At 52.8% G+C, this 134,824-nt stretch overlaps 10 protein-coding genes and 1 long non-coding RNA gene across 27 annotated transcripts in view; 4 read left to right on the plus strand and 7 right to left on the minus strand.

Moving 5' to 3' along the window:
- Window positions 1-6,297: 6,297 nt before the first annotated feature.
- ACER1 (alkaline ceramidase 1) lies at window positions 6,298-52,638 on the minus strand. Of its 6 annotated transcripts, none has more exons than XM_047849051.1 (7): window positions 52,233-52,638; window positions 43,678-43,796; window positions 11,436-11,550; window positions 11,212-11,353; window positions 10,357-10,494; window positions 7,308-7,445; window positions 6,298-6,991 (listed from the first exon to the last, which is right to left on the minus strand). In XM_047849051.1, the coding sequence occupies exons 3-7, from the start codon at window positions 11,512-11,514 to the stop codon at window positions 6,826-6,828; spliced, it is 663 nt and encodes a 220-aa protein (XP_047705007.1). In that variant the 5' UTR covers window positions 11,515-11,550; window positions 43,678-43,796; window positions 52,233-52,638; the 3' UTR covers window positions 6,298-6,825. The 6 variants fall into 6 exon arrangements, with proteins under 6 accessions (XP_047705007.1, XP_047705005.1, XP_047705006.1 ...); XM_047849049.1 differs by having other exon boundaries at window positions 43,644-43,796; XM_047849050.1 differs by lacking the exons at window positions 43,678-43,796; window positions 52,233-52,638 and adding an exon at window positions 26,400-26,448.
- Window positions 52,639-52,741: 103 nt separating this feature from the next.
- On the plus strand, window positions 52,742-58,137 carry CLPP (caseinolytic mitochondrial matrix peptidase proteolytic subunit). The gene is made up of 6 exons (XM_047849045.1): window positions 52,742-52,968; window positions 53,045-53,116; window positions 53,658-53,754; window positions 54,735-54,922; window positions 55,691-55,796; window positions 57,762-58,137. The coding sequence occupies exons 1-6, from the start codon at window positions 52,783-52,785 to the stop codon at window positions 57,932-57,934; spliced, it is 822 nt and encodes a 273-aa protein (XP_047705001.1). The 5' UTR covers window positions 52,742-52,782; the 3' UTR covers window positions 57,935-58,137.
- A 2,217-nt stretch (window positions 58,138-60,354) lies between these two features.
- On the plus strand, window positions 60,355-62,082 carry ALKBH7 (alkB homolog 7). Its single transcript, XM_047849053.1, has 4 exons — window positions 60,355-60,603; window positions 61,245-61,418; window positions 61,507-61,631; window positions 61,844-62,082. The coding sequence occupies exons 1-4, from the start codon at window positions 60,400-60,402 to the stop codon at window positions 62,004-62,006; spliced, it is 666 nt and encodes a 221-aa protein (XP_047705009.1). The 5' UTR covers window positions 60,355-60,399; the 3' UTR covers window positions 62,007-62,082.
- Window positions 62,083-62,168: 86 nt separating this feature from the next.
- Window positions 62,169-64,927, minus strand: PSPN (persephin). 3 transcript variants are annotated; one of them, XM_047849056.1, is made up of 4 exons: window positions 64,665-64,927; window positions 64,136-64,202; window positions 62,745-63,652; window positions 62,169-62,658 (listed from the first exon to the last, which is right to left on the minus strand). In XM_047849056.1, the coding sequence occupies exons 3-4, from the start codon at window positions 62,875-62,877 to the stop codon at window positions 62,351-62,353; spliced, it is 441 nt and encodes a 146-aa protein (XP_047705012.1). In that variant the 5' UTR covers window positions 62,878-63,652; window positions 64,136-64,202; window positions 64,665-64,927; the 3' UTR covers window positions 62,169-62,350. The 3 variants fall into 3 exon arrangements, with proteins under 3 accessions (XP_047705012.1, XP_047705010.1, XP_047705011.1); XM_047849054.1 differs by having other exon boundaries at window positions 64,136-64,927; XM_047849055.1 differs by having other exon boundaries at window positions 64,078-64,927.
- A 510-nt stretch (window positions 64,928-65,437) lies between these two features.
- On the minus strand, window positions 65,438-76,603 carry GTF2F1 (general transcription factor IIF subunit 1). Of its 3 annotated transcripts, XM_047849043.1 has the most exons (13): window positions 76,517-76,603; window positions 76,203-76,422; window positions 76,070-76,116; window positions 75,429-75,501; window positions 70,412-70,605; window positions 69,444-69,614; window positions 67,505-67,689; window positions 66,793-66,946; window positions 66,515-66,696; window positions 66,335-66,408; window positions 66,120-66,258; window positions 65,792-65,909; window positions 65,438-65,686 (listed from the first exon to the last, which is right to left on the minus strand). In XM_047849043.1, exons 2-13 carry the CDS (start codon window positions 76,212-76,214, stop codon window positions 65,482-65,484), a joined length of 1,554 nt encoding a protein of 517 aa, XP_047704999.1. In that variant the 5' UTR covers window positions 76,215-76,422; window positions 76,517-76,603; the 3' UTR covers window positions 65,438-65,481. The 3 variants fall into 3 exon arrangements, with proteins under 3 accessions (XP_047704999.1, XP_047705000.1, XP_047704998.1); XM_047849044.1 differs by having other exon boundaries at window positions 66,515-66,693; window positions 76,203-76,597; XM_047849042.1 differs by having other exon boundaries at window positions 76,203-76,597.
- Window positions 76,604-94,470: 17,867 nt separating this feature from the next.
- KHSRP (KH-type splicing regulatory protein) lies at window positions 94,471-105,904 on the minus strand. Of its 2 annotated transcripts, XM_047833451.1 has the most exons (20): window positions 105,519-105,904; window positions 103,820-103,916; window positions 103,169-103,207; window positions 102,771-102,810; window positions 101,802-101,851; window positions 101,484-101,555; window positions 100,548-100,605; window positions 100,078-100,252; window positions 99,792-99,890; window positions 99,366-99,464; window positions 99,150-99,252; window positions 98,363-98,463; window positions 98,090-98,234; window positions 97,852-98,012; window positions 97,644-97,753; window positions 97,176-97,264; window positions 96,871-97,068; window positions 96,689-96,766; window positions 96,437-96,597; window positions 94,471-95,311 (listed from the first exon to the last, which is right to left on the minus strand). In XM_047833451.1, exons 1-20 carry the CDS (start codon window positions 105,774-105,776, stop codon window positions 95,303-95,305), a joined length of 2,142 nt encoding a protein of 713 aa, XP_047689407.1. In that variant the 5' UTR covers window positions 105,777-105,904; the 3' UTR covers window positions 94,471-95,302. The 2 variants fall into 2 exon arrangements, with proteins under 2 accessions (XP_047689407.1, XP_047689397.1); XM_047833441.1 differs by having other exon boundaries at window positions 94,471-96,597.
- A 155-nt stretch (window positions 105,905-106,059) lies between these two features.
- LOC125151953 (uncharacterized) lies at window positions 106,060-109,599 on the plus strand. Its single transcript, XR_007146991.1, has 2 exons — window positions 106,060-106,279; window positions 109,021-109,599. It is a non-coding gene; the product is annotated as an uncharacterized LOC125151953 (long non-coding RNA).
- SLC25A41 (solute carrier family 25 member 41) lies at window positions 106,861-113,838 on the minus strand. Its single transcript, XM_047833484.1, has 8 exons — window positions 113,749-113,838; window positions 113,011-113,660; window positions 112,618-112,773; window positions 111,985-112,137; window positions 111,699-111,806; window positions 108,773-108,940; window positions 108,534-108,681; window positions 106,861-107,718 (listed from the first exon to the last, which is right to left on the minus strand). Exons 2-8 carry the CDS (start codon window positions 113,209-113,211, stop codon window positions 107,546-107,548), a joined length of 1,107 nt encoding a protein of 368 aa, XP_047689440.1. The 5' UTR covers window positions 113,212-113,660; window positions 113,749-113,838; the 3' UTR covers window positions 106,861-107,545.
- Window positions 113,839-117,832: 3,994 nt separating this feature from the next.
- SLC25A23 (solute carrier family 25 member 23) lies at window positions 117,833-130,573 on the minus strand. Of its 2 annotated transcripts, none has more exons than XM_047833473.1 (11): window positions 129,530-130,573; window positions 128,286-128,412; window positions 127,616-127,703; window positions 127,221-127,332; window positions 126,014-126,172; window positions 125,771-125,923; window positions 125,495-125,602; window positions 124,330-124,497; window positions 120,732-120,882; window positions 119,566-119,746; window positions 117,833-119,197 (listed from the first exon to the last, which is right to left on the minus strand). In XM_047833473.1, exons 1-11 carry the CDS (start codon window positions 129,683-129,685, stop codon window positions 118,891-118,893), a joined length of 1,710 nt encoding a protein of 569 aa, XP_047689429.1. In that variant the 5' UTR covers window positions 129,686-130,573; the 3' UTR covers window positions 117,833-118,890. The 2 variants fall into 2 exon arrangements, with proteins under 2 accessions (XP_047689429.1, XP_047689421.1); XM_047833465.1 differs by having other exon boundaries at window positions 117,833-119,266.
- Window positions 130,574-130,693: 120 nt separating this feature from the next.
- CRB3 (crumbs cell polarity complex component 3) overlaps window positions 130,694-134,824 on the plus strand; it is a 6,084-nt gene continuing 1,953 nt past the window's right edge. Inside the window, exons 1-8 of one of the 4 annotated variants that reach the window (XM_047833527.1) lie at window positions 130,694-130,828; window positions 131,166-131,261; window positions 131,438-131,516; window positions 131,657-132,147; window positions 132,375-132,550; window positions 133,269-133,342; window positions 133,639-133,782; window positions 134,133-134,824. The exon at window positions 134,133-134,824 is cut by the window's right edge and continues 1,953 nt beyond it. In XM_047833527.1, the coding sequence (XP_047689483.1) occupies window positions 132,469-132,550; window positions 133,269-133,342; window positions 133,639-133,782; window positions 134,133-134,204 (372 nt within the window). In that variant the 5' untranslated portion in view covers window positions 130,694-130,828; window positions 131,166-131,261; window positions 131,438-131,516; window positions 131,657-132,147; window positions 132,375-132,468 and the 3' untranslated portion in view covers window positions 134,205-134,824. Of the gene's footprint in view, window positions 130,829-131,165; window positions 131,262-131,437; window positions 131,517-131,649; window positions 132,148-132,374; window positions 132,551-133,268; window positions 133,343-133,638; window positions 133,783-134,132 lie in introns of those variants that run through there. The other 3 variants (XM_047833500.1, XM_047833509.1, XM_047833517.1) reach the window with 3 other exon arrangements.
- Window positions 134,706-134,824, minus strand: part of DENND1C (DENN domain containing 1C) — an 8,958-nt gene continuing 8,839 nt past the window's right edge. For all 3 annotated transcript variants that reach the window (XM_047833410.1, XM_047833428.1, XM_047833420.1), the window contains one exon: window positions 134,706-134,824. This exon is cut by the window's right edge and continues 560 nt beyond it. In XM_047833410.1, the coding sequence (XP_047689366.1) occupies window positions 134,761-134,824 (64 nt within the window). In that variant the 3' untranslated portion in view covers window positions 134,706-134,760.

Genomic DNA, 134,824 nt, shown 5'->3' on the forward strand with positions numbered 1-134,824 from the left:
AGATGGAGGGTGGGGATCGGTTGCCCAACAGTGTGAATGTGCTTAATGCCACCGAGCTGTGCACGGGAAACTGTTATGATCACAAATTTTGTTATGTCTATTTTTACCACAATAAAAAATTAATAGACTTCCTGACCCTGTGAACATATCAATATATCCATGAGTCCATAAGGGTATTAAGACAACAGCAGATGGGGCACCTGGAGGGGGAGGGGGGCTCAGTCGGTCAAGCATCTGACTTCGGCTCCAGTCATGATCTCGTGGTCCGTGAGTTCAAGCCCTGCATCAGGTTCTCTGCTGTCAGCGCAGATCCCGCTTCAGAGCCTTTGTCCCCCTCCTTCCTGCCCCTCCCCTACGTGCTGTCTCTCAAAACAAACAAACAAACAAACAAACATTTAAAAACAACAACATCAGCAGAACTCATTCATCACCTTTGAAAATGACAACTGCACCCGCTCCTTATTTACCATGCCTTTATGGCAGGAAACCAGCCCCGGTTGATGAGGAAAAGCACTTTTCACAGGAAAACACCAGCTGATGATGTTGAAAGGATGATAGCAAAATCACTATTTTGAAGCCACTAATGAAACAGCCATTGCAGACAAGTCACATGCTAAAACCATTAATTGAGAGGTTACGGGGCAGGGGGCCGGGGGCGGGGGGAGTTGGGGGGACTGGATAGTCTCGAGTTCACCCAAGATCTTCCCTCAGATTTCCTGCTTGGTGCGAAGAGGAAAAAAGTAACTTTACCATGGATGCTTCATGCCGTCACCACCTTCGTACAGTGACCCCTCTCAGCAGCAAAAGGAGTGTGTCAAGCAGACTGGTGGGCTCCTGCTAGGGGCGACAGCAAGTACCCAGCACCAAAAAGAAAGTTCATGCCCAAAATGTTTAACTTGAATCTGATCCCACCTGTAGTCCTAACTCCCAAGTTTATAGGAGAAACGCAGAAATACCGACAAACGGAAACGATTGACACCATGAGAAGCAGTCACACAAATCTAGAAGGTGAAATCTCTCAACAGCCTGGCTTCCTAGAGTGAACAGGAGGGAATGAGAGAGACAAGGTGACTGTCCAGAGTTACAGGACATGGCATCATAACCAGCTTCGATGTGGGCGTCTGTCATTGGACCTTGGGTTTAGATCAAACGAGCTGTCAGCCAGAGAAATATGAATATGGATGATCGTAGGTGATACTTGAAAATGTATCGGGTTAGCAGTGATAATGAGATCATGGCTGTGTAGGAAAATGTCCTTATTTTCTAGAGATGCATAGGGGTGAAATGCCAGCATGCTCATTGCGTTTAAAATACATTAATAAAAAAAATAGATAAAGCAAAAATGGCAAACATTAAGCGTTGTTAAATCTAGATGATGGATGTTTGGGAGTTCATCAAACTGTTCTTTATACTCATCTATATGTGTGAAATTTCTATAATAGAAAGCAAATTAAAAAAAAAATGCATCCTGTGCCTGAAATAGAACCACGGTATTCCTTCCTTTAAGAGGTAAACAGAGGGCTGCCCCATTTTCTCATTGGAGGTGGCCATGTCATATCCAACACCTGCTAGGTGCAAACTCATATTATCTCATTTCATCCATAAGGCTGAGAAGTAGGTGTTACTGCCCCCATTTTAGAGATGAGGAAACTGAGGCTCAGAAGGGGTGGGTGAGTTGCCCAAAGTTGCATGGTGAGTATATGGCAGAGCCGGGGACCTTCTCAATGAGACCCACCCTGACCACCCCATCTAAGTCTTCACCCCCCCCACCATAGCTCCCCAACCCACCTGACCCTGCTTTAATTTTTCCTTTATCCACAGCACTTACCACCTCCTAATATATGCATATCCACTTATGACGTCTGTCGTCTGTCTCCCCTAGATAGAATGAAAGCTCCAAGAGAGCAGGGATCTTTGTCTTATTCACTGACATATCCTGGGCACAGTGCCGGCCACAAAGAGGGCGTTCAAAAAATATTTGTCGCACGACCTGAAATAATACTGAATCACACAATGAGAAGGTTAGTTCCTCTTCATTTGTCTTCAGTCTTTCCAATCCCTTCAAGAAAGCCTTGGCTTGGTGCTCAGGTGTCTTTAAGCTCCTCTCTATCACTCACTCACCTACCTTAATGACAAGAGGACAGTCCTAGAGTTCAGATCCCAGGACAGACGATCCTCTCTGGTGTCTGGACATTGAAATCTTCTGAGGGTCTTTTAAAAATGCCAGTGCCAGCAGCCTTAAAAAAATCCCACCTTCAGAGACTCTGGTATCATGAGTCTGGACTTAAGACACCCTCCCCACCTCCCCCCACACACAAACACACACTTTTTTTTTTTTTTTAAGTTCAACTGCGGATTCTAATGTGCAGACTGGGTTAAGAATCACTGAGCTGTAGTTAATCACACTTTTTCGTTGTTACTGTATCAAGTTTTCTGGTTGTTTTTATCTAGGGCAAATGACTTCTTAAAGTGGTAACAATGTTTCCTATTTGAACACAGCGGGGAGAAAAGGGAGTAGATTTAAAGAAAGACATAAAGCAAATAGTAACTTGAGCTATTGGCAAAATGCATGATTGATACATGTTATCTCGGTGTTGCAAACAATGAAATTGAGCCACAGAGAGGCTTCAAGTGGCCCGAGTCCCACAGCTAGAAAGTAACATTTTGAACCTAGGGAATCCAGTTTGCCCTCTGCTGCTGAACGTTAGGTGCCTATTGCCGCCTAGTGGTCTCGTTTATTTGCTCCCAAGGGGAGGGCTTGGCCTTTATTTACTGGCCTACCTTTCACCTAATAGACAGCTCAGCCCTTCACAATTTGGGGGGAATCCTCTTTCTGATCTCCAGCATGTTCCCTGTACCCACCAGTTTCTTGCCAGCCACAAATGCACACACAGCCAGCATACTGAACATGACCAAGCTGGAGCACAGCCCAGTGGCCAGTTGGAGTCCCATCTTAGATGAACTTCAACTCGGAGCGGGTCTTCTATATCACATTGAAGCCTGTGTCCCGTATCCCAGAGGCGATGGGGAGCCGTGAATGGTATGAGAGCAGACCCAGAATAGGTGCAACAAAGTATTTCCCCGGGAAAGGGCAGCACAGGGGACATCTGCTATTTTCACTGTGAAACAATCCCTGAGCCAGAGCCAATATGAGCCTGTGTGAATTTTTAAATGGCAGCCCTTCCGGGAGAATGCCAACCCATGACAGGGCATACGACTTGAGGGGGAACCTCAACCCCCAATCCCCACTCGCCCCCGCCTGCCCCTCTCAGATGCCAGTTAGAGGGGGGCTCCCTCCTGGCAAGAGGAAGCCCAGGTCCCAACCCAGCCAATCAAAGGACTGTGCCTCTCTGGCTCCTGGCACTGGTTTAGTGGGGTCGGGCATGACCGGAGACCGGCTGAGAGCGGCTCTGGGAGCCGCTCGCAAATTTTAGTTGTGGAGAAACTCACATAACATGAAACTAACCGTTAATGATGTTAAAGAATATATACAATTCAGTGGCATTGCGACCACCATCCATAGCTAGTTCCAAAACATACTCTTTACCCCAAAAGGAAACTCATCCCCATTAGCTGTCACTCCCCGTTCCCTCCTCTCAGCTCCTGGCACCCACGCATCCGCTTCCTGTGTCTGTGGCTTTGCCTGTTCTGGACATTTCATATCAGTGAAATCACAAACCGCGTGGGCTTTTGTGTCTGGCTTCTGTCTCAGAGCATCGTGTGTTCAGTGCTTCACCCCTTTTTATAGCAGAATAATATTCCATTGTATGGTCACACCACATTTGGTTTATCCGTTCATCCCCCGATAGACACGAGAGCGAGGGGGACACAGAATCCGAAGCAGCTCCAGGCTCCGAGCTGTCAGCAGAGAGCCTGACGCCGGGCTCGAACTCATGACTCATCGTGACCTGAGCCATGAACCGTGAGATCGTGACCTGAGCCGAAGTCGAACGCTTCACCGACTGAGCCACCCAAGTGCCCCATCAATTTACATTTCTTTTTTTCTTTTTTTTTAACGTTTATTTATTTTTGAGACAGAGGGAGACAGAGCATGAATGGGGGAGGGTCAGAGAGAGGGAGACACAGAATCTGAAACAGGCTCCAGGCTCTGAGCTGTCAGCACAAAGCCCGACGCGGGGCTCGAACTCACAGACCGTAAGATCATGACCTGAGCCGAAGTTGGCCGCTTAACCGACTGAGCCACCCAGGCGCCCCTCAATTTACATTTCTATCAGCAATGTGCAAGTGTCCCATTTTCTCCACGTTCATTTTTCTGTTTTTTTTTTAATTTATTTATGACCAACTTCATAGATACGAAATGGTATCTCATGGCTTTGATTTACATTTCTTTTTTTTTTTTTCAACTTTTTTTTTTTTTTTTTTTTTTGGGACAGAGAGAGACAGAGCATGAACAGGGGAGGGGCAGAGAGAGAGGGAGACACAGAATCAGAAACAGGCTCCAGGCTCCGAGCCATCAGCCCAGAGCCCGACGCGGGGCTCGAACTCACGGACCGCGAGATCGTGACCTGGCTGAAGTCGGACGCTTAACCAACTGCGCCACCCAGGCGCCCCTGATTTACATTTCTCTAATGGCATTGAACATGTCCCCTTGGAGCTTCAGTATGTACTTTTCAATTTGGAAGGATGTGAAGCCTAGCACTGCTGAAAGCCGCCTCCCCCCCCCCCCCCCCCCCCGCCATGAGGTAGACCAGAGGGGTGGAGGGAGACCGACCCTGGTGATGTCACTCGGAAGCCTGGACCCGGCCGTATCTGCAGGTTGCTTCTTCACCTCAAATGTTTATATGCTGATTGTCCTTTTGTCAGTTCAGCCAGCTGGAGTGCAACGCTTTAGCCTTTGCTACAAAGAGTCCTCCCTGATGGTGCCCGGGACTTGCCAAGATCACACAGCTAGTTCAAGTTAGACGAGCCCAGTATCCAGGCCTCCCACCTGCCCGCTGCCTCTATGCCTCAAGAGGAGGCTGTGAGGAGGGGTCGGCAGGGGCCAGGAGGTAGAGGTTGGGGACACACTGTTGCCATGTACTTAGGGACAGAGGCTTGGGTGGGAGGGACGGGAACAGATTTACCTCCACTCAAAGTTTTGAACTAACGTCCCTCTAGAGACTCTCTTGCGAGCACAGCTCCTCTCCCCCACCGAAAACGCCGAGGCGACATTTTGCAGAAAATTTTGCAAGTTGGCAGAAACACCCTCCCCTCTCTGCCCCTCTCTTCCTACCACCATCCATCCTGGGACCAGAGGTGAAGAACCTCAGGCTTCTAGAACGAGAAATCCCACAGGGCTCTGGAGGCAGTGGGCCTGAGATCCCGGTTCGATCCTCCAGCTGACTAACCGCGGGGCGAGGGACTTTGGGGGAAGGACAGACCGGGTTCACATCCGGGCTGTGTGGTCCTGGGCAAGTTGCTTGCCCTCTCTGAGACACATCTATAAAGCAAGAATATTTGTGTCTATCTGAAGGGCTGTGGGAGGGGGGTCAGGTTCGATGATGTGTGTCCTTGCCCACGGTACTCAATAAACGTGAGTAGAGTAGAGGCTTTCAATTAGAGCGGAGGCTAGCCCAGCTCTCCAGCAGGCCAGAGGCCCGATGGGCTAGCCTCTACTCCTCTGGGAGTGAGCGATGGCCTGGATGCCAATCTTCCTTTGCAAAGAATGTCAAGTGGCCCATGGGTACCAAACCCAGCCCGGGCCCTCCGGTTACGAATTTCTTGCCATTTCCTAACCTCCAGTTCATCCACACCCTGGCAGTTACACACCTGCCATTCTCTCTCCCCAGCATGGCCTTGCCAAGTTCTCCAGGATGGCTGGTCTCCTCTGGTCATGGAAGTTCATCCGGAAAGCGCACCCCCCCACCCCCACCCCGAGCACCCACTTGAAAGGGCTGCTTCCCCACCTCACGATTCTCTGAAACATCACCTGCTTTATCCCCGTGGCAGCACTTATTAGTGTCTGGAAATGCCTTCTGTGTCTTTGTATTTGTCCAACAGGTGTCTCCGCGTGACAGCAGGGACATCGTATGTCTTTGCTGTCTCGTATCAGCAATGGGTAGTGTCAGACATAAAGCATCTGTCCAACTCCACGCGCATTTGTCGAAGAGGTGAATGAACGAACGGGAAAACAGATGCAAAGCACATTTTCATATTACAGACAAGATGCTTCCGTTTCAAAGGTAGGAAAAATCACTTCCCCCAGATGAGACAACTAGGAAATCACGGAGCAGGATTCAAGCTTAGCTCTGCCCGACTCTGAGCCTGGTGCTCTTTATATTTCTTTTAAATGTTTATTTATTTTTGAGAGACAGAGCACGAGCCGGGGAGGGGCAGAGAGAGAGGGAGACGCAGAATCGGAAACAGGCTCCGAGCTGTCAGCACGGAGCCCGGCGCGGGGCTCGAAGTCACAAACCGCGAGCTCATCGCACGGCCGAGGACAGGTCCAGCAGTGACCACCGCTATTTATGAGATGCCCGGGGACCAAGCCCCCGCCTGAGGCCATTCGCAGTGGATGCCGGGTGATCGCAGCCCGTGGGGACCCAGCCTCACAAAGTGAACACAAAAGAGGAACTGAAAGAGAATAAGGGCGGGTCGTGGAGTGGACCCAGGCCGGGCAGCTCCCCCAGGTCATCAGACTACTGCACGGAAGGGTCGCGAGGTCCCCTGTCTTGGGGCGGGGCCTCGCAGGACGAGGAGGAAGGGGAAAGGGAGCTGGAGGAAAGAACCGTGAGTGTCTCTCAGGCTCCCCATCCAGTCCTCCTTCCTCAAGACACAGGGGACTTGACTTGGCGGGTGGTTGGCTGGTCAAGAAGCTGGCAGACATCAGCAGTTCTTGTCATCACGGACTTCCACGTAGGGGAGCCCCACGGGCCACGTGTCCCGAGGCCAGTAGCGGACTTTGAGGGTGTGACCTGGCATCTCATACCTGGCGTCCACCAAGGCCATGGTAACCATGCCATAAGGAAAGGTGATGCTGATAAGCACATGCCTGTAGGGAGCAGGGAGGAGGTGGTGAGGGCACAGGATGTCCCCGAGCTAGCCCGATGCCCCCTCCTTGCTTCTCTCCTTACTTCTCATGGGTCCTGACCTCTCACGGGTCCTGACCTCCCAAAGGGACCTTCTGGACTTGACCCTTGACTGAAACCAGCACCCCCCCCCACCACACACACACACACACACACACACACACACAGGCACTCCCAGTATCCGTGCCTCCCCTCTCTGCCCCCAGGCTCCTGCTCCAAGCTCTGGCATCTTGAGATTTTCTGGTTCTGGGGCTCCGTACCGCCAGGGCAGGTCCTTACCAGATGCTGTGCAGGTAAAAGAAGTTAATCCATTGCCAGAAACTGCAAAGCACACGGTCACTGATCCAGCTGGTCAGCGCGAAAGCCCACAACACCACAGACACCTCCATTATGTGCCGAAGCTCCTTGTTGTTGGTCCTAGGGAGAGAAGGAGGAAGATCAGAGCCTGGCTCGGATAGCAGAGCCTGCAGGGGCTGATGGGAAATTCCTCCATCCAAGGAGATGAGGCCGGGAGCAGGGAATGACCAAGAGTACAAGGGGGAGGGGGCCCAATTTGTGCTTGTTGTTAACGTTTGCTGAGCACTTATAGGATGCCAGGTACAGTTCTGAAAGTCCTTCGGGTCAGGGGCGCCTGGGTGCCTCAGCTGGTTAAGCTTCTGACTCTTGATTTCATCCCGGGTCATGCTCTCACGGTTCGTGAGTTCAAGCCCTACATCGGGCCCTGTGCTGACAGTGCAGATCCTGCCTGGGATTCTCTCTCTCTCCCTCTCTCTGCCCCTCCCGAGCTCTCCTGCACGCACGCTCTTTCTCTACCTCTCACACACAACATAAATAGACTTAAAAAACAATAATAAAAGTCCTTCAGATCAAAACTCGGCCCTGACAGCAATGCTATGATTCTCGTTTTGTAGACGAGAGAGCAGGTGTGCGAGATTAAGGTATCGCTCTAACCGCACCCAAGGTTACACAGCCAGCAAGTGGAGCTGGGGGCTGAGCCAGGCTTGGCGGACTGCGGATTTCTTAATCAACTAGCCCTTCCCTGTTTGTGAGTTTGGGGCTCTGTGTGCACAACTGTGAGTCAGTTCAGGAGAATTCCTGTCCGTGTGGCTATGAGAACGTGCATGTCCATATGTGGGAGGGTAAATTCCCTGGAGGCCACGTCTCTTGGGACGACTCACGCTCAGAATCTGTTTCCCCAGCAGCAAAGCTGACTCCGTGTCCTTCAGGAAAGAGCATATGAGGGAATATGGTGAGGCAATGACTCCTTTATGGTTTACAGTGCGGGCCCTGCCCCCTAGTCTAAAACGGGACAGTTTGAACGTCACACGAGAAAAAGAACAGTGAGGAAGCACTGGCGAAATCTGAACAGAGTCTGAGGTCTAGTTAATGCCATCGTCAATTTCCTCCTTTTGAGGCTGTACTATGGTTACACGAGACACTCCGTTGGAGAGGCTGGGGGGAGCTGGGGGAAGGAGACACAAAACTCTGTACTATTTTTGAAACTTGCCAGGAGTCTGCAATCACTTCAAAATAAAAAGTTAAAAATAGGTGATTGCAATGGATCGAAACACCTCTAGGACGTAAACATCCGTGCGTTCATAATAATACTTTTTAAAAACTTTCCGGGGTCCCTACTCAGGTTCATAATAATACTTTTTAAAAACTTTCCGGGGTCCCTACTCAGGTAAGGCCCCAACTCATTACGCTAGAAATGGATCAGTTAAGGGAAGCACTCAATGATCAGTCCTATCATTCCTGTGCAAAGCGTATTTCAAGGTTGATGAGTGAAAGTCCTTCTTAATGGAGGAACTCCAGATAATCACTGCAGGAGGAATTATGGGCCTGATCAATCTTAATAGCACTAGATGTGGAATAACCACTCATTATGGGGGTAATGGGATGGAAAAAGAAGCACCCAGAACCACACATGACACATTCTGGCCTAAAAACATGTAAACCTAAATCCAGATCTAAATATTAATTTTCAGGAAATACCAAATATGTGTCTATATCTATCTATATCTATTCTATATCTATATCATCTATATCTACATATATCTATATCTATATCTATATCTATATCTATATCTAACACAATGAAAGACACCACACAGGAAGCAGACAGCTACATCTAGAATATTCTACAGGACAAAATGATGAAGCTTTTCTGTTATCAAATCAGAGGCAGGAAGACAGGGGAGGGAGGCAGAGACTGCTATGATATAAAGAAAACCTAAAAGACTGTTTGCATCCCACTTTCAACATGACTAGTTGTAAGAAGACATCTTGAGAAACTGAGGCAACATCACTTCAATCTGGGTATTGTCAACTTGGTTAGCACTGTGTACGCCGTATCTAACATTTGTCCCTCTAGATCCTTCCCTGACGCTCTCCGGTCTGCCCTATGCCCCAGGGAGGTGGGATGCTGAGTTGTGTGGACTGAATGCTTCCAGTTCGATTAGCTAATGGCTTCTAGTTGGATAGCCAATGGTTCCCAGTTGAGTTGGCCAATGGTTTCCAGTTGGAGTAGCCAATGGTTTCCAGCTGGGTTGGCCAATGGAGCACCCCAGCAAGAAACCAAAGGATACGGGGAGAGTACGGTTAGAATATTTGTTTCTCTGGCCTCCTCCATGTGGGGTTGACTCAGGCTAGCTGCAACCAGCAACTGGAGGTGACATTTCTTGCTAAGGAGGCCCTCTCCACAGGGCTCTCTCCTTCCAGACTCTTGTAATCACTCCCTCCCATTACCCCCACCCAGGTATCCTGATGGTCATAGGAGCCCACGCTTATTAGCACAGGCGTTCTAAATTCCCTGGTCATTTTCCTACACCTGCCATCTCCTTTGTAAACAAGCCTTTTATTCAGCTCTCCTCAAATGGCCCCATTTGAGAGTCCCCCCCCCCCACACCTCTATCCTGTCAAGGTCTAGTATGGGTTTAAAAAAAACCCTCTTAATTAGGAGGGTTAAATCCTGAAAAGTTCATAGGTGCCAGTGTATGGAATCTGGGGGAATGCATAACGCAAACGCTGACAGTTGTCGAGGCTGGTTAGTGGGCACACGGAGGTTTATGGTGCAATAGTCTCTGCTTGTACGTATGTTTGGGGTTTTCATGATGCAAAGGACAAGTTCTGCTATCAGACAGCCTTAGGTTCCAATCCCAACCGTACTCCTTGTTAGTAGATGATCTTGGGGAAAGCATATCCTCTCCTTGAGCCTGGAGTCAATGAGCACTCTGGGGCTGGGACTCAATGAGTAAGCAGAGGTGGGGGGTGCCTGGAGGGTGATGGGAGCCACCTCCCCGGGCAGGCGCCTGCGGCCACTACCCACTTCTTATACTCCTGGAACACGATGTAGAGGATGTGCACAGCGATGCTGTTGAGAACGTATGCGTTGATCACAGGTCTCAGGAAGGACAGGAAGGTGCTGACCACCGTGGTGATGAGGACCAGACAGGTGAACCGGGGCCTGAGGGAAGAAGGACTCAGCTGTGGGAGGGTGACTGGAAGGGTCCTGGGTGGGGGGGGGGGGTGGTTAGGCAGGGTCAGGAGATCTTGCGGCAGAGGTAGATGAGCAAAGGGAAGGGGTTCTAGGGAGCCCAACTGAACTCAGAAAAAGATCTTGAGGCTCCCAGGTGGGCTCAGCAGAGGGTCCCAAGAAGGGTCGAGGCAGGGTCTGAAGGGGGTGGATAGGGTGATGAGAGGGTCTCAGGGCAGCTCAAAGGGCTTAGTCAGCTCAGCAGACGGTGCCAGGGCCCAGGCCAGACAAGGGGTTCAGGGAAGTCAGGTAGGATTAAGGAAGGAATTACGTTGGTCCCAGACACTATCAGAAGAGGGGTCCAGGGAGCCTCAGGTGGGTCAAATAGCATCAGGAGAGAGATTCAGAGGGGTCTCGGGTCAAGAGAGGGGTCCAGGAGGATCCAAGGAAAGTTCCAGGGAGCCCAGGTGATAGGCTCATGGGAGAGGTCCCTGGGGCCCAGGTAAGCTTAAGTATGGGTTTGGTGGGTTTAGACACATTCTGGAGAAGGTACCAAACTATCCAGGTAGGATCAGGGGAGGATTTCCAGAGGAGGAGTTAAGTCAGATAAGGTTGGGAGAAAGCCCTGATCCGGCTGGTCGGGGGAGGGATTCCAAGGAACCCAGATGGGCTCTGATGGTACCCACAGAGGACCGGCCCCAGCCCCACCTGTTCTCTCCTAGGAAAGTGGGGAAGTAACAGCGAGGCATCCATATGCTGTAACTACTGGCCATCAGCCACAGGATAGCAATCTCATCCAGCAGCTGGCCCAGGAGGCTAAGCGTCATGTGGAAATACATGGAGAATAGGCCTGGAGCAAGAGACAAAGGTAGGTGGTCAAGAGGGCTGTCCCCCCAACCCCCGCCACCCCAGTGTCACAGACCCCCACCTACCTATGACCATAAAGAGGATCCAAGTGATATAAATGCAGCGGGAGCGTTTCTGGGCATAGGGGTACATCAGAAACATCATGAGAGGCCCAAAGATGAAGAAGGTGACATTGCTGAACTGGAAAAGAGCAGGACATGGGGAGGGGGTCGTCAGAAGCGGAGGCAGAGGAGGAAACCCTCAGTCCTTAGCCATTGGTCATCTGCCCTCTTTCAGGCAGTTAAGGAACCCAGAGTCTGGCAATCGGGCAGTTGATATTGGCAGTCAACCAGTCATCAGTAGATTCGTCACTCTGTTTTTCTGAGTTCATTCACTCATTCATTCAACGAATGTGGCAAAGTCTATCTACTGACTTCCTGCAGCATGCATTCTCCCCCTTTTCCTTCTAGAAATAAGATCCCCAACGTTTAGACACAGCGACGCAACTAAAGACTACATTTCCCAGCCTTCCTTGCAACTCGCTGAGCCCTTGTGACTTGGTCTGACCAATGGGATACGAATGCAAATGAATCTATTACTTTTTTTTTTTTTCATTAATGTGAGCTACATTTATCAGGATTTGCTGTATTAGAAAGTGAAACTGAGGGGGGCGCCTGGGTGGCTCAGTCAGGTAAGCGTCCGACTTCAGCTCAGGTCATGATCTCACGGTTCGTGAGTTCGAGCCCCGCGTCGGGTTCTGTGCTGACAGCTCAGAGCCTGGAGCCTGCTTCGGATTCTGTGTCTCCCTTTCTCTCTGCCCCTCCCCCGCTCATTCTCTCTCTCTCTCTCTCTCTCTCTCTCTCTCTCTCTCTGTCAAAAAATAAACATTAGAAAGTGAAACTGAGGGGCGCCTGGGTGGCGCAGTCGGTTAAGCATCCGACTTCAGCCAGGTCACGATCTCGCGGTCCGTGAGTTCGAGCCCCATGTCGGGCTCTGTCTGGGCTGATGGCTCAGAGCCTGGAGCCTGTTTCCGATTCTGTGTCTCCCTCTCTCTCTGCCCCTCCCCCGTTCATGCTCTGTCTCTCTCTGTCCCAAAAATAAATAAAAAACGTTGGAAAAAAAATTAAAAAAAAAAAAAGAAAGTGAAACTGAGAAATTTTCAAAATGCAGGACTACACCAGCACACATTCCCTTGGCCATCTGAGAGATGATGTCATCACTCATCACAAAGCCCCTAGAAGATTCTACGGTACCCTGGTGAGATAATTAGAGTGAAAAAGGCAGATAAAATCTTCATGTTATTATGAAAATAATTTTCATCTCGAGGAACCTCTGAAAGCTCTAGAGACCCCACAGTGTCCCTGGACGCTGTTTTGAGAACCATTTCCCTATGAATGGCAGAGCCAAAGGGCTTGATAATGTCGAGTTGCTGAATTCAGCTATTCCAGAACCATCTACCTCCAGACTTCCATTTCAAAAAATAATCAGATATGATCCTTTCTAGTTAGGCTGTTTTTAGTGGGCTGTTTCATTTGAAACCAAAGAATACCGGTTCCTGGGACTCTGGGTCCAAGTGATGTGGGATTGGGTCCATACTCCCCCTACCCACTAACTAGGAGGAGGTAAAATCAATGCTCTAACCTTCCATATCTGCATTTCTGACATCTGCATTATTGCTACCTCTTTGTGTCCTTGACCCAGAGGTCCCCAGGTCTCACTAGTCTATGAGTACAATTAAGGTGACAAGAACGTTTGCACCAGAATTCCAGGGATTCAGAGTCCCTGACTGCTGATACAGGACTTCAACGCCCCTCAAAGTTTCCCCCAGATATGTCTGGGCCACAGAGAGTATCTCACACGAGCTCAGAAAAAAGGTGTTCTCACATATATTTAAAAAAGGGGGGGGGCACGTGGATGACTCAGTCGGTTGAGCGGCAGACGTCCGCTCAGGTCATGATCTCACGGTCCGTGGGTTCAAGCCCCGCATCGGGCTCTGTGCTGACAGCTCGGAGCCTGGAGCCTGCTTCAGATTCTGTGTCTCTCCCTCTCTCTCTGGCCCTCCCCTGCTCATGCTCTGTCTCTCTCTGTCTCAAAAATAAATAAAAAAACATATAAAAAAGAAAAGAAAAGAAAAGAAAAGAAAAGAAAAGAAAAGAAAAGAAAAAAACGTGAGGTCAGCCTGCTTGCTCACTCATTTGCAGCCTTCTCTCCCCAATAAAATCTTCCTGTTGTAAAGGTCTCTTTCATTGCCTGAATCCCATCTTAGAAAGTGAAGAAACAGTGCCCTGTTAACTAGGGCACTCTGTTATTTCTCAACGTCCTGAAGACTAGGGCGCAAGTCAAAAGCAATGAGCTATCACCCCACACCAGTCAGAATGGCGAGTATTAAACAAGGGAAGAAGAAGAAATAACAAATGTCGGGGAGGATGTGGAGAAAGGGAAACCCTTGTGCACTGTGGGTGGGAAAGCAAATTGTGCAGCCGCCGTGGAGGCCCCTCAAAAAATTAAAAATAGAAATACCGCATGATCAGTTATTTTGCTGCTGAGCGTTTACCCCCCAAAACACAAAAACGCTAATTTGGAAGAGAGGGAGACACAGAATCCGAAGCAGGCTCCAGGCTCTGAGCTGTCAGCCCAGAGCTTGACGCAGGACTCGAACCCACCCACTGTGAGATCATGACCTGAGCTGAAGTTGGACACTTAACCGACTGAGCCACCCAGGCACCCCCAAAATCTTTAAAACCTATAAAGAAGATGTGGTCTATACATACATCGGAATACTACTCAGCTGTAAAATAGCATAAAATCTTGCCATTTTTGACAAATGGATGAACCTAGAGAGTATCATGCTAATAAGACAGAGAAAGATAAATGCTGTGCAATTTCACTTTTATGTGGAATCTTAAAAACAAAACAAACGAACAAACAAACAAACAAAAAGAACAAATTCATAAATACAGAGAAGGATCTGGGTGTTGCCAGAGGGGAGGGGGTGAGGGGTAGGCAGATTATGTAAAGAGATACAAGCTTCCAGCTGCAAAATAAATAAGTCACAGGGCTGAAAAGTACACCACAGGGAGTACGGTCAATAATATTGTAATGACCTTGCGTTGTGACAGATGGTAACTATACTTACCGTGGTGAGCATTGTGGAACATACGTAATTGACAAATCACTATGCTGTACCCCTAAAACTAATATAATATTGTGTATCAACTACACCTCAATAAAAAAAAAAACCTACAGAGCGCAGTGGTGGGTATAGGGAAATGATTTACCTGGTACAAGGCCACCCTCTAGGAGCCTAGGTCCTGGGCACCAGGCAGGTGTCCCAAGGCAGGCGTCCTTCTGATTCTAGGGAAGCCCATGGCTCTCCTTGGGTGATGGCAAACCAGCTCAAAAGCCACCATGAGGACCCTTGGAAAACTGGTTTGGCATGAGTGGAACTGGTCTGGTTCCATCGTTTTCCATGTCCTTGTTTTCCACGCCAAGGTGTCTGATGCCCACCAACAGACAAGTCAAACACATGTCTGGCATGGCCACCTAGCTCACAATGACGACACACTTGGTGTGTCTGAATCATGAGCCCTGTCCCCACCCCCCACCCCCCCCACACCCCCTACCGGAGTAGACGCCTATCCCAAACTGGGCCAATCAGATTTTCTTGGGAATTTGAAACTTGGAGCGAACGCAAAGCCTGGGAATCACCAAGATTGTGTCACGCCATTGTCAGTTCCCTAAGATCTGGGGATATTGTCTCGATGTTTAAGATACGTCAGCCGTCTCGCCACCACAAACAGACAAGACTGAGGCCACGGGGAGTCTGCCTTGAAGCTAAATCCTCCAGACCTGCCTTGAATCTCGGCCTTCCCAAGCAACTCATCTTTCCATTTTGAGATACCCCGGTACCTAGCCAATGCGTTTTTCCTCTTTGGTTGTTTTTTTTTTTTTTTTTTTTTTTGCTTAAGCTAGCTTTCTATTTCTTCAATCCAGCAAAACCATCACCATTGGTATATTAGCTAGGGTTCTTTGGTAGCAAGCAACAGGAAATGAATTTGGTGAACTTTTACCACAAATATAACTATGTGTGTATGTAATTACTCATTAAATTAGTTATCATTCAGTCATTTATTATGGCGAACTCATTAATCAAAAGAATTGCGGAAGACAAGGAAAACCAGAAACCACAACAGCTCTGAGCCTTGAATGGACAGTCTCTTCAGGAGGCAGCTTTTGGGCAACTTTGTAGCTGTTCTGTCCAGGCCCAAGATTCATCAAATTCTGGAGATGTTGCCGGGACCACACCCACCCTTGGCCAGAGGAGGGGGAGCTCCTTGACTGACCACCCCACTGAGATCATAACCAGCTGGAGAAGGGCAGCTAGGGGGTCATAGGGAAAATGGGGCCATGGATACTGAATACGGGCAAAATCCCAAACAAATCCTACATTCCCTCTGCCTTCAAACACCAGCCCTTAGGGTGTATGAAGCGTGGCCAGAGATGCTAAACCAACCAGTTTCCCAAACTCTAAACCCTCCATTTAAAACACATCTGTGACTCCCATAAATAAAATGCAAACTGTTAAACTTGACTTATAAACTCCCTCCATGACTCACCTCTCTCCACCTTCAACTTTATCATCTAGGTGTGAGGGATGACCCAGTTCTTCCAAATGAGCCATACTTTCTCTTACCCCTTAACCTCCAGAAGTTTGCACGTGCCGTCCCTACTGCCTGGAACATCCCTTGTCCCCACTTACCCCTCTTGGCCAGGCCAACTACACCTCCACCTGTCACCTGGGCATCACTTTCCGATAAAGCCTTCCCAATTCCCCAAGGCAGGGTCAGGTGGCCTCCCGCTGTGCTGTGTCCCTCTGTCCTAACGTTTGTCCGCCAGTTCTGGAACTGTCTCGCTCTCCCACTAAACCTGGCTCTCAGAACAGGGGCTGTGTCCTCCCCATTCAGGAAATATTTCCTGTTGACTGGACCTCAAAACAGGTTTACACGGATCACCAGTCACATACGTGAAAACACTTGGCAGAAGAATGTCTTGTGCCTGGAACATTCTGGATGGAAGGCGTTAGGACTGTCACTTTCTCACCTGTTGACAGCATGGTTTTGTAGACATTGCTTTTAATCCTCGCATGCCCCCTGCTCCGCCTCCCCATCCCCCCAACGTGTGGCTTTCTAGTTCTTTCTCTGGCAACGAGAAAACTGGATCTCAGAGAGGTGGAGTGACTTCCCTGAGGTCTCACAGCTCTGGGGGACTCCAGAGTTTGCTTTTACGCCCTGCCTTAAGAGACAAGAGGACTAGACGGGTGGCAATGATTAAGAGGGAGCGTCCCTGCTCCCTGGCTGCGTGACGTAATGTCTCTGGGTTTCCCTTTCCTGCATCAGTAAAGTGGGGGAGCATAATTAATGCTACTGTGGGGGCTGTTGGAGGGGAACGTGTGAGGCCAGGCACTGAAAGACTACATTGCCAGGGATGTGGTCCTAGCTCAATAAATAGCAAGGGCCTGCTGCGGCTGTCGTTGTTGTGGGAGGTAACAGTAACAGGCTTATCCTTGGTTTCCTTGCTCCAGGCTTGGGGGTCAGCAGAACCCAAGGCTGAAGTTTCCGAGAACGCCCCTGAGCGTGCAGAATGAGGGCAAAGGAATGGGCGGAGCCTCTGATTAATGGGCTCCAACTGGTTCCAGAGTCTCTGATACCATCAGAGACTGCCCTCTGCCAGGGCCTGCCTCCCTGCCTGGGGCCAGCCCGTTTCCCAACCCCTGGCCCCACCCAGCCTCTGTGAGGCTGGAGACGCACCTGCCCAGGACCAACAGCTGGACTCTCTGGGCCCCAGCCCCAGCAGGTGTCTTCATATTCATTCATTCACTCACTCACTGTTTGCTTACCAACCATTCCTTCAGTACCTACAATGTTGTTCAAATGCCACAACGGAGCCCCCAGACACAATCTGCCTTCACGGGTGTATCCAGTCGGGGTTTGGGACACATGGCAGGCCTCATTTGCCTTCTCTACCTCCGAGCGCCGCAGTGAGGATTAGAGAACCAAGGGCTCTGGGGCCAGTTTTGCTCACTGCCGCGCAATTCCACGGTCTAGCGCGGTGCCTCACACACAGCGGGTGCTCAGAAAGTTTTTGCAGACAATGATGCGTGCAGAGAACACACGTCAATAACGTAGCCATGCGCCTGGCCCGGGTGCTATCGTGGCTGCTGTGTTGCTTTGATTCTGGAATAATTTGCTCTTTTGATCACCGGTACCCTGCAGGGTCTCTGGCAAATAGATGTGGCTGGGTGCCTCAGGTCTGGAAGAAGGAAAGGAGGGGGGGGGGGGGGGAGAAGAGAGGGAGGGAAGAAGGAAGAAGTGAGAGAAGAAAGGCGGGGAGAAGGGAGGGCGGCAGACAGACCAGAATTGACTGCCCACCTCGGCCTTGGGAAAAGGCAGTGGGGGAACCCCTTTCTCACTTACCCCGGCCACCCAAGCGGCCCCTCCCGCCCCCCACAAACGGCTTCTCTCCCACCCGTCGTTTCATTTGTGGGTTCCACCGATTCAACCTTGACGGTGACCTCCGTGGGGACAATACCCACCTATTCGACCCCTGGCTGTGTCCCCAACACCCACCGAGCGCTCCAGAAAAAAAAGCTGCCGAATCAATCAAATCAACGAAACACCCCCCAGCTCTTCCTCCCCACCGCCAAAGCTCTGTCACCTGTCGAGGACCCCCCTCCGCATCCACTCAACGTATGCGCGTGAATGTGGGGGCAGGGCTGGGGGGTGTGCAGCTAAAGCAGCAGTCACAGACCCTCCCTGAACGGGACTTACTAGCATGAATTAAGAAACACATAATTAATTCTTAATCACACAGTAACTGAGCGGCCTCGCGATGCTGTGGTTAATTAAGTGAGAGACTCTGGGACCGGGTGGGCAGACGCAGCTTTTGGGCCCGTGCTATTTACCTGCTGTGCAACCCTGGGAAAGAAACATACACTCTCTGAGCCTTTACCCCCCACTTGTAAAATGTGGAGAATAAAGAGTCCCTACTTCTTAGAATTGCTCTGGGGGTTATACAGGAAGTGCTACCTGTTAAGTGAAGGTAATACACCAACACTTCCGCGTCTCTGGCCATGTTTACCTTCTAATAGTAACAACTTTATTCAATGCTTGGGATGTACCAAGAACTGTACATTTTTTTAGATCTGTTTTTTTTTTTTTTTTCCAAATGGAGGTATAAATCACATATGCTCAAATTCACTCTTCTAACGTGTGAAGCCCGGGGGCGCCTGGGTGGCTCAGTCCGTTAAGCACCCGATTCTTGGTTTCAGCTCAGGTCATGATTTCATAGTTCACGAGATCGAGCCCCGCATTGGGCTCTGTGCTGGCAGCGTGGAACCTGCTGGGGATGCTCTCTCTCCTCTCTCTCTGCCCCTCCCCAGCTCGTGCACGCATGCACATGCGCTCTCTCTCTCTCAGAAATAAATAAATTACCTTTAAAAATAAATATATAAAGTGTGCAAGTCTGTGGCTTTACTATTCATGAGGTTGTGCAACCATCACCACTCTCTAATTCTAGAACACTCTCACCTCCCCAGAAGGAAACCCTGTATCCATGAGCACTCCCTCCTCCCCCCGCCCCCCCCCCAGCAACCACGAATCTGCTCCTTCGGCTCTGCAGATTTGACTCTTCTGGGCATTTCACGTGGATGGAATCCTACCAAACGTGGCCTTTGGTGGCTGGCTTCTCTCACGGAACGTCCTGTTTCCAGGGTTCATCCACGTTGTGGCATCAGCGCCTCCCTCCTGTTTATGGCTGAGGAGTAGTCCATTGTGTGGACGAACATTTGGGATGCCCAGCAGTTGTTTTGTCCTCTCCACGGTCCTGTGAGTTAATTACTATTAGTACCCCACAGCTGCTCCCTTTCTGAATAAGTACTCAGCGAATATTTGCTGAATAAATAGGAAGGGAGGAAGGAAGGAAGGAAGGAAAGAAGGAAGGAAGGGAAGAAGGAAAGAAGGGAGGGAGGGAGGGAGGGAGGAAGGAAGGAAGGAAGGAAGGGAAGAAGGAAGGGAAGAAGGAAGGGAAGAAGGAAGGAACGAAGGGAGGGAGGGAGGGGCGAAGGAAGGAAGGAAGGAAGGAAAGAAGGAAGGGAAGAAGGAAGGAAGGGAAGAAGGAAGGAAAGAAGGAAGGAAGGAGAAGGGAGGAAGGGAGGAAGGAAGGAAGGAGGAGGGAAGAAGGAAGGAAGGGAGTCTTTCTTTCTTCCCAGTACCACCTGGCATGCTGTACCCTTGACTTCTGTTTATTTTTTGTCTCCTCCACACCCAGGACACCAGCCCCATAAGAGGAGGCATTTTGGTTTGCGTTGGTCATCTCTGTGCCCCCAGAGCCTGGAACAGTGGCTGTCCCAATTCTTGCTGACCCATGCACAAAATGGAGGGGCCGTTATCTCTTTGAGTTGGACTTTTTCTGAAGCAGAAGGCTTTTTCTGAAGCAGAAAAGAGGTCCAGAGGGACCTATCGAGTCTGGGCCAGCATGTGTCATGGGCATGATCACCATTGTGTGAAATTATTCAGTTAATAGTGTCTGCCCTCCCTGAGAGCGGGAACCATGCCCCTTCTCATTTTCCGGGAGCGGGGCGGCTGGCACAAATGATTTTGCTGTGAATTCGATGAGAAGGAATACAGAAGAGGGAGGTATGGTTTAAAACTCACGGGGGGCACCTGGGTGTCTCAGTCAGTTAAGCATCTGACCCTTGATTTCAGCTCAGGTCATGATCTCGAGGTTGGTGAGTTCAAGCCCCACATCGGCCTCCATGCTAAAGGTGCAGAGCCGCCTTGGGATTCTCTCTCTCCCCCCTCCCTCTGTCTGCCCCTCCCCTGCTTGCATGCTCTCTCTTAAATGAATAAACAAACAGTAAAAAAAAAAAAAAAAAAAAAAAAAAACAGGGGCACCTGGGTGGCTCAGTCGGTTGAGCATCTGACTTCAGTTCATGTCATGATCTCACGGCTCATGAGTTCGAGCCCCGCATCGGGCTCTGTGCTGACAGCTCAGAGCCTGGAGCCTGCTTCGGATTCTCTCTCCCTCTCTCTCTCTCTCTCTCTCTCTGCTCCTCCCCTGCTCATGCTCTCTCTCTCCTTCAAAAATAAATAAACATTTTTAAAAAAAACTTTTAAATAAAATAATAAAATAAAACTCATGGGACCTGCTACTCACAGCCAGGGGCTCAGAGAGGGACAGGTCTCCCCCTGCACCACACAGCATTCAGAGCAGAGGGGCTGAAGCCCTCGCCCTGCAAAGGCCAGCAGCAGAAACGCTCAGTTGCAGAAAGAGGTAGGAGGTGTGGGCACTGCAGGCTCCCACTCAGGTCGCTCTGTGCCTTCCATTGTACCCACCCCCATACTCTTCGCACTCATTCCCACCCCTGCACCCCTGCCCATCCAATCCCCCCCACACCCCCGTCCAGCCATCCCCTCCCTTTGTCCTGTACCCAAGCATCTGAGAAGGAGCTTTCTGGAGAGGATGAGACGCAGAGCTTCTGAAGCTTTGGCAGGACCCCAGGAAAGAAATTCAGCAACACAGCTGCTTCTCAGAGCTGACGGGGAAGGGGGGGGGGGGGGGGGGCTTGAAACTTCCTCTCCCGCCACTTGAAACTCTCCTAAGTTGTCAGCAGCCCAGAAGGAGGCCACACCTGGAGGCCACCAGGCTAATGCCAGCAGAAGCAGACTGAAGCAGCCCACACCTTGACTTCTCCCCTGCCCCACCCAATCCAGGCCCTCCCACACCCTTGACCTCTATTCCTGTTGGATCTGCCGTCCTGTCTCTCCGGGGCCCATCTATGGCGGGCAAGCAGGTGTCCCAGCCGCTTCCCACATCATTGACTCTTCGCTGTTCAAAAGTCATCCATGGCTCCCCGGTGCCCTCACCATGGAGCCCACACTCCTCTGCTTGGCATTCCTCATTTGGCACCTGGAAACCTCACCCACCTTTCCCTCAGCCCTCGGTTCCTCCCCCACCGGCAGCCTGGGCTCTGGCTTTAAACCAACTGTGTCTTGAGATGCTGTTCTCTCTCGCCTCAAGACCTCTGCTTCTGCTGGCCCATTTGGTCTGTATGCCTTGGAGACACTTACTCATTCTTCAAACACTGAGATCCCCTCCACATTCAGCAGGCACAGCCCTAGTGGGTCATCCCCATGGCTCCCCTCTGCTCCCTCTGGTCCCTTTACCCTCCCTCTGCCACAAGCTAACCATGGGGCGGGGCAGATCTGACCCTGGACCCCCCACTTGCTTAGCCCGGGAGCACATAGCATCCCTGGGACCCCGGGATCAATCAGCACGCATTGGTTTATGGCGTTCTTGTTGGACGAATGCATGAGCCCAATGAGTCTATCAGCAAATGTGGGACGTATTTCAAACACTCCGACTCAGCAAGCAAAACTTGCTCGTCTTCATTTCTTCTCATATTCTAGCCACGGAAACACTCCTACCCTTCCCTAACTGTGCAGTCCCCTTCATGTCCAGAACTCAGTACATCCTTCTCTCCTCTCCTCCCTTTTCCTTGACTCCCACCCTGCTTGGCAAAACTTCCTGCTCATCCTTCAAACCCGATTCCCAGGTGTCCTCCTCTGTGAAACTTGCCAACACGCGGGATGAGTCCTCCAGCGGTTCCTCCTTCCTGCTTCTATTCCCTGATCATGTGGCCCTGGGTTTTGCCCCAGATTCAGCCAACCCTGCGAGCAGTGCATTGAGAAAGCGAAATATCCTTCAGAGGTGCCTGGGTGGCTCAGTCGGTTGGGTGTCCAACTCTTGATTTGGGCTCAGATCGTGATCTCACGCTTTGTGAGATCGAGTCCTGCATCGGGCTCTGCGGAATATGCTTGGGAGTTTCTCTCTCCCTTTCTCTCTCTTTGTGCCTCCTCCACTTGTGCGTGTGCTCTCTCTCTCTCTCTCTCTCTCAAAATAAATAAATAAACTTTAAAAAAAAACTCTTGCTACTGTTGGCGGGAATGCAAACCGGTGCGGCCGCTCTGGAAAACAGCGCAGAGGTCCCTCAAAAAATTAAAAATAGAACTACCCTACGACCCAGCAATTGCACTACTAGGAATTTGCCCAAAGGATACAGGAGTGCTGATGCATAGGGGCACTTGTACCCCAAAGTTTATAGCAGCACTTTCAACAGTAGCCAAATGATGGAAAGAGCCTAAATGTCCATCAACTGACGAATGCATAAAGAAAATGTGGTTTACATATACAAAGGAATACTACTTGGCAATGAAAAATAATGAAATCTGGCCATTTGCAACAACATGGATGGAACTAAAGGGTATTATGCTAAGAGAAATAAGTCAGAGAAAGACAAATACCATATGATTTCACTCATATGTGGAATTTGAGAAACTTAACAGATGATCATGAGGGAAGGGAAGGAAAAATAAGATAAAAACAGAGGGAAGCAACCACAAGAGACTCTTAAATATAGAGAACAGACTGGGGGTTGATGGGGGGGGGCGGGGGAGAGGGGAAAGTGGGGGATGGGCATGAAGGAGGGCACTTGTTGGGATGAGTACTGGGTGTTGTATGTAAGTGATGGATCATTGGGTTCTATTTCCGGAAGCCAACACTATACTGTACGTTGGCTAACTTCAGAATTAAAAAAATAACAAAAAAAATATTGTTACATATTTTGTCTTCATTTATAGACCTCGAGCAAACACCTGCTTTTAAAGAGCTTTGTGGTATTTCGCCAGAACGTGCTGAGCCCTCACAGGTTGGTGAAAGTGTTATGGCTTCCTTTTTATTTATTCATTCATTTATTGCAGTTACAAATGACTCAGACAGGACTTTGTACGTAAATTTTGTTCACCATTGGGATTATCTCTGTGATGCAAGTTCCTGGAGGTTCAATGACCGAGTGGGGGCGGTGAAGGTGCTAGATGTACATCTACATCTCAACACAACTTGACACATTGCACACAGAACGCTGCGAGATAGGAGCGTGCCCGCATTTGCTGCAAAACAAACTCGGTTTTAATTACTGACTTGAGAAGCCAAAAAAGAAAAGATCTTATTATTTTCTAGTTGGCTGCTTATTATTTATGTATATGTAACAATTATTGTTATATCATATAAGATATACTATAGTATATACAGCATGTAATACACAATATGTAATAAATACATTATTATATCTTATGAATATTATATATGTGTGTGTATCATATACCATATAATAAATATATTATTGTATAATATAAAATATTATATATTGTGTATGTATATTATATACAATACGTATATACAATTCTATCAGAAGCTGGCAAACCATGGCCCTGTACCGATTCTATCCAATGTCTTCTTTTGCATGGCCTGTGAGCTAAGAATGACATTTGTGCTTTTAAATGGTTAAAAAAATAAAACAAGAATAGTATCTTGTGACACGTGAAAGTTACATGAAATGCACATTTCAGTGTCCACAGATAGAGTTTTATTGCCACACGGCCCCCCTCATTTACTTATATACCGTCTGTGGCTGCTTTCCAGGTACAATGGCAGAGTGGAGTCCTTTCCACAGGGATTGTATGGCCCCCAAAGCCAAACATATTTAACATCTGGCCTCTACAGCAGACGTTTGCCAACCCCTGACCTATATGACTGATTAGCTCTGCTGATGGGTTCGGGCTACTCAGAAGTGTTTTAGAGGAGAGAATCTTGGGGAGACCCTTTATAACCTAATCTGCATTCAATTCCTTAAGTTCTGGTGGTTTTGCCAGAGCCTTTCCTTTTCTTTTTAATTTTTTTAATGTTTATTTATTTTTGAGAGACAGAGAGAGAGAGAGAGAGAGAGAGAGAGTGCAAGCGGGGGAGGGGCAGCGAGAGAGGGAGACACAGAATCGGAAGCAGGCTCCAGGCTCCGAGCTGTCGGCACAGAGCCCGACGCGGGGCTCAAACTCAAGGACTGTGAGATCGTGACCTGAGCCGAAGTCGGACGCTTAACCGACTGAACCCTCCACGTGCCCCTGCCAGAGCCTTTGTGATAGAAGAGAAAATATCCAAGTGTGTTCACACCAGGGAAAGGTAACTACTATTTTGTGAAACTTTTGTTTCGTTTGATAAGTACCTGGAAATGCAGGTGATGACGCTGTGGACATCTGGTATGTGTCATAGCCATGTCTCCTGCACCCTGGAAGTGTCCCCCACTCACTCAATTGGCTGCATTTAGAGGCAGGCTGAAGGGAGGCTCCCTGAACGCTCCTCCCCGAATCCACGCACAGAGGAGCGTTTCGCGTAGGCACGTGCGGCTAGACTGGGGTCTCAGCCCAGCCCTACAGCAGCCCTTTCTCGGTGCCTTCTCTGGGGCCCCCACCTCAGGGTGGACTGCCAGGGACTCCAGGGAGAAGGGTCCCAGACCCCCAAACCTCTTCTCCACCTCAGAGATCGGCACGTTCAGCCCCCTCCCGTTTTTCAGGCAAGAGCACTGAGGACCAGAGTCAGTATCTCTGTCCAGGAGGAGCAAGAAACAGGGAGACCACAGAGAAGCCCTGAATCTCAAACTTCCGTGCCCCTCCCCCCGGCTCTGGAAAGCCGTGGGGTCAAAGTAACAGGGCAAGAGTGAGGGAGGCATCTGGGACTGAGCTCCCAATCCCCAAGCCTCCAAAACATCTCTGGACCCACCAAGTTCAAATCCTAGCTCTAAGTGCCACGGTGACCCTGGGCATATCTTTCACCTCCCCTTTGAGCGCCCTCAGTATGCGCAGGGCACAGAGCAAAGCACGTTGCCTGCACCACCCACCGACCGTCCCAGAAGCTCCAGGGAAAAGGGCGGCCTGCCTTATTCACCACAGTCTCCCCAGCACCCCGCAGGAGGAGAGGCACGGCCACATGAATCTTCGGCCGCTTGCGTTTTCTAAGCTCTCCTGAAGTGCCACTGCCATCCAGGCATTTTGAGCCCTTCCGATATGGCCTCATACCAAGGATGGGGGGAAAGAGGACTACTGTGCCCAGAACTGAGGGGTCCCCGGGACATGAGACTTCCGATGCTGAAACCAGGATAGTCCCCAGCAAACTGGAATGAGTTGGTCAACCTAAGCTGGGGGGTACAGCTGAGAACAAAATAGACACAGCCGTCTCCTCCAGGAAGCCCTTCCTGATCCATCCCTCTGCCACTGGCTCATGGATCACCTCTGCCCTCCCCGCTCCCCAAGGCTGCCCCCGCACCTCCCATTAGAGCACCATCACCCTGGCTTGCGAATGCCTGGAGTCACATGCGTGTCCTCCGCTCCAGGGGAACAGGGAGCCTGGCTATTTTCCTGGTCACTGCTGCATTGCCAAAACCTACCACAGATGCCCCATGAATGAACAAAGGCCAGCACTCCTCGCCTAACAGACGGACGAAAGCTCAGAGAGGTGAACGCTCCAGCAGGATTCTCCAGCGGCCGTGTGGAGAAGCCGGGGTTTGAACCCCCCGTCCGGCGAGACCGCTGCCCCCAGCCCTCTCACCGTGTTGTAGAACTCGGCCACCAGCTCCGAGTGCTGAAAGTTACTCTCGCACCAGTCCACCTCGGAGCTCTGGTAGGCGAAGATGCTGGGCATCCTGATGTGGCGCCCGCTGCCCACTGGCTGAGTCTGGCGGAGAGCAGCATGAGAGCCTAGGAGGGCCGGGCCGGGTGAGACGGGCAGAGGGCAGCTGTTGCTCCACAGCAGGGAGGAAAAACCTGCCGAACCGCTCCCCGGTTGCACCAGGACGGCCTACCTGTGCGGCGGCGGTGGCAGCTGCCCTGGGCAGAAGCCGAGGGGCTGGCACCATCCAGGCAGGGCACGGGATGGCCAGATCATGGGCCTCCCGTCCCTACCCACGCGGAGTGGGAGTCAGGGGTCTGGTACGAGAACGGTGATTTAAAATATTAACGAGCCCCTGGAGATGAGTACCCTGGCTGCCCCCGCTTTGGAGGCGGGCAGACGGAGGCAGAGAGAGCAAAGCCACCTGCCGAAGGCACGCGAGGTGAAAACGCCACGATGTGGAAACAGGCAGCTGAGTCCAGACTCTGGGCTCTTACCCATTAGGCTGAACTATGTCCACGCTGTCAAAGCTCGGTGCTGCTTGTCGCCACACCGGGGGCAAGGGCAGCACACGCAGCCCGAGGGGCGTGGCTCGGCTCCCTTGTCGTCCTTGGCTGTGTAACTTTGCCCTATCATTTCTCCTCTGGGGGCCTCGGTCTTCCCGTTTGTGCTATGGGAAGGCGGGGCTGGATTGAAGCCATTTCTCTCGGGTGGTCAAAACTACGCCCAGAGTGTCCCAGCTTCTACCAGAGGCCACCTGCAAAACCCCCGTGAAGGGAGGGATCTGCAGAGTTCCAAGTCTGGGGGTCCCTGGGCCTGGCTTCCAAGGGCTGTGGCAAGCTCTGGTTTTGGAGTCAGCAAGGCCTGAGTTTGAATTCTGACTTCCTCCCCTTCCTAAGCTGTGTGACCTCCTGGGCAAGTGAACCCACCTCTCTGAGCCTCAGTTTGCTCATCTGTAACACGAGGAGGGTGGCGGTAGGCCCGGGTGTCTTTATAAAGGCACACAGAGATAAAGCCAGTCAAGAGCTTAGCTCAGTGCCTGGCCCAATGTGGGCCCAAGAGAAATGGCAAAATGGGTTTTCTTATTGTAGCCGATCTCGAACTTTAAGGCAACCCGTGGGAATAGTAATAACAGTGGCACATTTTACTGACCACTTACTGGTGCCAGGCTCTTTCCTAAGTGCTTAGCATTCAGTATTATTTCATTGAATGTTCTTGGCATCTTACCATCTCCAGGTCACTGGCAAAGAAACGGAAGCCCAGAGAAGTTAAGTGATTTACTCAAAGTCACACAGCTAAAAAGTAGTGAGAGACTAGATCCACACTTCCCTCGTGTGTAAGATGGGAATAATAGGGGCGCCTGGGTGGCGCAGTCGGTTAAGCATCCGACTTCAGCCAGGTCACGATCTCGCGGTCCGTGAGTTCGAGCCCCGCGTCGGGCTCTGGGCTGGTGGCTCAGAGCCTGGAGCCTGTTTCCGATTCTGTGTCTCCCTCTCTCTCTGCCCCTCCCCCGTTCATGCTCTGTCTCTCTCTGTCTCAAAAATAAATAAAAACGTTAAGATGGGAATAATAGTGCCTCTCAGAGCTGCTGTGCAAAGTTGGCCTTCACTGCTGGTGCATCCACTTCCCATTCATGGCAGGGAAATAAATTGATTTAAGCTTTATAATTCTGGGGGTGGTTACATAAATCTATACATGTGAAGAAATTGCACACACACACACACACACACACAGGAACGAATATAGCAGGTGTTGAGATCTGAATCAGTTCTGTAGATTAATCGATGTAAAGGCCCTAATTTTGAAACTGTACCACTGGAGAAAACTGAATAAAGGGTACAGGAGACCTCTCTGTGAAATTTTTGCAACTTCTTGCGAGTGTACAATTATTCCAAAATAAAAGAGTTGTGTTTCTTTTTCATTAACTGATTTAGGTTTTCAATTGGAGGAAGAACAGATCAGCAGACTGTGCTATATCAACACAATGGAATATAAAGGAGCCTGCCTTATAGAAGGAAATCCTGGCACCTGCTACAATGTGGATGAACTTTGAGGACATTGTGTTCAATGAAATAAACCAGACACAAAACAACAAACACTGTCTGGTGTCCCTAGAGGCGTCCCGTCCACAGAGACAGAGAACGGATGGTGGGAGCCAGGGGTGAGGCAGGGGGTGGGGAATCCGTGTTTCATGGGGACAGAGTCTCAGTCTGGGGAGGTGAAAGTTCTGGAGACGGATGGTGGGCAGGGCCGTACCATTATATGGAAGTCCTTTATGCCACAGCTTAGCCATGCAAACCGTTTCAAAATGGTTCAGATGGTCAACTTTAGGTTGTGCATATTTCACCACAGTTTTATTTATTTATTTTTTAATTTTTTTTAACGTTTTATTTATTTTTGAGACAGAGAGAAACAGAGCATGAACGGGGGAGGGGCAGAGAGAGAGGGAGACACAGAATCGGAAGCAGGCTCCAGGCTCTGAGCCATCAGCCCAGAGCCCGATGCGGGGCTCGAACTCGCGGACCGTGAGATCGTGACCTGAGCTGAAGTCGGACGCTTAACCGACTGAGCCACCCAGGTGCCCCACACCACAGTTTTAAAAAGCCAATGGTTGGGGCGCCTGGGTGGCGCAGTCGGTTAAGCGTTCGACTTCAGCCAGGTCATGATCTCGCGGTCCGTGGGTTCGAGCCCCGCGTCGGGCTCTGGGCTGATGGCTCAGAGCCTGGAGCCTGCTTCCGATTCTGTGTCTCCCTCTCTCTCTGCCCCTCCCCCGTTCATGCTCTGTCTCTCTCTGTCTCAAAAATAAATAAAACGTTAAAAAAAAAATTAAAAAAAAAAAATAAATAAAAAGCCAATGGTTTAGGTTTCTAAAGGGGGTTTTGTCTCATAAAACATCAATAAATAAGAGTTCAGGCAGAAGGTAGATAACATGAAAATCTTGAGGGTGGTCTGTGAAAGTCAGAAATTTGGGGATTACTGAGGCGCGTGCTCAGGGCCCAGCCCAGAGCCTAATGTGGCTGCTGTCACTGGTATACTCCTTGTTGTTATTATTACCCACAACTTGTCAGAGCTTCCATTTTCCACCCCCTGCCAGGTGCCCAGAGAGCTGCCTTCCAGATCCTCTGGGAAGACGGGAAAGATGCCAGGTTTGGAGATGAGATAAGTTCCCAGAGCCTGAATTAAAAGTGCTGCCCGAGTGGCTCTCTACTCCCCCAGAGCAGCTGGAATCCCACTGTCTAGCCATAGCCCTGGCCCCCAAATCCCCTCCCCAGGTGGGCCAGGAGAGCAAACACATACCAACCCCACCTCTCCCAGCCCAGCTGAACGCAGAGAGCCTGAGTCCCTGAAGGAGGGGGGTGGGGGGGGCGAGGTGCAGGGGGTGGGGTGCTGAGCACTCTGAGGCCCCTCCCTGTTCAAATCCAGGGCAGGGTACAACTGTCGGGATCTGGCCATCAGGGACCTCAGTGAAGGATTTAGCAGCAGGAAGCAAGGTGGTGACAGGTGCCCACGTCCGGTCCAGCCTGGAGAGTTTGGGAAATCATCCTGCACAGAGCCGGCTAGGAAAACAGCACAGCCAGATAAGTGTGTGATTTCTCTCTCTGCTAGGGAGAGAGACGGAGGCTAGCGTGTGCAAAGGGCCAGAGCCTGGGAGAAGGGGTGTATGAGTTCTGGGGGCTGCTTACAAATTAAGACAGTGGCTTCAAACAAGACACACATATTATGCTACAGTTCTAGAGATCAGGAGTTTGAAATGAGTCTTATGGGGCTAAAATCAAGGTGTCCACTGGGCTGGCTCCTCCTGGAGGCTCTAGAGGAGAATCCATTCCTTGCCTTTTCCAGCTTCTAGAAGCTTCCCGCATTCTTTGGCTCCGGGGGGGGGGGGGGGGGTGGGGGTGGGGGAGCATCCTCCATTTCAATGCATGCTGCTCCCTTTTGGATTCCATCATCACACCTCCCTCTCTCTGGCTGTGACCCTCTTCCAAGGACCCTGGGATGACACAGGGACCACCAGGACAATCCTGCAGAGTCTCTTTGCAGGTAACATTCCCAAATTTCAGTACCAAGGATGTGGGTATTGGGGAGAAACGCTAATCTACTCACCAAGGGGGAAGGAGGAGGGTCTGGGGGTAGCGGCATTGGGGGCTGAGAAGAGGGGTGAAATAAATTCGGGCTAGATGGATATGTGCACAGAATTGGGGATGAGAATGGGCACGGGGCTGGGGAGTGGACAGGGCGATGGGGTGTAGAGGGGTTTGGGAAGGGGCTGGAGACTGGGTGGGGGTTGGAGAAGAGGTCAGGGGTTTATGGCAGAATTGGAGATCGAGGTGCTGGGGATGCAAAGGAGCCAGTGTGGGCCTGTGGGTGGGGCTGGGACTCTGTCTCTGGTGGACAAGGGCATCCCTCCCACTCCCCTCACCCGGGCAAAGGTCTCACGTGTTCCTATTGGGGGGGAGGTCTCTTCCACTCTTCTTCTCCCTCCCTTCAACACCCTCCCCAGGTTTGAAGCTGGGGTCTGTCCTTGGCTTCTGTCAACTGCCAGTGCGCACCTGGTCCAGGTAACTGGTCACAAAGACCATCAGGCATCCCAGCCCCGCCACGCTGCTCAGTTGCAAGGCCACTGTTAACTCCTCTCACCCCCACCATGAGCCTCAATAGGAAAGGGACGGATTTCTTCTTACCCGTGTTCTCATAAGCATCACATAACGGGTGCGCATCACAGAAAACACAAGTCAGCAAAGAGAAAATTAAACCCCCTGATCATTTTACAGTCTGGACATCCTAAGTGCTGTAAATATTGAGATATTTTCAACTTAAAAAATTGCTTATGTAATTTTTTTTACAAAGATTTGGGTATATGTATGTTTGTTACCGAATTTTTTCACTCAAAGTGTCATTAATACCCTTCCATAGTTCAAAGCATATAGAAAACCACATATGACACAAAACTTACCATCTTAGCCATTTTAATCTATGTGTCTATGTATCTATCTACGTATCTATCTATCTATTTATAGAGAGTGGGGAAAGGACAGCGGGTGAAAGGGAGAGAGAATCCCAAGCAGGCTCCACACTATCAGGGCGGAGCCCGAGGCAGGGCTTGAACCCACGAACTGTGAGATCACGACCTGAGCTGAAATCAAGAGTCTGATGCTTAACCGACTGAACCACCCAGGCGTCCCACCATCGTAACCATCTTTAAGTTCACAGCTCAGGGGCACCAAGCATATTCACATTTTTGTGCAACCACCCCCACCATCTGTCTCCAGAACTTTCCATCTTCCCAAACAAGACTCTGTCCCTAAGAAATACTGACTCCCCACCCCCTCCCTCAGCCCCAGCACCCACCATCGACTTTCTGTCTCTATGGATGTCACTCCTCTAGGGACCTTCTATGAGTTCCAGTCTGAGTTTGAAGGCCAAAGAGCCAGAAACACCCATGTCCAAGGGCAGGAAAAGCATCTCTCTCAGGCATAGAGCAAAGTCCCCCTTCCTCCACTCTTTTCTTCTATTTGGGCCCTCCGTGGCTGGGATGATGTACATCTGCACTGGTGAGGGCATCCTGTTCACAGAGTCCACTGATTCAAATGCTAATGTCTTCTAGAAACACTCTCACAGACACGCCCAGAAGAAATGTTTTACCAGTTACCTGGGCATCAGTCAAATTGATACATAAAATGAAGCATCACAATGGGTGCTTCACTATCATTTTCTTTTCTTTTTCTTTTATAAATAATGTTACAGTGAACGTCTCAGAAGGCTTAATCTTCAAGCAACAAATAATAATAAAGTCTAATGCTTCTCTATCCAATATGGTAGCCTCTGGTCACAAGGCTAAGCCCTTGAAATGGGGCTAAGTGCCATGTGTTAAAATAATAGTGTCTTGGATATTGGGTTAAATAAAGGATATTATTAGAATTCATGTGAGCTGTTCTGTTTTTCTTTCCCAAATGTGGCTACTAGAAAATTTTAAGTTCCCACAAACGTATAGCCAACTAACCTTTGACAAAGCAGGAAAGAATATCCAATGGAATAAAGACAGTCTCTTCAGCAAATGGTGCTGGGAAAACTGGACAGCAACATGCAGAAGAATGAACCTGGACCACTTTCTTACACCACACACAAAAATAAACTCAAAATGGATGAAAGACCTAAGCGTAAGACAGGAAGCCATCAAAATCCTCAAGGAGAAAGCAGGCAAAAACCTCTTTGACTTTGGCCGCAGCAACTTCTTACTCAACACTCCTCCAGAGGCAAGGGAAACAAAAGCAAAAATGAACTATTGGGACCTCATTCAAATAAAAAGCTTCTGCACAGTGAAGGAAACAATCAGCAAAACTAAAAGGCAACCGACAGAATGGGAGAAGATATTTGCAGATGACATGTCGGATAAAGGGTTAGTATCCAAAATCTATAGAGAACTTATCAAACTCAACACCCAAATAACAAATAATCCAGTGAAGAAATGGCCAAGAGACATGAATAGACACTTCCCCAAAGAAGACATCCAGATGGCCAACCGACATACTAAAAAATGCTCAACATCACTCATCATCAGGGAAATACAAATCAAAACCACAATGAGATACCACCTCACACATGTCAGAATGGCTAAAATTAACAACTCAGGAAACAACAGATGTTGGCAAGGATGCAGAGAAAGACGAACCCTTTGCAATGCAAACTGGTGCAGCCACTCTGGAAAACAGGATGGAAGTTCCTCAAAAAATTAAAAATAGAACTACCTTGGGGCGCCTGGGTGGCTCAGTCAGTTAAGCATCTGACTTTGGCTCAGGTCATGATCTTGCAGTTCATGAGTTCAAGCCCTGCAGCAGGCTCTGTGCTGATAGCTCAGAGCCTGGAGCCTGCTTTGGATTCTGTCTTCCTCTCTGTCTGCCCTTCCCCTGCTCACACTCTGTCTCTCTGTCTCTCTCTCTGTCTCTCTCTCTCTCTCAAAAATAAATAAATATTTTCAAAATTTTTTGGGCACCTGGGTGGCGCAGTCGGTTAAGCGTCCGACTTCAGCCAGGTCACGATCTCGCGGTCCAGGAGTTTGAGCCCCACGTCAGGCTCTGGGCTGATGGCTCAGAGCCTGGAGCCTGTTTCCGATTCTGTGTCTCCCTCTCTCTCTGCCCCTCCCCCGTTCATGCTCTGTCTCTCTCTGTCCCAAAAATAAATAAACATTGAAAAAAAAATTTTTTTTTAATTTTTGATTAAAAAAAATAGAACTACCTTAAGACCCAGCAATTGCACTACTAGGTATTTATCCAAAGGATAAAAAAAAATGCTGATTTGAAGGGGCACATGCACCCCAATGTTTATAGCAGTGTTATTGACAATAGCCAAAGTATGGAAAGAGCCCAAATGTCCACTGACTGATGAATGGATAAAAAGGATGTGGTATATGTATATACAATGGAATATTACTCAGCAATCAAAAAGAATGAAGTCGGGGCGCCTGGGTGGCGCAGTCGGTTAAGCGTCCGACTTCAGCCAGGTCACGATCTCGCGGTCCGGGAGTTCGAGCCCCGCGTCAGGCTCTGGGCTGATGGCTCAGACCCTGGAGCCTGTTTCCGATTCTGTGTCTCCCTCTCTCTGCCCCTCCCCCGTTCATGCTCTGTCTCTCTCTGTCCCAAAAATAAATAAACGTTGAAAAAAAATTAAAAAAAAAAAAAAAAAAGAATAAAGTCTTGGGGCACCCGGGTGGCTCAGTCGTTGAGCGTCCAACTTCAGCTCAGGTCATGATCCCACGGTTCGTGAGTTTGAGCCCACATCATGCTCTGCACTGACAGCTCAGAGCCTGAAGCCTGCTTTAGATTCTGTGTCTCCCTTTCTCTCTCTGCCCCTACCCCACTCACATTCTGTCTCTCTCTCTCTCTCTCAAAAAAAAAAAATGAATAAACATTTAAAATAATTAATGATGTCTTGCCATTGGCAACAATGTGGATGGAACTAGAGCGTATTATGCTAAGTGAAATAAGTCAGAGAAAGACAAACATCATATGATTTCACTCATATGTGGAATTTAAGAAACAAAACAGGTGAACAAAGGGGAAGGGAAGGAAAAATAAGATAAAAACAGAGAGGGAGGCAAAGCATACGAGACTCTTAAATACAGAGAAGAAATTGAGGGTTGCTGGACGGGAGGGGAGGGGGGGATGGGCTAAATGGGTGATGGGTATTAAGGTGGGCACTTGCTGGGATGAGCACTGGGTGTTATATGTAAGTGATGAATCACTAAATTCTATTGCTGAAATCATTATTACACTATATGTTGACTAACCTGGATTTAAGTAAAATAAATAAAAAATATAATGAAAAAAACCTGTAAGTCCCATATGTGGCTCACGTAAGATTTCCACTGGATGGGACTGGACTAATGATGTTTTCAGGAAGTACCAAGCACTATGCTACCATTATCTCCTTTCATTGCCCCAGGATACGGAAGTAAAACTGTTTCTGTAGCTTAGTCGCCAAGACACCACCCCCCACCTCGCCTCATGGGGTGGTCTTATGGAGGAGAAAACAGAGGCTCTCAGAAGTTCAAGTGATCTCTCCCAGAGTCACACACAATGAGGGGACACCGTTTCTCAAAGGGTGGGGACCGCCTTATGGTCTTAAATAGCGTTGGATCCTATTGTGAGAAAGTCAGTCTCTTGATTTCTCTTCCCGGCTGTTTTTGGTCAATGAGAAAGCCTCCGTTGGGTGTTCCGGTACCTTCAGAGCCTCTCTATCAATTCCTGGTCTCCCCTTCTGGGCTAGAATTTCACCTTTTGGCTTCTCGGTATTGATTTTTAGACAGCTTTATTGAGGTGTAATTGACATAGAATAAACTTCGTATGTTTAAAGTATTCTCATTCAATACATCTGGACATATGCACACACCTTTGAAACCACCACCAAAATCCAGATAATAAACAGACCTATATTGTTGCTTTCTATTTATCTTTGTATTTATCTTGCCTTCTATTTACTGCTTTCTAGTTGATCTACTTTTCTAGCTCTCCATTTAGGGCAGCACTGTAGAATTGCCTTTGGGAATAAATGTGTGTATTAACACTTTTGAAAAATGAGTTCGTTTGAAAACAACGTTTAAGTAAATAATGGCTGCAGATACAGCTGGACAAAGTTTAAAATGTGGAAATTCCCAGGGTTGTAAAGGATGTGATTGAACAATTGGTGAAATTTGAATATTGACCGTATGTTGAAATAGTATTGTATGACAATACGATTTTTGAATTTGATACATGAGTTGCAGTTATGTATGAGAGTGTCCTAGTTGTTAGGAGACACATCCTTCAATATTTAAGGGTGAAGGGACATGATGTCCACAACTTGCCCTGAAATAGCAAAAATGGGGGGAGAGATGAGAGACGGAAGGGGGGAGGGAGAGAATATGGCAAAATGTAAGTGATTGGGGAATTTGGGTGAAAGGTACAGGGTTCAATGTATTCTTGCCATTTTTCTGTTGCAACAGAAATATTTCAAAAGAAAAAGAAAAAAAAATATGTTGGCTCATCAAAAGCCAAAAATATGTTGGCTCATCAATAATGAGGATGGGGAAAGCATCCTCTTATCCCTGACTGGTGGAAATGTGAGATGGTCAACCACTTTGGAAAACGATATGACATTGCCTAGTGTGTTATTGAGCAGACCAGGCCAATTGCTAGAATAAGGCAATACATCAAATCTCAACGTCTTAAGACATAAAGTACGTTGTGTGCCTCTGCCCTGGAAGGCTGTCTGTCTGTCCGTCTGCCGGTCTGTCAAGTGGCCCAGGCTCCTTCCATCTTGCGATGTTCCATCCCCACACCATGTGACTTCCATCCCCAGCATGAAGTTTTCAGGGTGCCCCCCCCCCCAAGTAGGAAAAAGAGAGCCTATGGAAGACATGTTGCATTCTCAACGGCCTCAGCCCAGGAGGATTCCCCTCACTTTAGCATACTTCCTATTGGTCACAGTGAGTCCACGTGACCTCAACCAGACGCAAGGGGAGCTGGGAAATGTAGTGTCTGGCAGAGCAGTGGCTCCTCTGCGAAAATTCTACCCTGTGGAAAGGGAGCCTGAATCTTTGTCACGGAGCAGGCTGCCTCTGCCACATCCAGCAAAGCTGCAAACGAACATACCCTGTGATTGGGAACGTCCCTCCTGGGTTCACATTCCTCGGAGAAACTCTCGCACATGGACTCAGGACTCGTGCACAAGATTATTCAGAGCTCCTTGAAACCCTTGAAGTCTGAATACTCACGAAAGGCAGACTCGATAAATGAACGGTGGCATTTTCATTCAGTGGAATACACATAAGTGAACAGCAGGGACATGCATCCACATGAGTGACTCCCAACAAGATAATGCTGGACCAAAAAAAATGTCACAAGGCAGTACATCTATTCATAGAATGGCAAAAACCAGGCTACATTAAATAAATGATATTTAGGGTGGGGCTGCTAGCCTCACACACGTGTATGGATGTATCTGTTGTTAAAATATTGCAGTATTGGGGGGCGCCTGGGTGGCTCAGTCGGTTGGGCGTCCGACTTCAGCTCAGGTCACGATCTCGCGGTCCGTGAGTTCGAGCCCCGCGTCGGGCTCTGGGCTGATGGCTCAGAGCCCGGGGCCTGCTTCTGCCTCTGTGTCTCCCTCTCTCTCTGCCCCTCCCCCGTTCATGCTCTGTCTCTCTCTGTCCCCAAAATAAATAAACATTAAAAAAAATTTTTTTTAAATAAAATAAAATATTGCAGTATTGGTTGGTACCTAGCTGCTGCTTCAAGGCTCCCTCACTCGGGTGGATCCCCGCCCACCCTGACTTTGTCCCTATGACCCTACAGACTTCTTCACGACCCAGCAGCTAATGGGTTAAGATCCGGTAACTATCTTTAATATTGCCTTGGGTTTAGGGAGACAGGTATATATGATTTTTTTAAATGTCTTAAAAAAAAAAAAAAGCAAAGGGATCGTGAATACCAAATCCAGAAGGGTGGTCATCTCAGTGGGAGGATCAGGGGAGACTATGTATCCACTAAGAGCCCCACACGGGTTTTCATTGGGGTCAGTGTGTCTCCTTCCTGTTTACATCCCAATACTCCAGGACAACAAAGGGAAGATATCATTAAGCCCCATTAGAAGCCATCCTCAGGGCCATGTGAACTGTTCCTGCTTCCGACACATCCCCAAGTGGCCCCAAGGCTTCAAGAAATCCATCACCACTGCCTTCTAATGTGGCTTAACTCCATTACTTATTTGCAGAAGCATTGTCAGATAAAATACAGGACACCCAGTTACATTTGAATTTCAGATAAGGCAAACCATGAATAATTTTTAGCACAAGTGTGTCCTCAATATTGCGTGGGATGGACTGAAACTGCTGAAAAAGTATTCCTCGTGCATCTGAAATTCAAATTTAAATGGGCCTCCTGTATTTTTATTTGCTCAATCTGACAACCCCATTTTGGAAGCTTTTCCTTCACCAGACCCTTCACCTTCTTCCTCCCTCCCAAAAGAGAGTTTCACAAAATGTACCTCCACTTCTAAGATCCAATAACCCTCGATGGTTATTCTGAGGCTCACCTTTTGCTTTTTCTCCTGGTATTCACCTGTAGGGGAATACTGACACTTTGGGAGACATATTGCCAACTGGGATTTCTGCCAGATTTTAAGGTTCAGAGGATTTAGGCTTGCAAGTTTAGCCCTGAAATTCAACATTTCTCTCCAACATCACAGCCAAGATCACTGTGGTCCAAGGGGAGAAACTCTGCCTGTTCCTTCTCTTTCAAAGGGAGGGAGGAGAACCCCCCCCCCAAAGTCTAAGTTATGGATCAGATTATACTGATTATACAAAAAAAAAAAAAAAAAGCATGTTGAAGTCGCAACTCCCCAGGACCTTGGAATGTGACCTTATTTGGAGACGAGGTCGTTACAGAGGTGATGAGGTTAAGATGAAGTCATCAGGACGGGCCATAATCCATATGGCATCCTTAGAAAAAGAGGAAATTTGGACAGAAACCCACAGAAAGGGAGGAGACCATGAAAGGACACAGGGAGCATGCCATGTGGGGACAGGATGGGTCTACAAGCCAAGCAAGACCATCGATGGCCAAAAAACCCCACCAGAAGCTGGGACAAGCAAGGAAGAATGTGCCCCTACAGGTTCCAGAGGGAGCACGGCCCTACTGACACTTTGATCCCAGACTTCCAGCCTCCAGAACCGTGAGACCATGCAGTTCTGTTGTGTAAACCCCCCGGTCTGTGGTGCTCTGGCAGCTCCAGGAAACCCATGAAGATTTTGGGTTTCCATCTCGAAACTGACTTGGTGGGTTGAGATAGTGCTGCCCGGAGTGCAGAGCAGGACAAAACGTTCCCGGTAGGGTGGCCAACCCAGCCTCAACTGATCGGGGCTTTCCCACTTTTGACAGCGAAGATCCCCTGTGTTGAGAAAAGCCCCAGGAAAGCGGGGAGGGTTGCTCGTCCTGGTGCCCCAAATGGTTTGCCTCAAAAAGGCTAAAATTAGAATTCCTCCATGATGCAGAGCAACTTCACTCCTACTTATCCAAAAGAACTGAAAGCAGGGTCTCAAAGACATTTGCACACCCATGTTCACAGCAACATGATTCACAATAACCCAAAAGATGCAGCAGTCCCAGTGTCCATCAACAGATGAATAAACGAAATGTGGTGGGGATGGTTACACAATGATGTCAGTGTACTTAATGCCATAGACTGTACACTTAAAAACGGATACAATGAGGGGCACCTGGGTGGCTCAGCCGGTTAAGCATCCGACTTCCGCTCAGGTCATGGTCTCACTGCTCGTGAGTTCAAGCCCCAGGTTGGGCTTTATGCTGACAGCTCACAGCTCACAGCCTAGAGCTTGCTTCAGATTCTGTATCTGTCTCTGTCTCTCTGCCCCTCCCCTGCTCACGCTCTCTCTCTCTCTCTCTCTCTCTCTCTAATATAAAAAATAATAATAAACATTAAAATTTTTTAAATGGTTAAAATGGTAACTTTCATGTTATATATATTTTACTGCAATTTAAAAAAAGAGGAAGTGCGGACTTCAAGCTGTGTTACAAAGCTATGATCATCAAGACAGTATGGTACTGGCACAAGAACAGACACTCAGATCAATGGAACAGAATACAGAACCCAGAAATGGACCCACAAACATATGGCCAACTAACCTTTGACAGAGCAGGAAAGAATATCCAATGGAATAAAGACAGTCTCTTCAGCAAATGGTGCTGGGAAAATTGGACAGCGACATGCAGAAGAATGAACCTGGACCACTTTCTCACACCAGACACAAAAATAAACTCAACATGGATGAAAGACCTAAGCGTAAGACAGGAAGCCATCAAAATCCTCAAGGAGAAAGCAGGCAAAAATCTCTTTGACTTTGGCCGCAGCAACTTCTTACTCAACACGTCTCCAGAGGCAAGGGAAACCAAAGCAAAAATGAACTACTATTATAAAAAGCTTCTGCACAGCGAAGGAAACAATTGGCAAAACTAAAAGGCAACTGGTGGAATGGGAGAAGATATTTGCAAACAACATATCAGATCAAGGGTTAGTATCCAAAATCTATAAATAACGTATCAAACTCAACACCCAAAAAACAACCAATCCAGTGAAGAAATGGCCAAGAGACATGAATAGACACTTTTCCAAAGACATCCAGATGACTGACAGACACATGAAAAAATGCTCAACATCACTCATCATCAGGGAAACACAAATCAAAACCACCATGAGATACCACCTCACACCTGTCAGAATGGCCAACAGTAACAACTCAGGCAACAACAGATGTTGGTGAGGATGAGGAGAAAGAGGATCTCTTTTGCATTGTTGGTGAGAATGCAAGCTGGTGCAGTCACTCTGGAAAACAGTATGGAAGTTCCTCAAAAAACTGAAAATAGAACTACCCTATGACCCAGCAATTGCACTACCAGGTATTTATCCACGGGATACAGGTGGGCTGTTTCGAAGGGGCACGTGCACCCCCATGTTTATAGCAGCACTATCAACAATAGCCAAAGTATGGAAAGAGCCCCAATGTCCATCGATGGATGGATGGATAAAGAAGATGTGGGGTGTGTGTGTGTGTGTGTGTGAGATGGAGTATTACTCAGCAATAAAAAAGAATGAAATCTTGCCATTTGCAACTATGTGGATGGAACTAGAGGGTATTATGCTAAGCAAAATTAGAGAAAGACAAATATCATAGGACTTCACTCACGAGGACTTTAAGATACAAAACAGATGAACATAGAAAAAGGGAAGCAAAAACAATATAAAAACAGGGAGGAGGACAAAACATAAGAGACTCTTAAATATGGAGAACAAACAGAGGGTTACTGGAGGGGTTGTGGGAGGGGGGATGGGCTAAATGGGTAAGGGGCATTAAGGAATCTACTCCTGAAATCACTGTTGCACTGTATGCTAACTAACTTGGATGTAAATTAAAAAATAAATTAAATAAATAAATAAACAAATAAATAAAATACTATGGAAGAGTAACAATGTCATAAACAAAATCAAAACTACTCTAATGAAAAAATAAGATTAAAAAAATTTTTTAACATTATTTTTGAGAGACAGAGTGAGACAGAGCACAAGAGGGGGAGGGGCAGAGAGAGAAGGAGACACAGAATCTGAAGCAGGGTCCAGGTTCTGAGCAAGTGTTCAGCACAGAGCCCAATGCACGGCTCGAACCCACAAACCATGAGATCATGACCTGAGCCGAAGTCGGTCACTTAACCAACTGAGCCACCCAGGTGCCCCCCAAAAATAAGACTTAAAACAGTATAATTCTATTTATTTTTTGAAATTTTAACAATGGCTATTTTAGGTGATTGAATAAAGTTCTTTGTTCTCTGCTTAAAAAAATAATAAAATTTTAAAAAGAAGAAGTGATAAACTGTGTCAAAAGCTGCTACTAGGACAAACAACACAAGGAAATGATGATTGACCATTAAATTTGTTGTAACTTTAGGTCATTGATTTCTTATTTTTAAAAATTTCTTCTTTTTTAAATGTTCTTAATACTTACTTTTGAGAGAAAGAGAGACAGAGACAAAGTGCAAGCAGGAGAGGGGCAGAGAGAGAGGGAGACACAGAATCCAAAGCAGACTCCAGGCTCTGAGCTGTCAGCACAGAGCCTCACATGGGCTCGAACTCATGAACCATGAGATCATGACCTGAGCCAAAGTCAGATGCTTAACTGACTGAGCCACTAAGTCACCCCAATCTTTCTTCTTTTTTAATATAGGCATATACAGCTATAAATCTTTCTCTAAGCCCTGCTTTAGTTGCACCCCAATACGTTTTGATGTTATGTCTTCATTTCCATTCATCTCAAAGCATTTTCTATTTTTCCTTGTGTGACCTTTGAATTTAGCTATTGAAACTGGTCTTTGAATGTGGCCATCTAGAAGCCACTAATGACTTTGACTGACAGCTGGTGTCTCAGTGGAGTCATGAGGGGGAAGCCCAATTAGAGTGGGCTCAAGAGACAATGAAAAGAGGAGTAGAAACCAAGAGGAGATCCAACTCTTAAAAGTTGTTTTTTTTTTTTTTTCTGTAAAGGAGAATGAATAAATGGGTAATAACTGGAGGACAATGTGGGATCATGCATCTACCTTTTTTAAAGATGGGAGCTATTAGTACATGTTTATAAGCTAATGGGAATAATCAAGAAAAGAAGCAACATCTGATGTAGTAAAAGGAAGTAGACACTTAAGAAGAGTGATGACCTTGGGTGGAATGGAATCCAGTATGTAGGTAGGGAGAGTTGGCCTTGGCTGGGAGCCTGGGAGTCATGATAACAAGAAAGAAGGCAATGTTGGCAGCCTATGTGCTGTGGAAGTCCCCTTCTGTGGCTTTGTTTTTGCAGAAGATAGGAGGCAATGTCAAGAACTGAGGTTCAGGAGGAAGGGGAAGACTTGAGGGGAGAAGGAAAGGTGAGATGTTACCATACGAGAGAGTGGATAAGTGAATGGACCAGGACACATAGGACTGCTGGGCAGGAAATTGGTGGTCAAAAATCTCAAGGGAGACCAGTTGGCATGGCTGTGTATGAGGCTTCCCAGGTGCAGGTGAGGAGTATACGCAAGGCTGGCTTTAATCAGGCCAAGTCTGACCACGTAAATGTGATGAAGGAAGAGGCAGACGAGGGAGTTGAGGACATATGTCAAGGAGCGATTGTAACGGAAGACCATGGCTCTAAACCGAGTGAGGGGACAGGGGAAAGGGAGGAAAGGGTCCACGGATTATAGGTTCTGGCATAGTTAAAGGATTGTTGGGATAGGAATACCAAATGCAGTGAGCTATCATTGGACCAATGATTGGGGAATGAAAGAATCCAGTCACCAAAGACTATATACTATGTGATTCCACATATATGAAATTCTAGTTAAGGGAAATCTAACCTAGAGTGATGGAAAGTTGGACCAATGATTGGGGATAAGATGGAAGGGGTGGGGTTGATTACAAAGGGACCCAGGGGATCTTTTGGAGGTCATGGAAATGTTCTCTCTGTTGACTGGAGTAGTCGTTACACGGCTTTATCAAAACTCATCAAACTGTACACTTAAAATGGGTATATATTATTATACAAATATACTTCAACAGAGTTGACTTTAAAACAAGATGGACAGGGAAGGAGAGGGGAGAAAAACAGAAGTGTACAGGGCTGTGGTCTTTGGATTATGGAGTCCACATTATCTAATAACCTCCTTGTTTTCCCCCTTCGATATTACATCAAGGGGATAAAAATGGTGGTATCTTGGACAGTCCAGGCTATACTGAGTGAGAAGGGGCATGAAGGAACTTTCTAGATCTTGAACATGGTAATGGTGACACAGGTGTAGACCACGTGAAAAACAATTCATTGACCTATACAGTTAAGACGTATGCACTTTACTCAGTGTATGTTAAACTCCAGTAATTTTTTAAAGTTACACCATGGAAGTCTTTTCATGTCAACAAAATGAATGCACAATATCATTTTTATGACTGACACCCCATTTAAATGACCCCCCTCTCCCCTAAACCGGCTCCCCGAAGCATCTGACGCTTCTGAAACTGATGGCAGATCTCAACAGACTATGCCCCTGCCAGACTTGCCCTACTTGATCCATTATCTTCCTTGCACCTGTGGCTGCCTCCCCACACGCGGGCCCCCTCCTACTTCTCTGACTGGCCGGCCCTCCTTCCTCTTCTCTCACTTCAACCCATTCTTGGGACGGGGTGGGAGAGGGAAGATCTCACCTGCTCCATACTCCCTGGGTGCCAGAATTACAGAATCATCAGCTTCCTGGAAATCTCCAATTGGATATTTATGGGCTGCACAAACTTACCAGGTCGTAACCCAATGGCTCTCAAGTGGGGACACTGAGTAATGTCTAGAGACATTCTTAGCTGACATATCGGGGAACACTACTGGCGTCTAGGGAATAGAGGCTAGGGATGCTACTGAGCTACTATGCTACAATGCACAGGATGACCCCATACCACACAGAACCTAAATGTCAAGAGTGCTATAGTGGAGAAACCCTGCCCTAAACTAGCTCATTATCTTCCCCCCAAACCTATGTCTCCGTCTCTGTAAAAGGCACTTTCATGCACCCAATGGCTCTAGCCAGAAACAGGTGAACCTTATTTACCCATAAAAATGAATTCAGTCATTCATATTCAATCCGTTCCTGAATTAGTTAGGTAATAACTAGCTGCTGCAATGAACAAACCTTAGAATGTCTAATGACTGAAATATGATGCAACCTTGTTGCTCACTCATCCAAATCCAAAAGGAGTGTTCCTAATTGACAGGTGGCTCCCTTCCCGGGCTTCTTCTATGGTTCCACCCTCTTTATCAGGCCACTTCATTTCGTTGCAAGAGCCTGTGGGAGGAGATTAAGAGTGGAGAAGTCACAGTTGCTTCCAAGGCGCCCTGGCATAGAAGTGTCACACATCGTTTCCTTGCAGGGTCCATTAATGAAAACTCATCAAATGGCTCGTCAGATGCAAGGAATGCTGGGAGATGTAGTCTCAGGGTGGAAGGATATGGTGACCACCCTCCAAGATGGCCTTCAATGATGCTCACTTCTTGGTATTATCCCCTTGCAGAGTCCCCTGCCCCACATGGAATCATGTGTGACCATCAGAATACCTTGAAAGTGACAATGTGTGCCTGGCAAAGCTAGGTTGCATAAGACATTATAGCTTCCACTTTGCCCTCTTGGATCATTTGCTCTAGGGGGAGGCCAGTCACCATATTGTAAGGACATTCAATTAATCAAAAAGTCCATGTGTAGCTACACATCCAGTTTGTCCAGCATCCAACTTGTGAATGAATCATGTGAGTGAGGAATCTTAGAAGGGGATCCTTCAACTCTGGTTAAGCCTTTGGATAGGACTACAGCTCTGGTTGACATTTTGAGGCCACCATTATGAAAGACCCCGAGTGACAACACTTAGCCAAGTTGCCCCTAGATTCCTGACCCACAGAAATTATGTGAGATAATGTTTATTGTTACTGATAATGTTTTTTAAAGATCTTATTTTAAGTAATCTCTACACCCAATATGGGGCTCGAACTCACAACCCCAAGATCAAGAGTCTCATGCTCTACTGACAGAACCAACCAGACGCCCCAAGTTATGGATAATATTTAAAGCTATTGTTATTGTTTTCAGCTACTAAATTCTGGGTTAATTTGTTATGCAGCAATAGATAACTGTTACAAAGGAGAAGCATGACTTTTAGAAGACAATTTAGTCTGCAATCTGCAAGCTCTGTCTGTTCTACCTCCTCCTACAAACACTTCATAAGTCCGTCTCCTCGTCTAGATTCTACTCACACAAGCTGCCACATTTCTCTTCTGAATGGCTACACCTATCCCCTCACAGGTCTCCCTTTGTAGGAGATGTTCATCATGTCTTTTCATCTTATTGGCTTGTTTGTTTGTTTTGCTTTCCAACATCCAAGCATTTCTTTTGGGAGTGGGAACTTCGTGCTCATCCAGAGGTGGCTGTGACCTCCTCGGCCAATTGTCCCTAACGCTCAATCTCTGGATCCTTCTGTCTATTTTTTCCAAGTGGATATTCCAGACTCTCACCCATGCTGGAAAACCTCCAGTAATCTACAAGATTCTCTTTGTGCTTAAGACAATTTCTGTTGCTTTCAACCAGCAATGCTGACTGGCACATCCGTCTGGACCATTGCCTCATACAATCCATTCTCCAGCCATTAGCCATTCCTTCATTGATTCAATAAATGTGTGCTGAGTATCTACCATGTGCCAAATACTGTTCTGGGTGATGAAAGTATAGCAGTGAAAAAAAAAAAATAGAGAAAACCCCTTGCTCCAGAGGGCTTACATTGTACCAGGGGAGACAGTAAACAAAATAAGCAGTAAATGTATCACATGGGAGCATTTTCAAGCTTCTGTGTGCATATGGATCACCTGGGGATCTTGTGAAAATGCAAGTTCCTGTTCAGTAGGTTTGGGATGGACCCTAAGAGTCTGCATTTTATTTAAGGTTTGGTTTTTAAGTAATCCCTACACTTAACATGAGTCTCAAACTCGCAACCCCAAGACCAAGAATTGCATACTCTACCGACTGAGCCAGCCAGGCGCCCCTAGGAGTCTGCATTTTGAACAAGATTCCAGATGATGCTGACACTGTTGGTCCATAAAGCATACTCTGAGTAGGGAGGTGCTATGCTCATAAGTTACGCATCAAGGAAAAAAAAAAAAAAAAGCCGGGGATGGGGGTGTCCGGGGTGGCTCAGTTGGTTAAGCCTCTGACTCTTGATTTTCGCTCAGGTCGTGGTCTCACTGTCGGGAGATTGATCCCTGCGTTGGGCTCCTGTGCTGATGACACGGAGCCTGCTTGGGATTCTCTCTCTCTCTGCCCCTCCCCTGCTCATGCTCTCTCTCCCTCTCAAAATAAATAAATACACATTAAAAAAGAAAACCAAAATAAAAAATAAAACGATTCCTCCAGCCACTGAAGGGAACAGAATTTACAAGGGCGCAGTAGTGGGGGCTGGGATACATAGGAGGAGGTAATGTCTACAACTGTCTGGGTAAGAGGTGATGGCGGTTCCAACCAGGGGGGAGGTGCTGAGCTCTGGGCAGATGTGCAGGGTTGAGCCCGCTGGATTAGCCAACAGCTTCTGGGCCGTGAAGCAACAGAAATGAAGAACAGCTCCAAGCAGGGGCAGGTGGAAGGGGCAGTGCTTTGGGTGGGGGATAAGATCAGTAGTTCTTCTCAGACGTGTCATTTCAGTGCCTAATCAGACATCCAAGGGGAGATGAGAGGGAGGGAGGTCTGGAGCTTGGGAGAGATATCTGGGTGGGAGAGACGAACCTAGGAAGCATCAGATACGCGGGTATTTAAGGCCAAGAGCCCCAAGGGGCTTCCTGAGGGAGTGTGGATAAAGAAGGCGTCTCCAAGGCTGGAGTCTCTTTAAAAGATAAATCTGAGGGGCGCCCCGGTGGCTCAGTCCGGTTGAACGTCCGACTTCAGCTCAGGTCACGATCTCACGGTTTGTGAGTCTGAGCTCCACGTCAGGCTCTGTGCCCACAGCTCGGAGCCTGGAGCCTGCTTCGGATTCTGTGTCTCCCCCTCTCTCTGCCCCTCCCCTGCTCACACTCTGTCTCTCTTTCAAGAACAAATAAGTAAACATTAAAAAAACATAAAAGACAAATCTGATAAGAGAAAAATGTATTTCATCGCAGTGAAGATATCCATCAGCAAGGAACAGGTTAAATATATATATAATGACTATATTAAATATTATATATAATACATGCTAATTGTATAATCATTAATATATTAATTATAGTTGTATCATATATAATTTCACATTTCTATTGTATAATATATGCTTATAAAATAATTAATCTAATAATTAAAATTAAATATAATTGATTTATTAATTATATATGAATAATATATAGTAAATATATATACTCATATATATATATTTAAATTTTTTTATGCTTACTTTAAGAGAGAGAAAGAGAGAGCATACAAGCAGAGGAGGGCCAGAGAGAAGGAGAGACAGAATCCCAAGCAGGCGCCACACCATCAGCCTGATGCGGGGCTCAGAGTCACCAACTGTGAAATCATGCCCTGGGCTGAGATCAAGAGCTGGATGCTTAACCGACTAAGCCACCCTCATAGGAGCCAAGTGCCCCTATGCTGATATATTTACATGTGTGCATATATATACATATACACATATTTATATATATTATATATACATACGTATATGTGTATATATATACGTATATATACATACATAATGGAATCCATGGAATGCTATGTAGCCAAAAAAAGTGGAGGGGGGGGTGGCGGCCCTCCTTCAAGACTGATTGACATGCGCAACGTGGATGGAACTGGAGGGTATTATGCTGAATGAGATAAATCGGTCAGAAAAAGACAGATATGATATGTTTTCACTCCTATGTGGATCTTGAGAAACTTAACAGGAGACCATGGGGGAGGGGAGGGGGAAAAATAGGTACAAACAGAGAGGGAGGGAGGCAAACCGTAAGAGACTCTTAAATACAGAGAACCGAGGAATGATGGGGGGCTGGGGGGAGGGGAAAGTGGGTGATGGGCACGGAGGAGGGCATTGTTGGATGAGCACTGGGTGTTGTAGGGAAGCGATGAACCACGGGAATCTACCCCCAAGAACCAAGAGCACACTTTACACACGGTATGTTAGCCAATTTGACAATAAATTATATGAAAAAAAAAAAAAAAAGACTGACATGCGTCTTTTGCCTGTTTTTTTCCTCTCAACCTCCATCCAGCTTCTTGGAATGGAAATGTGCCAGCTGAAGCCCCAATTTCGATTTCGAAACAGGGAAAGCCCCGCCCTAGAAATGGCTGAGGAGAAGGCTTCTGGAGACGCCATGGTACAGAGCCACCCTGCCCACCCCGAGTGCCAACCTCCAGACTATCACTTGGATGGAAAGACATTTCTATCTTGTCTAAGTCACTGGCGCTCACAGTCATGCCTAACTAATAAACCCTGGATCAGAGGAGGCACTGTTGATAATTGTTGTAACTTAAAATTTTATATGATTAAAAAAAAATTTTTATATGATTTAATCAGCCCCTCTTTCTGGACACTCATTTCCAATTCTTTGCTAATGTAAGCGTGCTAGACTTGTCTCCGAAGACGGCCACCATCAATTCTTTCCATCCCGTGCGTCCCTGCCACGTCCCACACCAAGAGTCATTTCCCCTTTCCTTCTCCTTGCATCTTGGTTTGGCCATGTGACTTCCTCCGACTGACAGACGGTGGCAAAGGAGCTGCCATGTGACGTGTGGGCCAAGCTTTTAAGAAGACAGGTAGCTTCAGGGGCGCCTGGGAGGCTCAGGTGGTTAAGCATCTGACTCTGGATCTCAGCTCAGGTCATGATCTCCGGTTAGTGAAACTGAGCCGCGCGTCGGGCTCTGTGCTGACAATGTGGAGCCTGCTTGAGATTCTCTGTCTCCCTCTCCCTCTCCCTGCCCTTCCCCCAAAACTCTCAAAAATAAATAAATAAATAAACTTTTTTTTTTTTTTTTTTTTTTTTTTTTTAAAGAAGAAGACAGGTAAATTCTGCTTCCTCTCTTGGGAGCCAGTTGTCAGGTGAGACCTAAAGACCACCATACTGTGAGGAAGCCCAAGCAGCCACATGGAGAGAAAGAGATGCCTCCCTGGCAGGGGTGAGGCTCCAGATGTGTGTCTGCAGGATGTTCACGGTGGATATTCCAGCCCCAGCAAACCCTGGGGCTCTGATTGTACCGGACAATCAGAGGAGCCCAATCCAGATTCCCAAATTGTGAGAATAAGCCTCGGCTGTTTGAAAGCCCTAGGTGTATGGGATGATTTGTCACGCAGCACTAGCTAACTGAAACAACAGTCAGAACAGTTATAAACAGTTCGGCCATAAACAACCCTGGGCCAAATCTTGGTGCTCACCTTTGGTCATTTCCTACAAATGAGTAACTGGAAGTGGACTATGGGAGTCGGAAATGGGGTATCAACTTGCTTTCCAGAGAAGTGTAGCAATGTCTGTGTGTGAGCTGTTTATGGGGGTATCCATCTACCCACGGCTTCTTCAGCCCTGGGTTTTCCATTTCTTTTCTTAATTTTCAATTTCTATCCATTTCAATAGGCCTGTTTTGCATACATCAAAGAACAGGTAACAGTATTTAGAGCTTCTCTTTGACCACAGAGTAATAACCTAAAACCAGTGGGACGGACTGATTTTATAGCCAAGCATCAAAACATTCCTCCCTCCCTCCATCCCTCACTCCCTTACCACCTACTTATATGGACTCATTCACTGAGAACATATTTCACAAGTCAGGAGGAATAAGTCACACAGTAACTGAGTGCCTACAATGTGCCAGAAACTGTTCAAAAGTTTTTTTTTTTTTTTTTTCATTTCAGCATTTCGGGTCACTCTCCACTTTAATTTAAATCAGTGATTTTCAGGTGGCTCAGTCGGTTAAGCGTCCAACTCTTGGTTTCTGCTCAGGTCATGATCTCATGATTCGTGAGTTAGAGCCCCACATCGGCTCCGCGATCAGAGTGTGAACCCTGCTTGGGATTCTCTCTCTCCCTCTCTCTGCTCCTCCCCATCTCTCAAAAGAAATAAAATTTAAAAAAAATTATATCAGTGATTTTCAATGGCAAGCAATTCTTCCTTCCAAGAGGACACTTGGGCATGTCTCAGACATTTCGATTGTTATGATGGGGGAGCGCCACAGGCGTCTAGTGGGTCAATGCCACTGATGGGGCTCAACATCCCACAATACACAGGATGGCCTTCCCCGAACAAAGAATTATCCGACCTAGAATGTCACTAGTCCCAAGGCTGAGAAACTCCAATGTAAATGAAACAGACTAGAACAGGAAAAATTAGAAAATACCAGAAGGTGATTGCTCAAAATAAGGATAAATATCATTTCGTGAAACTTTTGTATTTTTGTGGGCTCAGACACTATATAAGATGCATCTCTCCTTGTGAGTCCTGATAAAAAGGTGTCATAGGGGCGCCTGGGTGGCTTGGTCGGTTAAGCGTCCGACTTCAGCTCAGGTCATGATATCACGGTCCGTGAGTTTGAGCCCCATGTCGGGCTCTGTGCTGACGGCTCAGAGCCTGGAGCCTGTTTCAGATTCTGTGTCTCCCTCTGTCTCTGCCCCTCCCTGTTCATGCTCTGTCTCTCTCTGTCTCAAAAATAAATAAACGTTAAAAAAAAATTTTTTTTTAAATAAAAAAAAAAAAAGGTGTCATAAATACTGTCCCAAGGACCATACAGCTGAAAAAGACCTTTGGCTTCAAAGGAGCTCACCTCCCACAGATGATAAACAGGAAAACAAAAGAACTGATGTAATTGTTTTTGGATAGCCATTTAAAGAAGCAAAGGTCGCAGAGTGTCTCTGGGATTAGCAAGGGGAATCAGGGAAGGCTTCCCCAAGGAGGTGACATCTGGGGGGAGATCTGTGGGTTGGAAAGGAGCTGGATTCAGGAAGAGGATGCCAGCAAAGCCCAGGTGCCTGGATGGGGCTTGGTGTGTTTGAGGAACAGAAAGCTGGCCAGTGTCACTGCTAGAGCGAAGTGGGTCAGGAGGCTGGAGGCAAGTGAGGGAAGAGGTCAGCGAGGGTGACGGGGAGCCAAGGGAGGAATATGGTTCGGTGAGCTTTCTCAGGGTGCTGAATGAAGAAATAACCGCAGGACACAGGTTAAGCTGGAACACACATTACAGAGGGTGGAAACAAGGACAGAGGAGGTGAAAAGTAGTTGATCTGTGGACAGGTAGAGCCGGTGAAGCAAAGGGAGGCAGTGGCGGGGGCGGGGGGGGGGGGGGGAGTTTGGGGGGAGGGACTGCGGGGGCGGCAGCACCTGATGGCTCACCCTTCTCCCCAGGGTAGGGCAGGCGCTTGGGCCCTAGGGGAACTGGCTGGGCAGAGCCACCCACCTGACTCATAGCAGAAACTGGGACATTCCATGCTGCCCACTACCTCCACAGTCCCCACTGGGGAATGTCACTCCCAGTGCCTGGACACTGACCCCCGACCCCCAAGCCCTGTCAGTGAGGCCTAGATCTAAGCCTTCTTCCAGGGGTGCCTCCAAGGCCTCCTCTAAGCTTTTCCACTTTCCCATGTCCTGTTCTCTGTCCCCATGAGACCAGGATTTGTGTGAACACAGAGTGTACCCTTGTCTATGGCACCCAGCATCAATTTGAGGGTCCAGCATTTAGGCACTATCTGCCTGGTGAACTCCTATCTATCTGTCAAAACCCACCTCAAAAGGCCCCTCCTAAGGGAGGACTTCTTGCACCCCTGTGGTTCCTGGCTAACACATCAATAATTAATACCCATCAATAGTGAATACAGGGGCGCCTGGGTGGCTCAGTCGGTTAAGAGTCCGACTTTGGTACAGGTCATGATCATGTGGTTCATGAGTTCAAGCCCCGCATCGGGCTCTGTGCTGACAGCTCAGAGCCTGGAGCCTGCTTCGGATTCTGTGTCTCCCTCTCTCCCCTGCTCACGCTCTGTCTCTCAAAAATGAATAAATGTTAAAAAATATTTTTAAAAGATAGTGAATGCCCATTCTGAGGACCTTACAACAGCCTTAGGATGTTCGTTATTATCATTATCCCTATTTACAGATGGAAAACTGAGGCTCAGGGACACAGCTAGTAAGTAATGGAGCCAAGATCTGAAGTCAGGTGCCTTCAATATGCTGCATCAGCAGAAGGTATCCCTTTTTTTAATGTTTATTTATTTTTGATACAGAGGGGCAGAGACAGGGAGACAGAGGATCCAAAGCAGGCTCCGCACCAGCAGCAGAGAGCCCGACTGCAGCAGGTATCTTTAAATCCTTCCCTGAGATTGGTTCGATCACTGCCATTTTCCAGATGAGAAACTTCAGGCTCAAAGGTGTTAAAGCAATGACCTAAGATCACACAGCACGTCAGGGGTTGAGCCAGTTTTGCGGGTGGGGCAGCTGCCTCTACAGCCCTCAGCTCTTAACCTGCCTCCCTTGTCACCTCTTGCTACAAAGTGTAGTTAATAAGCACCTACTGTGTACCAGGCACAGTTCTAGACTCTGGGGACAATTCTAAGAAGGTGGCATTTGAGCCGAAAGATGAAAAAGAATTCGCCTTGAGACGACTGGCAGGTAAAGAGAGGTCCCAAACGTTACCGGGAACCTTCCTACTTCCATCTCTCTGCCCGTTCTCCTCCCTCTACCAGAAATATCTTTTCCCACCTAACAAACTCCTATCCACCCTTCAAAACCCAGCTCCAATACTCACTTCTCCTAGGAAACCTTTCCACAGGCATCTCCCAGGCAGAGTCTGCAACACCCTTCCTTGGGCTCCCAACAGCCTGAGTCCATAGATGAAAGAAAAGGTCTCAGTAAGGAGTCAGCCCCACCGAACTGGAAACTCGGCTAGGCCAGGGCTCAGTGGGCACAATGGCGCTGATTTTTATTTATAATTTTTTTTTTTTTTTTTTAAGTAAGCTTTACGCCCGATGTGGGGCCTTAACTCACGACCCCGATATCAAGTGGGACGCTCCACCGATTGAGCAGCCAGGCACCCCAGGAGCTGATTTTTAAATTAAAAGAACGACAGGAAAAAGCATAACTTGAATATGGAAAAAAAAAATTAAATAAGGAACGACAAATTCATCACGTAAGGTGACTAGAACTGCACGCTTCAAACGTTCTCCGGCTCCGCCCCCTTCGTGCTCCGCCCCACCTCCCAGGATGTGGGCGACCTGGTGAGCATGCGCTCTGGGCGCAAAGCACGCCGGGAGTTGTAGTTCCGCCATCGGACGGAAGCCGAGAGGGACTGCAGCGGGATGTGGCCGGGAATACTGGTTGGGGGGGCCCGGGTGGCGGCAGGTGGTTGCCCCGCGCTGGGGCCTCGCCTCGCCGCCCGCTTCCCCCCGCATCGGACGCCCAAGACCGGCCTGGCCCTGCAGCGGAGCCTGCACGCGACGGCGGCCCGGGCTCTCCCGCTCATTCCCATCGTGGTGGAGCAGACGGTACAGCAGCCGCGGTGGCCTGGGGAGGGCGTCGGGGGTCACGGGGCTGGATGTTCTTTCTGTCTCTCTCCCTCAGGGTCGCGGCGAGCGCGCCTATGACATCTACTCGCGTCTGCTGCGGGAGCGTATCGTGTGTGTCATGGGTCCGGTGAGTTCCCCGCCGGGACCCTCCTCTGCGCTTGCCCAGACCCCACGCTCCCCTCCTTCTAGAACCCCCTTGACCTCCTGACCCCTCCTTTTACTTTCCTACCTGGGTTCTGCACTGGTACCAGTCTGACGCCCCACTTCCTGGGCCCATGGGCCTCCAGCCCCTTGTTCTGGCCCCTAATCCCCCATCTCACCCCTTCCTCAAACCCTCTGCTTTGCCCTTCTTGAACTCTGACTCCCTCCCTCACTAGTGATCCTCCTCCCTCATTCCTGGCTCTAATCCTTCTCCCCAACCCATGTGACCCCTTCCCTTCCTTGCCCTAAGCCCATGACTCCCGGCTTCCTGGGCCCCAACCCCCGTGGGTCCCTACCACCCTTCACCACCTCCCCTCCTTGGTCCTGAATTCTCCCCCACCGTCTCTCTTGGGCTCTGACATCCATCCCGGTTCCCCTGATTCGTCCCCAGCCACCCCATAATTGCTTCCATTAGCCCTCTCCTTACCCCCGATGTGGGCCACCCCACCCTGCCTGCTTACTTGCAGATCGACGACAGCGTGGCCAGCCTGGTTATCGCGCAGCTGCTGTTCCTGCAGTCCGAGAGCAACAAGAAGCCCATCCACATGTACATCAACAGCCCTGGTGAGCAGAGCCTTCCCTGGGTGGCAGGGGCGCTTCTGGGGACACTTGAGGTGACTCAGGGGATAGAGACCCCCCTGATCAGGAACGCTGTCCCTGCGGAGGAAGAAAGGGTGCTGAGCCTCCTTCAGAATCCCAACACTGTCTCCAAACCTCCAAAAGTTGCCTGTTCCTTGCTTTTATGTCTGGGTTCACAAGCCGGCAGCTGAACCTGCCTCTTTGATCCCACACCTAACACTTTCCTAACCTGACCCGGTGGTCAGCGTTTTCAAATCGGTAGCTGCCGCCACCAGCACCACTCCCTCCCCAAAGACAATAGCGCATCTTGATTGGACGCTTCCTGGGCCCCACACCCAAGTACTTTATAGGCATTTAGTTCATCTTGTCCTCGTGGCGGCCTCACGAGGTAGGGACTGTTTAGTTATTCCCAATCTGCCAGGAGACCCTGTGGCTCTGAGAGGCTGGGTAACTCGCCAAGGTCACACAGATGAAACTGTGAGGGCAGGCCGGCTCCAGAGCTTCCCTCTCGGCCACTGCACGCTCCCCGATTTCCAGCTTCTCGTGAAAGCTTGACAGGTCTGGTCCCCCTGGGCCCATGTGCACGGGTGGTAACTGGACCAGTCGCTTAATTCGCGTCACCTGTTTCCTCACCTCTCTACCCTTGGAAGTATTTGCGTTTGCCACGCCTGCTTTAAATTTTTTTTTTCAACGTTTATTTATTTTTGGGACAGAGAGAGACAGAGCATGAACGGGGGAGGGGCAGAGAGAGAGGGAGACACAGAATCGGAAACAGGTTCCAGGCTCCGAGCCATCAGCCCAGAGCCTGACGCGGGGCTCGAACTCCCGGACCGCAAGATCGTGCCACGCCTGCTTTAAAGGGCTGCCTCTGCACAAGCTCTCCCCAAGACCAGGGGCGCAGCCGAGAAAGCATGCGGGCCAGGAGCCGGCACAGCCCCTCATTACCACACCCCCCCCCCCACCAGGTGGCATGGTGACCTCAGGCCTGGCCATCTACGACACGATGCAGTACATCCTGAACCCCATCTGCACATGGTGCGTGGGCCAGGCCGCCAGCATGGGCTCCCTGCTTCTGGCCGCTGGCACCCCGGGCATGCGCCACTCACTTCCCAACTCCCGCATCATGATCCACCAGCCGTCTGGGGGCGCCCGGGTGAGTGCCAGGCCCTGCAGGCTGCTGCGGGATGGGGGGTGGTGTCTGGACAGAAGGAGCTACTGGGTGGACGCCGTGTGGGAGTGTCAGTGTTTTGAACCGTAGGTTTTATTTTGATTCACGTTTGGCGAGGCCAGCAGATCAGGAGAGGACCACCATTGGAAAGACAGTTTGCAATGCACAGTTCCCAGGGGGCAGGAGGGGGTGGGGGCATGCCAGGCCATGCAGGGCCACACGGGAAGCACCGGGGTCTGTCAGGAGGCCGGGCAGGAGTGGGGAGGGGCAGCGGACAAGGACTTTACTGTGGTTTCTGCAGGAAGGAACTGTGAGGCAGGGCAAGCAGGCTCAGGACTGGCTAGTTTGAATAATGTCAGGGGACTCTGGGGTGTGGGGGCTGGCCTAGTTCTCTGGCACTGGGCCCCGGGGTGATGGGGCACGGGATAGTGGCCCCGAACGTGAGAGCCCCACGGAGGAGGTGGTGAGGGTGTGCCCTCTGGATCAGCCGGTTTGCACGTGAAACTCGTGGGCCAGCTGGCCGCTGTCTCCAGGAATCCCCTTGCCCTGGGAAGGGCGAGGCTCCGCGCGCAGAATGGAAGACAGTGTAATTCACACCGGAAGCCTTCCCGATGGTGGTTGAAGACGCAGCAGGATGTGGAAGGACTCGAGAAGCCCTGTCCCACCTGTCTGAACACCCTCTCCAGCCTCCCTGTGCGCGGCTGACGCTCATTCTAACCTTCTCCCTCTTAACCCCCTTGGGACGCCCCCCAGGGCCAAGCCACAGACATCGCCATCCAGGCGGAGGAGATCATGAAACTCAAGAAGCAGCTCTACAGTATCTATGCCAAGCACACCAAACAGAGCCTGCAGGTGATTGGTGAGTGTCCCCGCCCCAGGCAGACTGCCAGCGGCTCCTTATTTCAGCCAACACGAACATGTGCGGCAGGCCTTGTGCTAAGCCAGGGCCTCTCGACCCTGGCCCTGCTGACACTCAGGGCTGGGTCATCTTCTGTTGTGGGGGCCGTCCTGGCCATTGAGGACATAGAGCAGCGTCCCTGGCCACTGCCCACTGGATGCCAGTAGCACCTTCCATGGGTGACCACCAAAACTGCCTCCACACATCACCCGGTGTCCCCCATGGGTCAAAGTCACCGTCACCTGAGAACCCCTGTTCGAAGCACTTTAAAAAGACCTCCTTGCAGAACCCTTGCAAAAACTTCAATGAAGTGTGTCAAAGGTTTGAACAGGGTCCTCAGTAAAGAATATTCCAAATGGCCAAGAAATACAAGAAAAGATGCCCGTCATCTTTAGCGATGATATTTAAAAAGAACATCATTGGGGTGCCTGCGTGGCCCAGTCGGTAGAGCATGCCACTCTTGATCTCAGGGTTGGGAGTTCAAGCCCCACGTTGGGCATGGAGCCTCCTTCAAAAATAAATAAATAAGATAAATAAATTAGCCAGTGTGTGTATATGTGTATATATACGTATATATTTTTACACGTTATATATATATATTATCTTATGTGTGTGTGTGTATATATATATACTTTTTAATGTTTATTTATTTTTGAGAGAGAGAGCAACCATAAGCAAGGGAGAGGCAGAGAGAGGGGGACAGGGAATCCAAAGCAGGCTCCGACACAAAGCCCAATGCAGGGCTCGAACTCACGAACCGTGAGATCACGACCTGAGCTGAAGTCGGACGCTCAACCGACTGAGCCCCCCAGGCGCCCCAGCCCATATATATATATTTTTTTAATTTTTTTTTAATGTTTATTTATTTTTGAGAGAGACAGAGACAGAATGCGAGTGGGTTGGGGCAGAGAGAGAGGGAGACACAGAACCCGAAGCAGGCTCCAGGCTCCGAGCGGTCAGCACAGAGCCCGACGCGGGGCCCGAACTCACAGACTCTGAGCCGAAGTCGGACGCTCAACCGACTGAGCCCCCCAGGCGCCCCAATATATTTTTTTAAAAAAACTGACATGACCAGCTTTTAGGGAAAGGCAAATTAAGGCCACAGCGAGACAGCATTTCAATCCACTAGAACCGCTAAAATACAAAACACAGCACCAGATGCCCGTGGAGCAACCAGAACGCTTACCCGCTGCGGGTGGCAGTGAAAACGACACAGATGCGGTAGAAAGCCATCTGGCACTACCAGCTCGGGCTAAAAATGCCCAAAATGCCATGGTTCCCCCCTGCTCAGCATGTAACCAAGAGAAGGGAGTGCTTCGGCGGTCCTGTGTATGCGAGCCCGCCCTGGAAAACACCCACGTGGCCAGCGGGACGAGGGCGCCAGGGCTTTGCTTACGCTGTGGAATCGCCATATGGCAACGAGAGAGACCCGTCCACGGCGACACACGGCAGCCTGGCTGAACCTCGAAATCCTGTTGCTGAGTGGCGAAAGGGAGTAGATACTCTCTGATTCCACGCATTTACAAACAAAAAAGAAGCAGACTTATCTATGCTGTGAGCCCAGCGTGAGGCTAGTGGTTCCTCTTGGGCCAGAGGAGTCAGTGGCTCCAGCAGGGCTGCGGTGGTCAGGGGGGGTCTGGTGACATCCCATTTCTCGATCGGTGTGCTGGCCTTGTGGGCGAGTTCAGGTTGAAATTCACACTGTCCACTTACCATCTGTGCCCTTTGCTGGGTGTACATTATACATCAGTAACAAGTGAAAAAAAAAGGCAAAATGGAAACGGGTATTTTACCGATGGGGAAACCGAGGCACCGAGAGGGGGAGGCCAAGGCCACGCAGCAAAGCAGCCGCAGGACGGGGACCCAAACCTGTCCCCAGGTGTCTGCCCTTAACCGCACACGTCCTGCTTCTTGCTTCCCCTGCAGAGTCGGCCATGGAGCGGGACCGTTACATGAGCCCCATGGAGGCCCAGGAGTTTGGAATCTTAGACAAGGTTCTGGTCCACCCTCCCCAGGACGGTGAGGATGAGCCTGAGCTGGTGCAAAAGGAGCCTGTGGCGGCCGCGGCCACAGCAGAACCTGCCCCAGCAAGCGTCTGAGACCTGGCCCTCACCCTCCAGAGGAAAGCTGGGGGTGGGGGGCCAGGCACCGGTCAGACCCTGCAGCTGAAGCCCTGCCCACCCCTCGCTGCTGAGCTGGAAGGGCCCCAGGAGGAACTCGGATTTGGGGGTGCCGCTAAGGGCAGATATCTTGAATGAGACACTGTGATTTTCAATTAAATCTTTGTAGTCTTTGATCCCCATCTGTGTCGCCTTCCCTCCCCGCTCCACCGTGTGCCCTTCACGAGGCCTCTTCTGCTTTCGCCCTGACCCTGAGACTCTGACCTTCAGTTCCCTAACTTCAGCAAACTCTACTGAGCAAATACGACATTTCAGGCACCGTTCTAGAGACCACGGCGTATTGTGAAGAAAACAACAATCCCTGTCCTCAAAGAACTTATTCTTGTGGGAGTAGACAGTTTTTTTAAAAAGCAGGGAAAGAGACATGCAGTGTGAGTGCGTGACAGTTTTAGATGGGGTGGCCAGTGAAGGCCTTGCTGAGGTGAGGCTTGGACAAAGACATCTGAGGTGAGGGAGGAACACAGCAGTCTAGGCAGCGGGCATAGCAAGTGCAAAGGCCCTGTGGCAGGACTGTGGCTACCATTGTGGGAGGGGCCAGAAGGAGGCTCAGGTGGCTGAAGTGGAGTGGCAGGGGGACAGTGGAGATTTGAGAGCAGAAAGGAAGGAGGACAGATCTTCATGCCTGGTAGATGTGAGCAAGGAGGGAGATGAGCCCGGGAGGGTTCTGAGAAGAACAAAAAGCAGGACTACTAGGACTCCCATGGAGTGGTGGGCAAAGTGCAGCCAGCATGGAAGCCTGGAGACCCATTAGGAGAAGTGGACTAATCAGAATAATCAGAAGAAGGCTGGCAGCCCCAGCTAGGTGGTCAGAGGGGGTCAGATTCCAGCCACGGTTTTGGGTTTTTTTGGGCCACTCAGGCGCCCCTAGTGTGTGTTTATTTTTGAGAGAGAGGCAGAGCGTGAACAGGGGAGGAGCGAGGGAGGGGCAGAGAGACAGTGAGACACAGAATCTGAAGCAGGTTCTGGGCTCCAAGCTCCGAGCTGTCAGTGCAGAGTCAGACGCCTGGCTTGAACCCATGAACTGGTCGGGGGACCGGGAATCAGAAGTTGAGTTTGGCCGTTACTGGTGTTGATGTGCCTTAGACATCCCAGGAGATGATGAATCTGCGGTCAGAGCTGGGGATAAAAATGTAAAATGAAATAAGAACGTATCTCTATAAATAAGCAGTCAGGCTAAGAACTGGCTGCTGGATTGGGCACAGTGGAAGTCACTGTGCCTCAAGTAGGAGCATTTCCCGTGCTGTGGGGGCCAAAGCCAGACTGGAGTGCATCCAGACAGCAGGGGCAGGAAGACAGGGGAGCTGGACAAGCTCTTCAAGGAACTTTGTTGTATTAGGGAGAGCAGAGAACATGGGGCTGTCACTGGAGGGGTCAGGGAGTCAATATCTCCACAGGTATTTCTAAAAGGATAAATCTTTTAAAAGACAACCACAATGCCATTTGAAACCTAAAAAAATAACAGTACTTACTACGGTCAAATAGTCAACCAGTGTCCAAATTTCCCCAGTTGTCTCTATTTTTATTAATTTGTTCAAATCAACTTCCGAATAAGGCGCATACCTTGCAACTGGTGGAGATATCTCAAAGTCTCTTTAACTGTGGGTTTTGCCCTTAATCTCTGTCTCAATCTCTCCCTCTTTTTCTTGTCTTCCTTTGAAATTCCCTTGTCGGAGAAACAAGGTCCTTTGTCCTGTGGACTTTCCTCTGAATTTTGATGATTGGATTAGGACGGGTTGTGACATCTGTCCTTGATATTTCCGGTGACTTGAGGTATAAAGAGACACCATCCCACCACTCTAGGATCATGACCTGAGCTGACATCGAGAGTCAGATGATCAACAAATAGGGAGACACCCAGGCGGGTGGGAGCCAGTCTGTTTGTACAGGGGTGGGAATAACCCAGTCCCGAGGGGAAAAGGGTGATGCTTGGTTTTAACCTTTGACCCCAACCTCTAAGTTGGCCCCACTCCCTGTGCCTTTGACCTCTGGCCCTGACCTCTGTGCCTTTGACCCCTTCATCTCAACCTGACTGTGCTGTCCCCTTAATCTCTAGTCCTGGCCAACTCCACAACCTGGGCGTTGGCCTAAATCCTCCTGCAACTCCTGACCTCGAGCTCGAGGCCATAACTCGCCGCCGAGCCCCGACCCCCGGCCTCCACCGTGGACGACGCCCAATAGCGCGCGAAAGGAGGCGGGTGCTATGGGGAGCCAATAGCTTGAGACGCGAGCTGAGCAGCAACCAGTACTCTTGACGGGGCGGAGACCAAGGCGGGACTCCGAGGAAGGCCAATCACTGAAGGGGCTCGGAGAAGCCACAGCCAATGGCTCCGGAGCGGGGGCGTTGCCCTGACTCCGACAGCTTCCAAGACCCGGCTCTGGGGGCTATGGCCGCAAGTGGCGGCCTGGCGCTGGGGACCCTTCCCCGGTCCAGCTGGGTGCGGGGCTCGGGCCCAGCCGTACTAAGCCGCCTTCGGGACGCGGCCCTGGTGCGGCCCGGCTTCTTGAGCACGGCCGAGGAGGAGACACTGAGCCGCGAGCTGGAGCCCGAGCTGCGCCGCCGCCGCTACGAATACGATCACTGGGACGCGGTGAGGCCGGCGGCCCCGGGGGGCGGGCCTCGGGGCGGGGCTACGGCGGAGGCGGGGCCAGTGACGTTAGAGGTGAAGACTGGGGTGGAGCGCTGGGTCGCCGGGGGCTACGGCTGGGAACGCGGCTGGCGGCATGGGGCGGAGTTTGATGCCGAGGTGTTTTGCTGGCCGGGAAAGCACTTTGGAGATGAGGGCAGGGCGGTAACTGGAGGGCAGACTTGGAACTGTGGGGTGTTTGGGGGACAGGACCAAGGTTAGGGGCGGAAACAGGTGTGGAGCTAGATGAGGGAGGGTCACCAGTTGGGTGCGGAGACAGAGGACTGGAGTGGGATCAAGTTGTGGGCGGAGACAAAATTGAGTATTGCGGGGGGCCAGCGTTGGGGACTGGATCTGGGACTGAATTGGAGCTCAAGGGCGGATACAAAGGAGTAGGACTAGACCTAGATGGGGTAAGGGTTGGGGTTGGGGTTTGAGACCCAGGATTATAGGGTAGATAGGACCAAGGTGGTGAGTTGAAGGCGGGGTCAAGGGTCATGTTGGGAAAACCAGTCCTTTGCTCTGCACTCTGCCCCCCACCACCGTGCCTCAGTTTCCCTGTTCCCTCTGAGAGCTTCCTGGCCTGACCCAAATTCTCCGTGCAGGCCATCCACGGCTTCCGAGAGACAGAAAAGTCACGCTGGTCAGAGGCAAGCCGGGCCATCCTGCAGCGTGTGCAAGCGGCCGCCTTTAGCCCTGGCCAGACCCTGCTGTCCTCGGTGCATGTGCTGGACCTGGAACCTCGGGGCTACATCAAGCCACATGTGGACAGCATCAAGGTGGGCGGCGGCCAGAGCCTTGGAGCCCCCAGCTGGGGGTGGGGCGGCCAGGCCACAGACTGACTGGCCACCATGCCCTCTCTTCCAGTTCTGTGGAGCCACCATCGCTGGCCTATCCCTACTATCTCCCAGCGTCATGCGGCTGGTGCACACCCAGGAGCCGGGGGAGTGGCTGGAACTCTTGCTGGAGCCAGGCTCCCTCTACATCCTTAGGTACTGCTCAGCCGAGGAGCCCCCACCCCACCCGTAACTCATCAGATGCTCACCCACCTCACACGTTGCGCACCTTCTCTTATTCAGCCCTCCCGGCAGACGCGGTCATCTCCTCCCCCCACCCCCCTCCCGCGCGCCCCACCCACCAGGCAGCCTGCCCTGCGCAGGGGCCGCCCTCACCCCACCCAGCCCGAGCCTGTTTTCTCTTGCAGGGGCTCGGCCCGTTATGACTTCTCCCATGAGATTCTTCGGGATGAAGAGTCCTTTTTTGGGGGGCGTCGGGTTCCCCGGGGCCGACGCATCTCTGTGATCTGCCGCTCCCTCCCTGAGGGGATGGGACCAGGTGAGCCTGGGCAGCCCCCCCCAGCCTGCTGAACGCCAGGCCCTTCCCTCAGGTTCTCCCCCCCCCACCAGACACACACCACGTTTGTGAATAAAGTTGGAAAATGGACAGACTGGCCTTCCTTGAGCTGGCTGCTTGCAGGCGCCCAGAGGTGCAGGGGAAGCCCAGGACCCTCCCTGTCCACGCACAGGGAGCTCGGTGGCAGGGTCAGGGCACACCCTGGCCGAACACAGTCATGCAGCAGCAGTTTCCTTTATTATGCTCCTTGCAGGCGGCCCCCAGCCCACCGCCCCTCTGATCTCATCGGCATCCAAGTCTCCGATAAATAGGTCAGCAGGGCTCCTCAAGCGGCTGCAGGGCCCCAGGCCTGGCGTCCTTAGCCGCCGCAGCTGCAGGCAGCCGCCGAGAGCTGGGGCAGCCGCTGCCAGCGGTGGCGGTCATCGAGAAAGGCCACGTCGGTGTAGCGGGTGGGCTGGCAGCAGGGCCCGCCGTGGGCTCTGCCCTGGCCCCGCAGCCGGGCCAGCGTCAGGCCGTGCTGGGTGCGGGCACCGCGGGGGCAGCTGCCTGCACAGTAGCGGAAGATGACCGTCTCCTCGGAAGCGTAGCCCAGACCCAGCTCGGCCACAGGTAGGGGCAGGCTCCACAGTTGACACGGGCTGGCCAGGGCTCTGCGCAGGCGGGCACCTGCAGGGGACAAGGGGCAGCTGACAGCAAGCAGGGTCTGAGCAGGAAGGAGTGGGGGAGTCGTGCGGGGTCCGGGGGGTTCTTACCCAGCTGCGGCCTTAGGGTCCCTCGTGGCTCTTCCTCCACCACCGGAGCCCCCCGAGCACCAGGGCCCCTGCCGAGGCCCGGCTGCAGCGACAGGAGCAGCAGAGAGCAGAGTAGGACTCTTCCTGTGGCCATTGTGACGGGCAGATCCCGAGGGTGGGGACGCCTCGCACCCTCAATTTATTCCCCAGCCTGGGCTGGGGAAATAACCTCTTCGTTGCCGCTGCTGTAGTAGCAGGAAGACCCCGCGTCCCGTACCGGCTGCTCTTCCGCATCCTCAGGGCCAGGCAAGCCAGTCCCTTGGCCCCACACCCTGAGCTTCTAAGAGTTAAGCACTCACCCCCTCCCTGCCCCATCCAGACATTCCGCAGACCCGTTTCCGACACCCCCTCTTCCCCTGATTTACGACTGTTGTGGCAGCCAGAGCCGAGCCCAGGGCGGGCAGCCCGGTCCCCCACCCCACCTGCTTTCTGGAAAGAGTTGGGGGGCATCGTGGGCCCGCCAGGGTGGCCCCTCCGCACTCAGGCAGGGTGCCAGGGCTCAGGGGTCCCCACGTCGGGTGCCGGGTGGGGCAGATAGGTGTGTGGGAAGAGAGGGGTCAGCAGGTGGCCAAGCCAGTGGAGAATCCATCATGGCTGCCACCTGGAGGATTAAGACATCATGCCCCTGTCTCCGGGCCTGGCTGAGCCAGCACCAAAACAGGAAAAGGGAGAGGCCTGGAGACAGCCAAGAACTGGGACTCAAGGGTCGGGAGCTCACCCTGCAGGAACTCCAGTCTCTAGAAGGCCCACCTGAGGCCCCTGGGACCTGGAACCTCAGCCCTGTCCTGGCATCAGGGCGGGAGGGGAGCTTAAGCCCGCTGGGTCTGAGAGGCACAGCAGCAGTTTCCAGTGGCTTCCATGCCTGGCCCCTGTAACATCAAGGAAATGAGACCATCCCTTACCTATGAGAGGGAGCTAATCAGTCTTTCCCACATGAGGTTCTGAGGACAGAGAGATGGCGCATTTAAGCGTGTGATCTGCCGCCTGACAGAAGCTCACGAGAGTTTTCCAGGCAAAGCAGCACAGATAACTTAGGGAGGTTTAAAGAGGTGCTGGGTCACACACAGGTAAGACCAGGTAAAAACTTGGATAAGACCCTGCAGCCCAGACCGGCAAAACCCAGAAACCGTGGGCACACGTGGCTGCGGGGAGGGGGGGTGGTGGCGCGCGACTCAGGGGTGCCCAGGCTGTGGGGAGGGGTGTAAGCCAGAGGCTGTGGAGCATTTGCTGCTGAAACTGCAAGTCACATCCCCGAGCCCCAGGAAGCCTGTGTCAGGCGGGCACAGATACAAACTCAGGAGTGGCCGCTGGCTCTTCGTACTAGCGAGGGCTGGGCCGACCCAAACTCCCACCTGCTTTGCACTGCTTCCCTCGCTCGGCAGTGGTGGGTACTGGCTACCGCAGTGTCGTTGAGACCACCTTCGGACAAAAAGAGTCACTGCTCCAAAGTCGCCCAGAATTCGACACGGCCAGGATTTGGAGCCGGACCCCGCTGAACACCAGGCCCTGGCTCCTAACCACTAGGGCGTGTGGGCTGGCCTGGTGGGGAGAGGCCTTAGGCCGCAGTCCTGTGGCAGGGAGGGCAGGGGTAAGAGCATGGAGGGCCAGGGGTCAACGCTGCTTTCTTTCTGCCCCAAAAGGCCTGGCGGAAGGATGGGGAGGGGCGTTAGACCCGACACATTCCTGGGAATTAGCCTGCCATCTCCGGCATCCCTGCTCACGGAAGCCCCACATCCTGCCCCCAGCCAATCACTCGGGATGGGTTCTAAAGTAGCGCCAGCGGCCAAATTCCATTTCTAGCGATGAAACTGGCCACGAACTCAAAAAGCCCTCCCACGGCACAACCCTAGCAATGCTGGATAAAATAAAAGCGGAACTAACTCGGAATATAAGGGAAGCCCTGGAAACATCACTGGAAAGCTGAAAAATGGGGCCCAGGTGCCAACATGAGCAACAGAAGAGTGTGGGATTTTGTGGTCACGTTGGAACAGAGCCCGCCAGCCGAGAACCACTTCACGTGGACTCAGTCCAAGGCTCCTGGGACACCTGGTGGGGAACAGAGGCTAAAAGCACCTGTAGGGTTTGCCTGCAAAGCCAGCTGCCCAGGAGGCCCACGCAGAGCCCCTCAGCCGGCCGTGAGTCCCCACCCGAAGTTAGGAAACACAAGAGTCAGTCATGAAGAGAAGTCAGAAGAGAACACGGGATGGCTGTCAGCTTCGGGTATCAGATCTCTGGCAGAGATAGGATGCTCACAACAAAAACGTGGAGGAAAGGATCAAAGCCACTGGGGGCAGAACACTTAAAACAGACCAGCTGATCTGAAAAGGAAGCAAAGATCATTTGAGATTTGGAAAACTGAGTCAGGGAAGCCAAGCACTTCCTGGGTTCACGGGGGATAAACTACAGCCGAAGACAGAACCAGACGCCGGAGCTGGAGAGACCGCCAGCCTGCGACGGTGGATGCTCAGCAAGCACAGCTGGCCGAGGGCTAAGAGGAGCAAGCTCTAAGGGGCAGGGAAAGTTCCGGAAGGAAGGGCCCGAGGGACAGAGGGAGAGACATGAGCTAAGAAAACGGCCAGGGTTGTTCTGGAATTGGCAACACGGGGCGCCGGGATTCAGGCAGCAGGTGACAGACAACGCGAGCAGCAGAGAAGTTGGGAGGCAGCCGTTTATTGGGCAGGTGGGTGGGCGCCGGCCATCACTCCTTGAGGGAGAAGTGCATCTTGTCGCTGATCATCTTGCGCTCGGGGTTGAGCCGCTTGAGGATCTGGGCGAGCACGTTCACCGTCTGCTCGCTGCTCAGCCCCGTCTTCTTGGTCTGGAACTTCTTCAGCAGGTCCTTGGTGGTCATGGGCTTCCGAGTCAGATAGCGGCGCACCGCGTCCTCTGTCACCTGCACATCGCTGAGGAGCCGAGCGGAGGGCGGGGCGGGTGGGCGTCAGCGGGAGGCCTCCCCGCACCCCTGCCCTGCTCCCCTGCCCCACCCCCCACCACCCTCGCCAACCTACCCGCTGCTGGGGGTCGACTTCCCGGACTGGGGCTGAGGGGTCGACTTCCCGGACAGGCTCTGGGGCCCGGCATCCAGCCGCAACCGCTTGGCCACCGGCGTCTCATTCGTTCGCTTGCCTGGGGGAGCAGGGGAGGGGTTGAGCCCCGGGCCTGGGGGGCTGGACCCCCAGGGGCCCAGGAGGAGCGGGGCTGGGACCCCGTGTCCAGGGGGCCCCGGGGTGGACAGGCCTCTGCCCCGACTCTGGCCTCTGTTCCTGAGACAGGAGGGGAGACTGAGGGCAAAGGTCAAGAGGTCGCGGCGAGGGGTGGGGCGACGGCCCTGCTCACCCTGCTCCAGCTTGGTGGCAGCGGCCCGCAGGGTGGAAGAGGTGCTGCCGCTCTCTGCGCTGGGCGTGCCTGGCCGGCTGTTGCCCCGAGAGCTGCCTCCCGACGGCCTCCGCTCCCTCTTGGGGGGCGTCTTCTTCTTCTGCGGAAATGGGGTTGGGATGTGAGTCTGGAGACAGACGCCCGCCCGCCCGCCCCTGCCCGGGCCGGGGCCTCACCGCCATGAAGAGGGCCGAGGACGCCTCGCTGTCGATGTCGCTCTCCTCTGAGCTGTCCGACTCGTCGCTGCTGTCTGCGTGGGGCCGGAGGAGTGTCAGCGCCAGGGCGCCCCGCCCCGGCTCCACCCCAGATGAGGGGCTCTGGGAGCCGGGCGCCCGGGCAGCGGGGAGGGGACCCACCTTTCCTGCGCTTCTTCTCCTGAGGCGTGGGCGCCTTCTTCTCCTCCTCCTCCTCCTTGTCCTCCTCGGGCGGCTTCTCCTCCTCACTCTCCTCGCTGCTCTCACTCTGCTCATCTACGCCCTTGGGGCCCTCCTCCTGCTGGGTGACCTTGGGCTTGCCCTCCAGCTCATCCTGGGAGCTGCTGGAAGGCGGAGAACCAGCCGACCGTGAGGGAGCGCGTGGGCCCGGCTGGCGCAGGCCTCACGCCCACCTCACACCCGCCTCCCGCCTGCCTCACCTTGAGCCGTCCGACATGTAGTCCACTTCCTGGCCCTCAAAGTCCCCGTCGTCGCTGTCTTCGAAGGCCTCGTCGTCGGACCCCTTCTTCTTCTTCTTCTTCCTGCCTCCCTTGGCTGGCGGTGCCTTCTTCTTGGCCTTGGGAGCTCTGCCACCTAGGGAAGCAGAGCGGGACTCAGGCCGGGCACTCGTCCCGTTTGGGAAACCTGAGGATGTCTGGACGTCTTGGGGGCCTCCCTGAGCACGGAGAGACGCCCAGGACTGGCCTCTTACACGTAAACTAACCGGTCCAAGTCTATACCCCCAACTCGCTTTCTCTGACTCACACTCAGGGCCACCATCTCCGTCCCTGCATCCCCCAGAACCGTGTATCGGACAACTAGAACCCACCCCTGTAGCCCAAGGCCCACCAGCATCATTCAAACGGGCCCATCCAAAGCTGTTCACCCTGCCCTGCGCTGCCCGTCCATGGACACCCCAATAAAGACTGCAGCTGAGACCTTCCCGTCGCTCTTCTCTGCCTCCTACCAACTCCCGTGCTTCCCCAAGGGCCGGTGCAGCGGACTGTGCCCTGTCCTCATTCCCAGGGGACTGTGAGTGACTCAGCTTTCCCTCAGTGGCATCAACCTTCCTGAGTCGTCACTCAGACACCTTGAGGGAGTACGACCCAGGCTGGTCCACACGGCCACCCACGGGGGTTCCACCAGCCTCACCCTCCTCGCCGCTGGCCTCGCTGTCGTCAGACGACATCTCCAGGTCATCCTCCAGGTCGTGGATGCGCAGCTCACTGGCCTTCTTGCGGCTGCGTTTCTCCTTCTCCTCGTCTTCCTCATCCTGGTCCTGATCCTTGAGCCGCCGTTGCTGCATGATGCTGAAGTGGTTCAGGACTTTGTTTCTCCTGTGGGCAGGGGAAGGGTACAGTGGGGGCTGACAAGGGGCCTGGCTCCAAAACTGGGCCTCCTCCCTGCGTCTCCACCAGGCACTCCCCAAAGGGGAATGACAGACACGACTTTGGTGACATGAGGGGACTCACACCCATGGCATGGAACACCCTGAAGTCACATGGGAGAGCTGGCCCTGCTTTGATCCCTTGTCTGTCCCATGTCCCTCAAAGATAAGGTTTCATGTGGTGTTGGGAGAGAGCATCTCTCTCCAGCTCAGGTCCTTTCTCAGACAACAGAATCTGGACACAACATATTCATGTCCATCTGTTTTTATGGTAGTTTATGGATGCCTTTGTGTTTATGAGAGGAAATAACTTTTCATTTACTTTGATGATAAAAGTTTTAAAAAATATGACTGCATCTAAGGAGAGCTTAGGATTACATCTAACAGCATAAGCAAAGTTCATCAGTGCTGTGAAAAGGAGTAAACCTCCTGCACAAGAATGTGAGTGTAATTAACACTACTGAACAGTGCATTTAAGTATGGTTAAGATGGCAAATTTTATGTTTTTTACAATTAAAAGCATTTAAAAAAAATTTTTTTTAACGTTTATTTATTTTTGAGACAGAGAGAGACAGAGCATGAACAGGGGAGGGGCAGAGAGAGAGGGAGACACAGAATCTGAAACAGGCTCCAGGCTCTGAGCTGTCAGCACAGAGCCCGATGCGGGGCTCGAACTCACGGACCGTGAGATCATGACCTGAGCCGAAGTCAGACGCTCAACCGACCGAGCCACCCAGGCACCCCAAAATTAAAAGTATTTTTAATTGAAAAGAATGATGGGGGTGCCTGGGCGGCTCAGTCGGCTAAGCGTCCAACTTTGGTTCAGGTCACGATCTCACCATTCCTGAGTTCGAGCCCTGCGTCGGGCTCTGTGCTGTCAGCAAAGAACCCGCTTCAGATCCTCTGCCCCTCCCTGGTTTGTGTGCACATACACTCTCTCTCTCAAAAAAATAAACATTAAAAAATAAATAAATAAAAATTTAAAAAATTAAAAATTAAAAAAGGAACAAAGCACTGATATGTGCCACAACGTGGATGAACTTGGAGGACATTATGGCGACTGAAATAAGCCAGAGGCAAACGGACAAATACTGCATGATCCGACTCATAGGAGATCCCTAGAGGGGTCGAACTCACAGAGACACAAAGTAGAATGGTGGGAGCCAGGGGCTGGGGAAGAGGGAGAAAGAGTTACTGTTTAATGGGGACAGAGTTTCAGTTTGGGAAGACGAGAAAGTTCTGGAGAGGGATGGCGGTGATGGTTGAACAATAATGCGAACAGGCTTACTGTCACCGAACTGGACACTTACAAACGGTTAAATGACAAACTACGTAGTGTGGATTTCACCCGTAGTTGGTCCAGCCATAGCCCTCCGGTCTGGGGGGGAAGCCAAGTGGGCCCTGGGGATCTCCCCCGCTCTGCCAATTCCTGCTCCAGGGCCCAGCTCAGCAGCTACTACCTCCCCAGCCCTCTCAGGCCCTGTGTGTCCCTGATGCCTTCATGTCCGTCTCCCCCACTGAACTGGGAGCTCCCTAAGGGCTCGGTGGAGTCGGACCTGGTCACCACCGAGTACCCAGCCCCTGGCCAGGCAGAAGTTATGGTGACACACTCCATTTCCAAGTGTGTCAGCCCCTTCTGGGGAAGCTGGGGAAGCAATGCCCGCACCCTGCCTCCCTCCAGGCCCAGCTGTGGCTCACACTCACCTTTCCCACTCCTCCTCGGCCTCCTCGGCAGTGAGTGTGCGATGCCGGGCCAGCGGCGTGAAGTTATACCAGTTGTGCACAGGGAAGGCCTCAAAGGCCCCATCGGGGCACTGGGTGAAGATATAGTAGGACGTGTTCTCTGTCACACCTCCCTTCTTGATGCCCTTGAACCTGCAGGGAGGCAACGTCACAGCCTGGCCCTCATGACCAGCCCCCCCTGGCCTGCCCTCTCTCCAGAACCACCTGGGTTCTCTGAGCAAACTCCAAGCCTGAGAGATCTTGGGCCGGCCCTTCAACTGTGTGAGCCTCGATTTTGGCATCTGGAAAGCCGGGCAGCACTCCCCACCTCACGGAGCGAGCTCGGGGCTCCCCTCGTGGTACATATCACGGTCCTTTCTGGAAGGACCGCGTTAGGTGAGCTGTGAAGCAGGGGCGCCGCAGTCACACCCCTCCGGATTTGCCTCCAGGTTTCTCCTCATGTGCCAGCCTCCTCCTGGCCTCTGCCCTCACCCTTCCCTGCCCTAAAGTCTGGGAAGTCTTACAGAGTCCCTTTCCCTGCCCACGGCCTTCGAGGCTCCCCTGGGCCCCGGCCCACCCATGCTCCATCTGCATCCTGGCACCCACCATCCTGCGCTGTGCACCCGCCCTCTGTCACTGTCACACCGTGGAGCTCCGCACACCATTCCCTGCTTTCGTGCACACTGTTCTTCCCGGAGCCCCCTCCATCCACCTGACCTCCCAACCCTCACGGCCCCCCGTCCCCAGGCGGCTGCTCGCTGCGTGTGGTCAGGACAGGCTCTCGGGCTTCCTGTACGTACCCTGGTCCCTAAGGGCTCCTGCACCAGCACCAGCCTGGTTCATCTTCAGAAAGAAAACCCCACGAGGGACGCGGGAGTTCAGGGAGGGACGCCCAGCCGAGTCAGGGCGCGAGGGGGTCGCGGGAGGCACTCGCCGCTGCCACCACTTACTTTCTGCCCGACTTGCCGTTGACGCGAAGCAGCCAGGGCTGGTCCTCGGGCCGGAACTCCTTGAGGACAATGCCGTACTTCTTCCTCCTCGCCTCCTCGCGAAGCTTGCGGTTGAACTCGCTGCCCGCACCCGACTCGGGCATCTCCTCCTCCTGGTAAATCTTCTTGTTGCTCAGGTCTCGCTCCAGCCGGGCCTGGAGTGACGGAGCAAGCGTGAGGGCAGGCAACAAACCTTCCGTCAGGGCTGCCTGCCTTCGCTCGAGCTGTGCCCGCCGCCCCCCACCCTGCAAGAACACCCGAACGCCCTCTTCACCCCATCTCCCAGGCTGAGCTGCGGACTTGCAAAGCCAACCTCCTGCTTAGCGAAACAAAAAAGGGGTAGAATGCTGGCCTTCGGTGGTGCATCTGGGTGAAGGCATGTGGGCAACCCTCGTACCAGGTCTACTTGGCAGCTTTGGAAAGTTTGAAATTCTTTCTAAGTCAACATTTAAAGAAATAAATCAATAAACAAACAAACAGTGAGATCATTCTGGTGATAGGGCAAAAACAAAAAACAAGGAACTGGCCCGCTCTCTGCATTCAGGCCGTTTTCCAGATTTTGATCTTTAAAATGCACGTGCCGCTCACCCTGGAGGTCCCTCCTCCAGACAGCGGAGGTGAAATGACACGCGCAGTGCTGTTTAGCACACCAGTCTGTTGCAGCAGAAGACTGGAAGTCAACCTAATGCACATCAGCGGGGCACTGGCTTGATGCACGGGGCCTCCTCCACACAATGGAAGACAGAGCGGCCAGAAAAGAAAAAGGGGGCGATTGTAGGGAACAAGTCCCAAGGCATAGTGACTGAAAAAGGCAAGATGACCCACACTGCTTCCTACTGACAAGAGATTTCAGACAGCTGGGAACAAAAAGATCCTACCAGCTCCCAGGAAGAAGGGGGAAAAGTCCCTGGCCCAGGGGCGGGCCACGTTTTTAGAAACAAAGTCTTACTGGCATACAGCCACGCCCACTCGATGTATCCTTGTGCCCTTACTGCGCATGTGCAGACACGCAGCGTTGAGGGGCTGCCGCACAGACACCGGCCAACCAAGTGCAACATAATTACTGGTCCTTTAAGAAAGAGCCTACTGGGGGCGCCTGGGTGGCGCAGTCGGTTGAGCGTCCGACTTCAGCCAGGTCACGATCTCGCGGTCCGTGAGTTCGAGCCCCGCGTCGGGCTCTGGGCTGATGGCTCAGAGCCTGGAGCCTGTTTCCGATTCTGTGTCTCCCTCTCTCTCTGCCCCTCCCCCGTTCATGCTCTACCTCTCTCTGTCCCAAAAATAAATAAACGTTGAAAAAAAAAAAAAAAAAAAGAAAAGAAAGAGCCTACTGACCCCTGATACAAAGGACAAGAGGGAGAATGGCAGAAGCTCTCCACAGCCAACACCAGAAGCCAGAAAACACTGGAACAAAACCCTCACAGCTTGAGAGAAAATGGTTACCAGGCTAGCTTATGATACCCAGTCGAGCTACCCAGCCCGAGGCTGGAATCTGGACACTCACAGGGGTGCGAGGGAATTGGTGTGCACCCCACACCTTTTTGGGGAGCCGGCCCAGGATGTGCCTCACTACAAAAGGAAGGTAAACAGGCCTGATTACCCGAACACGGTCACCCCAGAGGGCAGGGCCCCTGCCTGGCGTGTTCACCTTTAGCCCAGCGGAAGGTCTCCAGGGACAGTTGCTAAAAGAATGCATTTGGAGGGGGTTTCTGCCCACACGTTGCCCTGGGTGAGCAGCGGCTACCGGAGGAGGGGGATGTCCCCTGTGGTTTTAAGTGCTTAGATGGCTGTACCCGTCCCCTCCCTTGAGTGACTAGTGACAGGGGGGTGTCAACCCAGCAGATTAGTTTTCTCCAGGGAATGTAATCCCCCTCGTTGGTTTTTTAGGGAGTGTGCCGTTTAGGCAATGAAAATTCAAGGGGCTGCATTTCCCTGTGACTAGGTTTTTCGGGAGTGTAACCTCCGTGTAGTGAAAGCAAGGAGTGATGAGTGACGTTCCCCCATGACGATCGGGGAACAGGGTATGTGTAACCCCCAAGTTACTAGCGGCCGGGAGATCACGTGTCTCGAGAGGTGATAACTATGCAGGCTCTGCACCTCAAGGCGGTGGGTGACGAGGGGCATGGACCCTCCAAGGGGACGAGTGGCTGAGGTGCAGACTCCTCTCAGTTCTCATGGATGCCGGGACAGGGCATCTCCTATGGATGACGGATCAAGAGTGGTGGGTTCCCAAGGTATTTACCAAGTCACTCCTCTTAGCGAGGAGTATTTGGGGGCAGGGTACCCGAAGGTGGCTTATTTCTCTCTCCTGGATGGTAAATGATGAAGAATGTCTCCCCACTGAGTGATGAGGGGTTTGGAAACACTGCACCCTCTCTGGATAACTTAGGCGAGGCCAGAGGTGGGGGGAACATGCTAGTCTGTATACAAACATGTGGGCAGCTGGCCGTGCTGGCAGGCAGGCACCCTACAAGGGAAGAGGGCGCCTGGAGCAAGTATCCACCTGCCCAATATCCAGAGGAGCACATTGTTATCATGTCTCTCTCAAATAGTCTCATTTGCTCAGCTGGGTGAAGTGAAGTTTAAAAATAGACAAAAGAGGGGCGTCTGGGTGGCTTGGTCAGTTAAGCATGCGACTGCGGCTCCGGTCATGATCTCACAGTTCGTGGGTTCAAGCCCCGCTTCGGGCTGTCTGCTGTCAGCACAAAGCTTGCTCTGGATCCTCTGTCTCCCCTGCTCTCCGCCCCTCCCCCACTCATACTCTGTCTCTCAAAAATAAACATTAAAAAAAAATTTTTTTTAATAGCCAAAAGAGGGGCGCCTGGGTGGCTCAGTTGGTTGTGTCTGAGTCTCGATTTTGGCTCAGGTCATGATCTCGCAGTTTGTGGGATTGAGCCCCATGTCAGGCTCCACGCCAGTAGCACACAGCCCACTTGGGATTCTCTCTCCTACTCCCCTGGCCCTCCCCCCCACCCCCCCACCAACCAGCTTGTGCATGCACACATGTGCACTCTCTCTCTCTCAAAATAAATAAACTTAAAAAAAAAAAAAAAGTCCAGAGTGGCACCTGGGTGGCTCAATCAGTTAAGCATCCAACTCTTGATTTCAGCTCAGGTCATGATTTTACAGTCTGTGAGTTTGAACCCTGCATCAGGCTGTCTGCCCACTTCGGATCCTCTGTCTCCCTCTCTTCTGCCCCTACTTGTGCTCTCTCTCAAAATGAATAAACATTAGGGGCGCCTGGGTGGCTCAGTTGGTTAAGTGTCCGACTTCAGCTCAGGTCATGATCTCACAGTCTGTGAGTTCGAGCCCCGCCTCGGGTTCTGTGCCGACAGCTCGGAGCCTGGAGCCTGCTTCGGGTTCTGTGCCTCCCTCCCTCTCTGCCCCTCCCCTGCTCATACTCTGTCTCTATCTCTCAGCAATAAATAAATGTTAAAAATAATAATAATAATAAAATAAACAAATACACATAAAAAAAGAAAAAGATTCTCTCTCCCCCTCTCCTCCGTTGGCTCTTTCTCCCTAAAACAGATTTAGAAAAAAAAAAAAAATAGTCCAAAGGCAGACCTGTGCTCGACAACCAGCTGAGCAGTTGGAGCTGCCCGACCGTGGGAAGGCCTGACCATGCCGACTTCAGACTTGGGGCCAAGTCCCCTGCTGGGCTGCTCCAGTCTCTGTGGCTTTAAACGCTGCTCCAAATGCCCAGATGTGCCCTCCCGCTCTCCCAACTCACATATCCAACTGCTCACCTACCATCTCCTCCGGGATGTCTAATATAAGACGTCCCAAACTGAACTCCCAAATACTCCATCCATCTGGCCCTGGCACCCCTCAACATCCAATCATTAACCGACCCTATGGGCTCCGCTCCAAACACACTAGAATCCACCCACGCCTCATAACGCTGTTTGCTCCATGCAACCATCACTCGCCTGGACCACAGCCGACGCCTCCACCCTGCACACCCTTCATCTGCCCTTGACCCCACAGTCTGTCTCCTGACAGTGCCTGGATCACTTTATAACTCCCCTGTTTAAAAAAGTTTTTAATTTTTTAAATGTTTATTTATTTCTGAGAGAGAGAGAGGAGAGCGAGAGAGCGAGACAGAGCATGAGTGGGGGAGGGCGGAGAGAGAGAGAGAGAGAGAGAGAGAGACACAGAATCCATAACAGGCTCCAGGCTCTGAGCTGTCGGCACAGAGCCCAACTTGGGGCTCAAACCTGGGAACAGCGAGATCGTGACCTGAGCTAAAGTTGGACGCTCAACCCACTGAGGCACGCAGGGCCCCCCACCCTGATGTAAAACTCTTTAATGGCTTCAATGTTTGTGTTCCACCCCAAAATGCAGATGTTGAAACCTCACCCTCAGTGGGATGGTAGGGGGAGGTGGGGCCTCGGGGAGGGGATTAGGTCACGAGGGTGGAGCCCTTGTGAGTGAGATTAGTGCCCCTACAAGAGAGGCCCAGAGAGCTCCCTCACCCTTTCCGCCATGTGAGGGCAGTGAAAAGACAGCCATCTACGAAGCAGGAGGAAGGCCCGCACCGGACTGAAAACCTGCTGGCGCCCTGATCTTGGACTTCCCAGCCTTCAGAATTGTGAGAAATAAACCTTTGTCGCTTATACGCCGCCCAGGCTAGGGTGTTCTGTGAAGGCAGCGCCCGTGGACAGAGGTGGCTTCCCAATAGCATCTGTAGGAGGCAGCCCCCTCCCTGGCCCAGATAACTCGAGGCCAAAAATGCCTGTCAGTGGGCACAACTTGTACATGTTCTCCTTTCACAAGGCCTGGGCAGGTGCAGTCAGGCATCCAAATCCAAATCTGCCTCACAGGGACGCACCCAGCAGCTCAGCCTGGGCCTCAGCACATCACTGGATCTCCGCTCCAGGAGAGGTGAGGAAACCAAGCCTCAGTTACTACTACCACAAAGGGGAAATGTTACAACCCAGTGCAGGATCCCCTTCTCACACTCACAATGGAGACTTACCTGATTCCAGGTAGCGAAGTTGACTTTATCCGCTGCATTGAAGGCCATGATGTTGTATTTTTTAGTTGTATTTCTGGAACGGGCAAGAAGGGGCAGTGCTCAGTTACTCGTTCATTTAGCAAACCCTCCCGGGCTCAGCAGTGCTGGGGGCCCACCAAAGACCCCAGGGGTTCCCGGTCTGTCAGGGAACAGATCCATGCCCTCCCAACCCCGTGCGGAAGAAAAGCAGAAGGAGGCACAGAGATCTGGGGGAACCAACATGTGGGAATAATGAGGAACTCTGCCCTGGGGGTGGGGGAGGGCAGGCAGGGAATGCTTCCTGGGGGAGGAAAGTCCTGGAGCTGGGTTTTACGGAACCAACAAGAATCCACCCCACAGAGTCACAAGCGGGGAAGAGGCATTCCTGCCAGAGGGAATGCTAGGCCAGAAGGCTGCATCCTGCCGCCTATTGAAGCACTCATTCATTCGTTCTGCTCCGAACACAGGGATGCCCCCAGAGAGGCCTCGGCTGAACTCCAGCCCCGTCCTCAGGTCCCCCTGCTCGTCAGAGCGAGAAGCACAGGCGGTGCCAGCCATGTCTACGAGCTCAGGGAGGTATAGAACCCCTTTCGGAGAAGTGGGAAGAGGGGTCAGGGACTTACTTGGGAACGCGAACGACATACTCGGTGACGTTCTGGCTGCCGGGGCCCTGCGGGCAGAGAAGGCGGGACGGTGAGTGCGGGGCTGCGGAGGCCGCCGCAGGGACCCCCCCCCCCAACTCCGCCGCATACTCACGAGGGCCGCCATGGGCGACGACGTTCGGTGGTTCGGGTCCGGTCCGGTCCTGTCCGCGTCCCTCAGTCGCGGGGAAGCCGCTCTCGCGGTGCCGGGTCTCTGGCCCCGACCGAGGACCCCAAGGCCGAGGTGCCACCGATCCTGGGAGCAACTACCGGGAAGCCGTGCTCGCTCGGCCGGCTCGGCGACCACTCCGGTCACGTCTGCGCCTGCGCCTAACCTGGAAGAGAAACTCGGGGTGCGTCGCGATGGCAACCTCCTCCGCGTCACGTATCTCCCCTCGACTCTTTCTAGAGGGAGGAGCCACGACCAACCCGCAGCTGGAGGAAGCGCCGTCTACCGCCCGGACCCGCGCTCGCGGCTCTATATAGCGCTGTTAATTTAATCGGCCCGGTGGACACGCCTCCCCGTGACGACACACTCCGCGGGGCATCCTGGGAGGGGAGGGAGGAACTGGCCTTCCTCGCGAGCTCTCGCGCGCCTCGCGCATGCGCCACTCCGCTCCGGAAGTGCGCCCAAGGAGGCCGCGTCACCATAGCGACCGAGGTCTCTTTTGCGGCCAGCTGCCACGGCTCCACCTGAGCCTCTTTGGGGTCATTTCCTCCTTCTGCCCCTGGGAGACCTCATCATCTCGCCAAACGATCGGGCCCTTGTGACGCTGAGCCGAGCCAGGAGGCGTCAGAGCCTGGGTGGGGGTGGGGCGCGACCACTCCACGGGCCGCTGGCGGGATGGGTCTGTGCAAGTCCAAGCTGCCCCACAAGGGCAGGGCCTTGAGATCCAGGAGAAGGGTAACATCGCGGGGGGCGGGGAGGGGCTGGATCACTGGGGGGAAGTAAGGAGGCTATGAAGGGCATGAGGGAGGTACATACAGGTGCCCACACCCCAAGTTCAGGTGTGCGCATGACCCCCACCCACCCGTGGTGGTAACACAACTGCACATGCTCGAGGATCAGCCCTTCTTTGATCCACTTGAGCACCTGCTGTGCCAGGTTCTGGGCACTCCACGGTGAACGTGTCAAACTAGCTCCCTGGCCCCCTGGAGATTACAGCGTAGTGAAGGAGGCGGTCTCAGAAAATGGGATCTACGAGCAGGAGGGGACAGGGCTGCCACAGGGAAAGAGGCGCCCGCTCTGAGGGCTCCGGGAAGAGGGGAGGTTTATGCTCCGCCCCGTGGAATGCCTAGGAATTCACTAAGCAAAGGCGGAAGGAAGCAAGACAGCAAAGTTGCGCTATAAACTACCACACTCCACAGACATGCCTGGTAGCCATGGGCGTGCATTTACTCATCGCCCACTACTGTATGTCAGGAACCGGGCCAACTATTAGAAATATTGGGACCAGCAAGACAGAAACAGTCCTTGCCCTCATGGAGTAGAGTCTGGCTGGGGAGAGAAGCAAGAGCAAGTAAACAGGCGAAATCGTTACTAATCGTGGCTGTTGCTGTGGAAGACATGGGGCTCTGAGATGGAACGATGGGGTGGGAGGCTCTTAGAGAGAGTCTGACAGGTCGGCTGTGACCTGAAGGAAGAGGAGCAGGGACTTACTGCAGCAGGGAGGAGGCAGGGCACAGGACAGCAGGAGAAGGATAAGTTTGGCAAGTTCAAGGGACAGAAGAGGCCCCTGGGGCTGGACCAGCATGAAGGAGGAGGAGGGTGGTGTGGGATAAGTCTGGGGGATGGGCGAGTCCCCGCCCCACTCTGAGCCTGTTTCCTCAAGTGTAAAGTGGGATAGTAGAGTCACTGAGATTCTTCAAGGAGATGCTGTGTGAAGGCCTGGCCTGCTCAAGTTCACATCCTCCCGGCTACCTGTAACAGAACTAACGATGCCATGCCTGAGTGTACCATTGGGCATGGATGTGCACCCCCAGATGCCACCCTAGGGCATAGCAAAGTGGGTATTCCAGGAGACCTGTGTCCAGTGTCACTCACCCAAGGACACACACTAAGCTGTGGACACAGTCACCTCAGCGTGTGTTGGCTCCTGTAGGCATCAAACCCTCTCTCCACCTCTTCCCTGGGCCCCCCAGACATCCTCGAGTCCGCTCTGATCGTCTTCGTGATGGGTGGCCCAGGTTGTGGCAAAGGGACACAGTGCAAGAATGTGGCGACCAACTATGGCTTTTGCCACGTTGGACTGGGCCAGCTGCTGACGCAAGAGGGCCAATGCAGTACCCAGTGGGGCTGGGAGGCCCGTGACATCATGCTGCAGGGGCTCCTGGTGCCCATGGTGAAAGCTCACAGGCACAGGGGCAGAGGGAAGAAGGGGGTACCTTCCCTGGAAACCCTGTGGAAGCAGATAGGCCCAGAAGGTTCTGGCTCCCGGCCTGGCCACAGCTTTGCTGCACTGAGCCTCTGTGTCCTCACCTGTAAGATGGGAGACCAGCTGGCATCTGTAGGGACAGTTGGCTGACGTCATTCTCATAAAGCACTTGGCGGAGTGCCTGACATTTAACAAACAGTAAAGTTAGCTCGTATTTATTCCTTTTGTGACCTTGGGCATGTATATCAACTGCCCCTCTTGTGCCCGTTCCCTCACCTGGAAAATGAAGGTCACCCCTGTATCTACCCGTAAGAAGGTAGTGATAAATGAATGAGACCTCGCGAGCCTGGCACACGGCAGCCACCAGCCCCTGTAGATGGCCTCAGTGCATCAGAGTGGCCCTGGGGCACCAGGGCAGACCTAGAACCCCAGGCACTGGCCAGGGCAAGGGCTCTTCTGAATTCACCAGAAGTCCAGGCCAAGGGAGAAAACTTGACGAAGTGGCCACGTGGGGGTGGGGGGTGGGGGAGCCTGGGGCACCAAACCCAACACCCCTTTCCTTCCCAGGGCATCATCACAGACCTGATCAGCAACACCATGCTGTCGTGCCAGGAGAGCTGGGCCTTCCTCACCGACGGCTTCCCTTGGAAGCTGAAGCAGGCCAAGGAGTTGGAGCTCATTGTGAGTGACCCCAGGGTGTGTGAGAATGTGGTGAAGTGTGGAGCTACTCTCCCTCCCCACCTTGGGTGGAGATCGGAAGGGATAAGACTGGGGAGAGCAGATGGCGGCGGCGGGAGTGGGGGTGTGGACTGGAGTTTTAGATTTTCAAGGGACAGTCAGAAGACTGTTGGAAGCTTCTAGCCACTGTTGGTGGCTAGCTGCCGAGCTCTCTGAGGGCAGGGACAAAGTCATACTAATCTTTTCCTGCACACGGATCCTTTGCCCCCTGAGTAGCACATGGGTTTAGCATCATCCCTGGGCCATAAAGATAGAGTTATTCAGCCACCTGTCCCCAAATGGTTTGAGAACAGACCCTGTCCTTAGGCGTTCACGAGACAGACTCAGTCCCTGCCGGTAGACAGACACTGACCAATACGTGACTTGCCGAATGAAGCTGAGACGTTTCTGGCAGCAGGGAAGGCAGCAAAGGGCAGAAGACAGAATGACGTCCCGGAGGGACACAAGTGGGCTGTTTGAGTTGGGCGGCCCTGGTGGCCTCCTCAAAGCGAGGACGTGGGACAACTGAGCAGCGAGAAGAGGAGCCAGCCCGCGTTGGCAAGTCACACTCGGTCTTGAGGTTACTTCTGCCGGCAGCGCTGACTTCCTGGAAAGGCCCACCCGGGCACCTGAACAGCCGTGGCTGAAGAGTCCGGAAATGGCTGAGCAGGACAAGAGGAACTGTGGTGGGTTGTCAGGCCCCGGGCTTTTCTGGAACTTGCCAGATGCAGTTGAAATGCCTTCAGAGAAGCGCAGGCGGGAATCAAACCGACGTCACCACCGAGGGCTGGGGCCGCTATCCTCGTGGGCAGGTGGGGCCCTGCCCTCTGTTAGCGCCTGCACGGGAGCAGTCCTGTCGGGCTCCTGGCGGTGACTTCCAGGGCAATGGAATGGGTTCCCTCTCCTGGTCTGGGAGCTCTGAGGGCAAAAGCCGAGCTAATGAATTTCTCTGTCCTCAGCAGCCCCGGGCCAGCGGTTTGGACCCTATGGCATTAAAAAAAAAAAATTATTTTTTAAGCTTATTTTTTTGAGAGAGTGACCAAGCCGGGAGGGGCAGAGAGAGAATCTCAAGCAGGCTCTGAGCTGCCAAGCACAGAGCCCAACGTGGGGCTCGAGCCCACGAACTGTGAAATCCTCACCTGAGCTGAAATCAAGAGGCGCAGGCTTGGCCGGCTGAGCCACCCCAGCACCCCGTCCCTACAGCATTTTAAAGAGTTTTTTTCTGCAGCAGTGGCCACCCTTCAAATATCGAGAGAGGCCACTGGCACTCAGAACTCCCGGCTTCCCTTGAAAAGGGCCTGACTTGGCAACATGGGGCCTGCATGTCCCCATGGCAACAGCAGCATGAATGCATCTCGAGCTTTTTCCTGAGCTCAGGGCTGTTCTTGACACTACACGGATGAGCTCTGAGCTTTCGGAACATTCCGGAAAAGCGTTTCTTGCACCGTAAGCATCCTGCTTTTTTACAGAGGGATCGGGCAACTTGCCTGGGTCACACAGTTGGTCTCGAGGCCTAGATGTTAACCATGTCAGCAGGGCTTCCCTCTCTGCTTCCCCCCCCCCCCCAACCAGGGTCCCCCTACTCCCACGGAGGGTTGCCCCTCCATCTTGGAGGCCGAGCGCCACCTGCCATTAGGATCCTGCTCGCGCTGTGGTTTTATGCGAAGAGGAACAGAACACATGTCTTCCTCGTACCCATGTGGCTGCCAGAAGTGAGGAAACAAACAGGCCTGGGTTATGAGAGTGGATTTTCACTGCGGAGAATTTTCTAGATCTCTGCGAGCTGCCGGCCCCATGTTGGCCTTTGAGGAGCCTGTAGGCCCCTGCCTTGGGTCTGTCCAGGTATCCCTGGAGGCCACCAACTTGGCCCTTCAACCCGGACCCTGCCAGGCCTGAGCGTTTTAGCTCCACCTGTGGTGTGAGTCAGTGCAGTGGGTCTGGCTTGAAGCCAGCACTCCAGAAGTCTGGGGATCCTTCTCTTTGCCATTCCTGTTCTCCCCCTCTGGACATTCAAAACACCGCTGGGGGGTTTTTCGGGGCCAAGGTGGTGAAATTCACAGGAAGCCAAGGTGAAACGACATCTTCTAGGGAGATCAATGCCCCCATCTTACAGACAGGGAAATCGAGGCCCATGGAGGGCAGGTTACTTGAGGTTGGCTCCTGCCCCTTAGGAGGCTGGCCAGCCTAGTTCAGACACTGGCTTTGGAGCCAAGGAGACTGGCACTCAGGTCACGCTCGGTCACTTTCTCCACCTGTCTGTAATCCGCACAAGACCCGGCTTCCCGAGCCTCAGGTCCATCATCTGTGAATGTGGACAGAAATGCTACAAGCCTCTTTTCCATGTGGGGAAGGTGAGGAAGGCTTCTTCCTGGGACGGTTTCCCGTCTGTTTCCAAGATTGCTTCAGTCACCTGTGCACCTGTCCGAGAACACAAGCCGCGGGGAGCCGAGGCCCGTGGCGGGTGGCCTGTGGCCTGTGGCCTGTGAACACATGGCGACTCCCTGCCAGGCCGCACTCTGCACAAGGGGCAGTGAGGAGGACCAGATAACACATGTGCAGCCTAGATTATCATAATCCGGTTGGATTTCGTTGGAGCGTCCATGAACCGTCTCCCTGAAACGCCCAGACACAGGAGGTCATTTCTCTGAGTCGATGTTCCCCCCAAAGTGTTAACCTGCAAGGAAACTCCCCTGTTCACAACAGATTAAAAAAAATTTTTTTTTTGATGTTTATTTATTTTTAAGAGAGGAAGAGAGACAGAGCGTGAGCAGGGGAGGGGCAGAGAGAGGGGGAGACACAGAATCCGAAGCAGGCTCCAGGCTCCCAGCTGTCAGCACAGAGCCCAACGTGGGGCTGGAACTCATGAACCGTGAGACCACGTCCTGAGCCGAAGTCAGACGCTTAATCGACTGAGCCACCCAGGCGCCCCATAAGACATTTTTAAATAATTATGTATTTCTTTTAAATGTGTTGATAAAGTATAGACTCACAAGAAATTGCCCTGTACCCTTCACCCAGGTCCCCCTAGTGGTAACATCTTCTTCTATGGGCGTCTGGTATCACAACCGGGCTCTTTGCGTCGCTAAGTATTCGATTTTACACTTACCTCCAGAGCAAGTGATGCTCCCTTTCTATTTGCCAAAGTACTTGTTGCCCTCCTCCCCGCCCCCCCTCACAAAAACCCTTCCCCCTCTCCTGACCCCACACAAAAAAAGTAGAAAAAGGCAGCTGGCGGGATGCGGTGTGAGATAACAGGGCTGACAGTGAAGTCCAGGCCAGTCAGTCTGTGAAGGTTGACCCCGTGAAGCCTCGCACTCCGTCCTCACCAGGAAGAGAGGTCTTTGTGGCATTTGGGGGTGCGCGTGCCCCCCGAGTGGAAAAGCCAGCAAGGAAGTCCTTGGTGTTTTTGTGGTGCCAGATTTCAAACACGTACCTAGTTGGATCTAGGGGATCTAAGGGATCTCCACGTCGCCGGATCGAACCATCATCGAGGTCCGGTCACACTTGCTTTATCTATGCCAAAACGTCTTCTCGAGATTGCTGACTGTGCGCTTTGAAGCAGATTCCCAGGGGCACCTGGGTGGCTCAGTGGGTTAAGCATCCAACTTCAGCTCAGGTCACAATCTCGTAGTTCGTGGGTTCGAGCCCCACGTGGGTTCGAGCCCAGCTCTGTGCTGACAGCTCAGAGCCTGGAGCCTGCTTCGGACTCTGTGTCTCCTGCTTTCTCTGCCCCTCCCCCACTTGCACTTTCTCTCTCTCTTTCTCTCTCTCTCTCTCTCAAAAATAAGTAAACAGTAAAAAAAAAAAATTGAAACAGATTCCAGATCCCATTATGGGCGCTCCGTCACCCAGCCGCTCCTGAGATGATTAACATTCATGCCTTGAGACCATTTGATGTCCAGGCCACCTCTGAGTTTCCCCAGTGTCTGAAGAATGTCTCTTTGATCTCTGGTGAGATTTGCGAGTAGGACAAGGCCCACACCATGCTAGGTTTCTCCTAATCTGAGGAGGGAAGGCCGCCCGGCTTGCTTAGTCCTTCCGGCCTTTGACTGGTCTGGGTCCGTTATCCTGTAGAGCGGCTCACGTTCAGGATTTTTCCAGGGGCTTCCTGCCTCGTGGTATTATCTAACTCATCTCTCTGTCTCTCATTTGTGCTACACATGCAAAGTTAACTCCCAGTGCACTCAGATTCAGGTTCAATACATCTTGTGCTTTTTTAAAAAAAAAAATCTGTAAATATGTCAGTATATATATATATATATATATATATATATAAAATGTTTATTTCTGAGGGGGGGGGGTGGGTGGTAGTGGTAGAGAGAGAGGGAGACACAGAATCCCAAGCAGGCTCCAGGCTCTGAGCTGTCAGCACAGATCCTGACGCGGGACTCGAACTCATGAACTGTGAGATCATGACCTGAGCTGAAGTTGGATGCTTAACTGACTGAGCCACCCAGGTGCCATGTGTGTATATATATGTATATATATGTATATACACATATATATACATATATATACATATATTTTTTTAAGTTAATTTATTTTGAGAGAAAAAGAGCACGTGCACAAGCGGGTAAGGGGCAGGGAAAGAGGGAGAGAAAGAACCCCAAGCAGGCTCTGCATTGTCAGTGGGGAGCCCAATGAGGGGCTCGAACTCACGAACCATGAGATCATGACCTGAGCCGAAGTTGGATGCTTAATCGACTGAGCCACCCAGGCGCCCCACTTTGAGTATATATTTTCCATTTCTTTCTTTTTCTTTCTTTTTCTTTCTCTTTCTTTCTCTTTCTTTCTTTCTTTCTTTCTTTCTTTCTTTCTTTCTTTCTTTCTTTCTTTCTTTCAGACAGAGCATGAGCAGGGGAGGGGCAGAGAGAGAGGGAGACACAGGACCAAAGCAGGCTCCAGGCTCTGAGCTGTCAGCACAGAGCTCGACGCGGGGCTCGAACTCACAAACCGCGAGATCATGACCTGAGCCAAAGTCGGATGCCCAACCGACTGAGCCCCCCCCCGGCACCCCACTTTCAGTATATATTTTCTAAAAGATGAAGGCGTCTGTAAAATCAGAATGCTTCCATGATCTTAACATCTTTCATATCATCAAATAGCTGATCACTATTCAAATTTCTGGTGAACAACCTCAAAATCTTGTTCTTCTTACCCCTGGTTTTAATGAGGATTCACGTAAGGCTGACACTGCAGCTGGTCACTCTGTGTCACATGCCTGGTCATCTGTAGGTGCTCGTTCCGTCCCTGCTGCTTTGGTTTCCTTGCGATTGTTTACTGAAGAAGGCACGTGTTCGGGTCTCCTTATGTCGCACGGCCTGGATTTTGTTGATTGCAACGCATTTTTTTTTTCAACGTTTATTTATTTTTGCGACAGAGAGAGACAGAGCATGAACGGGGGAGGGGCAGAGAGAGAGGGAGACACAGAATCGGAAACAGGCTCCAGGCTCTGAGCCATCAGCCCAGAGCCCGACGCGGGGCTCGAGCTCCCGGACCGCGAGATCGTGACCTGGCTGAAGTCGGACGCTTAACCGACTGCGCCACCCAGGCACCCCAATTGCAACGCATTTTTTACCACGTTCCTCTCCTCCTCTAGATTTCCTGTAAATCGGTGGTGGGTCTAGAGTCTTGTTTGGGACTCAGATGTCATTTCTTCACGCTTCACAGGCATTGACGTGAACTTCTGTTGGGTGGCACACAGTGCTTAGGCATCTCTTCAATGTGGCTGGTTTATCTTTTAAATACATACATTCAAGTGTGGGGGTGCCTGGGTGGCTCAGCTGGTTAAGCATCCAACTTCAGCCCAGGTCATGATCTCACAGTTTGTGGGTTCGAGCCCCACGTCAGGCTCTGTGCTGACAGCTCAGAGCCTGGAACCTGCTTTGGATTCTGTGTCTCCCTCGCTCTCTGGCCCTCCGCCACTCAAGCTCTGCCTCTCTGTCTCAAAAATAAATAAACATTTTTTTTAAAGTTTAAATATGTTCAAGTGTGTTATTTCAGAGGAATCGGACCCCTGCACATTCCCTGGGATACAGGTGGCAGACTTGAGAAAGTGAGGAAAACAGAGCATGTGTTGTGCTTGCAGAGGGCTTTTGCCGTGCAATTTTTTTTTTTTTAAGTTTATTTATTTATCTTGAGGGAGAGAGAGCACGCGCTCCGGCACATGCTCGGGGAAGGGGCAGAAAGAGAGAGGGAGAGAAAGAATCCCAAGCAGGGGATTTGGGTTCACAAACCAGGAGATCATGACCTGAGCTGAAATCAAGAGTCGGGAGGCCTCATGGGCTGAGCCAAGCAGGTGTCCCCTTGTGTGCGATTCTGACGACGGTGGGGCTGTGACACTCTGTGCTCCCCAGGGTTTGGTTCTTCCCCTGCATGGCGGTAGATGAATCCGGGCAAATTCGGCGTAGAGCACTGTGGTTCAATCGATACTTTTTGGATCGCATAACTTCCAGGAGGCTCCCACATGCCGGATTGCCACTCTCTAGTGAGGGGTCTGTGATGGGCGGAACCGTGACCCCCAAATCTCTATGTGGAAGCCCTAACCTCCAGGACCTCAGAATGTGACTGTAGGTGGAGAGAGGGTCTTTAAAGAGGTGATTATGGGGCGCCTAGGTGGCTCGGTCGGTTGAGCGTCCGACTTCGGCTCAGGTCACGATCTCACCGTCCGTGAGTTCGAGCCCGGCGTCGGGCTCCGTGCTGACAGCTCGGAGCCTGGAGCCCGCTTCGGATTCTGTGTCTCCCTCTCTCTCTGCCCCTCCCCTGTTCATGCTCTGTCTCTCTGTGTCTCAAAAATAAATAAAAACGTTAAAAAAAATTAAAACAAAAATAAAGAGGTGATTATGTTAAAAGAGGCCATTAGGGTGGGTCCCGATCCCGTCTGACCGGTGTCCTTCCGAGAAGAGATTAGGACACAGACGCACCCAGAGGGAAGATACAGGGAAAACACGGTGTTTCTTGAGCCAAGTGGAGAAGCCTCAGGAGGAACAGAAGGAACGTTGGCACCTTGATTTTGGACTTCCAGCCTCCAGGACTGTGAGAAAGTCGAATTCCTGTTGTCTGAGTCACACAACATGTGGCATTTCGTGGTGGCAGCCCCCCAGGGACACACCCACACGTGGTCAGACAGCCCCAGCTGTCAAAACCCCTGGGCGTCTTCACATCGTGGCTTCCATTCGCCGCCGACCCGAATGCCTTATCTCATTAGATATTGCCAATTTGGGATTTTTCTCTTCCGGTCATTTTTTTCCCACACTGATTAGCGGGCATTCTCGCTGAAGGAGAAATGTCCTTCCTCACCCTGGGCTGTTTGGTTACCCTGAAATACCGTTGCTACCCCACAGGTGGGATAGATGCCCAACTCCTTCCTCGGACGGCCATTTTTCAGACTCAGGCCTTGGCGTCCTAGTGACTTCCAAGGGCAACCATGAGGCTGGTTATTTCTGTCTGCCTTTGTCTTGTTCTCTCTCATCACTAGGAACTCATGGGTCAGCTGTCACGTCTTTGGTCAGGGGGAGCCCTTTCTCGCTGACATGTGTGTCTTCCGATCTCCAGCACGACTTTTCACATTTCCTGACGGGTCCTAGAACTGGCCATGCCTCGAAGGAACTCCTTTTATTGGGGTGGGGGTGGGGGTCCAGTCTGGGTGTGAGGGGTACTCATCGCCACTGAGTTGTCATTTTCCAGGTCCTGCCAGTGGGCGGAGCTGGAAAACACAAACTTGCGAAGGAGGGAGGGGGAATCACAAGTTCATACTGATGTTTCCAGTTTACAATGAACATGACCATGATTTTTTCTCTTTTCCTAAAATGTTTGACTCCTAAAGCCATTAACACAGTCTTTCTCATTATTCCATTAGCTGCAAAATAGCTTGCCAGGAATACACCAGTCTGAACCACTAAGAATAAAACGACTCAAGGAAGTTTAAGATTCTCTGCAGCTCTGATTTTCCTTATAATATTCCTCACTGCGGATGTGTAATAAAAACACCGAGTTGCCTGGAGTAATTATTTTTTTCTGTGTAGTTATGCATGAAAGTGACATTCAGTGGGGGGACATTTGTTTCAATTTGGTTTGGGATATTAGGGAGTGCTTTCATTTTTTTTTAACGTTTATTTTTTTTATACAATTTTTTTTTCAACGTTTATTTATTTTTGGGACAGAGAGAGACAGAGCATGAACGGGGGAGGGGCAGAGAGAGAGGGAGACACAGAATCAGAAACAGGCTCCAGGCTCTGAGCCATCAGCCCAGAGCCTGACGCAGGGCTCGAACTCCCGGACCGCGAGATCGTGACCTGGCTGAAGTCGGACGCTTAACCGACTGCGCCACCCAGGCGCCCCTTTAACGCTTATTTTTGAGAGACAGAGCATGAGTGGGGGAGGAGCAGAGAGAGAGAGGGAAACAGAGAATTGGAAGCAGTCTCCAGGCTCTGAGCTGTCAGCACAGAGCCTGACTCAGGGCTCGAACCCACAAACGGGGAGGTGAGATCATGACCTGAGCAGAAGTCGGATCAAAGTCAGAGCCACATAAAAAGGTATGCTCGGAGAGAGCTTGTTTCCAACCTTTCCTGTCCACTCTTTTCCGCCATGGGGAACTATTCTCATTAGTTTTTTGTGTTTTTTTGCTTTTGTTTTTTTTTTTTAAGTTTATTCACTTATTTTGAGAGAGTGGGAGAGGAGCAGGGGAGGGGCAGGGAGAGAGGGAGGGGGGAGAATCCCAAGCAGGCTCCACACATCAGCGCAGAGCCCAGCTTGGGGCCCGAACTCACAAACTGTGAGATCATGACCCGAGCCGAAATCAAGAGTCGGACACTTAAGCGACTGAACCACCCAGGCGCCCCTCTCATTAGTTTTTGGTTTGTACCTTTGCTGGTGTTTATTTTGCAAATATAAAGCAAGTGTGTGTGTGTGTGTGTGTGTGTGTGTGTGTGACACAGAGATCCTCCCCACACGAAAATTGGCGTTCTGGGGGCGCCTGGGTGGCGCAGTCGGTTAAGCGTCCGACTTCAGCCAGGTCACGATCTCGCGGTCCGGGAGTTCGAGCCCCGCATCGGGCTCTGGGCTGATGGCTCAGAGCCTGGAGCCTGTTTCTGATTCTGTGTCTCCCTCTCTCTCTGCCCCTCCCCCGTTCATGCTCTGTCTCTCTCTGTCCCAAAAATAAATAAACGTTGACAAAAAAAAAAATTAAAAAAAAAAAAAGAAAGAAAATTGGCGTTCTGTACGTACTAATCTTCATTTTTAAAAACTTTACAAGGTATCTCGAAGATCTATCCGCGTTGACGACTTCCTTGTCCCCTTCTATAACTAGTATCCGTTGTGTGGCACATCCATTGTTTATTTAGCTGAGTTAGTACTTGTAGGACCACAGACCATAAATCGTGGGACAATTTATTGACAGACAAGAAGCTGTTTGCAGTCTTGTGCCACTACAATGTCGCACGAAATGACCTTGGCGTGTCATTTCGTATTTTTTGCTAGGATCTTTTCATAGGTTCTTCAGGGTGGGTTTGCTAAAGAGAAATGTGTCCACCATTTTGCGAGCTGTCACCACACTCTTTTGCATTGCCACCAGCGATAGAGGAAAAGGTCCTTTCCTCACACCTACAACCAACAGAGGATACTGCCAAACTTCTGGGTGTTCTTCTGACTTGTTAGGTGTGAAACAGCATTTGGGGGTAGTTTGAAATGGGCATTTCTCTTACTATGAGTGAGATCACACATCTTCCCCAAAGTTTAAGGACCATTTTAATTTCTTCGGGGTGCTCTTTATCAATCTTTAGCTATCTTTGTTTTAAAAAGACAGATTGTTGGTCTTTTCTCCTTGATTTCTAGGAACCCTTTATATATTAGGGCTATTAGCCCCCCACTTTGTCAATTATCTTTTGACCTCACTTTCTGGTATCTGTTTGCCATGTAAAAGTTATTTAAATTTTTTTTTAACATTTATGTATCTTTGAGAGACAGAGAGATGGAGCATGAGTGGGGGAGGGGCAGAGAGAGAGGGAGACACAGAATCGGAAGCAGGCTCCTGGCTCTGAGCCGTCAGCATAGAGCCCGAGGCAGGGCTTGAACTCACAAACCATGAGATTATGACCTGAGCCGAAGTCAGACGCTCAACCAACTGAGCCACCCAGGCACCCCTATTTAAAAATTTAAAAATCATATTTATCAATATTTTGTTATTTCTTCTTAGACTTTAAGACTCCCCCCCGCCCCCAATCCTAGGCTTATAAGGGGATCCATTCATGGCTTATTTAGTACTTGCATTACCTTATTTCTTTATTTTATATTTTATTTTATTTTATTTTATTTTATTTTATTTTATTTTATTTTGTTTTATTTTATTTTATTTTATTTTTTTAATATTAATTTTTGAGAGAGAGAGAGAGAGAGAGAGAGAGAGACAGAAACAGGGCACGAGCAGGGGAGGGGCAGAGAGAGAGGGAACTCGAAGCAGGCTCCATGCTCTGAGCTATCAGCACAGAGCCCAATGCAGGGCTCAAACCCACGGACCATGAGATCATGACCTGAGCCAAAGTCGGATGCTTAACCGACCAAGCCCCCCAGGCACCCCTGTATTACCTTATTTCTTACATTTCTATCTCTGATCCATTTGGGACTCATCTTAGTTTTGGGGATGTGGTAACGGTTCAATTTGATCTTTTTCCAAATTGTGATCTAGTTGTCCCAGGGTCATCCAGTTGAAAGCCTGTCCTTTCTCCATTTTGGGGGGATGCCACCCTCACCATACAACATTCCATATTATCCTTGGGTTAATTTCTGGATTCCATTTTGTTCCAGGGGTCTGTTTGTGCCCCTGCGCACTGCTGTTTCAGGTATGGTGGCTTTAATAGGTTTCAGTAGCTGGTGGGGCTGAGTAGTTCCCGTCTCACGCCCACCATCTTGCTTCACTTTGCCTACGTTCTTCTGGCCATTTTCTGCTTGTTTTTGTATTTGTATTTGAATGTTAGAATGAACCAATTAGACTAAAAACTATCTTATCATGTTGAAATTATAAACTAATTTGAGGGGCGCCTGGGTGGCTCAGTCGGTTAAGCGTCCGACTTCAGCTCAGGCCATGATCTCACAGTTCATGGGTTCCAGCCCTGTGTCGGGCTCCGTGCTGACAGCTCAGAGCCTGGAGCCTGCTTCAGATTCTGTGTTTCCCTCTCTCTCTGCCCCTTCCCCACTCGTGCTCTGTCTCTCTCTGTCTCAAAAATAAATAAACATTAAAAAAAAAAAAAGCAATTATAAACTAATTTGAGAACGCTCACCTCCTTTATGATGTGGTCTCCCTATCCAGGCACATTTATATCTTCCTCTTGTTCAAGTCTCCTTTGAATCATTTAGGAGTATTTTGTCCAACTTTTCCTTAGAGGTTGTCCTTAAGACTTTGCACATTTCTGGAAAAGTTCTGTCTGAGCACTTTTTAAAGTTAACGTTTATTTATTTTTGAGGGAGAGAGAGAGAAACGGAGTGTGAGTGGCAGAGAGAGAGGGAGACACAGAATCTGAAGCAGGCTACAGGCTCAGAGCTGTCAGCACAGAGACCGACGCGGGGCTCAAACTCACAAACTGTGAGATCATGACCTGAGCTGAAGTCAGATGCTTAACTGACTGAACCCCCCGGGCGCCCCTTGCCTGAGCATTTTATATTTCATCTTGTTGCTGTTGCAAATGGGGCCTTCTTTTCTAACTGGTGATTTTTGTATACACGTGGGCTACAGACTTCTGTGTGTTAATGCTATATCCTGTTATTTTGTCAAATTCTCTGAAGTCTACACTAGTTTGTTGATTTTCTCGAGTTTTCTGAAAATATAATCACATCATCTGCAAACAGACATTGTTTTACCCCCCTCTTTCAAATTCAGGTCTCTCAAATTGATTTCCGTAATCTCATTGCTTTAGCGAACCTTCTTATACCTTACTAGGTCACAGGAGCAAGAGTGGGCAATGTTATTTTGTTCCCAATTCAGTGCGGAAGCAAGTTTCCATTAAGATCCTGGCTGAAGATATTTATCAATTCCTACCCTCTTAAAGAACCTGGAATGCATGCTGAACTTTGTTAATTGCCCTTTCTGTGTCTATGAGGACGATCATATGACTTTTCCCTCCGATGTGAATACAATAAATTGTATTGAACCATCCTTGCTTTCCTGGAATGAGTCCCACCTGGTTTTTGTTTTGTTTTTAATGCACCAGTGGAGTCTATTTTACAAGGAAATTCTGGAGGAACTAGTAGGAGGTAGAGCTCACAGTGGGCGGCCACGGAGATCTAGGAAGGTCTTCCTGAGACCAGTCAGGGAGGGGAGGGCAGTGGTATGGGCAGTGGTGAGCTGGGGACTCTGCCTTGCCCAGCGAAGTATCTGGGCAAAAGGAAGGCAATTGAAGACTGCTTAAATCCATCTTGGAAGGAATATTTCAATTCAAATATCCACCAACCTAGAACTAAGAAACGGTACATCCGTAGAGCAGAATTCTGTAACAATCAGGAACTTCCTGAACATGCCGACACGGAGTCATCTTGTGATACGGAGCGAACAGGATTGAAGGCAAATCAGTATCTTCACCGCTTGTACAAAAAAGGAGGAAAAAGGACATCAGAACCAATTTGCTTGTATGGTATATGCCTAAAATAACTCCAGACTGAGACACAAGAAACAACTCCTGGGAGGCTGAAACTGGGTGGCTGGGGATGGTGAGGAAGCAAGTCTTCACTCTTCCCTGTTAGCGTTGTTTACTGATGAGCTCTGCCAATGTCCTACCCATCCAAAAAAATGAACACGTAAAACACATACTTGGAGCTAAAAAAACCAAGATGCACCCAGGGGGGGCCCGCACAATCCTAGACTCCTGATCTCGGGGTCGGTGGGGTGGGGGGGTGGTCAGGGAGCCACTGCACCTTGCCTTTTCCTCATCCAGCCCCTTTGTGGGTGCCTAGGTGGGCCGGGCCCCAGACCTCATCATGTTTGATTGTTCCATGGATGCGATGGTCTGTAGAGTGTGGCATCGGGGCCAGAAGGAGCACCGGGTTCGTGACTGTGAGTCGGCCCTCCGCCAGGGCCTAGAGACACACGACACCCTGTTCGAGCCAGTCTTGACCTCCTACCAGCAGAACAACCTGCTCCGAAACGCGGGTACTCCCTGCTTGCCACTCACCCCCAACCCTCCAGGGGAACAATGCAGGGGTCATGCCATGGCCCCACATCCTGGACCTCCCTGGGCCTGTTTCCCCAGCGTGTACACTGGGACTTTCATTTCTTCCACTGGGCAGTAATAAGCACAGGCCGTGGCCTTCCAGCTATGACGTTTCAGTCTAAACAGAGTGACTGTCTCCAGAACTGCAACATTAAATACATTTTAGAATGTATCTACAAAACCTAGGATTATGACAACCCGTTAACCACACTAACCATGGCTCAACTCCTATCCAGCCATATATATTCTTGGGGCAGGGGGGTGGGGGTGGGGAGCAGGGATATTTTAATTCTTTTTTTAATGTTTATTTATCTTAGAGAAAGAGAGCACGAGCAGGGGAGGGGCAGAGAGAGAGGGAGACACAGAACCCGAAGCAGGCTCCAGCTTCTGAACTGTCAGCACAGAGCCGGATGCAGGGCTTGAACTCACAGACTGAGATGGTGACCTGAGCTGAGGCCAGAAGCTCAACCGACAGAGCCACCCAGGCACCCCAGGGATATTTTAATTATTAAAGTGACCCACCCAGTTTCTCTGCTTTTCTCTCCGGTGGAAGGTAGGAGTGCTGCAGAGCCTAAAACGAAGTGCCCTGTGCAACCAGCTCTCACCGCCGAGGGTGGGATGCGAGGGCAGCAGCCTGGAGGAGGCAGTTCCCCACACCATCCTCCCTCCCGAGGCCTGCTCCAGGGGACAGGGTCTCCACCGGGCTCGGGTGGCCGAGTGGCCAGCTGTGATACGGAACGCTGTGTTGCAGCCTTCCTGACTGACCCATTTCCCTCTTCTCTCACTCGCATGGCTCTGGCATCACACCTCCCGATCCTTTGTGGGCTCTTAGTGAAGAGGCCTGCTAACCTGCTTCCGCCTCAGTGGAGGGCTGGAGGACAGGGTCCCTGCTGCTACTCAGAACTGACCTCTTGCTCCCCCTCTTCTAGATCTTGGCAGAAGCAGCTCCAGAAGACATTTTGCCCAGTGCTGCTCTGTCACTGAAAGGCTGCAGTGACGGGAGGGGCTGGGGGCTCTGCCTCTCCCCTCATCCCAGAGCCCACACAGGGCCTGTGAAGTAAGAGACCTGGTGACAGGAGGCCAGGCTTTAACCCAAGCTGACTCCCCAGGAGACCCCAGACTGACAGCCCCTTTCTGGGCCAAAGCAGCACAAGGGTGGGCTGATTGGGGACCACCACCCACAGGGGTAGGTTCCTAACAAATCTGGATGAGGCCTTGGGGGGGCTGCAAGCTGTTGAGGGCTCCAGTGGTGCTGCCCTTGGGGCCTGTGGGCCCAGGCCTCTGGATCCTGAATGGGAACCCGGATCTGTGTTCACATCCAACTGGACACCCAAAAGAAACCCTACAGCCATCTAGTGTGTCTCGAGATGGTTACCCCTGGGCCAGACAGCTCAGATGGCCCCTCAGCTCACTCTCCCATCTCCCGTCCTCATCCTTGGGAGGCCACAGCCACACACCAAACACTGGAACTTGTGCCATTTCCCTTCACAGGCCAGGTTTCCGCCTGGGGGGGGGCGCCGGCAGACTAGGACCCAGCCCGGTGCGCATCAAGGCGGGGGGGGGGGGGGGGGACTCCCGAGAGGCACAGCCATGGGTTTGCTGTGCTGGCGGGCTGCGTCCATGGAAACACCTGTCCCCAGGGACCCTCCCGGGTGCCTTGCTCCCCATGTTCCCAGAGGGAACCGGGCTCAACCTGCTATTGCCCTTTCTGCAATGCAACCCAAGAAGGGCAGTCTTCGGGGGGCCCACACCCCACTCTTAGAGGCCAACCCGTTCCTCTTCAACTTGTTTCCTCTACAAACACAACTGCGGCCAGCACGCAGTTTTTAGACAAAAAGCACTTTATTTAACCAAAAAAAGGGGAGGGGGTTAGGAAAGCACAATGCGCCTGCAGAAAACTATTTTTTCTTATAATTCTTTTTCTTAAAAAAAAAAAAAAAAAGAAAGAAAGAAAGAAAAAACACAACACAAAGCTTGTAATTTCCAATCACCATTATCAGGCTTTTACAACATCTATAAAGAACGAACAAACATCTGCTTCAAAACTCTACAGGGGGAGAGAGGAGAGAAAGAGACGGCACCCAGCAGACACGGGGAGGTTTTGTTATCATTTATTTGTGAAGTTAAAAACGAGCGATAAAAAGTAAAAACTGCCATACAATTTTTTGTTTTGTTCTCAATTTGTTTTCAGTTTCAATGTCCTCTTGAACAGTTGAAACACAAGACCAGTCCCGGGGGGGGGGGGGTGGGGGGGGGGTGGGGGGGGTGGGAGGGGGGCGGCGGGAGGGGCTGCAGGGGAGCCGAGCGAGGCGGGAGGAAAGAGGAGGAGCAGAGGCCGAGGGGCTCGACTGAGGGGGGAGAAGGGGGGGTCCTGAAATAGCAACACCTGGTCCAAGGAATGTTCCAACTCTAACTAAAAAAAAGAAATAGCAAGAGTGACTTTTTTTCCTTTTTAAAAGTTTATTTTAAAAACACGAAGAGGGCCAAGGGTGGTAGGAAGAAAATGAATTGCTTTCCCCTGAAAGAGGCAGTTTCAGGAAGGGATAGAGATTTTTATATATATATATATAATTTTATAGGTTTTGTTTGCTTTTTGTGTTTTTTATATTTAAATTTTTTTTTTTTTTGGCAGAGATTTAATTCTATCTTCTATGGCTGGCTCAACATGAAAGATCCCAATTTTGAAAGAAAAAAAGCATGAGACACACAGAATGAGCGAGAGAGTGAGAGCCCAGCATCGCCCAGGGCATGACCTCCAAGCCACTCACAGCGAGGGCGCCCCCAGCACCCCCCACGGCAGCCATCGCTCTCTCGCCAAACAAACGAGGGAAAAAAAAAAAAGAACACAAAAAAGCCCCCAAACAGAACAAAATGGAAAAAAAATAATAAAAGATTTTCACAGATGAAGAAGTTCACATTCATTCGATTCATTGAGCCTGCGGAGAGGGAAGAGATAGGAATCGGTCACTACGGGGAGGGGAGGAAGGGGCGGGAGACTGGGGGGGACGGTGGCGAGGAGGGGGCCAGGAAGCCCCTCCCCTGAACCTGTGGCGAGCTGTAACTGTCTAGGCAAGTGCTCCGGGGAACTCGGCCGAAGTCAGACTGGCTCCTTGATGGAGGAGGAGGAGGAGGAGAAAGAGTGACGTAAAGACCAGGAGGAGAGAAGCGGGGTGGGGGGGGCTGCAGAGACAGAGCGGGGGGGGGGGGGGGGGGGGAGAAGGAGAGAAGCGCGCTTGGGGTTTGGGAGGGAGGAGGGGTGCCCTCTGTCCTCAGGAAGGCAGGTGCTCCGGCGCATCACAACATGACAATGTCAGAGATCACGGTGTCCCCACAACACCCCTGTGAGGTAGGTTGGAAGGTGGCGGCGATCGTCATGCCCACTTCACAGACAAAACCGGGACACAGAGGCAGGCGCGAGAGCGGAGGAGGCAGAGCCCGGGGAGGGGGGCGGAGAAGGGGGTGCGGGGGGGTGGGGGGCGCCCTGGGGCCGGCCCCCTTGGCAAGCTCCCCGAGTCCCAGCAGAGCCAGGGCTGACCCGCGCGGGGGCCGCCTGCAACACACAGTCACTTGGACACGGGGGAAAGACCGTGGGGTTAAAAATAAAAGAATGCCAGGAACAAAACCCAAAAAAGTAACGCGGAGAGGGGAAAACACATCCGTTTTCTTCCCGAGTGGCCAGATTTTGAGTGAGCGAGCGAGCAGCCAGGATGGCGACCGACGTCTGTGCCGCTGGCCTGCCCCCCCACCCCCAGGACTACCCACCAGTTCAACAGTTCCACCTTGTATTGGTTTCGCGCTCTCCCCCAGCATCGCGACAGCGTGACACAGGAACAAGCGGGCCGGCGCAGGGAGGCCTCTTCGTTTAACCTCTGGACCCAGCGCACACTTCCCCAGCTCGTGGGGACTCCCGGAGACCTCTGGCCACACGGCCCCCGCTGCAGGCATCAAGGACACACCCCGCAGGGGAAGGGATTTCCGGCGCTACCCACTAAGGCAGGATGGACGGTGGCCGGGGGTTGGAAGGAAAAAGGAGGAGGAGGAGGGTGGCAATTCCCACTTGCCTGCTGCTGTCCCTGCTGTGTGGGTGGAGGCTGGGGGCCGCCGGGACCTGGAGTCTGTCCGTAGTAAGCGGCCTGCTGTCTGTAATATTCAGCCCAGGCGGCACTGTAGTCTGGCTGGGAGCCTGGGGGCGCTCCCGGACCCCCTCCGGTGGCCACTTGAGCTGCGGGCAAGCAGAGGGTGAGCAAGTGAGGCCGGGAGCTAGAGGACCTGGACCCAGCGCTGCCCCGCCCCCAGAGCCCCCAGCAGCTCACCCTGCTTCTTGTAGTACTCCTCCCAGGCCTTCGTGTAGTCCTGTTGTGGCGGTGCTCCGGGCTGCTGGGGCTGCTGGCCTGCAGGAGGGAGGCGGCGGGAGGTCAGAGGACGGACGGCTCTGGGACCTGGCTGCCTCTCACCAGCCTCCGGCCTGAGCCCCCGAGGTTGCCCGCACACTCACCGATCTTCTTGTAATACTCTTCCCAGGCCTTAGTGTAGTCCGACTGGCCAGCGGGTGGGGGCTGAGGGGGCTCCCCCTGGGCAGGTGGGGCCGCGGGGGCTGGCGCAGGGCCGGGCACGGGGCCTGGGGGCTGCTGGTAGTAGTGTGAGTAGTAGGCGGCCCAGGCGGCATTGGGGTCTGCGGCGGCTGCAGCTTTATCTGTGGGAGGGTGGTGTGGGCTGAGGGGCGGTGCGGGAGGCCAGCCCTGCCCTCCCCACCGGGGCAGCCAGGCCCTGCCCTGCCCCTCATCTGGGCAGCCTACTTACTTGGGTCGTGAGGAGCAGGTGGCTGCCACTGGGGGTAGGTATTGCCCCAGCCCTGGGGTGGGTACTGGTGAGGAGGCGGCCCCCCCGCACTGCAGGACAGAGAAGGGGCGACGGGTGAGCCGGGACTGTCGCTCCACGGGGGCAGGCCCGGCTGGCAGGAAAGGGGCCCAGGCCCGGCCACAGGCTCCTCGCCCAGGAAAAGGCGAGACGATCAATGCCAAAAGAGACACACTGTGCTGCTCTGGGATGTGAAAGTCCCCCAAATACAACGTCCATGAGTTTGCCCGTTAGGTGGGAGACTACGGTCAACATCTGTGCTGTCTATGGAACAGGAGGCTGGGCTGGGCCGTGCCTAGGGCCGAGACCATTAGCACATCTTGATGTGAGTGAAAACGGGGCCCGTGGCTCTTCCTGCCAGCACAGCAGCCCCTGAGCCCCAAATCCCAGGAGGCGGAGACCAATACTCACTGCGGGGGAGCCCCAGGTGGCCCCTGGTTGAAAGGCCCGGGGTTGAAGGGCCCCATGGGGCCGGCAGGGCCTGGTCCCCCTGGGCCTGGTCCAACTGGGCAGAGGGGGCCCTGGAGGAAGGAGAAGCAGATGGTCAGTGGAAGGAGGGGGGGGGGCGGTTGAGAAACAGGAGCCGGGTCCAGGCTCTAAGAAGCCCTCCCGAGCCCACCTCAATCTTTTCCTCAATGAGCTGTTTGGCGTGGTCAATCTGTTGGGGTGAGCCCCGGATGATGAACAATTTGAAATTGGGGTCCCCGTTGGGCGGCAGCTGCCGGGAGATCTCCACAAAGGCGCCTGTCTGCTGGTTTATGGCTTTCACATTTTCGCCACCTGTGGGAGCCACAGGCAGTGAAGGGCGGGCAGGAGAGGAGCGGAGTGCACGTGGGGCGCAGGTGGGGCCTACTCACCTCGGCCGATGACCAGCCCACACTTGTGAGTGGGGATGGAGAAGGTCATCTCTCCACCAGGGGGGCCCCAGTTGCCTTGGCCCCTTCCTCGCCCCCGGCCCCCCGGGGGCATGCCAGGACCCCCTGGAGGGCCTGGGGGTCCACTCTGCAAGACAGGGAGGAGAGGGAGTGAACACAGAAAGCCAGCCTGGCCCCTGGACTCCTCTGGTGGGGCCGGGCCAGCCCCCCCTCTGCACCCACCAGCTGTTGGCCGCACACCCCAGTGTCACCTACCCTGAGGCTCTGGAGGAGATCATTGATGATCCGTGCTGCGTGCTCACACCGGTCTGGGGGCCCCATTATGTGAGCTATCTTCTCGGGACCTGTCCCATCATCTGAAGCCGGCACCCACAGAACAGAGATGGATTTTAAGGAAAAGCACAACACCAAGCCCCCGTAACACCGCCTCTGCGAGGTAGACATCATGCCAAGCCAGGTGTCAGAAATATCTTGGGCTCAAACTGCCGCTCACCACACTCCCAAGTATTGAGGAGCGGGCGGGAAATGCCGGTGGGCCCACATTTCCAGATGAGAAAACCGACCACTTAGGACAGGGTGGCAGCCGAGGCTTCTTCCTGTTTGGGGCACCCCAGGACTAATAGGTGCCTTTTACTGAGCTAAAAAGGACAATAGACCTCTGAAAGGCAACAGAGCAATCCTTCCTCCCCACAGGCCTGCCACTTGGGAGACTGAGCTGGGGCAGTGATCTGATCTGGTCCAGGCTGCCCCCGGTCAGGATGGGCTACGTGGTAGGGAAGAGGAAAAGGGACAGATCGGGTGACAGAAGACATCGCCTTTGGACTTAGGAAACGTGTTGGGAAGTGTGCCCCTCAGCAACTCTCTCACATGGCTGTGCCCTCTTCCACTGTGGCGAAGGAGGCACCACAAGGAGGTCCCAAACTCAACAAGGTTCACACTGCAGTGCCAAGGCATCTCAGCGGACTCTCGGAAGAATCCCTAGGACACAGCTGGTGTCACAGTCACCCTCCAGCCAACTCATCTGTTCGGCGAAGCCCCTGACCTTGCTTAAACTGTATCCGCACGCCAGCATCATTCTGGATCTTCTTGATCATCTCTCCGCTCCGGCCAATAACCACCCCGACAGAATGCCTGGGCACCGGCACCTGAGGGAGGGGTGGGGGAGGGTCCAGCTGGGTCCTGTCCCTGCAGCTGTGGCGGCCTCCACCCACCGCACCCAGCCCATGGCCCTCCATTATCGGGGGAGGCCTGCACTCACGTCAATGCCCCCGCCAATCCGGGATCCGTACTCGTTCCGGTCCCCAAAGCCACCCTGGTCACGCTCCCGGAGGATGTCCATCACCATCTCGCAGGCTTGCTGCAAACACACAGGGCACGCTCTACTCCAACACCGTTCCCCCAGCATCCCACCACCCAAGGGCCCACGGGCCGAGGCTGAGCCCATCAGCGCCCCGCTGAGCTCCTGCCCTGCTGTCCCGAGAGGAAGGAGGAAGGATGGCCAGCAACCCCCATTTTCCAGATAGGAAAATGAAAGATCAGAGTTTAGGCCTCTTACTTGTGTCCAGCACCGGGAGGGACAGCTCAGCACGAGAGCGCTCTTGAATACTGCTTCCCCTTTCAATCAAATCCCGAGCCCCATCTGTCGCTCACTTCTCCAGGTGCCCCAACACCCTGGGGTTCTCACCTGCACTTTGTAAGGATCCCCAATGATGCGAAGAGGCTTGTCCACGTTCGTGTTCTGGGAGCCATCTTGAATTAAAATCATCTTCACTCCAGCTCGTTCCTTCACAACCAATGTGGATAGTCAGTGCTGGGCTTTTCAAAGGACTTTCTGGGGCTAGTGCACGTGGGTGGGGCAGATATGACCACAAGGGTAAGAGGCTCTGGCAAAGCAGCCGGCGGGGTATGCACACGCAGATGCAGGAAGGAGACTTTCCTGGGACAGGAGGAGCTTCCGTCCCAGCCCTCACCTGCAGCTGCTTAATGGTCTCGCCACCTTTGCCGATGACCAGGCCAGCCTTCCCTGCGGGGATCATGATCTCCTGTACAGTGCCGTTCTGGCCCCCGTTGGCATTGTCGTGGAACTGTCCTGGGGGGCCCCCACGACCCCGAGAGACGATGTCATCCAGCATCATCTTTGCTTTCCTGGGAAGGAGAAGACTGGGACTGAGCCACCTGAAAGAGTACTGGCCTGACAGCCCCGTCCAGCTCAAAGGGAAGAAGGTGAGTCCGACACGCGTATCTGGCAAATGACGACGAGGAAGAGGGTCCATCCCCGGGGCTAGGGCTGGGGCCATTCGGGTTGTTTTCCCAGATCTTCGGAGTCAGGGGAATCGAAAATCAGTACAGTCCCCGGCGAGGGCGACGCCCCCAACTTTCCAAAGGATGGAGAGACCTTCTGCTTGCTCCCCTCATCACAAGGGCCCAGCAAGGGACTTACTGGACAGACTCCGGGGCTCCTGTCAAGGATACGCTGCGCTCTGGTAGGCCACCGCTGTCTGGAGAAAAGAGACAGGGTCAATGCCTTTCTGAGTCTGTGGACACCGGAGAAAGGCTTTCTATGGAGATGGCGAAAGTTGCACTACCAGTGGCCACTTCTGCCACCATTCAGTGGCCTGACAAACCACTACCTTGCCAAACACCCGGGAGGCTACTCTATGCAAGACCAAGGTCAGGAAGTTCACAGTCCAGGAAAAGCGACAGATCTTTCAGGGACAAAGACGAGATAGAAGGAGATGTCCTGAACCTAGGCCACTTCTGCCACCGCTGAGGACCACACATGCACTCTCCACGGCCTATGAAGCCCACTACGTCAGAGCAAGTCCTCAGACACCCCTGCACAGCAGTCCTTGCCTGGCCTTCAAATCTAGGCCTGGCCTCAAAGTCGTTCCCTTGAAGGCACCTCCCTGCTTCACACGTTCTCACTGATTTTCCACCAGGTGCTTAGTTCAGATGGTGACTTAACTAATCGCTTAGAGCAGGATCTAAAACAAGACTTTTTTTTTTTTTTTTTAAAGTAGGCTCCAAACCCAGCATGGAGCCCAATGCGGGGCTTGTACTCCCGACCCTGAGATCAAGACCTGAGCTAAGATCAAGAGTCAGACGCTTTATCAACGGAGCCACCCAGGCGCCCCTAGAACAAGACTTCCTATATTCAATTTTCGACTCTCCACCTCAGCCCTCCCCCTGCAAGCGCACAATGGAAGAAACCAAAGTTGCAGCCACACCGCAGGGCACTGTGCTGTACGAGTGGAGACCCTGCCCTGAGCCCGGCACACAGAAAGCACTCGGTGAACACCAACCCATCTCACTTCTGTCCTGTCGGAGTCCAGCCCAACCCCCCACGCCCATCGTGACACAAGTCTGGCTCTCTTACCTGGAGAGATCTGGACTTTGCAGCCTGAATCCTGCTGGATTTTGTTAATCTGTTCACCTCCTCTGCCAATGACTAGGTGGAGAAAAAGGAAAAAATAGAAAGGATTGGTGAGGGTACCCTAGCGCCGAGAAGACTGTGGCAGGGGTTCCTGGCCTCCCCTCCCCAGAGAGCTCCACCATCCTCCCTGCCCAGAGTGGACAGGTGAGAGCGGAGCGGACTACAGGAGGCCTGCTCAGACCAAAGGCTCTGGGCCAACAGGGGCTCCCAGGGCGCGGTCCCTGACAGGGCGTGATGGGCATCCCACAGTGACCCACTCACTTAGTCCCACCATGCCATCTGGGACCCTGTACTCTTCTGTCATTGAAGTCCTGCAAAGACAGATGGTAACAATCAGTCTCAAGTGGGAAAGAAGACAGGGGGAAGGGAATGGAAGAGACGGGAGAGTCTCCAAGAGAAAAGGCCGCTGGAAGCCAGGGCTCCTAACCTGTTCCTAGGCCACAGCTCCTAACCTGCAGGGTCCTTGGTGCTTCCAGCCTCTGGCCCTGCTTCCCACCAAGGGCGGGCCTAAGCAGAATCCTAAGAGAGTACAGGACCCCCTCTCCCCACAGCAAGCCACTCAACCTCTCGAGGACCCATCTTCCCCATTCGGGCCACGAGTGGCTTGGTTGAGGTCAGCGTGGCCCCTGAACTAGTGCTGTTCCACTGATTCAGGACAAGAGCGAACACTCAGACACGTTTACAGAATTCCAATAGTCATTTCAGGTCTCTAGACTCAAAAGAAAAAAGATTTGTATCTTTTTCATGTCCTTTCTCTAGTAAGCCCTTACTATATTTTATGTAATTAAAAAGTGAAATAACGTGGTCCTTCATAAACAATTCTATGTCAGATCCACTGGAATCATTCTGGGGGGCAAAAAAGTTAAGAACCCCAAGCCCCATCAGCTCTCAGGGCTCAAACATTTGCAGAAAGCGGACAAGAAGCCCACGGCCAGCCCCCTGCCCTTCTGGGAAGATGGCTGTCTGCTGAGGGTCTCACCACAGTGCACAGAGACCACCCCCTCTTTCATCATGGCCACGTGCTCCCCTCCCCTCCCTAGGCCCTACACACAGACCAACATAGGAGCAAATGCTGCTCCTCTGCCTCCTGGGCCTCTCTCTGGCCAAGTAGCAGTGGGGACGAGGCCGTAGAACGGTGTACCCCCAGACACAGCTCTCCCCACATCAGCAAGGAAGGCCAGAAGACAGCTGACAGACAAGGAAACAAGCGTTCTCCAAATCGCGACTTACCTGGGGGGAGGATGGATGGGTCCAAGTTGAGAACTGATGGCTGCAGAGAGAAAACCCAAAGCAAAGATTGGCCTGGCTCCTCCTTGGGACCCTGAACACTGCTGGCCCCCCGGCACTCCTGCCTGCGTGAGGAGTGGCTGGAACTTACTAGAGTGCTTCTGAGCCTTCCTGAGCGCTCAAGTGTGATAAGCCCACCTCACATCAGCACACCCACTGACTGTCCCTGCCTCAATCTCTGGGCGCTCTGGGATCCCTAGAGCTCATGGACCCCAGATGATGAACACCTAGAGCCTCCACAAAGGACAGATGCCCTCTGCCTAGAGCTTCCAGCTCCCGACTCCTAAAAATCTCTTAAGACCCTGACACTGCCCTCTGCCTGCATCATCCAATGGACTTACAGTCTCCCTGGGAAGCCAGTTTCTTGCTCTCCGGTTGGTCTGTGAAAGAGAGAGGATGTCAGATGCTGCACCCACCCACCCACAGCTGCCTCAAATCTGATGCTGGTGCCACACGGCCTGGCAAACAACCCCCCCTCCCCCACCCCCACCCCCAGAGCCCAGACAGGAGAGTAGCAGGGACCAACCCCAGAAGAGGGACAGACTTCCATCAGTCCCACCACCAGCACTAAGGGTGAAACAGTCCTTCCGAATGGGAACAAGGGTGGCAACACTCGAGTCCAGGGGCAAGGAGGGCCTGGGTGAACGTCCGGTTTGGGCTGATCCCCACACTGATCACTTTGGCTGCCGTGGGCAGTGCTGCATGCCCTAGGGCCAGCCACACTGCACTTCTGTGGGGCCTTGATAAAACCGTGAGCATTTCCCAAGCCTACCAGAAGGGGAGGAACAATCTTGAGAACTTACAACTTGGACCTAGTCACAATCTGCTCCTCTCAGCCACCTGATACCCCAGAAAGGCAGCCCGAACAAAAAGAGTGAACAAAGCTGGGATTGCTGAGGTTTTAAAAGAACAAATGGCAGTGGGCTTCCCCCGACTCTGAGCCAAACAAAGGCTACCCCCAGGCCGTCCTCCCAGCAGGTAGTTACAGTTACCTCCATCTTCTAACTGCCTCTTTTGGCCCCCAAAACCAAAATCAGGAGTGCTGTTATTCACTGTGGTAGCAGCGTCGCCTCCAATTTTGGCTGCGATCTAGAAACAAAATTGTAAGCACACAAGATTACCACCAAAACCCAACCTTCCCTGGTGCTCGGCTCAACTTCTCGGAACCTACCCAAGGACTCAGCGTTCAAGAGTCATCCAGGAATTTCAAAACTCCCTTTCTGGATGAGATTTGTACCTACGCTGTTCGTGATCCGACGGGCAAGCCACACTGATCTGCTCTCGAGAGGGTCCCCAGGTTGCCTCCACGAGGGAACCAGGGAACCAGAACGTGTGACTGTAGCCCCACTCTTCTGAGATGTTAAAGAGCACAACTTTCCTTTATCTCCCTCGCCCCCAAAATCTTTGTATCTGTTGAACAAACTGTAGGGACGTTTTTGCTTAAAGGCATCTGAAACCTTGGTTCCACCAAAACAAAAGACCCTCTTGGGGCACACACGTTACATTTTAGACACGTGAAGAACAACTTCAAACAAGCCTGATCCAACAAATTTAAAACCAGAGTCCATTTGTGGGATTATCACAAGTTTTCCAAAGAAACACAAACCAGGAGCTAAGCTGAGGATCTATCTTCCACCTCTCCCCATTTTTTTTTTTTTTTTTTAACACTTGGGAGCCAAAGCTCTTAGGATGAAGACTTTTTCCTATTAACTCGCCCCGTTACAACTGCTTCTCAGTTAAAGCGCTTGGGTGGGCGTCCAGATTAAGTGCACATTAGAACCCTACCTGTCCCATCTCATAGGTGAGAAAGCCACAGACCACACTGGGCGGGGAACAGGGCGTTCACCTAACGGGACCTCCCACTCTGCCCTGGAGGCACTGAACAACCCAGGGAAAGCACTCTTGCGGGAATGCACTCAGTCGGCCCCCAGCTGGTCGGCTTCCCGGGAGGGCGGCAAAGTTCTCCCATTCTACAGGCCTCCTTCCCTCCAGGACGTGGGGAGGCCGCAAATGGGGCCGGGGAGGTCAGTCACACCAGCATGTGACACCTCCACGTTACCATCACGCCTCAAAACACAGTGGTGGGACCCTCCCCCCTTTCCAAAAGAGGCAGACCACGCTTTCAAGGCACCGGAAGCATCAAAAAGAGCCAGCCCCTATGCCTACCCTCCCCATTTCGCCTAAGTGCTCGGCCGCTCTGATAGCAGAAGGGTCCCTCTTCCACTTTCCAGGCTGAAGAGGAAGAGCTGGTTTCCTCTCGAAGTCCCTTCTTCCCGGGGAGCAGACAAAAATGCGACTGGGCTGGGGGCAAACAGGGCCCTCTACCCTGATGGGGAGATGAGGGCAACGCAAGACCGTCCCCCGGGGAAGGTGGACACTTTGCTTCCAGGAGAGGGGAGCACGCCCTCGGGTGTCCTAAGAGGAGGGGTCCCTAAGTGAGTCCCCGCTTTCCGGAGCCCCTTGAACATCCAGGGGCCACTCCTGGCGACCCCCCGGACGCCCCATGCCCCTGCAGGGGGTCACCCGCTGGGGGCCACGGGAGACACCCCGAGCGGCCCTGGCCCCCGCCTACCGCCCCACGTGACCCCGCGGCGGCCTCGCCCCCCCCCCCACCCGCGACCCCGCGCGCGCGCGCGTGACCCCGCCCCCTCCCCCGCCCGCGCGCGCCCCTCAGGCCCGCGGCCTCCTCACCTGGCGGGCCCGCTGCACGGCGTCGGCGAAGGCGTCCTTGCGGATCCCCGGGCCTCCCCCGCCGGGCGGCTGGGAGGGACCCCCGGCCGACCCCCCGCCCGGACCGCCGCCGCCGGGGCCGCCGCCGCCCCGGTCCCCCGCGCCCGGCGGGCCCGGCGGAGGGCCTCCCCCGGCGCCTCCCGCTCCCCCGGCTCCCCCGCCGCCGCCAGCGGGCGGCGGCGGCCCGGGCGGGGGTCCTCCTGTGCTGTAGTCCGACATGGCGCGGCGGGGCCGGGCCTGGCGCGGAGGCTGAAGCTGAGGAGGAGGCGGCGGCGGCGGCGGCTCAACGCGGGAACAAGGCCTCGCTCCACACGGCCGCGGAGCACTCTGGGAACCCAGCGGCTGGGAAGACGACGAGGGGGGAGAGGGACGCCCCCTCCCGCCGCCGGCGTGACGGACGGCGCAGCCAGGCCAATGGGAGGCGGCCGCCGCTCCTGGGACACCAATCGCGGGCTCCGGAGGCGAGCGACCAATCGGAGTGCCGCGAGAGGCAGTGGGCGGGAGGCGCCGCGTGACCGACAGCTCTCGTAGGCAGTGGGCTGCCGGCTGCCGGTCCTGGGCGGGCAAATCGAGGAGACCCGAAAGGGCAGGAGGCCCAATGAAGCGGGAGTTCCAGAACTACGGGGCGACTTCAGAGCCGGATTGACGGCTCCAGAGAGTCAAGTGGACGGGAAGGAGGGGACTGACGAAAGGCCCCTTTCAACAGGCTGGGCGGGCGCCAGGTGAGATAATCGTGCACGCAAGCCAATGAGTACACGCGGGAGGCGGTTCTTGTCAAGATTGGCAGTCGATTTAACCCAATTCCTGACGAGTTCTGGGTGACGAGCTTAGGTTTGGACAGGATTGCTTTCCCCGTTAACCAGAATCCTTTTCTAGCCTTGATTTCTAAGCCAATGGCTGGGTGGCGGGGGCGGTGCAAGGTGACAGACACCGCTGCAGACAAATGGCAGTGAAGGCAGTAAAGGTGCCCAGTTTTGGTGGGAGCCAGTGGAAGCGCAGCTGCATTGGGGCGGAGCCGGCCACCCAGACGACGAGAGGCGATTGGCGGTAGCGGGAGTGAATGGCAGTCGACGTGGGCAGTGCCGACCGGCTGCGGGAATTCGGGCCTGACGTCTGAGTTAGCGCCCCTGGAGCCTGACTGGGTAGGCCGAACACATGGCCTGCTCGAGGTCTTGGAGATCGGTGCTTCCGGGGGTGGGGTGGCCCGAGAGTAGGAGGGAACCCAGGGATCCCCTGTATCCCTTCACTTCAACACCCAGGATTCTAGAGCCCCCACTTCTCTTCCAGGATTCAATGAAACCAGTTCCCCTCCAGAATGCAAGGGTCTAGAGCCGTTGGTTCTCTCCTAGGACCCTAATGCCACACCCCACACCCGCTTCACATAAGGTCTGGGATCTCAGCTACAAGCTCCCGTCCTAGGTACTCAATTTCTCTCCTGAACCCAGGTATCAGGTAGCTTTACAATTCCTATTCAGGTGCAAGGGGTCCAAGATATCCAGCCCACACTCCGGGCCCCCAGGATCCCAGGTACCTGGCTTCCACTTTTGGACCTAGATATCTGAAGCGACCAGCTCCCTCTTAGACCTAGGTCCCCAACTCATCTCCAGGTCCCCAACTCATCTCCTGGTACCAAGGATTCCTAGTCCCCTCCTAGACCCAGAGATTCCAGACACCCAGCTCCTCTCTTGGACCCAGGTATCCCAGACCCATCCAGCAGAAACCGTCTCTTTATTTCAGATAGTCTCCTTGTCCACCATGTCACCCTGAAGCCAGGACAAGCCATAATGGGCCAAATTGGAGTCCAGACTAGTCCCAGCCTGCACCCTGGGGAGGGGTCCCCAAGAATCTTCTGACCCAGGCCCCCAGACTGCTTCTCCTGACAAAAACTGCCCCACCCCCCTCGGGCCTTAGCCTGGAGGGCTCTTTGGGCCAGGGGACACTGGACCCTCCTGTCCATTTCTGCCCAGGGTGTGTCGACCAGACGGTGTCTATACGCCCAGGGTTTTCTTCATGGCCTCATACACCACATAGCTGATGCCACCTGCTGGCAACACCTTCAGTAAGGTGGGAGTCATGCCTCGGTACAGCCCAGGCCAACCCTGCTGGGCCAGGATCCGCCGGAAGATTCCACACATGGTGGGGTTTGATCCCTTCACGGTGTCTGTGGAAACAGGGGAAAGCTTAGAGTTGATCCAGTCTCCTGGGGGGCTAGAATGTTGCAGGGTGGGTGAAGCCAGGGGCAGAGGTGTGGGGGTCAGTTGGGAAGGAGTCTGGAAGGCTTTTAGAGGAAATTGGTCACTTTGGGGAGAGTGAGAAGATCAACTCAGGCAGTTTTAAGGATTTGTTTTTAGGAGCATCCTAAAAAAACATTCAGGCTTATTTGGGAGGGAGCTTCTGAGATCTCCCAGAGACTTGGCAAGTGTGCTAAGGGGTAGTTTGGGGATATTTTTAAGATTAGGGTAGTGAACTGAGGACCTGTTTGGATGTTTGTGGATTGGTTCAGGGGCTGAGAGTCCATTTGGGGAAGCCACATTTGGGGAGTGTCCAGGTTAGTGGGGGCAGTGGTTATGACATCTTCCTATGACATCGGGACATCTAAGAGTCAGATTTAGCAAATTTAGGAACTTCAGGAATTTTGACTTTTGGAGCCAATAAGAGCTGGGTCTGTTTTGAAGAAGTTGGGGGACATTTTGGGGGAAACTATGACTGGAGGCCATTATGGGGGCCTGGGTCATGTTTGGGGACATTTGTGGGGGTCAGTTGAACTAAGTGAACTAAGATGTTCGTTTTAGTGGTTTGTAGGTTAATTTCAGGGCTGGGATCAGATTTGGGGGTGAGTCTTGGTGGGTTCAGAGGTCAGCAAAGTTGGCCAGGATCAGATGTGGAGAGTTTGGGAGTCAGTTTCAGGGGATGAGAAAGTTCAGAGTCAAGGCCGAGGGGAGGGGCATGTCCAGTGGCTAGTGGCGCTAGTCTGACCTTGGGCCTGCATCCTGGTGCGCACCAGAGTCAGCGGGTAACTGGCCATCTGGCCACAGGTCGTGGACAGCGTCACAGATGACAGACTGACCAGGCCACTAGGATTCTCCATGTCCCTGCCTGACTTCAGCCAGAAACACCTGAGCGTCTGCGAAAGAAAGGAGTCAGGAGGACGTTCACGACGGGCCTGGGTTCATACCACTCCTGGCCCTCCCCGCCCCGGGGTGGGGGACCCACACCTCGTAGACGGCCAGGTCGGTGCAGGCATAGGGGATGATCCCAAGCATGTTGGGCAGGTAGCCGCGGTAAAGGGCACGGGTGCCCTCCCGCTCCAGGATCTGCCACGCACAGTCCAGCAGCCCCTTGTACTGGCCGGTCTGGCGCAGGGTCAGCCGTGTCTTCAGCACCTGGGGAGCGGGAGGAGGGAGGTGGCTCACCTGAATGTGCCCATTGACCCTCAGCCGCGGCTGTTGTCTCCATCCTACAGCTGAAGAAGCCGAAGCTCAAAAGTGCACAGAGCTGAGTTTCAAAGCCAGAGCCGTCCGACCCCTTGGCCCGTGTGTGATCTCGAGCCAGGGTTCAGAAGCTCAAGTGCTGACGGAGGTCGGGAGGCTAACGGAAGCGACGTGGACCGAGTGGAGGCTGTGGCCGCTTACCCCTAGCGGCAGCCAGACATAATGCCGTGGGAATGCAGAGCCCAGGTGGCCAGATTTGCCAGTTTTCCAAGAGGAGCCAGACATTGGGATTTGTATGAAATGCCCCGACATCAAAATATTGGCCACTCCACAATTGCACACCAAGTGCAGTAGGCAGGATTCTAAGGTGGTCCTCAAGAGGTTCCCACCCCCTGATGTGTATGCCCCCCCACCCTCCCCCCCCGACCTTGATAATGTGCCAGACTTGTAAATAGGATTGGGTATCACTCCCCTTGACAAGTTACATGACATGATGAAAATGAAGGGATTTTGCAGATGTAATGGAGGTCCTTAAGCAGTTGGCTTTAAGTGAAACGGCACAAATTGTGCTGGGTGGGCCTGACCAAAGCAGGTGAGCCTTTTATTTTATTTTATTAAAAAAAATTTTTTTTTAATGTTTATTTATTTTTGAGACAGAGAGAGACAGAGCATGAACAGGGGAGGGGCAGAGAGAGAGGGAGACACAGAATCTGAAATGGGCTCTAGGCTCTGAGCTGTCAGCACAGAGCCCGATGCGGGGCTTGAACTCACAGACCACGAGATCATGACCTGAGCCGACCAAGCCACCCAGGCACCCCAGGTGAGCCTTTTAAAGGAGTCTGCTGCCAGAGACAGAAGAAATCAGAGAGATTTGGGAGCATCCCAGACACTCTTCAGTTCGTCTTAAACAAGCAGGCTGTTGTGGAGAGGGCCACATGGCAGGGAACAGTGGGTGGCCTCTAGGAGCTGAGGACCTCAGTCCTACAACCATAAGAAACTGAATCCTGCCGGGGTGCTGGTACCTCAGTTGGTTAAGCTTCTGACTTTGGTTCAGTTTACAATCTCACAGTTCATGAGTTCGAGCCCCATGTCAGGCTCTGTGCTGAGAGCTCGGAGCCTGGAGCCTGCTTCAGATTCTAGGTCTCTCTCTCTCTCTGCCCCTCCCCCACTTGTGCACTTGCGAGCTCTCTCTCTAAAAAAAAAAGAAGGAAGGAAGGAAGGAAGGAAAGAAGAAAGAAAGAAAGAAAAGAAAAAGGAAAGGAAAGAAAAAAGAACTGAGTCCTGCCAATGACCAGGAATCTTGTCTGAAGACCCAGGCCTCTCATGGGTTCATCGTTGCCCAACCGGCACCTTGATTTCAGCCTGATGGGACCCTGAACAGAAAACCCGACTAGCTGGGCGCCTAGGTGGCTCTGTCTCTGCCCCTCCCCCACTTGTGCTGTGTGTGTCTCTCAAAAATAAAAATAAAAACATTAAAAAAAAAAAAAAAAGAAGACCCGAATAGCCAGTGCCCAGGTATGACCCACAGAGAAACATAATAAATCTGTATCATTTGAGGCCACTGAGTCTGTGGCAGATTGGTAGGTAGCAACAGCACACAAATATCCTGGAGGAAATTTAACTAGTCAAGGGCAAGAATTATATGCAAAAAAAAAAATTTTTTTTTAAAGACCGTTAAAGCACATAAAAGGAGACGTGAACAAATGGAAATGTTTTCCATTGCTAAAAAATACCAATAGGTGACTTTGTTTTCTGAACTAGACAAGTTACTCCTAAAGTTTATATGGGAGACCCAACGGGAATGACCTGATAAAGAAGAGAAAGGATGGGGCGGTGGTGAGAAACCATAAGATCAAGCCTCAAAAATTAAAGACAGTAGGTAAAGCTACAGGGGTGCCTGGCTGGCTCAGTTGGGGGGAGCACGCAACTCTTGAGCTCAGGGTCGTGAGTTTAAGACCCACGTTGGGTGTAGAGATCACTTAAGTTAATAAAATAAAGAAATGGAGGCAAAACTATATCGACAGTAAAATGATTGGTGGTTTCCAGGGATTCAGGAGGGAAGCAGGAAGGGGTGAGTCAGTGGAACACAGAGGATCTTTCGGGCAGTGGAACTACTCTGTATGACCCTGTAGTGGCAGATACATGTCATTATACATTTGTACAAACTCATAGAGCATACAACACAAGGAGCAAACCTAATGGCAACTACGGGCTTTAGTAATAATGTATCTATATCAGCTCATCGATTGCAACAAATGTACCACCCCCGGGGCCATGTTAATAGCAGACACTTTGTACATGTGGAGAGAGGTATAAGGGACCTCTGTACTTCCTGCTCAATTTTTCTGTAAATCTAGAACTGCTGTACAAAAATAAAATCTTAATTGTCACCACCCACCCAAAAAAAGAAAAAAAGACATGAGTGTGTGGACAGACCCTCCTGAGCAAGGAGACGAAAGCCAAAATTACACCCAAACACACACAGTTTAGTAAATTACACAGGTGGCATCTTGGGTCATTGAAGAGAAAAGGAGGGGACCCATCCAGTAGATAGACGTGGGGAGCATCTGGAATAAAGGTTTGACACACACCTCCTAGGAAGGAGAAGATGAGGAGGAGGGGGGGAAGAGGGAGATAAGAAGGAAGAAAAGTAGTAGCCACTGGCAGCTGGTTTTCACCTTGTTTCTTCTTCCAGGAGGTATGCTCTTACCTCCATGGGGTTGATGAGCGTCTGGGAGGTGGCCACAGCTAGGGAGCCGGCAAGGAGCCGTTCCTGAATGGGTGGGGACCCGTGCACGCCACAGAAGTAATTCTTACACTGGGGGAGGAGAGAGGAGCAGGAGAGAACCGCTCACCAGCTTCCTAGCTGGAACCCACCCTGGGTCTGGGGCCAGAGGGTGCAGGTGTGTCTCGGGTAGGGATCTGGGCTTGTGAGGGGTGTCAGACAGGTGTGGGTCGAAGGGTGGGGCTGGAGAAAGCAGGCCGTCCCCGCCCACCTGTTCAAAGACAGAGAACTTGATGGCATACTCGGGGGCAATCTTGAGGACGTTGATGCCATTGCCCCGCCACAAGGAGCGGAAGCCCCCCTCCTGGACCATGCTTCGGAGCCCCCCCAGCAGGTTCATGAAGTTAGTCTTGGAGGAGTAGACCTGTGGGGAGGGAGGCCCCCGGCCCTGTGAGGAGCACCCCCCCCCCGCCCTGATCTCCCCCTCCATCCCAGCTTGGAGCTCAACCCCATCCTGTCCCCACTCTGTCCCTGGCCAGCCCCACAGTTCTGTGACGCAGCACACACACCAGGAGGCCCATCTCCTCATCTTCCTCTCCTCGCCAGGCCCAGTTTGCCTTCAAGGCCATCCGAAGACCCTATCCCCAATTCCCTTACCCCCAGTTCAACCTGTCCATGGCACTGCTCTCTCAGTTCCTCCAGCCCCAGTTCGTGCCGCCTCCACATTGGCTCCTGTTCTACCCTCGCTCTTCTCTCCATTCAGCCGTCTCCTGACCCCCAACCCTCGTCCCGGCCCCACCCTCACCCCCAACCTGACCTCCATCATCTCTCTCCCTCTCGCTCTCTCCTCTCCACCTCCGTCCAACCCCACCCCGAGGGCTCCCGCGCCGCACTCTACGCGCACCTGCATATACACCTTGGCTCGGTCCAGAGGGGCCGTGCCAGTGCGGGATACCGCGCCTGCCATGGCTCCTGAGAGCAGAAACTTCCAGAGGGCCCCCTCGCTATCCACTTCGAGGACATCCACAGGGACCATCAGCTGCTCTCCTGTGTCCAGCACCTGTAGGGCAGACCCAGCTCCCACCCACACTATGAGCCAGGTTGGAGCTCTTTCCTCGAATCTCCAGAAAGCCCTCCAGGTGAGAGGCCCACCCCAGTCCCCACTGCTTCAAGGTGGGGCTGCAGGTCCGCTCGGAGGAGAGTGGGTCATGCAGAGGGGGCAGGCAGCATGGCCTTCTAGCCCAGCGGCCAGGCTGGGGGGGGCGGGTGCTGGTAGACCTACAGTTCCCAAACTCACCTGCTGTGATGGGAGATGCTCCAGGTCATTTTCACGGACATGCCCAAACACATACCCATACACGTGTGTACAGCCCAGGTTCCGGGATGGGGGCGGGGGTGGGCTTGGAGGTGGGGCTTTGGTGAGTAAGGCCTTGACCCTCTTAAACAGGGTCTGGACCCTCAAGCAAGGCTTCTGAGCCCCCTCGGGTCGGGCTCCCATGCAGCTGGAGGGTTAGGACGCCCAGATTCAAAACCCAGCAACCATGTGGGAGAGCCACCTTGTCAATTGGGTACCAGAGCATGATGAGGTCACAGAGGCCCTTGTGACCTCACTGGATATGGTGGGTAGAATGAGAGTGTCCCCCCCCCCAAAATGCCCACATCCAAATCCCTCTAAACCCACGAACTTGTGTTACACGGCCAAGGGGAAAGTAAATTTGCCAGAGGAATTAGGGTCGCTAACCAACCAGCTGATGAGACGGAGAGATTATTCTGGATCGACTGCATGGGTCCAGTCTGACCTCCTGAGTCCTTAAACAGTGAAGACGGAAGTACAGCATTCGGTGTTCAAAGGATTCAGTGTAAGAAGGACTCGACCGAGCTTTGCTGGCGTTGCAGGTGGGGGGAGGCATCCGCCAGCCCCCGAGTGCGGGCAGACCCTCCTCGAAGCTGGAAAAGGCCAGGAAGCAGATTCTCCCCTGGAGTCTCCAGAAGGAGCTTGACTTTGGCCCCGTGAGATTCATGTCAGACCTCTGACCTCTAGAACAATAGACTTGTGTTGCTTGAAGCCACCAAGTTTGTGGTCATTTGTTAGAGCAGCCGTAGGAAACTAACACACTGGGTTTCGTTGTCATGGCAATGGGAGACAGAAGTGAGGGAGAATGGGAAGGTTCTGGAGTTCTGGGAGGGAGAGACACAGTTGGTCCCCAAAATAAGGCAGGCCGTAGGGTTGGAGGCAGCCCGGGTTTGAATCCCATCTAGGACAACTCTTGCTGTGTGTGACCTTGGGATACTCGCTTCACTTCTCTGAGTTTCAGTTTCTGCATTTGTAAATCGGAAGTAATGCTAAGCCCTACCGCATGGAGTCAAAGGGCTCTAAGGAGTCTTCAGGGGGAGAACACCCATCCTCCAAGTGGTTTGGTTCAAAAATCTTGATGTCATCCGTGATTCCTCCCTCTCTCTCATGCGCACGCTGTCAGCAAATCCTGGCTTAACCTCTAACATACACCCAGAATCTGGATGCTTCTAACCACGTCTCGGGCCTCCACGCTGGTCCAGCCCCATGATGGGCCCCCGGACAGGTGCCGTCATGGCCACTCTGATCCCTCCCACTCTCACCCCCCAGTCTGTCCTCCCCACAGTGGCCACCAGAGGACACCAGTGAGCACCTGAGTCCCGTCCTGCCCTCCTCTGCCCACAGCCCTCCAGGGCTCCCACCACCCCAGGTAGAAGCCTAAGTCCTCCCTGAGGCCCACCACACCCTGCACAACCTGTCCCGCCCCCTCTGCCCTCCCTCCCTCCCTCCCTCTTTCCCCGTTGCCCACTCTGCTTCAGCCCCACGGGCCTCCTTCCTCTTCCTCCAACATGCCAGGCATGGTGCTGCCCCAGGGCCCTTGCACTGGCTCTCTTCTCTGCCTAGAATGCTGTTTTCCTAGACATCGCCATGCTGCCTCCCTCGCTGTCTTTAAATCCTTATGCAAACATCTCCTTCTCCCTGATGCTGCCTCTGACCACCCTATTTAAACTCTGCCCTGTAGGATTTCATATCCCCCTTCCCTCCTTTGCTGGTATCTGTAGCACCTTTGTTTCCCACATGGTTACATATTCACTCACGTGTGTTATTATTGTTTCTCGCTCCCCACTGGAATGTGGGGTCTACGAGAGCAATGGTGGTTGTCTGTTTCACTCACTTCCGTGTCCCATGTCCAAAACCGGGTCTGGCACCAAGTAAGGGTCCGGCAAGTAGATGGTGAATAGGTGAAGAAGGTAACACACCCAAGAGCTTAGCACACTTGCTCAATAAATGTAAGTTCTTTTCCCTCTAAAGATGTTAGTTGAAGCACCTCTTATTTTGGGGAGACATAGAAAGAGAAAAAGCAGTCTTTCTGGTGTCACACTGCATATCCGCAGGGCCTCCTAAGTCCCAACCGGCGTAATGGGTTGCAAGAACGTGAACAAGAAAACAGACGTTAACGGACCCGATTCAATCAAATCAAAGTGGTAATACTCGATGCTGGTGTGACTGAAATAAAACTAGTAATGCTCATTCCTTGTTGGTGGCTGCGTCTATCGCATACGAGTTTTCTGGTGGCATGATCCTGGAATAGTCCTAGCCTTTGGCTCAGCGATCCTGCTTCTGGGCATTGATCCTCAGGACATAATTTAAAGGAAGTGAAAGTACAACATAGCCAGGTTTCATTTCTTAGTTGAGTGTGTGGAAAATCATGTCTATGTATGTGTACGTGTATCGGTTAGCTACAGCTGCATGACAAAGTACCCCAACTGTAGCAGCTTAAAACACAGAGAAGATGGTTATCTGCAGTGCCTTTTATAATCTCTTCTTGGTAGTAACATACTATCACTGCTGTTGGACCCTCTTGGTCATACAGACTCTCCTTGGTTCAGTGAGAGAGGGGACTACCCAAGAATGTGAGGTCTAGGAGGAAGAGATCCTTGGGGAACATCTTGGTTTTTCTGGTTTGCTTGTTTTTTGTTTTTCCTTTTTTTTTTTTTTTTTCATTTTTGAGAGACAAAGAGCATGAGCGGGGGAGGGGCAGAGAGAGAGGGAGAAACAGAATCCGAAGCAGGCTCCAGGCTCTGGGCTGTCAGCACAGAGCCCGACGTGGGGCTCGAACTCACGGACTGCGAGATCATGATCTGAGCTGAAGTTGGATGCTTAAATGACTGAGCCACCCAGGCACCCTGGGAACATCTTGGAGGGTGACTATGATGGTCCACATAGGAAAAAGGTTGGTAATTAAAAAAATTTTTTTAATGTTTATTTATTTTTTTTTTAATTTTTTTTTCAACGTTTATTTATTTTTGGGACAGAGAGAGACAGAGCGTGAACGGGGGAGGGGCAGAGAGAGAGGGAGACACAGAATCGGAAACAGGCTCCAGGCTCCGAGCCATCAGCCCAGAGCCTGACGTGGGGCTCGAACTCAGGGACTGCGAGATCATGATCTGAGCTGAAGTTGGATGCTTAAATGACTGAGCCACCCAGGCACCCTGGGAACATCTTGGAGGGTGACTATCATGGTCCACATAGGAAAAAGGTTGGTAATTAAAAATTTATTTTAATGTTTATTTTTTAATTTTTTTAAAAATTTTTTTTTCAACGTTTATTTATTTTTGGGACAGAGAGAGACAGAGCGTGAACGGGGGAGGGGCAGAGAGAGAGGGAGACACAGAATCGGAAACAGGCTCCAGGCTCCGAGCCATCAGCCCAGAGCCTGACGCGGGGCTCGAACTCACGGACCGTGAGATCATGACCTGGCTGAAGTCGGACGCTCAACCGACTGCGCCACCCAGGCGCCCCTTTAATGTTTATTTTTGAGAGACAGAGACAGAGTGCAAGTGGGGGAGGGCCAGAGAGAGAGGGAGACACAGGATCCCAGTCAGGCTCCAGGCCGTGAGCTGGACGCGGGGCTCGAACTCACGATCCGAGCCGAAGTTGGACTCTTAGCTGATTGAGCCACCCAGGTGCCCCATGTTTGGTCACTTAAAGACAGGCAGAAATTGGACTGAGTCTACAGGCTGAGGAACAGTGCCAGCGACTGCTAAAAGCTGCAAGAGGCAAGAAGGATCCTCCCCTAAAGTCTCTTCAGAGGGATCATGACCTTCTGATTTCAGACTTCTAGACTTCAGAACGGGGCAGACAATAAATTCCTGTTGTTTCTTATTCACGATATAGCCCAAAGTGGAAGCAACCCAGTGTCTCTCGTTGCATGAAGGGTAAACAGGATGTGGTCCATCCATACAACGAAATAGTGTTCAGCCTTAAAAAGGAAGGACATCCCGGCACCTGTTACATCGTGGATGGACCCTGAGGACGTTATGCTCAGTGAGAAAAGCCAGTCACAAAGGGACTTCATGACCTCCCTCACAGGAGGTCCCTAGAGGAGCCCTGTCCACAGAAACAGAGAGGGGATGGTGGGAGCCAGGGATGGGGAGTCAGTGCTTCATGGGGACGGGATCTCAGTCTGGGGAGATGGAAAGTTCTGGAGATGGGTTGTGGGGGTGGCTGCACCACCATGTAATGTGCTTGACTGAGCTGTATACTTCAAACTGGTTAGGATGAGGGGCACCAACTCAGTCAGTTGAGCCTCTGACTCGATTTCGGCTCAGGTCATGATCTTGGGGTTTGTGAGTTCGAGCCGTGCGTCCAGTTCTCCACTGACAGCACTGAGCCAGCTTGGGATTCTCTCTCTCTCTCTCTCTCTCTCTCTCTCTCAGAACAAACACATATTTAAAAAAATGGTTAAGATGGTAAATTTTACGTGTATTTTACCACAATAAAAAAATATTTCAATCTAAAGCATTTGCCATTTTAAGGCCCCAGTTGGTGGTAATTTACAGCCCTGGGCAAACAAATACCCTTGTGTAATTAGAGTACTGGAAAAATCCAAAGTGCTCATGAATGTGGATTTCTCACTGCCCCCACTTTACAGCTATGGAAACTGAGGCTTAAAGAGGGAGTCACTTCCTGGTCTCCCGGAACTGCGTGCGACGGAGGACGGCCCATGTCCCTCCCCTGCTGGGTAGTTTGAGGCGGTCCCCCACCCCCCCCCCCCCTTTTCAGCAAAAACCACAACGAAAGAGCTTAGAAAGTGTATTCTTTTGCTCTTTCCTTGGAAATAACACACACAGGCGGGGAGGTGAGACACGGTGTAGGTGGGAAGGGGAGGTGGGGGGGTCCTCCAGCCCCCTGAAACAACACAGCTCCTCTTTTGCAGTCCTCTAAGGGGGTTCCCCAAAGACTTGGGAGGAGTGAAGGGAGGGGGTCCCCAGTTATGCTAAGCTCAGAATCCAACTATAAAGTGCAGAATGTACAGGGTAGTGGGGGGTGCTGGGGGGGGGGGCTTGGGTTATTTGAGGGGGAAGGAATGTCTGCTCCTCTCTGGTAGAAAAATAGACATAGACTGAGTTTGGGGATTTGGCCTGTTCGTTTTGCAAAAGCAGATGCTGGGCTCCAGGGAAGGCTAGTCCGGGTAGACTTCCTCCTGGCTCCCAACCCTGAAGCCTGGGGAGAGGCTGGCAGTGCTAGGGTGGGTTTGGGGGGGGTCCCCTTAATGCGTCCCCAGCCTCAGACTGCCCCCTTGCCAGCCCCCAAGAAAGAGTGACTGGGGGTTATCGTTAGCCTCAAGGTGGGAAGGGGACGGAGGACATTGCAGAGCATTTCGGGGGAGCAGTTTCCCCAGGGGCCAGAGGCGTAGCCATGCTGGGTAGGTGGTGGGGGTGTCCAGCCTCTGTCTAGGGTGTGGGAGGGACCTCTCCTTCCTGTGCTGCCAGCTTTTAGATGGGTCAGGACTTTGGACAAGTCCCAAGAAGGAGGCCAGGACCTGGGCTTCCCGCAGGCTCCTTAGACCATGGGCTTTGTGTCACGGGGAGTGGGGAGGGCCCTGGGCTCTGGGGTGTGTCTGGGACGGGGGCGTGTGGGGTCCAGGATGCTGTGATTGGCCTATTGGGATCTATCTAGGCTTAGAGTCTGAGCACTCAGGATCCAGTGCCTTGGGAGGATTCCGGTCAGAATCCAGGGGTTAAGGGGCTGGGATCCAGTGCTTGGAAGGGTCGGGGTCTCCTTCCTATGGGTGAGGTTTCAGCATCCAGTGCCTGTGGTGAAGGGGTTGGGGCCCAACAGCTGCAGTCGCCGGGACCCACGCGCTCTGCCGTTGGGCTCTCACATTGTGGATTTAGAAGCCAGGATCCAGCCGGTCAGGGCTTGGGAATCCGAGATCCGGTGGTTGGGGGTTGAGGGTGTAGTGGTTGAAATGTATGGAATCCAGTGGTCAAAGCGGAGGGATCCGGGACTCAGGGTCAAGGCAAAGGAATGCGGGAATCCAGTAGCTGGGGTGAGGGGATCTGGGATCCAGTGGCTGGGGCCCCGGGATCTAGGCATTGCATTGTCAGGATCCGGTGGCTGAGGCTTCTTGATATCCAGAATCCAGTGGCCGAGCTTGGAGATCCAGGGCTGGAAGCATGGGGATCTGGGATCCGCCAGCGGGTTTGGGGATCTAGGACCCGGTGCTGGATCGGGGGCCTGAGGGAGCTGGGGTCTGGGTGTTTAGATATGGCGGGATGTGGTCCTGTGGTTGGGTCACCAGGATCCATTAGTTGGGCTCTAGGGGATCCCCTGGTTAAGACATGGAGGCCCAGGACCCAGCGTGTGTGCGGGGGTGGGGAGGGGGCGGAAGCTGAGACGTGGGGAGCAGGACCCAGTGGATTAGGTGTAGGGATCCTGTGATTTGGTGCGGGGGCCCTGGGGTCCATTGGCTGGGCCACCAGTCTCCAGTGGCTGAGGTGTGTGTGTGGGGGGGGTTCATGATTGGGGTGGGGCAGGCTCTGGGTCCCTCACCTGGACGTGACCCCCAGGGCCTGCTTCATGTTCTCGTAGACCACATAGGAGATGCTCACAGCCGGGATAACCTTCATGAAGTTGGGGGCAATGCCCCGGTAGAGGCCCCACACGCCATCTTGGGACAGGATGTGACGGAACAGACCCAGCATGGAGAGCTGGGGGGCGCCCTCGATGGAGGCTGGGAGGGGTGGGGAGGCCAGGTAAGGCCAAAGGGCCCCTCTCACTGCCCCCTCCTACTCCCAGGACTGGGCTTTTGGCCGCTGCAGCAGGAGGGAGGGGGTTAGATTAGCAGTGGGACCTGCCACTCTAGAGATGGCTGTTCACCTTTCCACCCGGATCTCGAGGGCCCAAGTTGGGGGATGATTAGAAACAGAGAAGGGGTATGTGTGTGTGTGGTGGCAGAGGGCACAGGCGTTTTCCCCTTCCTGGAACTCATCTCCCTGCCTCTTCTCCCAGCTGACTCTCACTCTGCCTTCCAGCCTCCATTCCAAAGCAGGCTCTTTAGGGGAGCCCTCCTGGGTACCCCAGTCTAAGTGTGGCTCTTTCCCTTTTCCTTTGCTCAACCCTAAGTCCATACTGAAGTGTGAAACGATTTATTCAGCCTCTTGCTTCCCTTCCAGCCTGGGAGCTCTCAGAGGGTGAGAACCCAGGCTTATGCACTGATACACCCCCAGAGAAAAATCACAAAATACAAAAGCTAAAATTCCCAAGGAAACTCCCCAAACAGATCCAGGAATGTGTGTGTGTGTGTGTGTGTGTGTGTGTGTGTGTGTGTTGGGGGGAGAAACTCCTAAAAGAAAACTACAGAGGAAAACAAAACACCCATAACCAGCCTGGCCCCACCCCTCCTTGACCTGAGCTTTCCCCCCTGCCCGTAACCCAGCCTTGCAAATTGGAGCTCAAACGAGCAGCCCTCCCCGCTAAGATTGCTAGGGCACTCTTCCAGGAACCGCTGCACCTGCTCTCCTCCTTCGGCTGAAGGGCCCCTGTTCCACTGTCACAAATGGGTACACTGAGGCCCAGAGAAAGGTAGGGACTTTAGTGAAGGCCATCCAAGTCCAGGAAGATCCCTCCGCCTACCGGGGACCGCAGGAACTGGGGATGAGGGGGAGGGGCCCAAGCTGTGAGGCTCTCCCCGCCCTATCCCCCCACCCAGGCCTCACCTTGGGCCTGCATGCGGGTCCGGACCAGGGCCAGGGGGTAACTGGCTATCTGGCCACAGGTGCTGGAGACGGTGCCACAGGCCAGGAGCACGAGGATGCCTGGGTCGGCCGAGTCGTGGCTGTACTGCTGGAGCCATCGGTTCTTCAGCGTCTGGCAGGGGCAGAGAAGGGAGCGGGATTGGATTGGAACTGGTAACACCGCAGACCCCCTGCTGGCTGGCTTCCGCAGCCCCCCCCCCCCCCCCCACGGCAGCGGGTACTAGCCTAGCGGTGGTCCTAGGTGCCCCACAGCACTGTACCTGCACCCTGCCACTCAGTCCTCAGCTTCTATGGTATGTGGAAGGATGGCCCCTGCCCCTACTGTCCATGCCCTTGTCCCTGGAACCTGGGAATATGGTACCTCCCCTGGCAGGAGGGACTTTGCAGATGTGGTTAAGTTAAGGGGGCACGATGCTAGAATATCCAGGTAGGTCCAGTGTCATCATGAGGCTCCTTATAAGAGAGCAGGGGCACCTGGGTGGCTCAGTCGGTGGAGCGTCCGACTTCGGCTCAGGTCGTGATCTCACGGTTTGTGAGTTCGAGCCCCGCGTCGGGCTCTGTGCTGACAACTCATAGCCTGCTTTGGATCCTCTGTCCCTCTCCCCTGCTTGTGTTCTCTCTCTGTCTCTCTCAAAATAAATAAGTAAACTTAAAACATGTTTTTTAATTAAAAAAGAAAGCACGGTCATAAATGTGCACTATTTTAAACCACTAAGTCTGTGGTCATTTGATTCAGCAGCCATAGAAAACTAACACCCTCGCCAAGGTGGACACCCCGTTCTTATCCCTTACCATTTCGACCCAAATCTGTTGACTCCCAGCTGCCAGTATCCACGGTTCTGCCCGAGGACTCTCACTGGACCCGGGCAAGGCTGTGCTGAGCGCCCAGGAATAGGCGGGAAGTGCTGGGGAACCAGCACCCCCAGAAGCGAGCTTCAGACAACTGACTGGGTGTATCAATACCCCAACTCCCTTGCGTCTCTGCTGGGGCGTGTTCTATGCAGGTGCCTGCAGAGCCCGCCGCCAGGATTGAGCTCCACCTGCCCGCCACGATAGCTTCCTTGCTAACAGGCTCAATTATGTCCTCCCAAAAGATATGTTGGCGTCCTAACCCCCAGGATCTCAGATTGTGACCTTGTTTGCAAAGAGTCTTTGCAGGTGTGATGGGTTGGGGTGAGGCCATCCTGGAGTAGGGTGGCCCCATAGTCAAAATGACCGATGTCCCTATAAGAAGAGGAGACACAGAGATGGAGACGCGTAGCAGGGGGGAAGACAGCCACACGGTGACAGAGGCCGAGATCGGATGGATGGGTCTACAAGCAGAGAAGCGGCAAGGATTGCCGGCCACCACCAGAAGCTGGAAGAAGCAAGGAAGGATTTCCCTCTAAGCTTTCAGAGGGAGCATGGCCCTGCTGAGTCGAGGTTAGACTCCGACCTCCAGAGCTGTGACGATAAATGTCTGTTGCCTCCCAGTTTGAGGTTAGGCAGCCCTAGGGAGCTAATGCTCCTTGTTTTGGTCGCCTTACCTTCCCGCCAAACTACTTGCTCTCACATCCCTGCTTCTGGAAGACCTCAAACTAAGACAAATACCACTGTCATCTCCATTTAATCGATGCAAAACTGAGGATCCAGGGAAGCTGCTTACCCAGAGCCACAAAAGACAGGTGGGAATCAACATTCAGAGGCACACCTGAGTCCAGAGTGGGGCGCTCTGTCTTTAGGGGCAGCCAATCCCTTATTGGAGCCTCTGCGAGAACCTTCTTTCATACTCTGGGACTGGGATGGCTCCTCAGTTTCATTTCCTATGTCAATTCTAACCCCTTGGGAATGGCTGCCCGGAAGTGTGTTGAGAGGGCCTCCGGGCTGTGATAGATAGATTCGTGATGTCTGGCCGCGGGGCTGTGATAGATAGATTAGTGATGTCTGGCCGGAGCATGGAGTGAGCACATTGGAAGCAACTGTTCACCATTATTGCCTTTGCAATTCTGGAGCAGCATTTGCCAAATTGGTGTTTAATGAGTGTCTTAACGGCTGTTCTGTTGAAAAGAAGTTCTGATGACTGCATAGGCATGGCCCGCACTGGGCTAAAGAACAAAACAAAACAAAACAAAAAAAAACCCCAAACAGTGAAATCACTGCTCTGTAGACTTGTCAGAGCCTTTAAAGGACTAATAAAGAGTTTGAAACTCCAAGAGGGCACAACGCTTCTCAAACTCCTTAGACCTCCCAGCTCCCTTTTTCTGGCGAAGAATGGATCAAATAAAGTTAGGTCTCAATTCTGCACACAGCCCTCAATGGCTTTGTCTTGCACTTAGGAAAAACCAGCCATGTCATTGAGCTCTTGCTGAATCTCTGGTTCCTTCAAGCCACTCAAGACTTCCATTCCTCCCACAGGCCTGCCTCTGGACCTACACTCTCTGCCTTGTTCACACTCCCTCCCACATCACCTCTCAGAGGCGAGCCTAGACCCCTCCACCTCCTGCCCACTGTTACTTTCAAATACACATCCTGTTTTATCATCTTCTGAGAACTTAGCGGGATCTGAAACTACTTGTTTGCTGGTTGGCTGACTTCCTTGTTCGCTGGAGTGGGTGCCCCAGGAAGGCAAAGATGGTGTTATTTAATGCTGTATCTGCATCAATCAGCACAATGCCCAGTGCTTTTGGATGTTTAGTAAGTAGTTGCTGAGTGAACCAGTGAATAAATGAATGGATGAATGAATCAACAAACAGGTGAGTGAATGGGTGATGGCCTTGTCTCATTTGGCTGCATAGATGCTGGGTGCTGGGGACATCGGGTATGGATGGCAGGTGTGGAGTGTTGTAGGTCAGGACCAACCACATAATTCGCAAGGTCCAAAGCGTATTAAAAATATGAGAGGTCCCTTGTCCAAAGCTGATTAGGCATTTCAAGACAGCAACAGCAGAGCATTAAACCAAGGGGAGGGCCCTCTGAACGTGGGGCCCTTGGCAACCGCCCTGGTCACCTGCCCGTGAGGCTGGCCTTGTCCCGAATACAAAGACTTTGGGGGATGCCTGGGGACAACTGGGGCTGTGCTACCGAGGAACCTGGTGATCCCACCAGAAGAAGGTAAAAAGCAATGAACAAGGTCTCTGGAAGAGAAAAAGCAAAAACCAAAAACTCCCTGTTCCTGCCTCTCTTGAAAAAGGTGCTGAGATGTGTAGTTTTTACGATGACAGCTGATGCCGAAACGGGCAGGCCCTGAAGAAGGCATCAGCGGGGTCCGATACGTGCTTTGGGGAGGTGGGCATCTTTCAAGCTCATCTTCACCTGCTCCCGTGAGTCTGTGAGCTACCGTGGTCCCTGAACATCCCATGTCCTGAGACCCAGGAAGGCTGTACTGCAAAGGGAAGTGATGAGAATTCTCACAGTGGTAAATGCAAGAGTCGGGAGTCCGATGGCTGAAGGGGTTCCCCAGGGCCCATGGCGCTTCTCCCTAGTTTTGGAGGTCGACTGAGTCGGCCCATGGGAAGACGGTGTCCCGTGGGCAAATCTCAGAGGGGAGAAAAAAGGAGGGAGGGGCGGGCTACCCACAGACCTCATAGACGGCCAGGTCGATGCCTGCGTAGGGGATGATGCCCAGCACGTTGGGCAGGTAGCCTCGGTAGAAGGCTCGGGGCCCCTCTCGCTCCAGGATCTGCCACGCACAGTCCAGCAGCCCCTTGTACTGGCCCGTCCGGCGCAAGGTCAGCCGCGTCTTCAGCACCTGGAGAGAACCCGGTTATCCCTGGAAAAACTGCCTCCAGACACACCACATCCAGGAACGAAGACACGTAGAAATAGCTACTTCTGGAAGGATGTACCCTGGCAATACTGGAATTTAACAAACCACTTACTCTAGAATCTTCCGTCATCCCCAAATCCCTATACCTAAAAATGTTGACACCTCTCAGAGTTACATATGATGGCCACTTCTGTCTCCCAATATCTCGTTCCCTTTTCCCCTTAATAATAGAAGCTATAATTTTCAGCAAGCACAGAGCCACTAGAAATACAGACTACATTCCTCATCTTCCCTAGATGTATGGCCATGTGACTAAGTCCTAGCTAATGAAACAGCAGGAAAACAGGTATGTGTGACTCTCAGAAAGTATCCTTAAAGGCAGGGAGGTGTTCTTTCCTTTGTCTATTCTTCCTTCTTGACTGCAATATGGATGTGATGACTGGAGCACAAGCAGTCACTTTGGTCCATGAGGTGGGTGCTACATTCTGAAGTGCTGGAAGAAGATAGAGGGAAGGAACTTGGGTCTCTAACACTTTGAATTCACCATACCTGCCCTGAACTGCTTACCTCAGACTTCATTTATGTGATTTGAGTTTTCCATGATACACTGCAATCCTGATACACTGCACAACCTGAAACCTGAAACGATTTCTCTGAAAACAGTTTCATCTAGAAATGATTCCCCTGGGAACAAACATCCTGGAAATCAGTATCCTTAGAAGAGGCGTGACTGTGAGCGGCTGGAACCCACGGCTGCTGCCTAAACAGTTATGACCAACGCCACCATCCCCAGGAGACACATCTCAGTTGCCGATGCCCACACAGACTACCCATGAAACAGCATTGCTCTAATGAGCTACAGTCCGAATCCGGGAGAGGCAAAGCTATACTTCCAACGTCTACCACACCGCAGAGTGACATGGTTATTGCGAGCCTCCCACCCTGCCACGGGGCCTCTCCCAGGGTCCCTCCTTCTCACCTCCATGGGGTAAATGATGGTTTGGGCTGTGGCGCCGGCGAGGGAGCCGGCCACAAAGCGCTCTTGCACGTGCAGTGACTCCTGCTGCCCTCGAATGGCCCGCTTGATCTGGAGGCGGGAGAGGTGGGCAGGATCTCAGGTCCTCCTGCTGTGGGCACCACACAGGGGAGCCGATGCCCACTCCCGGGGTCCTGCGGACACCCCTCCCCACCCCCACCCCCAGGCCAATCCCACTAGCCCTTGCGTCTGGCTGACGTCTCTCACGCCTGCCCCCACCTGCTCGTAGGCCATGAACTTGATAGCCGACTCTGGCGCGATCTTAAGCACGTTAATCCCATTCCCACGCCACAGGGAGCGCATGCCCCCCTCCCGGATCATGTTCTTTAGGCCCCCCAGGATGTTCAGCTTGTTGGTCTTGGAGGCGTGGACCTACGTGGGGAGACAAGGTGGCTTTGCGGTCCTCTTCTGGGGGCCCCGGGCCTGGGACGGGGGAGGGGGGCTCTTTCCAGGGCCCCTCACCTGCATGAAGACCTTGAGGCGGTCCAGAGGGGCTGTGCCTGTCCGCGACACGGCGCCTGCCGCCGCACCCGCCACCAGCTGCTTCCACCACATGCCGCTCAACTTCTCCTGCTCTGAAAACTCATCAGGAACAGTCAGGCACTCGCCGATGTCCAAGACCTAAGGACGCAGGGACTGGGCCGTCAGGCCGGGGGGCAGGGAGATGCGACTCAGCCCCAAACGGTGACTCCCTCATGAATCCCAGGACACCCAGAGAGTCTGCCAGTGCATCGCACTTGGAGAGCCCGGGCGATCCCTCTTGGACCCCTACCAGATCCTACCAAAACATCCAGCCTGATCCCACACAGGATCCTAACACCCCTCCTGGGCACCTCCACCAGATCCCAGCAAAGGAATCTACTCAAGCATCTACACATAAAGATTCCTCCCAGAGCCAATCAGACCCCTTTGAGGGATCCCGCCCAAGGATCTCCCACACAAGGATTCCACAAGATCCCTCCAGGGCCACGTGAGATCCCATCAGGGACCTGCCACATAAGGAGACTAGTGGATCCCTCCCAGGGCCTCAAGAGATCCCACAGAGAATCTGTCCCCCAGGGATCACCCCTCCCCTAGAATCCACTTACAGACATCCCAACCAAGCCCCCTCATGGATCCCCAGGGTGGGAATCTCTGGATCTCCCAAGAGGATCTCCCCGGATCTCACGTGTGGATTCCCCTCCAGATGCCATCAGATCCTACTGGAAGCATCACTCAGAGATCCCCAACTAGAAGCTGGCAATCTAGAGCACTTCCTCTCCCACCTTCCAGTGGATCTCAGTGAACCCTCCAAAGAAGGTGGCTTTCTTGGGAGTCCCTTCGGCAATAGAACCATTTACTGAGGCAAACAGAAACCAGTAGAAAGAGAGCTGTGGGTGGAAGCTGGGGGCTGGGTGACCCACCTGGTGAGCTCTTCCTTCCCTGTGCTCCCACCTCCCACAGTCTGCCCCCATTGCCCCAAAGTCAGGTCTGAAGGGCTCCAGACCTCCCCGCAGTGGGTCCCTAGTCCCCTGAGCACTGATCGGAGGAAGGGAGGACTGGAGTTTCTCATCCCTTGACCGTTCCCAGCAGCTCCTCCTTCTCAAGGCTCCTGACCCAGCCCCTCCATGCCCTGGGGAAACCAGAGTAAGGCCCGGCCACCAAGCTGGGAAAGCTGCCCCCACCTCACCGTCGAATGTTTCCAGAAATAGACCACATCCTCCACATTCTCCAGCGAATGCAACAGGAAGTGGTCGCGCCACTCCTGCCAGTCGATGGTCATTGTGCCGTCACGGTCCATGCTGGGGATGTGGGGCAAGGTGGGACAGAATCAATGCTGGGGGCTGGAGGGGGTCGGATGGGGTTCGGTTGGTTTGGGGGTAGACTGACTCCCTGTGCACCGAGAGCTGGCCATTTTGCAAAGGGGAAAACTGAGGCTCAGAGAAGTGAAGAGAGTGGCCCAGGATTTGCCTGACTCCCAAGCCCGCCTCTCAGCTCCACCTGCCCTGGGGCCTAGAGGTTCAAGGTGGCTGAGGGGTCCCGGGGACCTGAGTTACCTGTGATTCTGGAACCCCAGCTACTCACCTGTGCAGAATTTTCTCTGCTTGCTCCAGAGAGATGGAAATACCCAGAGCTCGGAAACTTTGCTGGATCTCAGACACATCAATATGACCTGGGAGGGGGCCAGAGGTAGAAAAGGGTGTGTGGGGGGGTGGGGGTGGGGGGAACCCTGGAGCCCAGGTGCAGTACAGCTCAGAATGGGATGGTCTAGCAAGACCAGAGGATCCAGGAACCCAGGGTGAGATTTGCAGCAGGGTGGGGTGGGGTGTCACTGACCCATTGGGATCAGAGAGGTAGAAGTGAGAAATGTTGGGGGGCGGGTTCCTCTGTTCCATGAATGAATGAAAGAATGAATCCAGGATAACTATGGGGGTCCTTATGCCATAGGAGATTGAGAGGCAATATTAGGGATCCAGAAGGATGGGGGGTGCCTACGCCTCCTAGGGAATCCAGAAGCAATATGGGGCATCTTTGTCCCTCAGAAACATAAGGGCAATAATAGGGGTCGCATCCCAGAAGGGAAAGGAGGTAGGATGGGCCCATGGGCCCAACCACCTAGCTGGGGGGTGAGGAGAGCTCCCAAAATAGCCCGTGAGTCATCAGGGAGAAGTGGCCCTCCCCCCTCCTCCTAGCACTGCCAGTTCTAACCCCGTTGGTGTCTCCAGGGCCCCTGCAGCCCATCCCTGGGCCTTACCATCCTGATTCCGGTCCAGGCTGTGGAACAGAAGCAGCAGGCGCCGTTCTCGCTCCTGCAGGTAGCGGCTAAACTCCTCCAGGTCCAGCCCACCGTGTGGGTCAGTGTCACCCTCAGGGGAACTGCCCTGGCAGGGGGGAGGGATGAGGGAGCTCCAGATGGCCGCTCCCCATCTGCAGGGGGCATGGCAAGCTCATGGCCAGGGAACTCAGAGCCCCCCCAGAACCTAAAGCAGGGGAAGGCGCCGGCTCACTTCTCAGCAACATGCCCAAGCCACAGTTGAGCGGTGGGGTGGAAAGCAGTTGTCCAGTTTTCCTGGCAAACAAACTGAGGCTCTCCAAGGTCGAGTAACTTTTTCAAGGTTACAGAGCTGGGAAGTGGTAGGTAGCCTTGGGCTCTTGTCTCTGAAAGCCTGTCCTCCCAGCTGTCTCTTAAAAAAACAACAACAACCCAAAAACCTGTCCATATGGCTGTTCCGGGAGCTCCCGTTAGAGACAGCTCTGGGCAATGTGGGGTAGATCCAAGCTGAGAGCCCACCGGGCCTCTGTCCTCCCACCTGGGAAGCGGAGGCTTGTACTGGAGGCCTCAAGATGCTGTGGAGACACTCCAGTGGCAGCTGGGGCTACAGGTGTCAGGGACACCTGCATAGGTCTGGGGGCAGGTTCCTGCTTTCCTACACCCCCAGCTAAGGGTGTTGGCGGGCAGGATCCCCGGCTGGGACAGCCTGGGGCATTAAGCCAGGCTTATTGGAATGGGCAGGTCGGGAAATGTAAACATTGAGAGGCTGGGTGGCTTGCTGGGGGTGGGGTGGGGGGCAGTGGGTGCCCAGAGGAGGGGAGGGCGGACGGGAAGGGTGTGTCTCCTGAGGTGGGAGCAGGGTAGGTCTCGGGATGGGTGGAGAGTTCAGAGGAGGGTGTGTCCAAGGCAGTGGGCAGGAAAGCGGACGGGCTCCATTCTCTGGCAGCCATCCCCCACCCGCGAAGCACCGGCGACGGGGGTGGGGACCGGGTGCTGGCAGCCGAACTGCAGGCCTGGGGCCTCCTTGGCTCGGTCTGGGGCGAACCCGTTAGGCCCAGACACGGTGGGCAGGGGTAGGGGGAGAGAGACGCTCAGGCTGGGCACCGGCCCTGGAGTGCAGCCACAGGCACTCCCAGGCAGCGGCGGCGCTCCATTCAGGGGCTCGGGTTACCGGGCGCCGGCCGGGCCCGAGCGCCGCGCGCCAGGCTGGGGTCCCGCGGGGGTACCTGTTGGGTGTCGCGGTTCGGGTCGCCCCCGCCCAGCCGAGCCAGTCCCTGGCGCAACTCGTGCACGTCCACGCGGCCGTCCTTGTTACTATCCAGCTCCTCGAAGAGGCGACCCCAGCGCTGTCGCCGCTCCGCATCGCCCGGGCCCCCCCGCATGGCGCCCGGGGGGGAGGGGAGGCCCGGCAGCGGCGGCCTCAGCGGGGGCTTCGCGGCTCCCCCTCCCCCCCGGGGCCCCGCAGGGCCAGCTCCGCGGCCACCGCCACCGCAGCCTCCGCGCTGCCCGCCTGGCTCTGGCACTTGCAGGAGCCGGTGACTGCTAACCGTCGCCGCCCGCGCCGGAATTGGCGTCTCCTCCCCCGACCCGCATGGGGGGGAGGGGGCCGGAGGCGGAGCTGCGGGTGTGGGGCGGTGTGTCGGGGATGCTCTGATGTTGCACAGCCTAGGAAGCGCCAGGGTTCATTCTGGGGAGAGGGGCTGGAGAGGTCAATGGTCTCAATTCTGCTTTCAGAGTTCTGCCTTGCGTGCCTCAGTTTACCCTCTGCCCCAAGGGGCGAAGTAGAGAGATATCAGGGATTTGGTTTCGTAATCCCTTTCCACTTGACCTCCCTCCCCTACTAATCCTCTTTAGGCACCAAAGTACTCGTTTTCAACCCAGACGTGCTCAAGAACCAACCCGAGGCGATCCAGCCCTCCATCTGCCCGCCCGCTCATTTCACATCCCCCCACTCGGCCGCAGAAACAGAAAATCAAGAGGCGGTGCTTTCTCCCGCAAGCTTTACATCCCTCCCGCGAGCCTCCTTTCTATGTCCCACTTAGACTGGGAAACGGAAGATCAACTGGCGGCGCGGCTGCAGAGTCGGTTTCCTATTGGCCAGAACTGCTGGAGCTGCGCCCGCCCGCCCCACCTGGGCGGGGCTTCCGCGCAGACCTGGTGCCTTCTTGGGCCCCCGCGACTTCTGGCTGGCCTGGCCGTCTTAAAGGGGCCGCGGCAGGATCCGGTCGCTTGGCTGACTGCTCTCTCCAGACCAACCTGGGCCTCTCAGTATCCCAGGCTCGAGTGCCGACGGAGACCGGGAAGCCGAACGCTGGAGGCGCGGCATCAGCCTGTCGCGCTCGCTGCACCTGCCGAAAGTCCCTCCCACTACTTTGGGGCGCAGTTTCTCGAGTCACCATTAGGGGGAGGGGCGGCCAGAAACCCATTGGCGAAAAATAATAATAGCTAACATTGACTCACGGCGTTGCACAAACCCGAGGCCTTTTTACTCACCTCTCGCGTCGTCCTCGCCAAAACTCTATAAGGTAGGTGGGTGGGACTGACTTTCCCACTTCACAGATGAGGAAGCAGAGGTTAAACTGCTCTCCCCAGTCCACATGCCCACTACAGGGCAAAGCAGGGATTTAACTAGACCTGGGATTCTTATCCATCGCTCTATACTCTAAAAGTGATTAATTTCCCCTTAGCCGCTACTCTTCACCCTAGAGTTCCCAGGAGGTGGTGGTCTTATCATCATCGTCCTTTATCCAAAAATACAGCCATGAGGACCCATTTAGTCCTGCCCAGCCAGTGCTCAAATAGGTGCGTCCCAGACAAAGGAGCCTCTTCTTGAAGGTCCCCTCACAGATATTTTCTTCCTAGGTGGTCCTTGCAGGTGCCCTTCAACGTGGGGAATACAGATGTTTTCCCACAGAAATGCCCCCAACAGGTGTTCTCTCACGGAAACATCCCTAGCAGGTGGGCCTCAATACACAGAAGCCTTTGTCCCACCGCGCCCCCCCCCCCCTGCCCCGCGCGCCCTGCCATCTGCTTTAATATGACTTGTCTCATGCAGATGTTCTCAGGTCTTTTTCTCACTCGATCTCAATTCTATGCAGATACTCCCCATACAGCCTATACCCTTCATTTCACAGGTATGTTTCTCAACAGAAATCCACTCAAGAATGCATCATACAGTTCCCCTCCACCCGCCCCCCCCCCAGGCATGTTGCAGTTAAGTATACACCCATATGGGCACGTTTCCGTGTCACTGGGTCCTATAAGGTGTACTTAAACGCGGACGTGTCTCGTGCAGTTCTTTCCGATACATTTCTACGCAGGAATTGTTCATACAAACGTTGTTCATTTCATAGGGGAGCCACGCAGATGCGTTTCCAAAACAAACGTACCCTAACCCAGACGGCCGCGGTCAGGTGTTATAACGCAGGCGTGTTCTACACAGCCGTTTCCCACACAGGTATGCTTCCGTTCGTCTACACTCCAGAGATGTGGCTCAACGCACACGTCTCCCACAGGTGCGCCCGCAACATAGGTGGGAGCTCCCTCTTACCCTAGCTCGCTTCCGCCCCTACTTACTCCTTGCTGTTGTAGAATTGGGTTCCCGTTACAGGTGCGTCCCTGGCGCGGCCCCACCCCCGTTTGGCTCCGCCCTCCCATCTGGGCTCAGGTGCACGAGCCGGAAGTGCGCTCCTCTCCCAGGTGAGTGACTAAACTTTCCGGGTCACGTGAACGGGAGGAGCTGGAGGAGTCCGACCGAGCTACCGACCGACGCACCGAGGGTTCGAGCCAGGTACTCGGACCGGGCACCGGAGCAAGGTCGAAGACGCCTGGGCCAGGTAGGGAGGTAGGACGCTCGCCGTGGCCTGCCGCCCCTTCCCCCCACTTTCCTCTTCCCTTTCCCCGGCCCGGGAACGCGCCGCTCCGAGTTAATCTTTAATCTCTGACCTCTGGCGGCGGGGGCGGGGCAGGACTCCGGGGTGCCCTGGGCGGGTCACCCCTCCCCTGGGCCTGCGCCCGAGCCCAGCCCCCTCCCCCACCCCACCCCCGGCCTTTCTCTTTCTCCCGCCCCAGGTGCCGGGTCGCAGGTACCCCCGGCCCGAGATGCGGTAGAAGCCGCGCGCAGGAGACGCCCGGTTCCCGGTGCCACCGGCCCGTCGCCCGGCCCATGGCGAGCCCCGGCCTGGGGCTGCTTCTGGCGCTCGGCCTGCAGCTGCTGCCCGCCCGCTGGGGCCGGGCCTGGGGGCAAAGTAGGTACCGGCCCGGGGCGCGCACGGGGCGGGGCTTAGAAGCGCGGGTTACCTGGGACCCGGAGAGGTCAGGAACTGGGGAGCGGGCTTGGGATACCTTGAGAGGCGATCGCTGCTAGGGGTTTCCTTGGGGCGATCGCTGCTAGGGGTTTCCTTGGGCTGTCGCCATCGGTGTAGAATTCCTGAGGAAGGGGGAATTGTGATCTGGGGGACAGGAGCCTCTATACCTGAGTCTCAGTATGGCTGAGGTGTGTTGGGCAGACTGGGAGCCAGGAGGAGGCCTGCCTGGAGCTCTGATCCCGGGTTCACCGGGCTGGCCAGAGGTGTGGACTCAGCCATTCAGTCCTTCTATTTCAGTTTCGAGAGCCTGGGGGGAGGTGTGAGTCAGACACTCCAGGGAAACGCAGATCCACCCAGATCCTTGAGGGCCAGGGAGGGCCGGAGAGGTGGGGGGGAGGGCAGGGTCAGGCTCCAGACACCATCCATTATAGCAGACCCCAACTCAGCACAAACTGCAAACTGCTGTAGGCTGCTTCCTCGCTGCGGGGCTCTGCTGGGTTCGGGGCAACATCAATCCGGCGGGCCCTTGCAGGCAGGGCACCCACCGTCTCTACCAGAATGAAGACTCAGCAGAGTTCTAGCCGAGGGATGCCCGAGGGAGGTGCAGTTGTGCTAAGATGGGAAGGATAGATGAGGAATAATTTGTCCCTCCCCGCAGCGCTGGACCCCCCCGTAAATGACAACAGCACCATCACACCCTCGGACCCGGGCTCTGGCTCCCATGGGGCGCTGGTGAGTTACATGTGGGAGGAGGGCAGCGGGGTGTTATTCAGGAGTCCCACATGTAGCAGGTGGAGGGACCCGGAGGTGGCGGGTGCTTGGGAGGGGGGATCCCAAACGTGGCAGGTGGGAGCCTGGGAGCCCCAGATGGGACAGATGGGACGTGGGAATCCTGGGTGGAGGAACCACACCACCAGAAGTGACAGGCTTGGGGGGGGGGGTGGGCTTTGGGAGCCCCGGATGTTTCTCAGGTGAGGGTGGACAGGGTCCCCTGGCTCAGGTGAGCACATCTGTCCCCCCTCCTGCAGTCTCAGGAGGCCATCACCGCCATCATTGTGGTCTTCTCCCTCCTGGCCGCCTTGCTCCTGGCCGTGGGGCTGGTGCTGCTGGTTCGAAAACTTCGGGAGAAGCGGCAGACACAGGGCACCTACCGGCCCAGCAGCGAGGAGCAGGTGGGTGCCCGTGTGCCGCCGCCCCCCAACCTCAAGCTGCCGCCGGAGGAGCGGCTCATCTGAATGCCGGGGCCCCGTTGCCGCCTCCACCGCTGCCCAGGACTGCCCGGCGCTCGCTCACACACAGCAGCCGCCACCGAGAAAACAGCCTCTGATGGTTCAGGAGGACTTGGGGGGCCACGGGGCACCTGCCTGGTGGGCTCGGTGAAGCATGCCACCTTTGCTTGACTGCCTGCAACTGGGGGGTGCCGGGGCTGGGGGCCCGCCTCCCCGCTTGCTGCACTATCTTCGCTCGGCTCTCTGGCCCACTGCCACGCAGGCCCAACAAATCCCCTCTCCTTTCCTTCCAGTTCTCCCACGCAGCCGAGGCCCGGGCTCCCCAGGACTCCAAGGAGACAGTGCGGGGCTGCCTGCCCATCTAGGTCCCTTTTCCATCTCTCTCTGTCTCTCTCTGTCTCTCTCTGTCTCTCTCTCTGTCTCTGTCTCTCTCGCTGTGTGACCTTGGGGGAAGGCAGAGCCCTCTCTGGGCAACCAAACCTACCTAGTGCTTAAGAATAGAAGGGAGGAAGGTGCTTCAAAGACTCTGCCCCTGAGGGGAAGGGAGGGTGGTGCTGCTTACATTTTTTATATATATATATATACGTATATACATAAATCCCATAGTGAGATATAATAAAACCTTTTTTTTTTTTTTTTTAAGCCAGTGGGGCAGGAGTCAGGCTAGCTGGAGAGGACAAACTCAGGGCTCATAGGCTGTTGAGAGATGAATTGTAAGGGTGCAAGAATCCAGGGGGGGCTTCCTGGAAGGGAGGGGCTTCCTGCTGCACCTGGGAGCCAGCTGGAGGAGGAGGAGGGAGGTGGTGGATAGGGTACGTTTCTGAGCACAGAGAGGGCCCCCGGATAAACTCACCAGGAAAACCAGCTTTGGGCTCATGTGGCTTTATTGAAGGACCAGGGTCTCCTCTGGGACCCTGATTCTTAACCTTCAAAACACTTTTTAAGCTCAGCGACTCTGGGCCGGCTCCTAGCCTGGGACTCCTGC

The sequence above is a fragment of the Prionailurus viverrinus genome, chromosome A2 (genome assembly GCF_022837055.1).
Source record: "Prionailurus viverrinus isolate Anna chromosome A2, UM_Priviv_1.0, whole genome shotgun sequence".
In the NCBI taxonomy this organism is placed as follows: Eukaryota; Metazoa; Chordata; class Mammalia; order Carnivora; family Felidae; genus Prionailurus; species Prionailurus viverrinus.

What these genes read in the sequence shown, in the direction of transcription:
- GTF2F1 (XM_047849043.1), bottom strand. An exon ending in AACGGCAAGTCGGGCAGAAA is followed by an intron (nt 69,615 to 70,411) that starts GTAAGTGGTGGC and finishes GCCTCCCTGCAG; the next exon opens with GTTCAAGGGCATCAAGAAGG. An exon ending in CGAGGCCAGCGGCGAGGAGG is followed by an intron (nt 66,947 to 67,504) that starts GTGAGGCTGGTG and finishes CTGCTTCCCTAG; the next exon opens with GTGGCAGAGCTCCCAAGGCC.
- SLC25A41 (XM_047833484.1), bottom strand. Translation starts at nt 113,211, where the DNA reads ATGGGAGCCCGACCCGAGGGGGCTCAGAAGCCTTGCTTGAGGGTCCAG. An exon ending in GAGCCAAGGTGTATATGCAG is followed by an intron (nt 112,138 to 112,617) that starts GTGCGCGTAGAG and finishes CCCTCCCCACAG; the next exon opens with GTCTACTCCTCCAAGACTAA. An exon ending in AGTTCTCTGTCTTTGAACAG is followed by an intron (nt 111,807 to 111,984) that starts GTGGGCGGGGAC and finishes CTCCTCCCCCAG; the next exon opens with TGTAAGAATTACTTCTGTGG.
- CLPP (XM_047849045.1), top strand. Translation starts at nt 52,783, where the DNA reads ATGTGGCCGGGAATACTGGTTGGGGGGGCCCGGGTGGCGGCAGGTGGT. An exon ending in TCGTGTGTGTCATGGGTCCG is followed by an intron (nt 53,117 to 53,657) that starts GTGAGTTCCCCG and finishes GCTTACTTGCAG; the next exon opens with ATCGACGACAGCGTGGCCAG. An exon ending in CATGTACATCAACAGCCCTG is followed by an intron (nt 53,755 to 54,734) that starts GTGAGCAGAGCC and finishes CCCCCCCACCAG; the next exon opens with GTGGCATGGTGACCTCAGGC.
- KHSRP (XM_047833441.1), bottom strand. Translation starts at nt 105,776, where the DNA reads ATGTCGGACTACAGCACAGGAGGACCCCCGCCCGGGCCGCCGCCGCCC. An exon ending in AGAGTATTACAAGAAGATCG is followed by an intron (nt 96,767 to 96,870) that starts GTGAGTGTGCGG and finishes TCCCTCCTGCAG; the next exon opens with GCCAGCAGCCCCAGCAGCCC. An exon ending in GGAGTACTACAAGAAGCAGG is followed by an intron (nt 96,598 to 96,688) that starts GTGAGCTGCTGG and finishes GCTTGCCCGCAG; the next exon opens with CTCAAGTGGCCACCGGAGGG.
- PSPN (XM_047849056.1), bottom strand. Translation starts at nt 62,877, where the DNA reads ATGGCCACAGGAAGAGTCCTACTCTGCTCTCTGCTGCTCCTGTCGCTG. An exon ending in GACCCTAAGGCCGCAGCTGG is followed by an intron (nt 62,659 to 62,744) that starts GTAAGAACCCCC and finishes TGTCCCCTGCAG; the next exon opens with GTGCCCGCCTGCGCAGAGCC.
- ALKBH7 (XM_047849053.1), top strand. Translation starts at nt 60,400, where the DNA reads ATGGCCGCAAGTGGCGGCCTGGCGCTGGGGACCCTTCCCCGGTCCAGC. An exon ending in AATACGATCACTGGGACGCG is followed by an intron (nt 60,604 to 61,244) that starts GTGAGGCCGGCG and finishes TTCTCCGTGCAG; the next exon opens with GCCATCCACGGCTTCCGAGA. An exon ending in GGCTCCCTCTACATCCTTAG is followed by an intron (nt 61,632 to 61,843) that starts GTACTGCTCAGC and finishes TTTCTCTTGCAG; the next exon opens with GGGCTCGGCCCGTTATGACT.
- SLC25A23 (XM_047833465.1), bottom strand. Translation starts at nt 129,685, where the DNA reads ATGCGGGGGGGCCCGGGCGATGCGGAGCGGCGACAGCGCTGGGGTCGC. An exon ending in CGAACCGCGACACCCAACAG is followed by an intron (nt 128,413 to 129,529) that starts GTACCCCCGCGG and finishes CCCCCCTGCCAG; the next exon opens with GGCAGTTCCCCTGAGGGTGA. An exon ending in GCCCTGGGGGTCACGTCCAG is followed by an intron (nt 119,267 to 119,565) that starts GTGAGGGACCCA and finishes CTAAACACCCAG; the next exon opens with ACCCCAGCTCCCTCAGGCCC.
- ACER1 (XM_047849047.1), bottom strand. Translation starts at nt 25,935, where the DNA reads ATGCCCAGCATCTTCGCCTACCAGAGCTCCGAGGTGGACTGGTGCGAG. An exon ending in GTGTTCCAGGAGTATAAGAA is followed by an intron (nt 7,446 to 10,356) that starts GTGGGTAGTGGC and finishes TTCTCTCCCTAG; the next exon opens with GACCAACAACAAGGAGCTTC. An exon ending in TTTTACCTGCACAGCATCTG is followed by an intron (nt 6,992 to 7,307) that starts GTAAGGACCTGC and finishes TGCTCCCTACAG; the next exon opens with GCATGTGCTTATCAGCATCA.